Raw genomic sequence first — 121,776 nt, 5'->3', positions numbered from 1 at the left:
TTGAATTTGGGCATTGGGTAGTAGCATTGGGATAACTAAGAAATCATACTCTTAGTGTTAAGATGTGCTGGGGTGCAGTGCAGTTACAAAAAAAAAAAAAATCGTATTCGGTATTAATATTCAATTCAGCAATAAAAACCAAGCAGTGCAGAAGTGGCGTGAGTTTTTAAAGTATCAACGTTACCTCACTAAACTTAACAGATATGCAAAACTGACAGTATTATTGTTTTGTAACTAATTTGTACTGTTTCCCAGCATTTCTGGTAGTACTAAAACAGCAGTGGATGTTTTACTGCCACCTGTATTATTATTTTGTGCATGTTGCTGAAAGATGTTAAGTAATAGTAATATGCAAGTGTATTCTTAAACACTGACATCTTATTAGGCAAAATATGAGGTTTTGGTTTTTTTAAATGATGATAATTGATGAATAATGAATTTTTAAACTTTCAGAATTTTTTTATACTTTGTCACAAGCTTTTAGTCTTTCTGGACTACACTGCTGAAGCACAAAACATAGAGATTGCTGTTTTGTAGAGACAAGTGTTCTCCTACTAGTCAGTTTGTTTCTTGTGTATGTTCCTGGAATAATGGAAAAAATGTCAGAATTACTAACCTGAGTCTATATGCTTTTCTTTCAATATTTGTGTGTAACTTGGAACCTTGTCTTTGAAAGGCTGAGCAGTCTCAGACGGTGATGCCTTGACATCTTATATTAAGATCAGTCATCGCAGGCTGAAGTTAACCTTCTGCCATGCTGTTGTAGGGAGATTTTCCTATATGAGTTGTAGTAACAACGGCTTAGTCAGACCTGAATAAGGAAGCTTGTATTAGAGCAACTTCAGCAATAAATTAAAGCTTATGTCTGAAATAGCTGAAACTCAAGCTTGTCTGCTTTCTCCCTACTCAGTCCTTTTGTTCTAAGACTTAGCTAAGGACCTGTGATGGACGGCAGTGTTCTCAAATGACGCGGTAAGACTTTCATTGGGGTCCACCCTTTGCATTAGTGAAGTTCTCTGGAAGCATTCAAGTGCTGCAATCCTGAAAATATTTTGTTAGGTGCCTAAATAGAAACTGGATTATTGTACAAGTCCAGCCTCTACCCTTTGTGCTGTGCTTATAGATGATACTGCCATGGGCCTTGTGTATCTCCCCTCCTGGGCACTTTTTTGGGATCTCGATGAAGACAGGACAGTGACAAATTGAATGATTTAAGCTCCTAGAACACTTGTATCAGCCAGCAATTGAATGGATGCAGAAGATGACTGCTTGTACACAGACCTCATTGCTCAAAAGTCAATGAATCTCACCTACCTACGACAGGAAGACAACACTGAGACCCAGCAACCTTCTACAAACAGTAAAAGGCTTTCTACTAAATAGACTTCAGAAGGTCTAGAAAGAAGACTTTTCAAATGTATTACGCTTATTTATACAAGATTACCATATCAATTACAGAGAGGCCTTTCCCATCCCTCTTTCTGCAAACTTTTCACCTCCTGTGTTCGCAACAGGATTTTTTTTGGTTCAGGAGTGAAATTTTTCTCTTTTGGTAGAAATTCTTGTATAATTTGACATCAGCTGCAGAGTTTCAGTTTTAAACTTTGTGCTGGTCAGTGTCTTGTGACCTAAATGTTTTTTTTTCATTTATCCCTTAGATTTCTCATGGGTAAAATGATGTGAGGAACGAACTTACTTTCATCAGCTATATCTTATAGCACATGGTTATCTGATATGTTGCAAGGTTCTTTCTATGAAACCACGGTTTACTTCAGCTCAACTAATGGTGGTTGGTATATAGTTTTTACCATTGTACAGCACAATTTGAGTTACTTTCTCTTAACCTCTAACTTACACTGAAACTTTTTAACACTGTAGAGGTGTGTGACAAATTGCTTTGGGTTGTTTTGAAGTTCAGCTGAAATATTGTCTTAAAACTTGCTTATGATGGCATTTGTCTTAAGTGTGGTTTTAGTGACTGTTCTTCTAACATACTGCAAAGTGGTCAAATAGTGTAGAAAACATGCATGACTTCTTGGGTTTTTTTTTTAATCAATTGTATGTTTATGCACAGCATGAAACTTCAATAAAATATCACAGTAGTCTTTTTTTTTTTTTTTTAATGACTTAGGTCTCTTCTGGAATAGAAACCTGGACAGGACAAAAAAAATAACCCCAAGTCAGTCAGTCATTCCTAAAATCAAGACAGGACAAATGGGAACAAACTAAAGCAGATTTTTAAAATATTGTTAAATACCTACCTCATGTATTGTTCTACAAAGAAATCACTGAACATAAAGCCCTTAAACCCACCCTATAGCTAACCATTAATGGGTTATACAAAGACTGAAACAAGTCTCTAAACCCTGAAAATACATTGTTACAGAACAATAAACACCCCTGAACTAGCAGCACTGATGACTGCATCATATCAAGCAGCTTCTACTTTTTTCTTTCAGGAGTACCTTTGCCCTTTCCCCATGTCAGTTACCAAAACGGGGGAACACATTTGAGGTGACAGTTCCCCCTTTCATAAAGGAAAGCAAATTATTATAGTCCTTTAATAACAGCATACACGAATGAAGTAGACCAAACATATCTTACTGCCTTAATGGTTTCATGTGGTTACTGGGGAAGTAGGGTATGTTGTTCAGAAGGCCATCTTTACTGCCTTGAGGAATTAGGCCATTTTAAAATGTCACAGCAACACACTATCTGCATACAAGCCAAAGGGAAAGTCCAAAGCATTTGCTTTTAAATCAGCATAAAACTTCAGAATCAAACCAGCATTGTAAATAACTAGGTGTTTGGCCTGTGTTGCTCTGTGTAAAAGAGAATAGAACTTCTGTGAAACCTCTACTTTGGCGATGAGGATTTAGGCAAGCCTCAAACATGATGCTCAAGTTAAAGCTTATTCTAAATAGCAGAACTTCCCTATTACCCACCTTCCCCTGTTCAGCAACCTCTTTGCCAGCAGTGCTCTAGAGCAGCACTGTTAGGATCTCACATTTCTCTCTGCAATGGAGACAACACACAGTCTTCCAGACTAGCAAACCTCCTTGTTCTTCACACAGGCTACACAGCTTGCTACAGCTGAAAAATGTTTTTAGCTGTAACCGGTATCCACCAGAATTGTGTTGCAGCTGGTTAGGTATGTCTGCATCTATCAGCTCCAGCTTTGAGACTATCTGATTTTAAAGTACCTGACTAGAGTCCAGTATTGAACAGGTAGTCACCTACTGCATTAGCTTGACTGTTAACAACAAGTAGAGGAAAGCTCCTCAGTCACAATTACTTATAAGAAAAATAGCCCCCTTCCAAATTCCAAGCAATTTAAGCTGAATGTTTTGGTAGGTGTATTTTTCAATGTAACATCAAAGTGCTTCTTTTTCAATTCAACTGGTTTTGCAGTTACTACCACTGTACTTCCTGCATTATTCTCAAAGCATGAAGTAATCACAGTTGTAATTCTGCGGTCAGGAAAAGGAAACCTAGATGAAAATTCCAAAAATTAGGTTGGAGAAGAACAAACAAGTGTTTCTGGGAGACAGATGCATCTTAATGTGATTTCAGGAATATGGGTGCAAGTTTTCCAGCAGTACAATGAAAGACAATTCTCTAAGTGTTACTTTTAAGTCAGTTTTACGTACATACCTGTATGTAGTTTGACCAAGATACAGGACTTGTTTCCAGCCCCCCTGGTTCGCTGCAAGTTTCTCATTCAGGCAATCTTTGTTTTTTTATTTCATAAATCATATTTTGCATAGAATGTTTATCAGTGCATTATGAGAGTAAATATAAGATCTTGATCATTTAATACCTCAGGATCTGTCATTTCAATATACACTTGACATTTTTAATAACTAAATGAACAACTGGAGGAAATTTTTTCCAATATGTATGAAACCTCAAGATGTCGAGGACTGTTTTTTTTTTTTTCCCTATAGTAGATCAGTTAACTTTCCTATAAGTTTTCATGCTCATTAAACTTGGCTTTATTTCAAATACTTTTAAAAAGAATCCAGGGAATGCTACCTATATTTAAGCTTTTAGAAGTTAAAGAAGTAACAAATATATGGGTTACTGCAAAGTTATCTTCTTCCTTTAGAAGTCCAGTCTTGCAGCCTCTGCACTGACTACACTCTAGGTAACTGAGGAAATTCCTTTGCAGAAGCATTTAGATAAAAGTGTCTACAGAGCAACTTTGTGGTAAAACATTACTTTTAGCTCATTATAAAGTGTGGCATGCACACAAACTCACTCCCCTTTACTTGAAGAAGCACACAGTTCTCAGAGAATAATCAGTTTTACTATCATTTACAATAAAAACCGTTTACAGCATCTCTGTGAAAAATAATGCCATTTTGAGACTGGCACAGATGTTTTCCATTATCAAAGAGGAAGCTAATGTAAAATCTTTTCTTTTTGCCTTAAAGACTTCATAAAGTAATTTAAACGTTTAAAAAAAAAGTTTCTTTAAAAAGTCTACTTTACACAACACTAACAAATCAGCATGCATGCAAACTTCTTTAAACCGGACCAGCAGTGCTTGAATTAACCTTTAAAAAAATAATAATAATCACAGGAAGAGAGAAGGTGAAGGTAACTTTACCTACACAAAAAGTCCTTTGGATATTACCGTTCAATAAGCCTGAACTCTGCTAGCAATGGCAGGTGGTCAGAAGAGTTATTTTCATTGGGAAGACCATTAACAGTCCAAAGATCTTTCTCTGTTAGAAGTGCCAGCCTGCCAAGAAGTTTCAGACCTCCATGAAAAGAATCCTCCGCTCCTGGTTTAAAAAAAAAAAAAGTGAAAATATTTATTCATGTGGGCTAAAAAAAAAAAAAAAAAAAAATCACACATTCATATATATGCAGAAGGAGGAAAACGGTATGGCAGAAATAATCTGAAGTCATTATTGTTCCATGCAGAATCACCAATAAGGTAGTTCAGAAATTCTTCTTGTTTACTATTACTCTCACAGGAGCACTTATAATCAGTACAGCTCAAAGTACTCAGAAAGACACTACCTCACTATTTTGTGGAGGGATAAATTGAAGGTAGAAAGGGAAAGGAATTTATTTGTTCATTGTAACTTCCCTGAAAAAGCCTCACACAATCCAGTCCTATACTCTAGCACAACTGCATTGCTAAACAGAGCTGACATTTGCAAAATTAAGCATCTTTTGAGAGGTACTGCTTCACGTAACATTTTATTTCTGTATCCTGAAGCACACAGTTCTCCAGCAGGCAAGTCATACAGGAACTCTTGCTCATAAGCATGAAAGCCTTCTGGCATTTCCCTTCCTAACTGTTCATCATAAGAAAGGGGTCTTCCTCCATTATTCCTGCTACCTATTCCTATAATCGCCTCAAAAAAAACCCCCAACCCCAAACAACCCAACCCCAAACAACAACAAACACACACACAAAAAACACACCACCAAAAAATCCCCCAACATACATACAAACACCACATTGCTCATCAAAGAGGGGAAGATGACTCAACAGCCTTGCTATTATTACACGTCATTATTACACTATACTTAAAATATTTGTGTCCTCATTAAAAAAAACCAGAAAACCATCATCAGCGGAGAGTAACAAGTTTCTTCCAACTCAAGTAAAGAAACTCTATTGAGAACAAGATCCTTGCACGATGTGTCAAACTTTTAGACTTCCTGAGCTATCTGCTTGAGTGGGACAAGTATTCAGCAACCCTAGCTATTGCTTTCAGAGCACAGAGATGATTCTGAGCAGGTTGAGCGCTTTCAGGACCAGCACAAACGGCAGCTGTAACTTTGACAAAAATATTTTCTGTATGAAAGGGATCAGCAATTTCAGAACTTCCTGGCTGAACCTGGTACTGGCTTACCAGTAGGCGTATTTTAAAGGATTATCCAGCAACTGTTAAACTCCTCGGATACTTCACTCCTTTGCCATCTGCCAGCTTTCCAGCCCTCTAACAACCCAGCAGCTGTTTACTGCTGCTCTGAAGGAAAGCTTTTTTACTGCAGACATGTCTCGGTAGCTCTAGAGCACACATCTGCGCAGCTCTTGAGCCAAATTTATCATTTGGCACAGCACCTGCATGTCTACAAAGGAGCAGTTTGTTGGTATAGAGAGCTTGGTCTGCATGCAGTGATTAATGTCAGCTCAGAGCACTCTGGGACCAGCAAAATTGAGTCCTGCCGGACTCAGGTAGATTCTCAACCCTGCTTTCACAGCAAATTCTGAATACCACACCAAATACTTGGCTAAGCATGACACAGACTAAAGCATGAAAACTTTCAAAAAACCCCCTTTAAATGGAAAAAAGCAATCAGTTAGCCTAGACCACATTTAATACTCACTTGTTCAGCCTTTGACAATTTTTTTAATACAGAGGCCCAGGTCATCAGAAAACTGAAAATCCAGGCTATTACTTAGTTTCTAAGAACTAATGAATAAAAACTACACGAGTTTAAACTACTTGGAGAATTCAAGTTTGGTCCCATTCTGTACTCTGATGTGGAGTGGAGAATATATTTGAAAAACAAGTGCAGAAAGATAAAAGCGCTATAGGCTTTGCTGGGGCAATGATGGTGCAACAAAATGTATAAGCAGGTGAATTAGGATTAAATTTTGGACAGGGATGCACTCTGAAATCACACAGCACTCCTTTAAATCACACAGCATTCAGAAGTCATTTAGATACTTTTCATATTCTAGTTTTTCAGTCAAAGCTTTTATTTTCTATTGTGAAGCTTTTGTATTTGATATTTTACACTAAGCATTTATGTGCACGTTATGACAAATGAGACTTTTGTGCATTCACTCAATGAATTTTAACAATCTAGTCTCAAGGTGTGAGAGATGAAGGTGGTATTTTCATTTCACATATTGAAAACTATGTTAATTTATAAAAATCAGTTGCAAACTACAGTGGGAGCAGGCGTGGAATGCAGGTTTCTTTGTTCTGAGTTCTGCAGAGCCATTTATCTGCCAGCACTGCACTGTGCAATGACCTTTGACGATGGCATAAAACACAGAACTAATGACGACATGGAAAACGCACTGCTCAGAAGTATCCACGGTAAGAGCACAAATGCAGTAAAGGATAGCCTTGAGTTACTCATCAAGAAATACACCCGCAGAGGTACCATGTCTTTCTTGCACCATCTGGTGAGTTTTAGCTGCCACTGCAATCAAGAGAATGACAACTGGGCATGTGCAAGTGACTGCTCTCAGAGCAAAGGCCACAGAGGTCATTCACTTGACAGATATTACATCAAGACTATCTGGAAAGTAACTTTCTTAGAAACAGTTCATTTATCAGTTTTAATGCACATCACAAATTGCCGTTCACCATTTTGTTGACTAGATGATTGGAAATACTGCTTTGTTATAGGTCCAGCCACTAAGGTCCTAGATGAGTTACTGACAGCAGTATTTCTCAGGTGCAACTTACACTGCTGCTTTTCTGTAGCCTCAGCTCTTGTCTCCATGCTGAGATGGCAACTACGGGAATGTTCAGTTAGGTGAAAAAAAGTTTGCCCTGTGTGGCACTGCAAGTCCAACTGTGGTAAGTCGACAAGGCCAGCCATGTTTCTCAGGTAACAGCTGACATTCAAAGCACCGCCACAAACCTCTGAGGTACTTCATATGGGTTAAATTATCACCATATTTCCCTTAGAACAGCATCGGAATGTTTCCATTTAGCATTTGTGAAAAATAATTAAAAGTTGGTTTCTTTACCTGGCTGGGCAGCAGTATCATCATTTGCTGCAGAATAGAAAATATAATCCACAGTGACAGCACTTCGGGAGTGACAAGTTGTTACTTCTGGTATCCCAGTTTCAGGAAAGTAATGGGAATAGACTGAAGACAATTTAAAATGGTGCCGCAATTTTGAAGACAATCTAAACAGCAAACAAAGAAAATAATTTTATTTTCTTGTCTTTCCTAGAAAGAATAAGCAATGAAGAAATACCAGATAGTTCCTGGTTACAAACAAAATTAATTATCCGGATATGCAAACTAGCATTCCTCTCATGCAATCAATCCCATAGCCTTTTCTGTTAGTAGCCTAAACCTCTGAAGGCAAAATGCAGGCAGCTTTTTCAAGTAAAAGGCAGATACCTAAGAGCTTATCAAAACTGGCTTAACTGACACTTTAAATATACATAGCTTTCACCTCCATCTACACATTGTAAGATTTCACTTGCCCTCATTCAGTAATCTCTCCTTGACACATGGGTAGAAGTTTTCATATAAGCTGCTGTCATGGACACAACAAACTATGAACTCATCTAACCGGGCCCTTCAGCATATAAAGAAATTAAGATTTTTAGCGTTTTTTTCTCCCCGAAACTAAAGCTATCCAGTGTTTTCAAGTTAGGCTACACCTAATCTTCTTTCTTCCACCCAGGCTCCCATTTTATCTCTCCCCATCATCTGCCATTTATTCTTCTTCAGTTCAACCCATCTTGTCTCACCTGTTTTTTCAATCTTGAAAGCAAACTGCAAAACTGCACCTTTCAGCAAAAGAACTACTCTCTCCCTCCCAGTCATTTGCTCCCATCAGGTCTGCAAATCATCCATCCTTCAGCTGTACCTGCCTCACCTTGCACGGCTGCATGTTAAATCTGAGCTGCAATATGTTATGGTTAAAAACCAAGCAACTAAAAAAAAAAAAAAAATCAGCATGTCACCTGCCTGATTTAGAGAAGACAGAGAAACCTGCCAATTGGTACAACACAGAAGGGTAGTAATTTCTGCTCTTGTTACGTGACATGCTTTTTAAGATGAGGCAAAAACCTGCACAAGCAGCGTTCAACATGTGGCATGCTATGGATTTATGCCGTAGAACAGAGTTTCCTGTCTTGTTATTTACTACTTTTCTCAGAAATGCCATTACTTAGCTTTTTGATCACCAAGAATCACCAAGGGTTTTAATATAACTATCTGCAGTGATACCAAGATCTCATTTCTGATAAGAAATGGCTGACTTGGAGCCTGACATTACACATACACAGTTAGGGCAATTTCCTTCTTCTATGCCTTACTTTATATGCCTTTACCAGTTTGGCAAATACAAATACATCCTTCCTTTTGAAAAGCAGTTACATTTTCTTTCTCAGCAGTCTAGTGGTGGCTTCCTCATTCAGTTTAACATGCAAATGTTTTGATCCGAGTAAGAGTTGTACTACCAAATCCGTAATACTCTAAGTTTCTGGAACTCAAAGAACTTTAATTCTCCCACAGAACTCTTGACAAGAAGATTTTATGATCTTTCCAGTTCCTTTCCCTCCTTTATCCCAATTTCACATTATATTATAGGATTTTATTAGCATCCATAAACCAGTATCTCAAAAACAGTAAAAAGAGAGAGACAAGTGTCAACACTTAAGCAGCTGGACAACACTGGGTTTTTTTGATTTTTTTTTTTTCTCTCTTAAAAACATGGTTTCTGCAACTGGCCTGAAGTCCACAGCTTTCCCTACAACATCACTACACAGCAAAATGTCCTGTTTATGTCAAGAAGTGACAAAAAATGTCAAAAGCATTCTTTCAATAAGCAGACAGAAAGTGCCCTCTAAACAGCACTGACACCTCACCTCTGCATTCTTAAATAGTATCTGCAGGTTCCTGCAAGAACACACACTCCTTCATTATTTCCAGTTCTAGCCTTTTGCTGTCTGATCAGCCTTTTCAGGTTTAAATAGAAGATGACTTTTTGCCAGATGGGCAGACTGGGTTGGGCAAGCATCTTATATCTGATTCCAGATGTGGATACAAGTTTGGTCTAAAACCAAAACAAATCCCCAAAACTACGAACCAGTAAAGGGCTTCCATTTCCCCCCCCCCCCCAACACATACTTTTCAGATGCTGCTACAATCTCCTGAGTATTGTCCAGTTTTGCTGCTTCCAATTTTTCTCCTGCAAAATAAAAATACATTCAATTTACATTTAAAAATAGGATGTAGGTGAGACCAATATTGAAGAGCTACAGAAAAGAAAAAAGTATCTTTAAGTACACTTATATTTTGCAGCAGGCAAGATACAATTCACAAAGCTGGATTAAATTCTTCTGTTCATTAGTAAGATCCCCTTCAAAGACTCTTTCAAATTATGCCCTGTTCATTTAAAATTGTTTTTTCTGTCAAAGAAAAAGTGGTGGATGAAAGACGTAAAAACACTCAGCAAGGAATCACTTGCTTTTCCCACTTGTTCCATAAAGTGCTTGCACTATAATACATAAATAGTGAAGCAGAATGTACGTTCATGCTACGTACATGTGCTGCGTTCCTCCATCTCTCTTTCCCCAGTCACAACACAGCACAACTGGCTTTCATGATGCAAACACAGCAGTTTAAACATTACGCACCAGCTCCCGAATGGCAATTTCTGACTATTATCTTCTAAAGATTCAAATTTGCAAATGCTTATGTGAACAAATAACTTTACACTCTAATGAGCCCAACCAGGAAGTTCTGCAAGCTCAAGACTCACTGTTTTTCCCCCACCAGAACAGATCATCTGTTTTTCAGTGCTAGCTGAATGATATTTTCAAAGGGCAACAAAATTCATCAACCTAGAAACTGACCTGCATTTTCTTCTTTTTTTTGATGTTTTATTTCATACACACAGTTTTGTGAAATACCTAATTTTTTTGGCCAAATTGGAATAGATAAGATTCTTTGTCCCCTTGGAAACTGTTCTTGTCCAGAGACCTAAGAAAGACAACGTGAGCTTTTTTCAGACAGAAATCTGATTAAAAAAATAAAATTGAAATGAGCAGATATTTTTTGTAAAGTTTAAAGTTTTAAGCAAAAAAACTCCCCTGCCCCCCAGAATAAATCTTTTATAATGGCTTGTCAAATCTCTGTAAAAATAAGAACACCCCTTATGTACATCCCCTTTGTTTACTCTTATCAAGTTTTTTGCAGCTACCCAATTTTTCAAGACAGTTCTTGTGACACTAAGCTAAGAGACTACCAAGACTACCAAACCACTTTTAGCAACATAACATGACTGAGTATATACAAGCTCCCTAGCAGACACTTCCTTTATCTTCATGATGCTTATCCTTTTGGGAGCAAGTCAAGTCAAAGCATGGCTTGAAACAACTACCCACTAGGAACAAACACCAGTGGGGCTATTTTTTCATGTTTTCTCATTGTATGCACTCCAGTTACTTCCTATTAAATAGCATTTGACACATCCAACAGCTACACACAAGAGCTTACAACAAAAACCATTTAACTTGAAACTGTTTAGGTTCAGCATCTAATTGCATTTTTGCTTTTACAATTATTCTATCCACTGTAATTCAAAGTTCATCTAAAGTAAAAGTCATCTTTCCATAGAGTATGCAGTAGGTATTTGATTAAGCAGTTATTTTATCCTACTTAAAGACTGGGACACTTAAACACAGTGATACAATTATCCTGTGGATAACTACCTTTCAAGAACAATTAATTTGTTTGCAAGTTTTTAATTTCAGAATGCTAGAAGCAGATACAATATTCTGTAAAGCACAGCTAATATACCCAAGCTTATTTTAGTAACTCCACAGTAACTTTCGCTTTGCAGACTGCGTAAAGGGCACTAAGATTGGTACTGCAATGGAAATAATCACAAGCCCAGCTATGGCATGCTAGCACCATTCATTTAAATATTTCTCTTTAATCAGCATTAACCTTTTTTTTTTTTGTGAGAAGTGAAAAGCATAGCCTACCTTCCCTATAGCAAGTCCTTCATAATTTAACTTTCCTTCCTTTATAAATCTGTACAATGGAGAACCAGGAACAGAATTGAAGTCACCACAGATGATAATTGGACAGAAGGTACCATCCTTCTGGGGGGCAACACTAGCAATCTCCGCCAGAAGCATTGCAAGTTGGGTCAGTTTGATGTCCCCTCGCCTTGGGTTATACAGCAGATGCGTATTGGCTATACAGATTGCAGCATTAGTTTTACAGTGAAACCTAGGCTGCAAAAGCAACACCAGTCCAACGTTGTCCCTGTCCAAGAGTGGAATATCATGGCGAAAAAATTCCACGGGGTTTGATGAGATCAGGCTAAATTTGGAAGTTTTGAAGCAAATAGCACAGCCATCAGGTTTTCTCCCTGTCCTCATTTTATACTCACAGTGATACCCTGCAAGAAAAGGCAATTAAAAACATAAAATACCATTCTATAAATAAAAATTAAAAAACTAGAAAAGCCTCACGCTACTTTTCTCACATGACAGTCAACACCCAGTCTGCAGTACCAAAGACCATGTAAAGTTCACATAGAAAAGTAAACACAAGAGACTGTCCTGCCTAGTTTCAGTTCAGATACTACCGGAAACCTGGTCTAGTACCTCTTGTGATGTGTAAGCATCGACATAGTTTAAGATACCAGGCACGTTCTTCTCTCCTCATGTGGAAAAAACCCAAAACAACAAAAAACCCCGTAAGTCACATAAAAGTGGACTTGTGCATTTAAGTTTTTTCCAGATGTTACCACAATGGTTTAGGAATAATACCAGTGAAGCATTCCAATCAAAAGCAATAATCACTGTAAGTCATAAATCACTGTCTAAAATGATTCATAGAACAAGGGTCTCAAACATATTTACACAATTATGTAATTATCCATTAAGCAAGAGGCAAGCTTTCAACAGGGAAATTGAGACACGTATCAGATGACAGTATCAGAGTTCAAACAAGTCCACCTGAAAACAGTAATTTGCCAAGTTCTTCACTTTATGTAGAGGTGAAACGGAGATTTTAATGAGACCTTACCTACGTAAGAAAATACTAATAATCTTGAAACAGTATCTAGGTTTTGCCATTTTAAAATGCTTCTCTGCCCAGCCCATGCCATGTGAGTTCATGAAGTACAGCCCCCTGAAGTAGAGTGAGTTGACCTCCAAGCTCACACCAGTGCTAGACCATGGGATTTCCACTCCTCTCTCCCAGCTCCAGGCCATGTACTCCTGCCACTTGTCGTGGTACTTACTGTTAGCTCAGTAAGCCAACAGAAAACTAATCCAGGAAAATAAAACTAGTCTGGATAGCATTCTGCTGGACTGGTAGATTTCACCACCAGTTGTCCACAGGAGCATGGCCTTACAGTGTTGTTTCACATTTCAAGTGCATTTAAATCAGTACTGCTGTTACTCTACCTTCTTTACAAACACTCAATTCTGGGAGCTAGACTATCACCAACTAACCAAGAAAGAAAAAAAGTATCAGTCCAGTGCAGCTCCTTGAACTGGCTCCTCCTGGCATCAGACAAGTACCAGTGCCAGGAAGAGAGCGGGGCCCTGAAACTAGAAGGAGGTGTAGGGCACAAAAGAATTTAAACCACCGTGGAATCACACCCCTAGCAGCATGTTCTTTACCATAAATTCAAATGTGAGAGGGTAAGACAGTGCTATTTAAGCTGATTGACAGCACTAGTGTAAAAACTAATGAATATAAACTGACCATGGATAAAATTTAGTGCTGGTATTTGGAAGGTTTCAAGCCAGAAGAAACCCATACCCTAGAAAAGCTATCCAACAGGAATACTGGTAGAAAACATTAACGTTGTTTCAAGAGAGCACTTGATGAATTTATAAAAGGAGGTAAACAACATAGTTGCATGTGATGGCAGGAGACTTGATTCTATAATCTAAAGCGTTTTTTTGAGGAAAATAGTACTGGAGTGGGGGAGAAGACAATGTATTGGTCATAAGAGTTTCACCATACCGAGAGATTCCAAACTTGACTTGATCTCTGTTCTATAGTGGTCTTCTTGGACTTCTTGTAAACAGAGTACCTAAGGCAAAAGTTTATAATTAAAAGATATTAGTAAATACATTAAAATATTACTGTATCATATCTCTGTTGGCCAGTCTGTATAGGTATAAAAAAAAAATAATTCAGAGGCTTTTTGCCTCCATAATCCCACGGAAGGATTCACTCTCCTATAGAAAATGCTCCTTAAGACTGTGAAGAGCGCCCCAACTCCTCCCGCCCTTTCTCAGACAGACATACATTTTCAGGTGTGAAATTAAATTGAATCAAAATAGTGACCTGCTAATATATTCTGAGCAGTTTAGGGGAGGGCTAAATGCCAGAGCAGTGGGATGAAGAGGTCAAGGGCACACTTTTCACTAACTACAGTGTGGACAACAAGTTTCTGTATTATGACAACCTGAACCAAAGATCAACCTCACAATACTCCGTTAAGAGAGTTCTGAGCATCTTGCAGCCTTCTCCCTGCACACTGCAGTAACACACAGATTTACAAACACCCTGGGACTCTGACAAAGGACTGAGTTCCTGAAGGGTAATGAGTTAGCACTGCCTGCTGAACTGCGGCAACAGACTTCACTTGCCCAGCTGACACTAGCTCATCTAAGCTCTTGAAGAACCAAACCTCAAGCAATATTCTGAAGTCTCTGCTTCGCTTTAAGGTTACAGTTCAAAACAATGAATCAGCTAAAAGTCTACATCCTTTAGCAAGAAATTCCTCTGCACAAAGGGCACCTGTACCTACTAGGGCCTGCGAGCATGACTCAATGCATGTAATAGAAGGCATCACCTCTTTACTTCAGTGCTGCGTTGTGGGGCTCTGCAGACTTTAGCAAGTACCCTGAACTGAACTGTTCTTTGCTAGAAGGGCTGGCTTTGGCTCCAGCCCTTCCGTGCTCGAGAACTGTCTGTTACCACTGATAGCATCACGCAGATCCTCACCAGAGTCCCTCTGTGCAATGCTCCTCCCAGAAAGCCAACTAGTGTATCTCACTGTAAAGATAAATTTATACCTACTGTATGTATTTACGAGGAAGAAAGGAAGCACTTGAAGGGGACTTTAATCTCCGGCTTCCTGGCTACATACTAACATAACTGCATTTTTCAAATGGTACAAGGCAGTTTTTCTGTGGCTTCCCCAATACAACTACTTTGATTTTTTTCCAGTACTGTTTTCTGACACAAACAGGTTGGATTCTATCACCAAACTTTTATTGGCCTGAACAATGACTGAAGCAAAAGGTTTACTGACTTGATCTGCTGATTGAGATTAACAATAAGTGATAAGTGTCCTCAGAAACAAACAAAAAACCCCACAACCAACCAAGAACACGGTAAGGTATTTTTTCAGACCCCAATATAAACAGAAGCTCAGAGTTATGTCTCAGTGAAGAACAGCAAGCTTGTTCACAAGTCAAATGGTGCAGTGTACCAGATGAAGAGAGAAATGAACACCTGAGAGGAATACTGTTGGATCAGAGTCTCACATGAATGCTACTAACACCTGCATCTTTCTCTCAACCTTGAACACTAATCTCAAGAAAATGGAGATCAACAGAGCAGTCTCATCACTCCAGCCTTCATACAATCAAAAAAGTAAAACATTTGAGTCTGCCTTCCAAATAAAGGATTCAGACATGATTTTAAGTTCTCCATTACTTGGTCTAACAAATGGCTCTGAAGGATTAGCAGCCAGATTTTAGAAAGGGACTTCTGATTCACTGAGTATACAGACACTTGGTGTACTACTACCTAAACTAATATGAAGTCAAAGTCACACACCTGGAAGTTAGAAAATGCCAGTCCTGGAGGTTGCCTTAATTTGACCCTCCTATGGGCATGCATACTATTTTTCCTCCACAAAAGCCTGGCATGTAAGATTAAGCGTTTGCAAGTAACGACCAACTATTCAATCTTGCACGTCCTTTGCACTAAATAACTTATGGCACAATTAAAGAGAGACCTTCCAGCTCCAGAGCTTCCTAAACTGTACAGTCCCAGAATCTGAGACTATCCTGGAGAAAGGTGCCCTGTTCTCCTACTCTAAGCGTCTATCATTAGCTACTGTTACAAACATGACACTAAATTACATGGACCTTTGGCCTATGCAAATATAGCTGTTCTTATGTTCAATACCTTATTTACAGCACTCTACTCAAGTGTGCTCTAGGCACAGACTGAGAAAGTTTTATGTGAAGAAAGGTGGTTTTGGAATTATAAAAAAATTGCAGGGTATCAGCAGAACATCAGTCATGTCAAGGAAGTTATGGACAAAAAAAGGCAACTATGAGTGATATGTACTGTAGAGCTTGCCTTTGCTGTAAGTTCAGATTGCATAGAATACTCTAATTGCATAAGCATAAATCAAAACTACTGTTAAGCATGACATAACTAAAAGCTCAGTTGGATTCACTAGACAGCCCACCTATCAAAATAAAGAACAGTAAGAATTTGCTACTCCAGTTTATCAGTTCTTAATAAATATCCATATGGTCATTTTCTACTCACATCTGCATCCAGCTGTTTGATTTCTTGTAGAATGTTGGGAAATCTGTATGTCCAGATTAACAATCGTTGCCTGCAGTGTTTGTACAGGTGGGAGTTATCGTCTAACAAATTCTGTGAGAGTATATTGTAGGACATGACTGTAAAATCAAATTTTGCCTCACTTTCTGTATTGCTTTGGTCAGTTTCTTTATTTCCAAAGATTTTCATTCTACTGTGCTGACAGAAATATTCCCAGTGTCTTTTGACGGTACCTGTTAAAAGCACATGAAGCAGAAAAAGTTATGTAATACACCATGTAACTTCTTACTGCTCTTAGAAATCATTCTACTGACAACTATTTGTCTTTCAAATTGCTTAAGCAATTCTAAAAGCTTATTTGATTAGCAGTGATTTAGACCCTCTGTTTAAGATGAACTTTATATAAGCATCAGTAAAAAACAAATCAAACAAAAAAAACCCCACCCAACCCCAAAACACAGCACAAAACTATTATATGCCCTGGATTTCAAACTGCTTTGAAATTAGGAAACTGGCAGGTTCTAAGGAGATGGTTGCAGTCAGACTACACCACCCTGCTCACTGTAGAAAGGCTGTCAAACTGGTAAGCCAAATCCAGTCTGTTGACATAGTCTTATGCTGCCTTCTGCCCCTACCTCCTCAGTGGGGTATGTCAGTCTGGGATACACCCTTTAGGGCAGCATATGGGCATCTTGCCGATCTCTCTATCCGTGACTAACAAAGGGTTAGGAATCAAACAAAGCGTTCACCTCTAGCCTGTGTACAGTCTGACAAACTCAGCCATAAGCTGCAACACAGTCCATTACAGGGGTTCCTAAACAGATAATGAACCTGATTTCCCTCAGTGAGGTTAAGAAATTAAAAAATTAATAAGCCTTAGAATTACCAAGAACTTCTGAAAAGGCTTAATTTGCCTTTCTGCCATTCCTAGTTTCACACTTATTATTAGTATCATTATATGAAAGTTTGTAAGAATATATCTGCCCACCATTAAGCATCAAATTGTTTTTCAGATATGTATTTCTTCACTTACAAAACTCATGAACAAAGATGCCTTTCAGCCTTTATGTTCCAACTCATCTGAGAGCATGCTGAGGTCCAGTTATCTGTGCTATGAACCAGTGGCAGAGTGCAGCTATAGCTGTTAGTATCTGCCCTACCTGGGTAGTAAATTTCACTGTGCTTACATTATTCAGGACTTTATCTAGTATTTGCAATGAATACAGCAAGACTTTAAGTAGTGCTTCTATAGTGGGAGAGAGGCCACACTGCTCCTCAGCAGGTATCTTTAATTACTGTCACCTTACAATATGTGAACAAAAGGTAACTAGGAAGGACCACAATGCTAACCGCACTCTCAGATAAAGGTATGTCAAAGGGGGGGTTAAGAGAGGACTCAAGCAATAAAGGCACAAAGCAAACTCCCTTCCTTCATCTCCTGAAGATGGATGTTTCTAAGCCTCATAGATATTTGTGTCTAAAAACCCCTTTGGGATGCTGATGGCATCTGACACACTTTCCAGTCGTAATACAGCTTCCAGTTTATTTTTTTTAAGGAAGTGATTTATGCAAGACAGCCTTAATTTTGACTGCGCCCCTCTATTTGTTTCACAGGAGACAAAACTGTTAATATCCACAATACTCAGTAAAACATTTGGATGCTATGTAGAAGATTATATCTGTAATAAGCTAATGCAGACACTTTGAGTTTCATGGAAGTCTGTTACTGAGTTGAGTAGACACCTTTGCACTTCTTATGGTACTTATCTGGATAAGCGCATTTGCTGTTTGCTCTGCCAGTCATGGTCTGGCACAAAACTTGCTAACATGCCAGTGGCAGAATACAGTTGTAAAAACAAAACCACACAATCGCACTGGAAGCAAACACCATTAAATCTCAGCCCATTAATTCTCAGTTATCTAGGTCACAGATAACTCAACTGGCTTGGAAAGAAGCCAATTCAGGTCCAGCAGAGCTTATGAGCTCAGGGACAGTACAAGGAATGAAGCTGTACAACTGCCAGCCCAGCTCAGCCCTACAGCAAGTCAGCCAAATCGTTTTGCTTTAGAAGACTTCCCAAGTTAGCAGACATGATCTGGTGACAGACACCTGAGAAAGAGTTGTCTGAACTAAGCTCAGGATTCCACAGCTGGGCAATCCCTCACATAATTGATTGTGTTCTACCACCAAGAACAGTGAACCTAGTTCCGGCAGACTGTTTGACAGCACAAAAATAAAAGTTTACAGACTAAACAGCATTACAAAACTGTAAGATTTTTAAGACAGATGTTTTCTTGAGAGAGGTGTGAAGAAAAACAGTAACTCAAAAGGTGCAGGCATTATTGCTTATAACTTGTTAGATGTATTTAGCGTGACAAATAAACAAGGAAAATGAGCAAAGAGCATCTTTTACCTTTCTTGCTGCTATGTTTTTCTTCATTCTGTGCTACAGAAAGATGCAATCCTTCCTTCTGATTAGAGAAGTTTGCTTCTTCTTCAGGAGTTGAAGTATCATGCTGGCCACTGAGTCTTCTCTTCTTTGTCAATGGTTCTTCTCCCTCAGATTTCATACTGGGGTTAGGGAGGTGAAAGCAAGAACTTTGTGTGAAGTTATCAAGCTGCCAATTAGAGTTCTGAAATTGTCTCCAAGGTCCAAAAAATGCAGGGAATCTCCAGTTTGTTGAGAAATCAACTGGAACAGGAAGAGGAAACGAGGCCCAAGGATAGTGTCCAGCCCATCTCATACAGCTGGAAACTGGGCTGTTCAAGGTGAGCACCTGAGAACCATTCCAGTGGGCAATCCAGTCTCTGCCCACCCTCTGCACGTGACGGGGCAGCATGGAGTGTCTACCGAAGAAAGCACAGGTTTCATTACTTACACACAACTACATCTGCCTGTAGAAGACTGTAGATGCAAGTCATCCTGGTCATGACTTACACAAGATACTCTTTCTCTACAAGTTAGCACTTACAAGATATTCAAACCTTCTTAGGTACATACAAGATATTTAAACCTTTATCTAAATGATACGCAAAGTGGGACTTTACAAAGCGCTCTTGTATCTTTTTCCCCGCTTCAGATTTACAAATGTCATTTAATTTCCAGACTCTATCCATCTGAGTAACTATTCACAATTTATTTTCTGCTTTGTTGAATTCAACTATCAGATGTTTCAAGTGCTCAGTGGAATGACCTTTACAAAAGGTCATTTTTGCATGTTGCATTAACTTTACGATAAGGCTGTTTGAAAGGAATCAGAAAACCACTTTCCTTCAAGCAGTCAGAAATTTGTTTAAAAAGCCATTGACTTGGCTCAAACCACAACGCCAACAAGGCAGGGAAACAGAGGTACTAACTCTCACGGCATCTCTGGCACCAGCTTATAGAGTAAATTTGTATTATTATTTGTTTTCCAGGTGGGAAGACAGCAGCTTGGTGATTAAAGCCATGAAAATAAGGTGTTTTTTTTCTTTTTTCCAGAAAAAATAAATAAAATCTGAGTCTCAACAAAAATACAGGAAGGAAGGCTGAGTGACATCAATCTGTCTCAGTTTCCTCATTGTTTAAGTAAGAAGGCGTATTTTGAGCTTGCAAGAAAAAGACATCAATGCTTGGTATGCCCGAAGTTGAACTGGAGCGAGAACCTCCTAGCTGTCATTCAGCCTAGCAAATAAGCCTAAATACAACTTTCAGCAAAACCAGCTTGTCCTGAAACAGCAGTTTCCACCACAACGCACCAGAAGTAGCTCGACAGACACATAGGCAAAACACAGGTCAGGGCACCACCGCGTTACGGTGCCGCAGAGGAAGAGGCACCTCTCCTTGGCAAAGGCCTCCTGAAACACCCCTTTGACGGAAAAGCGCTGAGAAAGGCTCCCTTCCTAAAGGCCCGGCCCCAGGAGAGTACTTCCCCACAACCACCTACACCCGGCAAAGGAAAAGCCCAAGCCACCGGTGTGTTTTGTTTACCACGGCCCTGCTCTGACTAATGGCGGGTATTTAAGAAGAGTGACTGTCAATCGCCCCCCGCCCGGGCTGTGGGATGTGGGGCTGCCCATTAGCGGGCAGTTCCAAGGCCGCCGGGGCCACGCCAGCCGCGGGGAGCCCCCGCACAGGCCGTCTCGGCCTCCGCTGGCGCCGGGCAGCTGCCGGGTCGCGGCGGGGAGGAGGGCCGGCTGCCTCCGCACAGCCCCTCGCGGCGGCTCCGCGCACGACGGCGCCCCGGCGGCTGCCGGGCCCGGCCGAGCCCAGCGCCCCCCCCCCGCGACCCCCGCGCGGCCGTTTACCTCCCGGCGGGCCCGAGGGCGGGCCCGGCCCAGGGGGGGGCCGCTATCGGCTCCGCGCAGCCCCGGCGCCCCCAGAGGGGGTCATCCCAGGGCAGCGCCAGCTCCGCCTGCCGCTGCCGGCCCGCCGCTTACCCCGCACGGGCGGCGGCCGCGCCGCGCCCGCTCGCTGCTGGGACTTGTAGTCCAAGGGCCGGCGCCGGGCCCCGGAGCCATATTTCATCCGGGAGGCCGGCGCCGAAGCCAGGCCGCCATCTTGGGCCAGGGCAGGGTGGCGGCCCGGGAGGCCTCTTGGCTGCGGGCGCGCTGCCAGGGAGCCTCGGACAAGGAGACGGGGCCACTCCGGGGCAGCGCCAGCTCAGCGCCGCAGCAAAAGCAGGTTGTGGGCTGCTTGATTTCAGACTTTCGATTCCTTTAAATGGATGTAACGCTGTGCTAATGTAGTAGCCTCCATACGCAGTCTTCTCCCTGGGATGACCGTGTGTCCCCGTAGGGTCAAAGGGTCTCAAGGAACAGCTGCTGTGTCTTTCGAGGTGCCATTTCAGGGCAGCAGCAACATGTTTACTGTTTGCAGAGAAACAAAACCCACTCGGCTGAGGCAGTGCTTGAATGTTCTCAGGTTAAAATGCCCCTGAAGATGCTCTGCAAAGGGACTTGCCCCTGCGCAGGCTGAGGAGACCTGGCCTAAGGGACGGGTGAGCAGGCCCCGCGGATGGACCCAACGCTACTCACCAGCTGCGTAAGCAGTCCTCTCTCTCTCTGTCGATGTTGCTTGAATAAGCAGTTAAAACGCTTTCCTGAGGTCTTCTGAGGACAGAGTAAATGCTGGCTCTGTTTACTGTAAGGAAACGTAATACAAAGCGTATGAAATACGATAGTGCCGCGTAGTGCAGATGCTGTACAGGAACTGTAATGAAGTGAAATACTGTTTCTCTGCATTCCTTTTACTTGTGTCATAAAAGTGACTTTAAATAACAATAATTTCAAAGGTTTCCCGGGAGTGGTAGGGAAGACTGGAACTGGAATAATGTAGTTATGTTAAGAGTGCGCTAGTTAGGCAACACGTCAAATCTGCTTCAGGTTTTCCACTGCTTGGACACAAGTTACTTCTGAGCAAAAGGTAAAAATACCCATCCATTTTCTGTTAGTTTCTTAACAACAAAAAAACTACTAGCTCCATAATATGTGGGTAGGAAAAGATGTCGCAACTATACTTTCCCGACCTATGTTATTTTGGTAATTTGTTCTTTTCTATATTTTTAAAATATTCTTATGTATTAGATATATTTCTAAGACAGAAGACAGTAAGCCATAGCTATAGCAACAACAACAATTGCTGTTATTTTTAGAAGCAGAGGGAATCTTCCCATGGAATGCAGTTATTTTCTGTATTTTGACCTGCATAAGACACCCAAGTTACTCTGTCACTTCAAAGTTTTTTATGTAATAGTAATCTCAGTAGCGATGCTGGAAAAAGGGAAGGGGTGAAGCTTTGGGTTCTTTTAAGATATGAAAAGGAAGATATGCTAATAAGCATAAAAGTTAACTGTGTAACAGACAAAATAGAAAATGGGAAAAAGATTAACCTATTAATATGATGCAAATTGTTTCTCATCTCAATGTTGCTATTATTTCTTGCCTTGACCTAGGAAAGTATTAATAAGCCAGTAACACTTAATTGCAGATTGTTTACTCTCCTCTAATTATTATTTTGTGTATCTAGGTTGGCTATACCATGTTAAGAGATATTCTTCAAAATGGGTATCTCCAAATTCTGATTTGTAACTAGAAGCCAAATTATTTTATGAGTCATTTGAGCTTTCGAAACTCCCTAGTGAATGGAGGGTACTGGCTCACTGAGGGATGTTTTGATTGATTACACTGCACAGAAGAACAGCCGCGGTGGTTCAGATCAATGGTCCACTGAGCTCAGTTTCCTGCTTTCTAAAAGCGGTTAGCAGCAGATGCCTAGAGATGTGCAGGGGCTGGGCAAGCTTCAAATGAACACTCTCCCTGCCTCTAGCTGTTTTCACTCAGTAGATTTCCTAAGTCTGAGGTGTTTGTTTCTTTAGTTACTCCCAGTGACTCTCTCCCCCAAGTACTTGAATTTGCGATCTTTCTGCATCAACAACATCCTTTGACAAGGGTCCTGCAGGTCTAGCACTCATTATGTGAAGAACTATTTTATTATTATTAATTTTATGAACTCATTCTTACCAGCTTCACTGGCCTCTGGTTCTTATGTTAAGAGAGTCTGAACAGTCCATCCCCATCCATCTTCTCCATGCCACTCATTATTTCGTGGACTGCTATCATGTCCCCTCATGTTATTCATTCTTCCATGCTGAAAAATCTCAGACTACTCCATTGTTCTGCATGAAGAAGCTATTCCATATATCTGATCATTTTTATTGTTCTTCTTCGTTCACCCATGGAGTTATACAGTTGCAACATACACTTCTCTGTCTTGTTCTTTACTCCTACTGCTGCTTCTCCCTTCCTCCTCCCACCAAATTGCTAACTTTTGAGTTAGACAGCATTTCAAGATGGAATTTTTTTCTCGGAAGATGCATCAGTTGGCTATTGAAATTTAAATGAGACCTGTTATATAATTCATCAGGGATTAGTCAATGATGACTTTGGTCCCATTGATTTCTGTTTATACCATTAAAACCTCAAAACTGCCACATCTTATGAGACATTACAAGCAAGTGCTGCTTCATAAGCAAATGTATACCAGAACTGGCTGTCTACTCATGTTATTACACTAGAAGGTTATATAAGATGCATGATATATCAAATACTTAGTATACCATGCTAGAAAATGATCCTTGTTTACTTGAGCAAATCTATTTTTCAACCAGGTGTTTGTTTTTTGGATGTGATGCCACTACATCTGAGTAGCTGCAAGCTTCCTTTACATAGCAATAATTGTTAATGATGTAAAGATTCACGATGCAGTTCAGCCATCCTCAAAGGAGACACTTTCTTTCTATGGACAAGACTTATCTTTTACAAAGAAATGCAATTAAGTATTTTTCTTTATGTCAAAGATGAGATCAGAGATATTAATAACCTGGTAATGAAAACCTGATTTTTTAACATCTGCTATTAAATGAATGAGAACACAGTGATAAAAAAAGAAGATAACAGTTTATATAATCTGAAGTGTGATCTCTATTTGTATAGATCTATGTTGTTATAGATCCCACTACAGCCAAGTAATTGAAGATACCTATAATCTTACGAAAGAAGAATGTCTTGCAGCGCAAAGTTGTGCGCTTCTTTGGCCTGAAGCCATGCCCCTCACACCTTGGAGAGTTTCCTCACACCGAAGTGTTTCGCAGACCTGTGTGCGCAGGAGAGCCCATCTGCAGGGAGAAGTCCAGGTACAGCTTAAAGAATCTGGAGGAGACGTGAAATGTAAAACCTTGTGATTCAGTAACCATCAAACTGGCCTTTCTGTTAACATTCCTCTTTAAAATCCGTGAGTCATTTCTGCGTTTCAGGTCTTTAGATTTGGGGCTGCGTATCGTACAATAGCCCATGGCAGACGCTGGGAGCGAGGTACCAGCTCTGTCGGTGGAAGGTCTTACTACAGATTTGCGGGTGCCAGGGGGCACCTGTGTTTGAAAGGGGCTCGGTGGTCACTGCGAGTGTAAATCCCTCACAGCCCTGCCCTAGCAGAATGCCTTGAACAGGACTGGCCTGCCGCAGGGCTGGATGATTTGACCGTGACACCTTGGCCTCATCCACGCCACGAAGACTTTCAGGCTCCGGCAACGGCGCCCACGCCCAAGCCGCCTGTTAGGAACCGGCGGTACTCCACACCGGCCGCGGGAAGCGGTGTGGGAGGGAGAGGGCCCGGCCAGGCCGGGGGCCGTCCAGCACCGGGGCGGCTGCGGCGCCCGGGCACCGCGGGGAACCGCCGCGGAGCGCGCCTCTGGCTCGGCCCCGGCCCGGCCGCCAACCACCTACAGGAACACGCGGGCAGCCCCCTCACGGCCGCCGGCCTCCCAGGCGGGCGGCGGGGCGGAGCCCGCGGCCGGGCCGCGCTCCCCGCGGCGGGGCGGGCCCGGACAGGCCGCCGGCACCGCCCGGGCGGGGCGGGGCGTTCCTGGGCGCCGCTTCCGCCTCGGTCGGGGCCCGGCGCGGCGGAGGCGGCGTTGCGGCGGGGGGCAGCATGCTGAGCCCGCGGGAGCGCGGCGGGGACCTGGCCCGCTTCTACACGGTGACGGAGCCGCGGCGGCACCCCCGCGGGCACACCGTCTACAAGGTCACGGCGCGGGTGAGTCAGCGCCCGGCCGGGGCTCGGCCCCGGCCTCCTCCGTGGCGGCTGCCCGGGCCGCCGCCCTGCCCCTCGCCTCCTCAGGACCCCACGCCCGGCCTGCCTGTCATTTGGTCTGTAAAGCCGCCGCTGTCTGCGGAGTAGAGCCTGTGGCCGGGCTGCCGGTGGGGATCTTGGCGCGCCCTGCGCGGATCAGGCCGGTCGCGACGTGGAAGCCCCCCTCAGGGACGCGGGTGGGTGGGAGGGAAGGCAGGGACACGGCGGCCTCTCCTGAGCTGAACCTCGGTCCCCTCCTGCAAACCTACAGCTTCGCATAACGTTGCAATTGCCTCAACCGTGCTTTGCAATTAACTGTCAATTTCTTTCCTGTTCCTTGCAGGGAGTATGAGAATAGCTTAAAACCAAACAATTCTGTCGCCTTTTTTTTTTTTCCCCTCCTTCTCCCCAAGACCTCTTTGGATAGGGTACAGTGGAAATGCTCTGTCTTCCTGCCTGCCCCACCGTGCAGTCAGCTCCGGTGGGAAAATGAGGGAGCAGAGTATGTAGGTACAGCACACCTATGCTGGAAGCACAGAGCTGTTTCAGTTGAATATTGAGACAGCCCCTTTCTTAAGCTGTTTGAATTGAATGTTGAGAACAGCCCCTTTCTTAAGGGCGGTGTGTGCCTGTGGTTCAACCCCATTTGGGCAGAAGAGGGTCTGGGTGAATAAAGAGGCCCAGTAGGAGAAGAAGGAAAGCTGAAGCAGACAATTGGGTATTGGGAGAGCTGGCTTGGTGCTAGTTTTGCTGAAAGCTCCTTCTGTTTCCCTAGGGAAATTTCTTGCTTTCTTTGCTCCTCTGCTTTCTTATTTCAGCCAAAAAGGGAGGGGAGTAAGTAAATACGTAGTGATAGGTGCAAGAAGAGTGGGAGTTCAGGTCACAGGTATGGTGGGATACATTGAGAGCATCAGAAAGCATCACAGAGCGACAAGAGTTTATTTACATGACCTGTGATCTTGTAGTTACTGCAGCTGTAAACACTGTGTCTGTGAGGGCAATGTATGTTTATATGTACCCTTCCCTTAATTAAAAGAATACAGCGTTCTGTACGTGTATATACATTGTAGCACTCAGGTTGTTCTACTATGATCACTGTGTGACTTGTTAAATTAGAAATTAGAATTTTTTTTTTTTAAATTCTTTTTTGTCAAATATATGCATACAAGTCCACTGAACACAAATACGGGATGTGTTTAAAACATTCTTTTTAGTCCAATAAAATGTAGTATTTGTTAAGAGGAAAAAAAAAAGAGTTGTTTTTCTCTGTGATGTTTTAATCTAAAAAATGTTTCCTGAGATAGAGGCAAGGAGGAAAACAGTGCAGTGACATCTTTCTGCAGTAGCTCATGACGGGCTGAGTCTGTGTGTGCGTTTTAAAAAGTTGTGTCAGTGCAATAGGAATCAGCCAAGACTGCTTACTTTACTCTGGTGACTTTGTTCTTATTGGCTAAAGCCAGTTAAAATGTTCTGTGATATTTTGTTTTATGCAAAATTGTTCAAAAGCAAGTTGAGGAATGTCACTCTTTCTGCATGTCCCATACGTTGTAGATGCTCTGGTGTTTTTCCAAGAGAGGCAGTGCAGAATCAGGTGGAGTGCTGACTGCGCGTGATTTAGTACAGAGCAAGGAGCTGATCAGTCTGTGAGCTGTCCACATTAAACTGAGCTAACCAGAGATCATTAGTTCTTCAGTGTGTTTTGGTATCTAAAGTCCTCAAAGTGAAAAAATACTTCTCTTTTATGCAGCAAAGGATGCTTTGGATTCACAAATGTAGAAGTATAAATAACTTTTATTTCAGTAGGGCTCTATCTGGTAATCTGCTGCGTAGTACCTGAAGTGAGGATTTGGGGAGTTAGATGCTGAACAAAATGATTTAAAAATTATTCAATGTACATACCTGTTACCCTCCCTTTTTCTCTCCTCCTATTCCTCCCTCCTGTTCCTGCAGTGATCTGGCTCCATGGTTGATATCACAGCACTACAGCTGTATTTGCTGATCTGACGCTCAGCAACTTTTGGGGACTGCCAGGAAAAAAGTGAGATGGATCTTCCCGTTGTGTTGAATACCCTTCTGTTTGAGATCTAGGGTATATGCTAGTGGAGATTTCTGGTTCCTTTCGGTGGTGTATGAGTGAATCCTTTGTGAAATGAGGTATAAAGGGACTTTCTGTTCCAATATAATGATAGATTAATAATCATGGATGAGAAGGCACTTGTTTAATGTGTCCTAAACATCTGACCCAAAGGCACAACTATCCATGCAGTCTCTTCTGAGTGCTAAGGTGGTCTATCCTTATTGCAGCTTTTTCTTAAAGGTTTTGTTTTTATAGCAGAGAATATATATTTTATTTACTTGTAAACTGTGAAATAATTGTAAGTGCAGACAAGATTAAATGAATATTGGCTTTTTTTATATCCATTTCAAAAGGCTGAAGAACAGAAAGAGATACGAGCAAGTTGCGATACTAGGAGTGTTCTTTAATGATATCTGAAAATATAGGCCACTAATAAAAGTTCAGGTAATTTAGAAGATTACAACTATTAATGATAATTAAAATTCTAATGAGTTATGTTGGATATCTGCAGGTCAGACAAGGAACAGGATAATCTGAAATACTTTGTATGATGGTGAGGATCCCTGTAGGATCTCTGTTTTCAGAGCCTAATGCAGTAATTATGCATTGCTTGGCTCATTGCTGGGTATCCTAGTGATATTTTTTTAAAATAGATTAAAGTTGCTTGCATTACAGATTTGCAGAAGGAGCTGACTGCATTGATCCTTGTGGGAGGATTAAAAAAGTGCACTGAAAATTTGGGGGACTGAATCATCTTTGCCAAGTCTCTAGATTGATTATAGGTTGGATTGAAGGGGTAGACCTCTTCTGAGGTTGACCTTCAGAAAAGGGAATGAAGAACAAAGTAGGACAACGCATAAATTATTACATACTGACTTAAAGTTGGCATGGCTGGTAGATATAGAAGGCAATGTAACATTAGAACAAGTGTGAAACAGGGCCTCTGGGTTTTATTCCAGATTCTTACTAACTGGCTGGGTAATTACTCATCTCTCTGGGTTTCCTTCTCCCCATCTGGTAACTTACCTAGCTGCCAAAACTGTTGCAAGGCTTTAACTAAAGGTGAACTGCAAAGCAAAGCAGTTGGTGTGTGCCCTTTGGTGTTCTTCTGTGATGCGTAGCCATGCCTATGATATCATCTTCCCCCAGCTCTACAGGCTCCTTACATCAAGTACGCCAGCTATTAGAAAAGAAGGTTAGAAATATTTCACCAATTGTACATATGAACTGTCTGGTAGTGAATGAAGGAGCAACAGCCGCCAAGGTTAATATTTGGTAAAGTTGCCAAACGTTAGATTACTCAAGAGTGAGGAAAAGTTGAGGAAGGTTTTATCTACTACGCCGGAAGAAGAGGACTTTGATATGCAACGTGAGAGAAAGAACTTAGCCTCGTAAAGGAAAACGTTTTACATCTTTTGGGAGATTGCTAGAGATGGTAACGCCTCTCTTTTCTGTCTTGTCTCCTCCAAAATGTGTGAAAGATTACAGTGGCTGGGCTGTGAAGTAAACTGATGTTACGAAATCTGGGAGGCTTTGGCAAGGATTCTTGAAAAATGAAAGGGAGGAAGAGAGCTAGTTTGTGGGGAGTATGAGGGCTATGTTATTGTCGGTTAGCAAGAGAAAAGTCTAGATTCAGTGACTTCCATCTTACAGCCACAGCCGTGTGGCGCTTGCAGTACAGCGGGATGCTGTTTTAGTCTCTGGGGTGCAAGATGCGTGAACTCCTTGCGCTTGCCTATATGCATCACCTATTCACAGCATTAATTATTCTGGGGCGTGTCAGTGTGTGGATAGTCTCAGTTTGGATTGAGAATGCCCTATTTTGCTTTAGCTAACAATAGGCTAATTATTTTGTTAAACAGCTTTGACTGAGATATAATGAAGGATATACTGACTTGCACAAGGTAATTGCAGTTATGAATTAAAGATGTTTTTATTCGATTTGTTTGTTTGTGTGGATATGCTCTTACTGCTGTTTATAAGCCCAATACAGAACTTGAATTACAAAGGCTTTTGCGATCAATATTTATTTAAAGAAAAAAATTCTGACAAAATACAGGCGTCTTTATGGTGTGTAGCCAAGCCTCATTTTCACTGCAATTTTCCTCTGGACAAAGTAATTTATAATTAATAAGCAAAGAGTGTTTACGGAGAAACAAATACACAAGGGTAGAGTCAGATGTGTGTGCGCGCATTGATGGCTGTAAGTAAATTGGAAATACTGTCTGAGTAAGTGCAAAGCCTCACATTCACAGTGAGGTCGTGTGCAGCTTGTATTAAGCCAAGTAGCCTTAATTAGCTCCGCTTATTGCGAGTAATGTGGCCCTAATATGAATTAATAGGAAGAGACTGGAAAGATGATGGGGGATGTGCGCTACGTAGCTTTGTTTTGTGAGATGCCTTCTGTGCCATTTTGCCTAGAATGTACATCTTTATTTCTAATCACAGCAACTGACTGCTGCTAAAATACCTCACTGTACTGTATTTGGGTATTAGACTTTTCTAGAACTAAAATAAAACATTTCCGAGCACAGAGGAACATGCAACTGTTTGCCTTTTTCCAGATTTTTCTCTTCAGCAACAAGTCATTGTGTGTTATTCTTTTTAACCTCCAAACTGAAAATCCAAGTGCTTATGTGTTTTTTTTGTTTGTTTGTTTTGCTTTTCAGATTGTTTCAAGAAAAAATCCAGAGGATGTCCAGGAGGTAACAGTTTAAACTTGTGCGAATGTCTTTGTGTATCACACTATGTCTTTTGAAGCATCTTTGATGTAATTTAGCAATTTCTGTGTGTTTTGTCATTGTAATTAAGCAAACAGTTTTCTGCACGTTTCCATTTGTCTTTAGCTTTCGTAGTTGAAAACGGTAGCTAGTGTAACATGTTGCAATTCATCCCTCAGTGATGAATCGTGACTTGAAACAGTCTTAGGGAGTAAAGTGTCTTTTGATGACAAAACTGCTTTGATAACTTTGCAAGCTCTTTTCTCAGGACTGGAATTGGCAAATTGATGGTTACTTAACTCCTACTGGTAAAATTAGAGATCAGTCCACAATCCAAGTCTTAGGTCTCAGCTGTAGGTACTCTTTTCCTCTTTAACCAATACTTCACTGAAAAGCCTACATCATTACTGTCTATTAGTGACGAGGGAAAATGGAGGAGCGTAGAAGTAGTTGAGAGAGATTAGACTGCAAGTCATATAGTATGCCTCTCTCTCCGAGGCTCCTTAAGTATTTTCCAGTGGTATACTTCGATAAAACTTTAAAATTGCTTACTCTTTGTCTCTTCCGAAAAGGCTCTGAATAAGGGTCTGCTGTATTCTTGTGCCTCTTTAATACCTCAAAAGACTGTCAGGAACCATTTTATTGAGACAAAAAAAATATATCACACGTGTGTGGGTTGTGGGTTTGGGATTCTTTTTTTTTTGATTAAAAAACTTTTTTTTCCCCTCTTGATTTCTTCTGGACTAATGACTTGACATTGGTGCTATTATACTATGTACATGCAAAATCTTCCTTCAAAAGCACAACCTTATGGCTTTTCGGACATTATGTAACATATGCATATGTTCAATTTCTGGTGCAGTCTCTTACTACAGTTGAGGAGAACCTGGATAGTTGATGAAAGAAGAGCCCATAAATGAATTCATTGCATCTCTGTGTGATCAAACATGAGTTACTGATTAGTGGCTTGGCAGAGGTGAGAATTGGCTAATACACCTAACACCCCTTTGTTGCATCCTTCTTTGAAATCTTGAGAATCGAACAAACATGAGCATTCATGCTTTTTGCATTTTTTTAATCTCTAGAAGATTAAAATAGCCGATCAGAATCAGATGATCATGGATGTAGTTTTAGAACTGCATTACTGTAGTTTGTAGCTTGATGTTCACCTTTTCCAGGGAGACTCCTGAATTGAACCTATCCATGAGCACATTCTGCCATTACCTTAATCTTCATTTGTGGGAAAAACACTTTATAGCAGCTGTTGATGAACCATTCAGCAAAAAAAATATTGTAAGTGTCTTTCAGCTAGAGTATTGCATGAATATATGTTAAGTAGTTTTGAAACAATAGCAAAAGCATATCTTTTAGTCATTGCTTTGGTCGTTGCTTTGATCTGTGGCTGTAGGTTAGCCATGCAGGATTCCACAAACTCTAGTCTGTAAGAAGACTTAAATGTTCTATGAACTTGTTGATGATTGCCCTATTCCACCATTCACTGTATCAAATTAATTATTTTGCATGTGATAGCATGTTAGGTGTGGTGTGATTCTGTTATAAGCAAGCATCTGAAAGTTCCTGGTTATTAAAAGGAATATCCTAGATTGTAGTTGCCATGAGGGTGGGTTGTAGTCAAAAAACCATGTAAGTTGGGAGCTTTTCTGTTATACTGGCTTCCTATGATAGAAAAAGAATTGTGGGCAGCCTTTGAAAGAAAAAGAATATGCTCCTAATCTGTTCCCACTGAAAATAAATTTACCTCAGTTTTCCAAAATGCTCAATTAGAAATTCAATAGACAAAATTTTGTGCACACAACCACCCTGTTGCTTTACGATCTGTCTCATGCAACCCCCTTCCTGTACCCATATAGGACCTCTTAGCTGTGCCTGCCTACTCATTCAGAAGTCTTTTTTAATGTGACTGCTGTGATGTTAATACATACATTGCATATGTACAGCTGTAAATAAGGCTGTGCATTGTGACTTCAACTCTACTTGCCAGTTTTCTGTCACCTCTTTTAACTGCCCTTTAGGATCCAAGCCTTTAATACAGCATCTCTCCCACTGCAGCCAATTACAATTCAAGATATTCTCAATTGTTGTTGCTGGGACAGGATGGAAGATAAGCTTGTAAGGGATTTCTTCTCAAAAGCATTAAAGACGTTAACGTGAAGTTGTGCGTGGAGGAGTTAATAGATACAGAAAGACTAGCGGACTTAACTTTAATTTCCTTGCTTCTGGGGATTGATGGTGGCAACATGGTGTGTGAGGCAATTGTAGCTAGGGTAGTCTTATGGGTTTTTTTTTTTCCTCTTACTCATTCATGGAGGAGAAAGTGTTGTTCGTTGTGGAACAGATGAGTCGCATGAGCTAATAGAGATCTACTGGCTGTAGCCATGACAAGCACCTTATTGCATTACAAGTCTAACATATGTTTTATGATATACTTGCTGTGCTTCGTTGGGCCTCAAAGTACAATGTGTCCTTCCTCCAAATCTGATTTCTAATGCGTATGTTAGAGTGGGAACTTCTCTAACTTTGCTGAGCTGCATGCATGCAAAAGCATGATTTCCATGAGCTTGTGAAAGGTTTTGGGATGACCTTGACTGCTGTTGCTATGCAAGCTACATATGGATATTTATTTTTTTCCTCTTGGCTATTGGGAGATCACTTGCAGCAGTAAAAAATGATACTTTTTAGTGGAATGGAATCTCATGCTCTTATTTGCTGGCAGCTTTTCACATTGTCTCCAAGTACTGACAATACAGTAACTTGATGTTTCAAGACTTTACAGTCTTAAGCAAATTTATGTTCCATATGCACACTGCTCAAGAAGCGCTAATCATCCACTTTCTGGATATTGGATTAGATGGAAGTACAGCATTGGAAAATTATTGTTTCTGATAGCAAAATCACTAGTTGGCCTTCTTGAGAGATTCTGATTTTTCTTCCCCTGTCTGTTGAACTCCACCAAATACTAGTTATAATTGAGTCCTGGAAGTGCATGCGCAATAGGTGGGGCTGAATCAGGACTGCTAAGTTTGTAAGGTGGATAGAGTGTTGCCATATTAAAGCTTTGCATATCCACTGTTAACAGTCCTGTTAGCTCATACCTGCATTGTTCTGTAGGTAGGACTTGCATCTGCTGAAACTTAGAAGGCCTCTGACCTTAGTGTTAAAAAACAAACAAACAAAAAACTGCCAAAACCCCAACAAAACTACACCACCACCAAAACATCCCTCTAAAATTAAACCTTTTACTTAGCTCTAAATCTGGTTTGCGTGAAAAAAGTAGTTTTTTTAGTTATGTTTGCTCATGAGAAGGCAACCTGTTACATCAGACAGAAATACTTGGAATCTTTTAAATTGTATTAAGCTAATTGAGACGTTTGACTGATGGAACACTGGAATCAACTGCTGAATGCATTTCAGTCTCTTTTTTTTTCCCTGTTCTACTTAAATCACTTTACATTAGTGTTGAGGTTTAGTATGTGGCTTAGTGAGTCTGACCAAAAATGAGGCCAAGATATAAAACATCTTTGTTCTTTTTTTTAATCCTGATAGCAAACCTGATAGCAGTCAAGTGTAAATCTTATTGCTCAGTTCTTTCCCTGGCCTGATTTTCCTATTGGGTTCTCCTCCTTTGTTGAATAGAAAGAATACAAAGAATGGGATGGAAGAAGCGATAAGGTAGATACTTGGCTGGGTGGAACCTGGCTGGCAGATGACTACCTTTTTCTGGAAAGGATGGATCAGGAAAAGCTGGTGTAATGAACCAGTGGTCTCTTTGCATTCCTGAAGTTGGAGATTTTGTCTCGAATACAAAAGGAACATATTCAATTTTTGGTCAGGGTTATTAGTAATAAACCATTTAAAATGTGAGCTTGCATTTACACCTGATTAGCATTTTGCATAAATTACAAGCTGGTTTGTAGTCCTTGGTGCTTAATGTGCTGTCCTTAAGAATCCCTTACTTGTATTGATTTCTCTTCCCTCATTTTCTCTTTTGCTGTTGTGTCTCTTCCCCATACCTGCAGCTGCGCCAAGCACAGCACAGTATGCTGCTGAGTGTTGGACAGCGCAACACTACCATTCGGCGTTGTTTCTTCTCTTACTGGTTCCCTGTGTAGTTCTGGATCAGAGTGTGACTGAAACAGTGCTGCCTTTGCCCTCTCTGTTTTCTTCTTTCAGCTTTTACTTAATATATTTTTCTATGCACTGTAGTCTTGATGGTAAAAATGGCAGTTGAGGACAGATAATAATGATTTTTTTAACGGTTGTCACAGTTGGCAGTTCAGATTGTGTATTTTTGTTAAACATATTTACTGAAGGTAGCGGTCTGATTTGCTTAAAATGTATTTGTGCTGTGATGCAATGCGAACAATGAACCTCACTAATACTTCTCTCCCCTTTCTTTGCTTCAGATAGTCGTTTGGAAGAGGTACAGTGACTTTAAGAAACTGCACAAAGATCTCTGGCAAATTCATAAAAACCTGTGCAGACAAACAGAACTCTTTCCACCTTTTGCCAAAGCAATAGTATTTGGTAAGCATAATTTCTTCCTGACTTGCTGAAAATCTTTGATAACTCAGCATCTAGAAATACATCTTGTTTTGTAGCTGCATGGAACTCTTTTTCCGTGTGCTTTTACTACTCAACTTGTTGGTTTGTTGTGTCTTGTAGATGTGCTGGTATCATAGCTTGATACTTGTATTTATTTTCTGACAGGGTAGTTATGTCCTTGCTCTCATGTTAGAGATATTACCACAGATATTTATTGATTTATATGTTCTGTATCTTTACAACGTACATTCCCTGTTTTCAGGAGCATGAAGTCTATATTAGCTTTGTGAACAGCACTTGAACAATGAACGAAGATTTTCATATATGAGCTGTCTGTGATTTTTAGTGATGAGTTATAGTGAAGTATCAAGCGGTTGTTGCAGAAAAGAAATTTTTGTTTTAGGAATTTGATTGTAATTATCAATTTTATCTAGCTAGATAAAATTGATCAGTTTTACATATAGCAGTTAACTATTTCACCAAAACAACCCGTAAGAGGATTATGACTCTACATGAGAAATACATGGCAAAAAGTAATTAGCTCTTGAAAGCCAAAGGTCTTAACTTAATTCTGATGTATATGTCATCATGAATGAGCTATAGGTGGACTTTAAGTGAAGTGGTGTGATTCCATATATAACTCTACCTACCACACTTTTTTAGCAGTGTGTTGTGTTTATTTTAGTGGTGGTTTTTTTTTTTAGCATCTGTTCTTTGAGTTTAGCACAAACTCTTGCTGTTTTTTTGGCATGCATATATCACACAATATCCAGTGGGTTTTTAAGTGTTTTTCAGTATTTTTTAAAGTGTCCAGCATGTTTGGCATCTTTTTTGCATGCGTCTACCATGTGCTTTGCGAATGTTTCTGAGGTGTTCCTAAGGCATCGCTAGCTGTTCGGAATGGCTTTGGTGCTTTTTGGTGTGCACCTACCATGTGTGTTTGAGACTTTTTTCCAAGCATTTTAATGTTTTTTTTTAGGTGTCCAATAAGTCTTTGGCATTTCTTAGCATGCATCTACCATGTGCTCCTGATTTGGTTTGGTTTTGGGTGAGCTTTTTGGTTTCGAAAGTGCTTTTGGGTTACTAAGGCATTTCCATGGAATTTATGAGTTGTTCTAGTGTATTATTTTTTTAAAACATCCAGCCTGTGTTTATGCTTTTTGCTGATACGCACCTGCCGTGGTGTTTGGTGTGTTTTGGCATGCATCTCCCACGTGCGCGCTTTTTTTTTTTTTTTTGGCAAGGTTTCTGATGTGGATTTTGGGCATTTTTTTGTTGTCTTTTTAGGTTCCTAAGGCCTGGCTGCGGTGTTTTTTGTGTCCAGGATTTCTTTTGGTGTTTTTTTGGCGTGCATATACCACACAATTTTCTGCTGTTTTTTAAGTGTCCAGCATGTTTGGCTTTTTTTGGCGTACATCTGCCACTTATTTTTTGAGTGTTTCTAAGGCATTTCTAAGGCATTGCTGACAGTCCAGGATGTGTTTGGTGCTTTTTGCTGTGCATCTACCATGGGCTCTTTTTTGGTGTGGTTTTTGGTGGGCTTTTCAGTTTCTAAGTTTCAAACATTTTTGGGGTTACTAAGGCATTTCCATGGGTTTACAAGTTGTTTTAATGTGTGTGTGTGTGTGTTGTTTTTTTTTTTTTTTTTTTAAGCATCCAGCCTGTGTTTGGTTTGGGTTTTTTTTTTTTTGGCGGTGGAGGGGGGTGCGTTGGATTATTTTTTTGTATGTACCTTGTGTGGTTTTGAGCATCCAGGTGTTTGGCGTTTTTTGGCAAACATCTTCCATGTGCCCTGTCTTGTGGCGAGGTTTCTGGTGTGAATTCTGCACTTTTTTGGTGTGGTTTTTGGTTCCTAAGGCATTGTTGCAGTGTGGTTTTGGTGGGTTTTTTTTTTTTTTTTTTTGTGTCCAGGATTTCTTAGGTATAGCTTTTCTTTGTGTGTATACCACATGATTTTCGGTGGGTTTTTAAGTATTTTCAGCATTTTTTAACGTGTCCAGCATGTCTGGCGTTTTTTTGGCATGCATCTACTGCGTGCTTTGTGAGCGTTTCTGGGGTGTTTCTAAGGTGTTGCTAACTGTGTGAAACAGGTTTGGTGCTGCTTTGTAATGTATTTTTAAGTGTCCAATATGCGTTTGGCATTTCTTTGCATGCATCTACCACATGCTCTTTTTTGATGTCGTTTTTGGCAGGCTTTTTGGTTTCTAAGGTGTTCTTGAGAGGCTTTTCAGTTTGTGAGGGTTTTTTGGGGGTTACTAAGGCATTTCCACAGAGTTTACAAGTTTCTTTTGTGGGTTTTTTGTTTAAGTATCCAGCCTGTGTTTATGGGTTTTTAACCACCATGCAAGGTGCATATAGTGTCCAGCTGTCCAGCATGTTTGGTGTTTTTTGGCATGTGTCTCCCATGCACTCTTTTTTGCTAAGGTTTTTGCACTGTTTTTTGCAATGTTTTTTTTGTTTCTGAGGCGTTGCTGCAGTGTTGTTTTCCATTGCCATAGTGTTTCTAAGATATTTTGATGGGTTTTTAAACATACAGCACGCTTACGGCAAATTTTTTTGGTGTGAATTTTTGACTTGCTTTTAAATGTTTTTAGCATCCAGCATGGGTTTGGCTTTTTTTTTTTTTTGCATCCTGCTACCATGTGCTTTTTTGTGTTTTTTATTTCCATATTTCTTGCTGAACACTAAAAATGGTAAAACATGTTTAGCGCTTTTTGGCATGCATGTAGTGCATGCTTTTGTGTGCATTTGCACGTTTTCCCTGCATTGTGCCTGTTTTCCATGTTTATCATGCATATTTTTGCATGTTTTTTCCATGTGTTGTGCACATTTTAGCATCCAGCCAGGGTTTAGTGTGTTTTGGCATGCATCTAGGGCCTGTTTTTGTAGGTTTTTTTTATGTGTAGCATTTTTAGCAGTTTTAGTGGTGTTGGACATGCATCTAGTACATATTTTTCCACGTTCTTCATGTGTGTTGCACATTAGCATGTTTTAGCATCCAGTGTTTGTTTCGCATTTTTTGGCACACATCTATTGCATACTTTTACATGTTTTTTTTTCCCTGTGTCATGGTTTTAGTGTGTCTTAGCATCCAGTATGCTTTTGGTGTTGTTGGTTCCATGGGTTGACTACATGCCACACATGGAAAAATGTGCAAAACCATTTTTAGCATTTTTGCATGTGTTTAGCATGAGCTTTTTTGTGCTTTTGTGTGCCCTAGCATTTTTTTGTGTGGGTTTTTTTCTGCATTTTTAGGTTTGTTGTATGGTGGGGGTTTTTTGTATTGTGCTTTTTTGGTGTACTATGCTTTTTGGCGTGAGTTTTTTTGGCATTTACTATTACTTTGGGATAGTCAAGCCTGTCAATTTGGAAAGTGCCAAAATTGAGGTTGTTTAGTCAGCCTTTCTTCCACCACTTTATGTGTCAGCACTATAATACTGCCCAGGGTTATGGTACTGTAGCAGTATTTTCTGGCTTCCCTCCTTTGCCTTGAGTGCCGGAGAAACTGTATGAAACTCCCCTGGAGGCAAAACCTCAGCCTGGAAAGCACAGATTTTCCTTTTGTTTCAGGACCAAATACTGCCATAGGCTTGTAATTTTCGCTACTTAGTGCTACTGTGTTTATTCTTGATGACTACTGCATGTAGGCATGGCACTGAGATGCTTTAAATGATATGCTAACATAAACAGCTTTGAACAAGTTACAGTTAGCTTATAAGGAAAGTCCAAACTGACCATACAGCTCTGGGGGAGCCTCTGACTTAACCCCTTGTTGTGTGGACTAGTTAAGTGAGAGGCAAGGAAGCTGAACGCTGATGCAGATTTCATGGTTCCCTGCGCAGAGCTGGGTAAAATTCCTAGTTTAAATAGTCTTTCATATCAGCTAAATTGTATCCAACTTTTATGCCTTTTTATTTTTGCTTATTTATGAAGTTGGAAGTGGGGTAAGTTTCGGTGCTATGTCAGAACTTGTGCACTAACGGTTAAATAGAGAATGTAGTATTAGTTTCATCCACAGATGATTTTATATCTGATTTACAGAGTAGAGTGCTCACTGGACAAGTTATTTAAAAAGCTAGTATTTGCAAAGCATAATTTAATTTCAGGTAGAAGATGTGGTAGTTGTTCATATGGGAGGAAAGAAGAGGGGTAAAACCAAAAGAAAATCAGGGTCAAAAAGAGTATGGGCTTCTAATATCTTAAATAATTTTAAATTGCCAGAAATGCAAATTAGCGGTTTTTACACTAGCTCTGTAAGCAAGGGAAGAATTGGGTGAAATCCCTTCTGAAAGACATCCTTCTATTGTATTTGGTAAGCAAAAGTGACTGCAATGTACATTGTAAGAGAAGGAAATCTACAGAAATATTCAATGTAGTCGTTTACAAAAAGCACTTTGAAATTAAAAATAAACCAAAACATAACTCACTACATTTGAATGAAGCTGAGCCACAGAAAAATACAGGAAAGAGGAGCTAATGTAAAAACAAATTTTAAATGATTCGTACATAGCTGAAAGGAACAGTAATGTCTGACTCTTCTCTTCAGTTTAAGAATTATTTTTCTATTTAAAGCATAACATTTTACTGTGTATCCTTCCATCCCACTTCTACACATAATAGTTGCTATGTGTTTTATTTTAATTTAAAGTATTTATATTCAGATCAGTCCTAGCATTTTTTGTACTGGAGGAAAAAGTTAATTTTAGTAGATTTTGAGTTTTTGACAAATTTGTTTTCAGTCCCGTTCAGTTAATGGTGAGATGCATGGTCCATCTCTATTAAGATCATTTGTTTTCAACCTGCCTTAATGGAGCATTTCTGCAGTGTTTCTTCCCTGTGGTCATGTTTCACTTGTTGCAGCTTTTAAACTAGTTACTAATTAGCATTGCCATTAGTTGCTGGCAACTTGCTGGTGGTTTTTTTTTTTTTTTTTGTATGAATGCTTTAGATAATATATCCATATTGTTTTGCAGAGAGTACGCTTTACAAAATGAGCATTGGTTGTTCTGACAGTTGAACTTACTTGTAGTGGAAGTATTAAAGCTGAGCAGAATCTCAAGTTCAGCATTCAGAGTTTCAGGAGATGGTGTGGAGAACTGAGATGTAGTTAAAAATGAATGGGTCATGCTGTGCTTCCATGTTTCATGCAACCAAAGACTTGCCACATCTGCAGAACTGAACTGCATTTCATGTTTTACACCACAGCTTTTGATAATTATAATGTGCAAGTGCATGTGTTTTTATGCTGTTACAATAGAGTTGCTCACATCAAAGCATGCAACTTGTTATGGGTGGGAAAAAGAAATCATTTCACTTTTTCTGCACTTCACTTGAACCTTTTCCACCCATCTTATGGAGGAAATGTAATGACCTCGAGCATGGGAATCTAATATGTCTTAAGACATCCAGCTGTTAAAGCTTCTCTGAATTGTTATGCAGCAATTATGATACTTATTTCTGGGAAGTGATTACTCTCCTTTCCTAATATACATCAACATAATTTCTTCAGTTTTTTCAAACTACTTTTTTTGTTGGACATTGTATGACATGGACAAGTATTCCCATATATTGGCTGTACACAGCATTTTACCAAAATACTGGTACATCTGTACTCAGCATTTCTTGTATCTAGCAACTGCAGAAATGTACTCTAGTGTAAAAAATACTCTCCCTCCCCACAAAAAGAAGCCAAAAAACCCCAGATATTGATAACTTGCTAGCAGTGAGTTGGAAAGATGATTCACATTATAAAGCTCAGATGAGGATATTTTTTTGATTTGAAAATACAAAATTAAATAGCATATTTAAGAATTAGGTGTCATGTACAGTTGGAAGTCTTGTGAGAAACTAACTGATACATGAACACAAACCTTGCTGGGTGTTTTGTTGTTCAGATCTGCTCCACAAAATGAATTCTGGATTCTCTGTACAGGAATTTACATTTTGTTTCCATGTATGTAAGAAATTTTGAATGGATCATTGCTGGAGGAATAGCAGAACTGTGCTAATGCATTTGTTATATGCTAAGATTGTAGTTGACACCTCCTACAACCCTGGAAAGACATGATCCCTATAATGAAGTTCCCATTTGTCTGAGACATGTAAAGAATAGTGGAAATAACATTGATTTAGATGCAGGAAGACATCCTGATGGAAATATTTGAAGAGTCAGCTGGGTGTCTAAGCACCTTTGAACATCTGATTGAGAAGGGTGATAACGAAAGGGTTGAGCAATACAAGATTGCTTGAAAGTATGAAAAAAGGGAGAGGGGGAAGGAGTTAGGCAGGGTTGGCTGGGAATGAAACTGCCAGCAAGATGCCAGATAGTCTGTGAACAAACCAGTACTGAATTATGTTTTTCCTTCCCCCTAAGTCCTCTAGTTCTAGAAGTGGTTGTCCTGATAGTGTATCATGATGCTGATGAGCTGGAAAATGTGACAGTGACTAATGTTTCAATGGCTCTGTTCAAACATGTATTTTAACTTTTAGCTCAGCTTCCTAAGAGAATAAGGCTTATGTAATTGTGCTGTTAGAAAGTCAAATCTCTTACTCATGTGGCTAATACCAGCTAAATTTGAGAGGGAGGGCAGTTGCAATGTAATTATGTTTCTGCAAAGTATATGAAATGGCAGCTGGGTAAGAAGAGAGCGCGTGCTGTGGTGCTACCAAGGGCCAGGCAGGCTCAGCTCATACCTGTGAGGTTTGCAGCTTCCTGGACAATCGGTGAACACATGCTGGTCAGCCTGGCAGTGCTGGTCCTGACATGTCCTGTCTGGTGCCCAGTGGAAGTACTGAGAAGATGCGGATGAGGAAAATGAGTTTTATTGGATTTGATGATGGAGTAGATTGGGGAGAGAAAGATCCCTGGGAAACCAGGAAAAGTATCTTATAGAATCACTTGCTTGCAAAAGTTGCTTGTTTCTGGCCTTGTTCGGTGTTTACTTCTTTGCTATTGGTTTTCTGTTTCATTATAACAGTGCTCACGTTATTTTGTAGATTCGTTTAACTGGCCCATGCTGCTGCTCTTTACTGAGGGAAGTTGTTTTTTCATGATGTCCTAGTTTGCGTGGAATGAAACAAAAGCCCTAATGCACCCACAGTGTTGCTCTAAAGACATAGCAAGTTTGATTAACAGTTTAATAGAGCCTGATTTCAGTGTTGCCACTCAACGTGGTAGCATTGCCGTTGCCTTCCTTCTGCCTGCTTGTTGCTCACTCTTTTGTATGGCTGCTAGTGTTTGTACAGCTGAAAGGGCAGGGTGAACAAGTCACGGAACCGATCCAGCTGAAAATTAGCCCAACGATGTCTTTCCTTTTCTTTCGTGGAAGAATAACCCCCAAAAGCTTTGTTTGTGATCTTGTGAGTATGTGTGTGTCTTTCTAGTTTTATTTTCTTTTTTCTGGTACCACATGGGCAGGAGCTATTTACTTGAAGGATTTCTGGAAAGAATCCTGCTTTGATACTTTCTTCTGGGATTATGTTTTTGCTTGCTCTGAGTATAAATGAATTTTGCTTTTGTATTCAATGTTTCTTTTGTCCTCTTCAAAGGTTAATGCCACAGAGCTGTCACAGGTGGTTCTTATTTTTCTGGTCATGCTGTTATAGCAATACTGTTTCTTGAACTTGTCTTCCCAGTCCTTTTTTCCCCTCTGTATAGCTGTTCCAATATCTGTTCCGTTCTCCTCCAATTATTACTGTTAACCTCTGCTCTTTTCCTTTTGTAAACTTGTAACTATTTCAACAACAAAGTGATGTTGATATGAAAAGCTAAAAGAAGTTGTGTGCAATTGTGAAGAATGTGAATTTAAGGTAGCAGTCCAAAGGTTCTTTCTCCTGAGAAGCAGATCTCTCAGGTGAACTGTGGGATTGTTTTTTAAATATGTTTTTTCTAATTGGAATGTCTTGGGTGCTGAGTAGGGAAAAAGGAAGGATCATACATTTTGGTAAATGAGCTGCTTCCCAGCTCTGCTTACCTCTTGAATCCAGGAGGAGATGAGACCCTGTCTGAATGGAGCTACTTCAGAGGAAAGCTTCAGTGCCTGGTAGCAGGGCTTCACCATCTCCCCTACACTGTCTCCTCCATAAATGGCACCTTGGAATTGATGATCTGTTTGGGGGCTTTTAGCAATACTTCGTTTACTATCTGCTCATATTGTGCGTTGTTCTTGAGAATATGCGAAGAATGCTCAGCTCCTTACAGGATTTGGGCCGTAATCAAGGCTGACACTGACTGGCATATTGTCAAATTGTGCATGTATCATTTGTTGTTAGATAACACTGGACATCCGTTAGTGTCTCTTGGCTAATCAAGAGTGTTGCCTCACATATTCTTACGATGAGAGGGCGAAGGATTCTTGTCGTAGCTGCCAGCTTTCATCATCTGAGTGGATTGCAGAAGATGGGACTCTAGGGACAATTGAGAATAGGAAGTTTGAAGATTTGCTATGTTCTCCTGAAGCATTGGAATGCCTTTCATAGACTCAGGGCATTGTCTCCAGAAGGTTGCTTTTGTCTTGGTTTTTTTTCGTGGTGGTTATTATTGCAGAATAAATGTGTAGTTATTTCTACAACTGTCAATCTATGTGTCTGTTCCAGGGCGATTTGATGAAACTGTGATTGAAGAAAGAAGGCAATGTGCTGAAGATCTTTTGCAGTTTTCTGCCAATATCCCTGCTCTCTATAACAGCAAACAGCTTGAAGAGTTTTTTAAGGTTTGTTAGTATTTGCAGAAGTATTTGCTTCTTACTGATGTGAATAAAGTATAGTGCTGAATCTGCTTTACTTTATGAACGGTGGAGTGACAGTGAGCTGATCAGAGATGCTTTGTGAAGTGACTGGGAGTTTTCCATTCACTCTAGAAATGTGGCTTTAAAAAAACCCCATGCCACATCTTTACAAGGTGGAAGGAAAATTTTACAGGAACTTCAGGTGAAGGGATTTGGAATTTTTGGTTTTTTAACGATGAGCAAACCCAGTGATGTTAAATCCAGGTGTTCCGTGGGGAAGTAATAAAAATATTGTCACTGTTTCTATGTTTTTATGTAGGTATTTATAGTTTCAAATCAAAGGAGGGAAGACTGTCTAGATTGTTGTCTTATGGCCCATTATGGATTCAGGTCCGTGACAACAAATTTGGCATATAACTAGTCAAACGTGCGCTTGTATGGTGTTGTGAGAACCACCCTCCAAAATACAGTTTAGGACAATATGTTGATCCAGACTTCCTTCTTATTACATCTGAAGCAGTTTGTTTTCAATAGTTCCTTCAAGCTTCTTTATTTTTACTAGCTTAGTCCAACATTCTGCAAACACATAAGCATGAATTTACATGTAAACATGATAGTAACTCCCTGGAGTTAAGGAAATGCTCATCTGGCTGAAATGGGACTTAAGTGTATTGACATGTTAAGTATATTTAAATGTTAGGTATGCAAAAGCAAAATTACAGCAAAGCTTAAAAATCTTCACTTGTTTTCAAGATGCAGTTATTGCAGAGTCCTTTAAAATACTTAAAATTTTCTTTAAGCTTTGGTGGCAACGATGTATGGGAGACGGAGTTAGAATATTTTACTTTTCAGTTTATTTGCATTTGCACTTTTTTAGTTATTTGGAAATACTTCTGTGTTTTTGGGTATTTGTTCAGAGCTCTTTTTTCCCTCCTTTGCTGAACGAAAGTATTAGTTTGAGGCTTCCAATGGACTTTTTATGGCTTTGTAAGGCATGAATAAAACTAGAAAGGCAGTAATTTTTATAGGAGCAAGTATGTCTACAAGGGGAGTTATGCAAGTGTAATAATTTAGGCTCATTTGTTAGCTGATGTTGTGTCATGTTTTCCTGTAAGAAAGCCTTAGATTTTGATCAGTCACCAGCTCAGCCGGTGTCCTTTAGCTCTGCTCACGGGTGGTTTTGTTCCTTTTCAGATTTTTGTGCAAACGGCCATGGAGAGATAGACTTGGACAATGAAGTCTTAGAAACAACTGAGGGGAGTGCTGTGTGTAGCTATGTACTATAGACTCCAGAAAAATGGTCTGGCTAGTGAATATCCTCTGGGCTAGTTCAAGACAGATTAGTCATGCCCATTTGTAACACTGCCTTGGAAGTGGTGCAGTTTCTATTAAAGTTGCATGGAAAGCACGCACCTGAAACACGAAGCAGAAATTTTAAAAAAACATTTAGGTAATTTCTAGTGCAATTAATTGTTCCTGTTGTTACTTCATTTACCTTTGATTCCTTCCAGGCTTGGGAGGGAATAATGTCCTCTTTATATGCTGGGATGGCCTTATCTTTCCTGTTTGTCCAGTCTTGACTGCGACTGAACTCCAGACAGTGGGTCATGGGTGGGACATTAGTTTGATGGACAAACATTCCCGCACGAGGGACCTGCTGAGCTTGGGAACACCACTGAAGGGCACAGACTGTAGTTATCACAAGAAAACATGAGCATCACCGTTCTCTCCCTGTTAAACTCTGGGGTTTGCAAGCAGACCTGCTGCAGCCTGTGTGGTTCAGGACTGATGTTACTCACCACAGAAGCTGCCGTAGGCTCACTGTTTAGATACCTAGACAGTCTGTGGCAACCAAACATGGCCTAACCAAAAGCCCTTGTTTAATATTGGAGGCTTATATAGTTTAATTAAATGCATTTATAAAGTAATGGAGCATTCACTGGTTAGGAAATTTAATTTTGACTATCACTGCTGTATAATGAGACTTTCCATAGAGCACAGCAGCTAACTAAGTCCTTTGCCTCTTTCTTTTCAGGGTGGAGAGGTACATGATGGGTCTGAACTGATTGGTCCTGTTGAGCCTCTGTCCGACTCTCTGACTGACAACCTGTCTGACTGCAGCTCTGAAGGTTTGCTTTCTTTTCTCATGTAACCTTATAGTATGATCTGTTTTAAAGCAGCACAGAAATGACAAGGAGCATTGACATCCAGTTTCTCTTAGCTTGGTGTGACAGAAATGCCAGAATTGGGATTAACAAAAGAGAAGTCGGGCTCAGCAGAGCTCTGTCTGCACTGCTGGAAGTATTATTCTAACAGGAAGTTTTCTGGGAGTTTGTCTAGTCCATTGTAGAAGTCCCAGTGCTCTGTTGCTCAGGAAGAACTGCTTTTGGTGCTAACTGAACTGAACCCTCTGTTTTAAATGTACATAATTCTGCCTGCTTCCAGAAGGGTGGGCAGCGTGGTAGTGTTCACTACTAATCATGACCCAAATCTCAAGCTGTAGAAATTTGCAGAGAACTTTAAAACCGTTTTGAGGTTGATTGATAAATACAAAGATAACGTGTCTGAATTTGCCTAGAGCATGAAAAATAGGTCTAAGATTTTAACTGCCCCGCTCATTTCAGCTGCTCATGCTCCGGGTGTCACCATGCTTGCAGTGCTTAGTAAAATCCAGAAGAGAGTTGGTATCATATTTTAAAAGTTTAAGTATGTCTTCTGGATTGAGCATATGGGAGTGGTGAATGTTAAAGGTTATCTCCCTGAGCTCTGCAGTAGGCAAGTTCAAGTCTCTTAAGAAAAACTGCTGGCAGTTTTTGTTTCCTGAAAAGAGCTCCCTATTCTTGAAAGTCTGAGAGGTTGTGTGTTAGAGCCAGTGTGGGCTATGTTCGGCTGAAAACTGGAAATCCCTTCCTTAACTTGCTAATGTTCTCTGGTTGTGCTATGCCCGTGGAGGGTGTGTCCCTTTTCCTATGATTCTATTTCCTTAGCACAGTGTAAAGATGTGCATGCTGGCTTGGATATCATGTGTAGAGTAATTTTAATGGCACTTCACTTGCACTAAATAATAGTATAGCTGTAAGGTACAGTCAGTCAGCCCAAATAAATACTGTGCTAGGGCTGCTTGCCTGCCTTTGGAGGCTGAGCTAGCTTAAGCATCTCTGCGTATAATGATCTGCCAAGTACCATGCAGTCTTTTAGATATTTATATATTTGAGTTATGCTTGGGTACTTGTGACTTCTAAGACATTCTTTTCCAATCCTTCAAATTTTCCTTTGGAACTGTTTTATACTGATTTATAAATACACATTATTATACAAACACTTACTAAGCTTATTTGGGAGGGTTTTTTTCTTAATTTCCTCTGGTCTTTCTGGCATAGAGCTTGCTTTGGTAAAACTCTGCTTGAATAACAAGAACTGCTTGCATGTTCTAGTAGTGGTTTGTTTGTTTGTTTGTTTTATTTATTTTTTGCTTGAGGTTTTATGACTTGCCACTGGGATCTCTCTATGTCAATAACTGTGCATTCTACATGGGCAGTGAGTTTTGCATTTTATTTTGTATGATGTTATGATGTATGATGTATGATGTTAATGAACTAATGCCCGCACAATACTTCTGATACATACTGATGTATGATGTATGATGTTAATGAACTAATGCCCGCACAATACTTCATGCTGTGAAAGGAAAGGTATAGAACTGTTTATCATAACTACCCTCTGCAATTAAATACTGGTAACTTGTTTTAAAGGGGCACTATTTCTGTGAAATTTAACATTTCAGATTCTGACAATTCACTTACTTTACACTGTATCTTAGAAAAAGTGCTTCTAAAAATGCTTAATGTGAACGTTTCTATTCTTTATTCACAAGGGCCTCAGTTTCTAGAAGGAAAACACTTCCTTTATGTGAGATAAAATATTGAAAAGAAAAAAAATGCTGTAAAGCAGAAAAATTCTTTGATACTCTTCTTCTGAATTGTCTGGAGTGCTTTCAGGGGATACTTGCAACAGCTATGAGCACAGGACTTCCAGATGCTGAATGCGACTTTTGTGGAGTTATCTTTTCTAAAAAATTTTGTGTCTTCCAGTTCATATTTTCTTATGTTTGATACCAAATTTTGGACGGGGAGGAGACTAGGGAGAGAAGGAAACATCTGTCTTTAAGGCCTCTAGATGGCAGTGGCAATACTCGGCTCTGAGTCCTCTCCCTGCCTCTCCTCAGGGCATCCTGCCGGCATGTATTTTTTCCCAGTCTGGTTATCGTAGTTAACTGTGACTAGTTCACTGTCTTAGTTTTTGTGAACATTCAAGGGCCTCCACGTGGGCACTGCTCCTTCAAGCTGTTATACTGAGAAGTATCAACCCCATTCCTTAACAGGTGCTGGTGTTTGCTTATAAGGGTGGGTTGTGTTTCCTCACTTTTATCTGTTCTTTTCAGACAAAGTTCACTCTGCCGAAGGTGTGCACATTAATGGCAGAAGATGCAAATTGATGTAGTAGAAATGTTTTTGTACCAAAATAAACGATAAGTATCTTGTAAAAGCTGTTTGGCAGTTCACACTTGCACAGGAACCTGCTTTTCAAGAGGCTGGGTTACCCAGGCTTTCCACCAATTTTTGGAAACTGTGTTCGCTTCTCATATATCTGGTGAAATTGCACAAGGCAGTGACAAGTACAGGAATTTATGTTCAACTTCAGCATCATCATACTCATCTAATATTCCTGACAAACAGTCACTCTGTCTGCCTCTCTGGGTACATGGGATACTGTTCACATATCCAACTTCCTCTCCAAAAGTCTTTCTATACCAGTTGCCAGATTCTTTAGAGAAATTCACCAGGAAGCTCATCTTTTCTTTTTTTTCTCCCTCCTTCTGTTTTACCATGTTCACATTATCTTCCCAAAAATAAGCATCTGCAGTTCAGACTCTTCCTACCCCTCGGGCTGATTGGAAGCCCTATGACTTTGGCTGTGTGGTGCCAGACCTGGGCTTTAAATGTGCCCTTAAGCAAAGTTTATTAGCTCAGGCTCTGTGCCATGCTAGCTGTGTTCATACAGCTTCTGGTCAAGTTGGCTGCCAGAGAAGAGCAAACGTGGTTTTGTTTGGACTATAGGGAGGGGAACTTGGGTCTGTCTGACATCTGCTGTGTGGATGTGCTCTAATTCATCTAGTGTGGGTGTCTAACCCACCCTTCCCACAACCCCCCAGCTTTTCCATTCATTATCTGCACCCTTTGTCTGTCAATCAGCTCTGCTTCCACCTATGCATTCCCTAGCTAGCAATTTCTCTTCACTGAACAAAATAACTTGGCTCCTCTAAACGTTGTTTCATAAATTCGCAGTCCTCTGCACCCAAATTTGACATTGTTGTCCCTATACTGGGCAGGTGAACGGTCCATTATTAATACACTAATTAATGAATCTTCTGTCTTCCTCCAACTGTTCTGTTGTGAGGTTGCCTTCTTTCTTGCAGGACTTGGGGCTACACAGGCAGTTTTCTTCTCTGCATGGACACTTTGCTTTATGTCCCTCCCCTGAAAAGATCAGGAGCATTGTCTTCTGTGCACCGTCCCCTCCTCTGAAGTAGTCTTGTGTCACTAAGTATCGCTGTCCCTTGCTTTTCAGACAAAGGGAGTGGCTGGTAATCTGTTGTCCTTCCTGTCTTTTTCCTCTAAGTCACATTAAAGGACCTGCCAGCTTTTAGAAAAGCAGTATTTCTACTCCTCTTCCATAAATTGTAAACTTCCTCTAACCCTAGAGTTGCAAAATCAAAAAGAAAGTTAGAGTTAGTTACCTTTGAGTCGGCTCCTTGCTATTGCCACGTACTTTTTGCAGGTAAGTCAGAACACTTTACCTGATAATGTGGATAAACTCTTGACTCTGTTGATAATACAAAAGAAAACAGACATCAGGTTTTAGCTCAGAATTTACTTTCTCTGTGTGTTCAAACAGCTACATGTCTTGACCTTGTTGCCTGTTTTATTGCCTCAGTGGGTACATGTGCCAAGGTGATAAAACAAACTGCTACTTGATATCCAGGTGGCACTGCCAGATTTGTGGCTCGCTCCATATGTCTCATGCAGGGTACTATTCTGGAATGACATTTTTGAGACTGAAAGCTGGCTTTCTTTTTTTTTTTCTTCTTGGTGTGTAGGTCCCAGCTTTGAAGGCTCTCCTGTTTTAAGTCTCCTTAGCTGTAAATCATCAGAGCAGTGAGAGATAGGGTTTAAAGTGCTGCTGCTATTGAAATTAGGTGAGTTGGAGTGCTGAGATTTGAATTAGCCCCCCCCAAAGAAGCACCTGTGTTTTGTTTTTTAACCTCGGAGACAATGGGAAATGGCAAATCTAATGCCACTGTCACAATTTTAATGGTGTATTACCAAATGGATATCTCTGATAGGTGGTCAAAGAGCAGTTTCATATTACGCAGTTTTACTTGTAGTAGGGTCATGCCCTTTCATTTTGATGGCAAGTGAACATCTCACCTGTTGTACAAAAGGATGTCAGAAACATTTTTGTCATTCTTGTCCTTTTCAGTTCGAAAGGATTTAAGTGGGCTTGATGATGTGACACTTACGAGCCAATCGGAATGTGGAGGTGAGATCTAGAAGTTGTTTCCATTACATTTGTGGAATTTAAATTATTAGAAAGTTATAATTATGAGTGAACACTTTTTGTGGATGATAATCCTTACAGAATGAAATGATGTACATCTAAAATATCTTTGTTGCCATTTATTTCCAAATAACCCTGCTAAGTTGCTGTGGTTTAGTTACTGAAGGTCAGGTTGCAGTAAGTATATATGCTTTTAGCTTACAACAAATGTAAAATAAAACGTGTTAGCTCAAATTTCAGTGAAAGAGTTGTAAGCTAATTCATTTTACCATGTGTTAGCAATGAAGGAAGAGTACACATGGTAGATGTGAGTTAGAGTGCTGTGTGATGCATAAGCTAACAGTAACTCTATGTTAATTCAAACTCCTAATTTACTGTTTTTGGGATGCTTCATCTTACTGATTTAAAACAGTGTGTTGGGATTTCTTGCAAATCAGGCTCCTGCTGATTGACTTTTCTAATAGCACTCACACAGAGTAATTTTCCTGGAGCCCAACGGTGTGCAGGCTTTTAAAGTTTAAGTTGGGTGTTAGGTGTTGGTCTTTTTATTCCCAGTATTAAAGTGAAGACCAGTTGCTATGCAGAGTTTGTAGCTAACTTTAAAAAGCGTGTTTCTATAGGTAATAATTTTTAAGACAGCTTTGCATGCAGGGAATTTCTGTGCACAGAGACTCTTGAAGCTGCATAAGTGAGAAGAAAGCTAAAATGTTTGGTATAAAGAATTTTTGAGGTTTCTAAGGTATATGAGAAATCTAGAGTAATGGATGTCTTTCTGACTGTGCTTTCAGGCTTCTCCAGTGACAGTGACCTGATCTCTCTGACAGTCGATGTAGACTCTCTTGCTGACTTAGATGATGGAATGGCATCCAATCAAAGTTCTCCCAGTAGAGCTGTTGGCCTTTGTCTTACTTCTGAACCCCCAGTACAAAGCACACTGGCACCTGAGCAGGAGGGGAGCAAACCCGAAGGAGAGAGGGAAAGCCATAGCCTGTTCACTGGAAGCTTAAAACCCAAGCCTGGCAAACAAGATTACTTGGAGAAAGCAGGCGAGTTGATAAAACTGGCCTTGAAGAAGGAGGAGGAAGAAGATTATGAAACTGCCTTCAGCTTTTATAGAAAGGGGGTTGATCTGCTTCTGGAAGGTGTTCAAGGTATGGATCTTCCTACTGTGTTTGCCTTACCTTTGGTTATGGTATTTGTTTATGGCATTTCCTTAGTTAACATAAGCTTACTGTGTGGCAAAGAGGTGATATGAAATACAGAATGATGTGTGTCTGGCTTTCATGTGCTTAATAGCTGCTGTGTATATAAGACAGAGAGAAATCTTTCTCTCTAAGACTGAATGATAAACTAGGATCTCATCTTCCGAGTGCCAAATATCTCCTCTTTTAAAATTGTGTCTCAACCTCTGACTTGCAGGTAAGTAGCGAAGTGCTCCGCTTTTGCCTCTTTCCTTTTTATTACCTAGGCATTAATTAGTATGTGGCACTTGCAGCACTGTTGAAACATTATTTAATTTACATGGTTAAGTGAGGATTAATTGTCCCCATTTTACGCATGGGGAGAGGCAGACTCAGGTTAACTTCCCAGTCACAACAGGATTAGAACTATTCTTGGCTCACAGCCTCTTGCTTCTTCCACTGAACTGTTCTTTTCTAGCTAAAGGATGCATATAAACATACATGCCTGCACTGCTGGAGGAGAACAGGATTTTTTTTTTTCCAGAAGGCTTAGGTGTGTCAATATATGTCTGCAAAAGCTGTTGTTAACTGACCAGATACAACTATATGCGAATTTCTGGGGAGTCTCCTTGCACCTTGACAGTCAGGGAACAATTTTCCTCTTCCATCTCTAGCTCTTGAGAATCTAGAGTGATAACCTCCTATATTTGCATTTTGTCCAACAACAGCTTAAAACTATAAAGCACGGGAAAAGATTTGTTCTTTCCTGGAGTGAATTCAGAGTCTGTGTATTGTGCTTCTGTCCCACACAGATCAAATGAGTAAGATTAGAATTGTGGCTTTGTTTGACAGTATACAGCACAGATGCATTATGCTACTCCAGAGCTGAAACTAAATGCTAATGTAGCAAAGCACATACAAGAAGCTGCCTTTGCTGCATCTCAGTAGGATGCACAGCAGTGGTCCAGACCCTCTGAACGGTTCTAGGAATGAAAGTTAGCTCCTGAGGTGCTCTAACGGGGCCTGGCAGAAAATAATGGATAGGTTACTGATGAAAAATAGAGGTGTGGGCCGAGATACGTGCATAGCCTTAAAGTGTCCTTTTTACTTTTTGGTAAAAGTAAATCTGCCTCTTTCTTTTCAAGTCCCAGTGATGTCAGTATGGTTACTGCTTTGCTGCTTGTTGTGGCTTTTCAATAGCATCCTATCTTTCCTTGCCCATGTTACCAAAATGCTTTTCATTCTTGATATTGAATGTGCTGGCAATCTTTCTGTTGGAGAGCCCAGCTATTCTTTCTTTACTAATATGCTTCTTCATAGACCTGTGAGCCATTCAGTTATGGTCTTCTGAAGAATATCCTGTTTCATCATAACCACTTCTGTCTTCTTGCCATGATGCAAGGCTGCTATGATGCAGTTTCAAACTGGCAGTTTGAGTTTCAGCTTCAAAAAGCTTTCTTTATTAAACAGTTGCAAACTGTTAGGGCATGAACACAAGTCAGGCTATCGCACATCAGTTGAGCTGTGGTAGCTATGAATGCGTACTTGACTTGTGGCAGTGATTAAACATGTTGGCTTTGAATCCATGGTAATCCTTATGGTAATATGTTTACCTTGAAGTTGTGGAAAGCCATTCTTGCATGTGTTGTAGGTGACTTGCTCAACTGATGCATAATAACTCGTTAAACTAGAGTGGGTTGAGCTTTTTACTTACATTTGCTAACATTTTCTCTAAGGACTTTTGCTTCTTTGCTGTTGACTAGCTACTCATCCAGCTACCTCAGACAACTGCTAATCCTTTTCTCTCGCCCACAGATATCCATGCTTTTCAGGCTAGGAAGAAATTCAAGGGTCTTAGAGAATTGTGATATTCTGCCATGTTTTCCTGATGCATATAGTACAGTGGGGGTTATTAATAAATTTATAGTGGTGGTACCTGTGTGTGTGGGTAGAGGTGTTCGTGATGGATGAAGAGATATGTAGCCAGCACCTGCAACTTTTTCTGTGCAGTCCCTGACATTACATCTGTACAGTACAGGGAACGGAATAACAGAAGTGAGTTGCTTTTTACCTGGCACCTTATCTCTTGGGAACACAAATGTACACAGCTAGTTCTTAGCAGTCAGCTCTTCTTTCTTCTTTCTCTGTGTTACCCTGCATGGCTGTGGAGGTGGAAAGGAAATGCATGTTCATCCTCTGCTGGGCACTTACACTAGATTTGGCTAGATCCAGCTCATCTTGTGTCCTTTCTCTTTGCAGCTTCTGCAAACTGGCAAGGAGTCACTGATGTCCTTCTCTATAATGATAAGCCTGATTCAAATGCCTAAATATATATGCCTTCTCAGGCTCGATGAGGACAGTAAAAAAAAAAAAACCCAAACCCAACAAAAAACCATGGCTAAATATCTATATCATGCCTTTTAATCCAGCTGCTTTGAGGGTGATATGTTTAGTGTTGATATGTGAATAGTCACTGTATGTTGCAATAAAAAACCCCCCAGCATTAACTTAATCACTTCAGCTATTTAAACACCCCTGGTTACGTATTTCACATGGATAATAACATGCTCCTTTCAAAGATAAAGGTGCAATTGTTACAAAATACCTATGATCTTCTGTCATTGATTATTTTTAGACTATTTTGTGTAAGTTAACCTTTGTAATATCTGAAAGTGAAACACAGTGTTCATATATGCTTACACACACATATAAAGTGACATTGCCTTTCAGTGTACAGCCATTGCAGAATGCGTGGCCGCTCTTTAGCATGGACTGGAAGTGGCTTTTGCATGTTAAATGGTAATACATATTTTTGCCACGTGGTGGCACCAAGGAAATAGAAATTGACACATAAGAATTGCAATCAGGAAATGTAACAAGTGTGCCAGGGGAAAAAGAAACATCATCCATCCTCTGTGTTTGAAACTTCTCTCAGGATTACCTCAGAAATGTAGTGCCTCTATAAGTTGGTTAGATGTATCTGAAAGTAAAGAGTGTCTCTGTTGCCAGATGCTCCTTTAGGCTTGGTGCAAGAAGATCTACTTACTACTTAAGGCTGCCTTGTCAAAATCGTGTATGAGTAAGTTTATTACTGCAAGTTTATAGACTTGTTTTGTTTAGTTACAAGTAGCTGGCTTCCGTAAGGGCAGTCGGAGCACACTTGAGTCTGTTACTTTCCTGATGACTTTCCAGCTCTCTGAGCTGATGGCACTAATGTGAGATGAGGCAGGTATTGCGTATGCTTAAACCAAAGAAATGCACATCTTGACTTTCAGCTCTGTGTGTGCATGCTCTCACAAGTATAGTAGTGTTACTTATACTGTGCAAGGTGCATATGTATTTTCCTCTGCTAGGCTCTTGCAGAGTTTTAGTACTAAATCTTTTAATGTCCTATTCACAGTCCTGTCACAAGGCCTGATCTGCATGTCACTTGGGGAATGAAGTGCTCAGAGGGGCTGGTGTATACCTTGGACTCTGGGCATCTGCTCTTTATACCCCTTGGGCGTAGTTCTGCTCTGTACATGCATTTAATATTAAACATGGTTGTCAGCGGGAAGGAAGAGAACGCGTTCTTGGACTGGCAGCAGAGCCCTTGGGCTATCAGTTGGACCTGTACCTCTTGTACCTCCCCGCTTCATTTATACCAGTGCTCCCTTGTGTGCGGTGAGATGGAATGGCTGCCATAATTTCCTTTTTCCTCTGAATATGAATACGTATTGATTCTGCTGCCCCTCTTGCGTTTCCTGGGTGTTGTTGTGTACAGGATTTTGGAGCTTTTGGAAGGCAGGTCTGTAAGGGTTGTATAGGATGGTTAAACAATTCTCCAGAAGCTGAAACCTTCGGGAATTCAAATCTTCTGCCTTTTTAAGCATACTAGAAGATAAGTATATTAATGGATAGAAACTTTGGCTCACAAATACAGTTGTTCCTTTGTTTTGTTAGCATGTCAGGGCACTTTGAGGTCAATGCATTGCTTCAGGCCTAGTGATGGAAAAAATGTACTAATCAATAGCAAGCCACCAACTTCTAGGCTGGAAGTTAACTGTATTTTATGCGAAGTAGTGCTTTCCCTGACTTTGGTGTAGGACATAGTTTATGTTAGGAAAAAAATAGATCAGGAGGCTAAAATTATGGAAAGAATTTTTTTGTAATAAAGGAGGGAGTCCTGTCTGTATAAACTGCTCCTCTTTTTACAACTCCAACTGTTCTCACATTATATCCATTATGGATCTGGGCAGTCTGAGCTGTGTGATAAACACAGAGTTAACACTATTGCTTATTGCTGGGTTTCAATAACTTCAGGCACATGATGAAGCGAGGATGCTTCACAATATGGTCAGTCTAATTTGTGTAGAAAAGTACAGGGTCTGTTCCATGTAGTTTAGAAAGCAAATGTGTTCGTTGCTGGTCTGTTACATACAAGGCTCCATGTTACACGTTAACATATGAAGGGAGATGATCCATTTACTCTGTCAGAGATTTGGGGTGTTTGTTTTCACATGTGTAGCAGCTGTGGCTGGGCACAATGAATATTTTTTTTTTTTTGCTTTAGGTGGCTGGTTCAGCTAGGCATCATGGACCTTGTTGCAGGAAGTATGTGGTGCGTCTTAAGCCAGCTTAGCAGTCACAAGCTGTTTTCTAGGTATCTGTATTTTACTTCTAGATAAGCTACTGGTGTCTTTGAAAGCAGGCTGTGAATGTCAGTTTTGCACTGCTCTGTGCTATTTTAATGTTTATCCAGTAAACAGAGCTGGAACAAAAATTACACAAATTACTGGAACCTTGCTAAAATGACTTTGACTTTTAACCCAGAAATGCATATACAATGAAATGCTGGGAATACTTTGGACAACTAGATGATATTTTTGGATATTCTGAAAACAAACCAACTTGTGCCTAATTACTGGGATTATGATGTGCTATGATTTGAACTTGTGATGGAGCCAGGGATGCAAACAGGAGCATGCTTGACAGAATGCCAAGAAGACAGTGCTTTATGAAAAGGGGAAGAGGAGCCATGGCTGTTCCACGAGTGCCTTTCTGGCTTCCAGAGTGAAAAGCACCTTTGCTTGTTTGTTGAATGGCACTTATGAAGACAACTTCTGTTACAACACAGTAGCTATTTTAAATTCCTTTCACTTGTTAAGTCCTCTGAGTAGTGTTTCTCATTGAGAGTAACAATCTCTTAGGCAGTTTCTGAGCTACCCAGCAGCTGTGCCTGATTGGAGCAATGTCTTTGAGGAAACAACAGACCTGCTTTCTGAGAAGATGCACTGGGGTGTGAGCTGATGTCTGCAGGGAAACCTTAGAGATGTGCTGGGCCCCACAGGGAAAGGTTAATGACAGGGTGACTGTAATTCTCCCCGACCTTATCTCAGACGTCTGTACTCCTATGGTGTATCATCACTCACCTTATTCGCTGTTGTAGCTTTATGTTTCCACTGAGGCTGGAACCAGTCAAGGCAAAACCTTCCTCCCCCGGTTCCTTCCAAAGGAGCTGAAAACTGTCCGTTTCCTGCTATTGGACTGTGAGGATGCTGTAGGACTGTTTGGGTTGGGCTTTCTAAGTAACCATGCAAAGTGCTCCCTCTCTCCTAGTGCTTCATACAACCTTGAAATCACAGCTGCTGTTTCAGAAGGTTAAATGTTTGTGAGAGGACTTGTCTATTGACAAGCAGGTAGATTAAGAGGGGATGTTGGAAATACTGTGGTCTGCTTAAAGTCATCTAATCCCACTGTGCTTCCAGTGATGCCGAAACCCATGCTAATATCGGCTATGCGCTGTTCATAACTGAAATGTGTCGGCTTCCATACAGAGCTTCAGAGCAAATTAGTGCTATAGGATCCATCACTGTGCAGTAGATGCTGGATCAATCACCCTGAGTGATGTCACTCCATATGCAAAAGTACTGGGTTTAGACACTTCATTCTGGTAAAGCAGTAAAATATAGCATCTGCCAGTAGGGTGTGGTAAAGTCGGTTAGTGTATAAATACAGCCAGATTCAGCTATGTAAAGGAATACTCAAGGCAAAATTCCACTTAAACTGCAAGACTTCTTTGCACCAAGAGGCTGAGAAAGGTCTGGGATTTAGCACCTGCTGCACAACTTAGAGTCTTACAATACTTGTAAAAGTGAATTGTAGAAATACCTGTAAGCCAACATGTAGGGCATGATGCAGAGATGACTCTGAATGTGGTTGCTTAGGATGTGGCTGTTAAAGAATGAATAAATATGTGATGAGGTGGGCCTTAAAAAAAATCTGTTCTTTCTTCCTTCTTCTGGGGGTCACAGCTAGCTGCATTGGCTTGGTGTTGATCTGACCTTTCCAATATTTCTGAGTCTGTCCTCATAGCAGCTCCTTGCCATGTTGCTGCTTGAGCCCAGCCTCTTTGACAGACGTGTCTTCCTGCCTGCACAGCCTTTTATCTCAGCTCTTGTTAGCCAGCACTTAGCTGCAGCTAAGTGCATTAATCTTTTTTTGACTGTTGCTATGTGGGGTTTGTACCTCCCATCAGAAGACCTAGTAGGGCTGCCATACTTCTTCCAGCATAAAGTGTAGGCAGAACAGACTGATCTAGGTTACAGTGCCGCTTCTGTCCTTAGGTGAGAAAATGGAAGTCTCTGGTTGCAGAATTAAATGCCTCCGACAATGTAGGTGAATTGAGGCAAATTACTAGCTGGAATAGAAAAATTTTATAGATATGTTTAAGGGCATGATGCTGCATGATAATCAATGCTCTGATTCCTTGCCCCCCACCTCTGCCACAGTTCTTGCATATACAGCTTCTCTCTTTTCACATCCTTCTTTTCTCTTTTCCTGTCCTCTTTCCTCCTTTTCCCTTCCAGTATCTTAAAATAGCCTGTCTAGCTTTAGAGCTGCATAGAGGGACCAGTATAGGTTTTATCGCTACAGGGCCTGCCACTTTCTCTTGCGTTGTAGAGATTTTAGTGATTGCTCATCGAAAGATACCATTTCCTGTAGTACTATATAAAAGTACATATGAGTTACATTTAATACATAGCTGTGAGTCGTATTAGACCATCACAATTGATGAATCTCATAGTTGTTTTTTCATCTGTCATTTTTCTCTTTCTTTCTGTAATACTTCATGCCACAAACTGCAGTAACTTGTTCTTACTTGAAAGGATAGGTGTCTATGTGCCTGGGTTTCCTCTGCTCTGAAACAAGGAGTGTTTGTGGTTGCTAATTCTGATTTGGACTTGTCCTTTTAGTTCAGACGGAAGAATGCAGACAACTTGGAAAATCTTCTATCTTACGTGATGGTGGCCTGTGTAACTTCTTTCCTTGCTCTGACTGTCAGAGTGCTCTCCTCCTGTTCCTGTGGTGCTTGTGCTGCTGTCACTGTTTTGTTTCCTCATCTGTGCTGGGATGCCACTGCTTGTCCTTCTGTCTTGCACCAGTCACAGTTTTTTGGGTTTTGTTTTTTTTTCCTCCTTATTTTTAAGTAGTTTTACAGGAAAGTGTTCAAAGATATTTCTCACAGTGTGAAGACTGTAAGTTTTAGCAGGTAGATGAGAAGTTAAGCTTTTCCTCCCTGAAATGGTGTTTGCTGTGTGACCATTCATTTTAGTTTTTTCCAGATAGTCTCACATGCATGTGAAAAGCTACCATCTTCTTGTGGATTTGACATGAGTTTCTCTACAATCAGATGTTTGTTGTTTGGTGTTTCTGGAAAGTTATGTTTCTTCTTATCTTGAGTGTTATTGACTCTTGCTTTACTGATCACTCAAACACATTTCACCCACACCATTCTTCTACGTAACCTTAACGTATGCCAACATTTCTTTTTTCCAGAGAGGTGTTTACCTAGACGTTTACACCACTGGTGTGTAACCTTATGTTTGCTACAGGATGCAGAATTGGTAACTTCCCAGTAAGAGTAGATCTGTAAGTGTCTTGAGCAACCTGTAATGAAGATGGTGTATAAAATATAGACAAAATAGTTATGAGCATACTGGAAAGTTGGAAGAAGAATTCTTAGGTGTTCATTCACTGTCCCACATTTGTGCTTCAGCATGTGAGGTTTCACTTTTAAGTGGCTTTTCTTCTTGGTTGCTAGAGTACAGTACTGTCCTCAATCTTCAAAAAGCAAGAAAGAATAGTCCTGATAAATGTGATGCATCTTAATAATTTTTGACTCTTTCAAAATGTTTAAAAAGAAAAAAAAAAGGAAAAAAGATCACTTCAAACTGTTTTACCATAATGGGCTCAACCTTGGTCCTACTTTTTAATATTTACAGTCTTTTTTCAGCAGCAGAATTTGGCCACCACCCCAAGTAACTCACCGTTAATATAATATATAGCATACTAGAGACGATGAGCTAGCAGGCTTATTTCTCAATTCCAAACTGCCACCTGCTGCTAAAATCTATAGCATCTTTCCTTGATGCTGAACTGTCCATCTATGCCAGCATCTGCTACATTTCACTTATGTAATTGTTTGAAAATTAAAGGTTACCCACTCTCCTGTGAAAACTGGTGGAGACTCGTTCCAAACTCAGCAACTCTTCCCCTTCCTGAAATAAATTTCGGGGTTATAAAACTGTGTCCACAGTGGTCACAAACCTGTGCTGGATTATGTGTCGCATTGTCACTTACGGTGTGCCCGAGCTTTTGTTTGGCTAATATGGACAAAGGAGTCTGCTTCACATGATGTAAGAAGTGTTTGCCCTAAGAAGAACAGAGGTCCTCTTGAACCAATTAGGCAAAAATAACAGCTGGGCTACCCACTAATAAGGAAGGTGCTGCTAAACCTCTTTTCATTGTGAGAAGAAATAAATCTTTTAAGGCTTACTCCCTTGCATTTTTACAGAGAGCAATTCTTTGAAAAATTCAGCAATCCAGCTGGGTGATACGTGCAGGAAGACTGTGAAGAAGATAAAGAAACTTTTAAAAATAAAAAATGGTATTATAGCTGTTAGATTTGGCAATTATAAATGTTTCATTGAAGATTTCAGTATTTAGAGAAAGTTTTACTGTTTAAATTGTTAAGAACATGGAGTTTGGGGTTAGCACAACAGGCAGTCTCCCACAAGTTCCTTGTAGCCTGTTCTGCAAGAGGACATTCCTTCCTGGAGCAAATCTCTTCTGATATCTTCTTAAATAAAGGCAGCCCATGTATATTTTTAGTAACTCTGAGAGAAGAGCAGGAAGATTTGGAATATGGAGGTTACAGACGATTGGGACAGGTAATGCTAACTTTTTAGCCTTACCTTTTCTGTGGAAATATCCACATCCTAGTCAAGCATCTAGTTAGGTAGGGAGAGCACTGATGTTGTCCTGACAAATTGGCTCTTCCTGAGGAAGATCTGTAATGCCTGGTGGGGGATGATTTGGAGGTGGTCAGACACAAAGGAAGGAAGGAATATCTAGAATTCCTGGGTGGGTGCTATATACTGTGATTTACTGAATGTGGGGTGTTGTATCTGTTAGTGGCAAATGGTGACTAGAGCTATCTTTGTTACTGTCCAGTAAGAGACACATCTTCCATGTGACTTCATCCTAGATGTATGGAGGAGAGTAGTTAAAGACCAGAGCAAGTTTCAGAGCACTTCTATGCACCTGAGACGTGTTCTGTTATTACCCCAGATTATTTCGGGGAAAAGGACAGATATTTTCATGGTCCTTACTGCCCAGATATTTTTTTTTTTTTGTTCGAGCTTATTGGGTATGGCCCCCTTTCAATAGCTTTTTGCTATTAATACCTGAACATAAGTAATTTTCTTATACAGTAGAATTAGAGAAGATTTGCTTCCTGAATAAACAATTAACTGAGCTGAACACCTTAACACTTCAACATTGAGTTAGCTAATTTTTCAAAGGTATGTACTCTTCTGAGGTGCTATGAGGTGTGAGTAGAAGACTCTCTTGAATAGAAGACAAACAAAAATACTGCTATTTTCCCAGATGCTCCTACTATGTACCTATTCTGTGGAAATGCTGCTTCTCTCTATTTTTCAGTCAGATCAGTGGACTATGGGAAAACAAGCAGGCAAGTCACAGATGAACTCAATGGCACAATTATTCTGATATTTGTGGTTTTCCTCTATCAAACCCTCAAGATGATTTGAATGTTGTGAGGAATGTCTGTTTTTGTAAATACATTGTAGCTGAGCTGTCCTGAGAAATAAAAATTAAAGAACAAATTTTAAATCATTGGCTGCTGTCCTAATGTCCTGGCTACTGTTACTTTGGTCAGCGGGTAGCCTGGTCAGCCTTTCCAAAGCCAATTTTTATTTTAAGATATTTTTATTTCTTTGAAATAGGCAAAGCCTTTGGAAAATGGGGGAGCAGCCTGCTTGTGCTTGCGTAGATTAGGGCTTATATGTGCAACAAAGTAGCTGTAGAGTTTTTATATTCTGTTTGCAGTAATAGTAAACAGAGCATCTAAAATAACCACTTGCACATTGCAACAAACACATCATCATTTGCTTAAAAAGAGTTATAATTACAGTTGACGAAGCATGGACACCATAAAAAATGCATTAGTTTGGCTTGACACATTAATTACCTGTTTTTGCAGATGTTTTTATATATTGTTGTGTGAACAGTTTACAAAATAATTACAGGAAAGTCATATGGAAAATAAACTAAGTGGGTGGTTTCTCGCCTTAATATTTTCATTCATGTGAATCTGTGTGAGGCACAGCTGCTCTGTAGCAAATGCAGAGGGAGAGGGGCAGGGAATCTTGAGGGGTTTTTATTCTAAGGCTTCTATGATCAGCCCTGCTACACTTTTATATCTTGCTTTAGCAGTGTAGTTTTTAAACATGTAAAATGACATTGCTGATTTAATCCCAGTGATCAGGAGGGGGGAGAAGCTTTGATCCTGATCAGATGAAACATAAATCTTCTAGTATCTAGGAAAATAAATGAAAAATCAATATTATTTTAAGCAGGATGATCTTTTATGAGCAGTTGTAAAGATTCATCAAAGGCTTTGACACAGTTTAAATATTTCCTCTTTGCTGCCATTTAAAGAAAAATGCCTTTCAAGTTATAAATTGTAATTAAAGAGAGATACCTCTTTAGATTATTGTGGGCTAACCACAGAATGGAAACAGGCGCTCAGTATGTTCACATAGTCTTTAAATCAAAAAGTCTTAACTAGGAATGAATTAGTGGATTCTTTTTAGAGTAGACGTTTTGCATAACTAAAAACACTATCCCATAACAAAATGCAATATTGCCTTAAAAAAACGCAAGCATAAAGTCTGCATCACAGCTTTAACATCTGTCAAATATAAGGATTTGTTCTAGTACTGTGTTTTAGTGATTTATTATGTTTTAAGTGAAGAGTTCTATGACCTGAAATTTGGCATAAATGCTAAAGATTATTTTAGTTTAATGGGGTCTTTATTATTACTCATCATCCTGTGTTTAAGGCTTGTTAAGCAACTTCTTTTTTTTTTTTTTAATTCATATGCTGTGTTTCCTTACAGATTTTTGTGAGATACTGGCTGTTTAAATGGTAATCTGTACTGGAATGCAGCTTTTTACATTTTCTTGGTTAAACTAATATAAAGAATAAAAAGCCAAAATCCTACTTCCATAATCCACCTGTTACAGTATTCAGAGACTGAACTGTTAATGATCTTATTCACAAATAAGACGCAAGAACTTGTTCAGTAAATATTGTTTTGTGAAGCCACACCCTCTTTTACAGCTGAAGATTTTAGTGAGTGAACAGTTTGCAAATATTATTTAACAAATTACTCAAGAAGGAAAGATAGAAGGAAAACTGAAATTAATGCCTTGTGAAAGTAGGGAGAACAAAGACAGCTCTAAGGAGACATCCCAGCTTGTTTGCATTCATTACTGTAAAATTACTGAAGCATTGAAAAAAGGCAATAAAAACCCCAACTAAATACACATAACTAACGATTAAGCAATAATCTTGACTTTTATGATAGCCTTAGACACTAACTTAGCAGTTTTCTGCCAGTCTGCTTGAAGAAAACGCTGGCTGAAGAGTTTATTGTTGCTGTGCAGATGACTTGTTTTCCCTGAGCGATTACCACTTCGTGTGTCTAAGAGAATGTGGGTGATCATCAGTGGATCGGCACAAGAAAGTTTTATGGTGCCATAAGATTAAGTGTAGAGATGAAAGCAAGAGCATTAGTCATGTTTTAAGAAATTGCAACACACATTTATAAAATACTGTGTATCTGTTCTCTTCTGATAAAGCCAAATCCTAGTTCCAACAATTGAGTGTTATTTTTTTTTAATCCTAGGTGAGAATAAGACTGGCAGTCTCATCTAGGGGAGTTTCCCCAGATGAGTTCTGCCAAGTGGAGGATGATACTAGAGGTGCTGGACCTGGTACAAAGTTTCCTCTGTCTTTAGAATGAGAGAAATTACTAAGAAATTGTTACACATCCATAATATTGCATGCTGAAAGTGCACTGAATTTCTGACTGTCCAGCTTCTTCCCAAACCAAGTGTAGTCCAAGGTGTCTGCAGAGCAGGGCTATGTGTCTCTGTCCAAGGAGGTGACAATCACTTTTCCTTCCTGCTGTGAGGTGGGTAATAGGATTTACAATAGATCACTTGTAGCAGAACTTGGAGTAGATCGTAAGACTCTTCTACTTATTCTTGATAGCGTCTGTGTGACGGTTCTGTGTGTTTAGGTAGTTTGTAGTCATGGTATGAAAGGGAGAGGGAGTCTTTATTATAACAGGGTCAAAATGACTAGTAGTAGACCATGGCAACATAAAGCGGAAAAGAGCCCCTGCCTTCCTCACTTTCTGAGTCTAAGGATTGTTAGAAGCAAGAGCAATGATTCATTCCCTCTTGCGTGGGGCAGGGGGAAAACAGCAGCTCTGAGAACCTACAGCAGAGGAACTCTCCACGAACTTTCTGAAGAGACCTTGTACTTAATTTTTCATTATTATCTGACATCTTGAAAGTGTTTTGGGAATACTGAGCAGTCAGACAATCTGCTCCTCCTCCTTTATTAAGGAGTCAGTGTTAAAGCTAGCCAGATCCGGCTGACTGAAGGATCACAGTGATTCCTCCTGCCCTGAGCTGCTGGAGAGACATCACTGCAGCTTACACCTTCTTTGGGTCCTACCGGTAGTGAAGCTGAGTGCATATTTCTGAAAGGGGCTTGTATGTGCATGCACGTACTCTGTAAGGACATGGTTGACCACAAACAGATTGACAAAGGCAGAAGGATATTGCCTTTAGAGATGCCTACATAACCACAGACAGCCTGAACAGACCAACCTCTTTTGAACTATTGCTGGTCAGGGAAAGACCTGCTGTTCAGGTCTCTCTGGTAGCTGTCCCTCAGCTGTATGATCCAGCTCTCAGACATTTTGTCTGCCTTGCCTGCTTATCTGGCTTGAAGTTTGCTGGCGTGTCTTATGCACAGAGAATAATGAGCACACTCATGCAGAAAACAGTGAGGAGTAGAGTTTAATAAGAAGGTAAGACAGACAGTGGTGGTCAGGTACAGGGCTCGGTCAGACAAGCGTATTGAGCAGCAGCCTGCTTTTACACACAATTACCCATGTAATTCCCACCTCTGTTTTCTCATGCTTGTGCCCCCGCCTCCACCTTGACCCCTCCCTTTCCTCACCTTCAGTCCTGCCCCTAAACATCTCACATCTTACACATTGCCACAATCCCCCCTGAAAACCTCCCACAGTAAGTTTTGCATGCAAGCGTTTACAGAGTAAGTTCTCTGTCAGACATCCCATAATAAGTTTTCTCTTTATGAGACTCATTCTTGATAACCCACAATAATCCTCTTTTTTCTTCTTATCAGTTACCAAGTTTCTGGTTGAACTTCTTCAAGGTTACACTCAGAGGTTCCTTTCACGGCCCATTGATCAGTGTCTTACAAGTTCTAGTCTTTGTTATTGGCTCTGTTATCTGCTGTTAGGGTTTGTGTATTTGCGAGTTTAATTTATTACCTCTCCTGTTCCTTGCCTTGTCTTTCATGTGGAGTAGCTGTTAGGCAGATATCCTTGCAGTTCCTTGCCCTGTTTGAGCATCGGTTTGCAAGAGGTGCTGGTTTGCACCTGTTGGTGCAGAAGCCTGTCACAGCCAAGGCTGTGTTTCTGCAAGTCTTGGATGGCCTCATTTATGGCTGGAAGAGGTTGTCAGGGCCATATGAAGTCTCTGCTATTGCTCTGACTTCTTCTGGGACAGTTGTCTAACTATTTTTCAATAGAGCAATCTCAATTCTCTGTTATAACAATTGTGGCTCACAATCTTTTTATCTTTGCTTGGTGGTTGAATGGTTGGGTGTTGTCATCATAAATTGATTCTATTATAACAATATACTGCTCATGATGTGAAGCCTGAACGTAAACCTTAAGTTTTAGAGTGAATCCAGAATTTGCGCGGTATCACAGTATTCTCACCTCTTGCAAGAGTTTGGATAGATTAGATACAACACAAAGGTTGTTCAGCCATCTGTGAAGTGAAGTAGTTGGTGCAAGCGCTTCTTCCATTTCTTCCTGTGTCACCCCAAGCCAATAGGCAAGGAGCAGGTAGCATTGGGAAGCTGTGAGCAAGAGTTCCTGGTGTCTCTCATGTTACCTTCTGGCTGTTGATAGAATTTCTGACTTTCTTTTATCCTTAGGAAAGCCCATATTAGAAACATGGGGAAAAAACCAAGTTTCTTTCTTGTTTTGTTGTAAATGTCTCATTGTATCTTCCCTAATTGAGTTTTTTTTTGGGTACAACGTTTAGATCAGTGGTTTGTTTCAGTTCTTACTTATGTTACCATAGGAACATATACCAGATCACAGAAAAATGAGGTAAGACTTTTTATTTACCTTAGACTATGGCAAGGCTAAAACTGTTATTTTTGTAGAACTCTGAGATCATAGTACTTGCTTTTTATAAGATGCATATCTGTAGGTTTGATTATGAATAACCCAAAGGAAATCAAAAAGGTAGAATCAAAGCAGTCGTGTGCTTTGATTACTTCATACCTCTATATATATATAAAAAATAACTTTCTTTTTCTCCATTGAGGTGAATCAAGTCCAACTCGTCGAGAAGCAGTGAAAAGGAAGACTGCAGAATACCTTATGCGTGCAGAAAAAATTTCCAGTCTCTACCATAAATCCTCTGAAGATGCATCTGTTTCTGTGGTAAGCTTTAATTTCTTTTTTTTCTGAACCAGAATTTGATATAATCGAATTGTCCTGTCTTTTAGCAAAGCATATTTGAGCTTGAGGTTCAAAAACTGTCTAGAACTTCTCTCTTTCAGAAGGCCTGAGCAGTATTTTGATGTTACGTTTCTGTTAAGTTGCTGTTCTTTTTTGATTCTTGTTGGTTGCATTTCATAGCATTACAAGGAGTGCTTGGTTTAATCCAGGCCAGTTCGTTTGCATTCTTTCCTTCTACTCCGCAGTTAATGATGTAAACATTTTTAATCATGCTAAAGAATTTAAAGGTAAAGGGGAAAACCCACTAGAATATAACATTTCTTTTGACTTTCCCATGAGAATATTGCTTGGTCCTGTAGGGAGCAGAAAGGCCAGTGGTTTCTCTAGCCTAGCACATAATGGTGTATCAGAAGCGAATCAAGCACATGGCAGGGAGGATGAGAGATGAATTTCCCATAAAGTAAGTACTTAATTGAGCAAAGGTTCTTCCTGATTCCTTCAGATGGCTTTCTTGGACGTGCTTGAATGATCAGCTGCTTCTTGATTTTTTTTTTTTTTTTTTAAATTTCTGTAGTAATTCCCATCGTCTTAAGCAGAAACACCCTTATCTGTACTTGTACAAAAGACAAACAAAGCTTATTCCAAGGCACCCTCAATAAATTTCTGCTTTGCCATTCCCCAGCCAATTCCTCTGGGACTTATCTGTTCTCACTTTAGACTTTTACTGCAGTCATGCTAAACTGTGTGTGATTGTCGATGACCTCCCTATTGTAGTAAATATAAAAGTTACCAACTTCCTATCTCTCTATAGTTATATCAAGTGAGGACAAAAGGGGCAGAAGATTATTGCTGCTTATTTTACAGAGATCTAAAAATGCTTTAAGGAGACCATTGCTGCAAAAATAGGAAGCCTTATAAAATCCAACTGCCTGATAAGTAAGTTAAAAAAGCAAAAACACTGATTTTGAAGGGTTGCTTTTTTTTATGTTGAGAGCCCACAAGTACAATTTTGAGGATGTTCCAAATGGGCTATATTTTGTGAGATTTGGAGTCTTGCTGCTGCTATGAATTGTACTTTGAACAATTTAGTATTTTGGAGTGATATGAACTCCTACTAGGTAGTCTTTCTTTGGGTCAAACACCCCTGAAAATGGGGAAGAATCTATATTGAATGAAAACCTCCGTGTGTTTGGAAACTGCAGAACAAGAAGAAAACCATTAACAACCTATTTTTGCCTTTTTATAAGTTTAAAAACTGATTGTGGTTGGGAAGGAGGAAGAAATAGGTTGCATTTTTGTATGTGAACTTGAGAGGTAAAGTATTTCCTCTTTTATGCTGTACTGAATAAGGCACATGCCTTCTTTGCAGATCCAAAGAAAAGCAGGATTAATTGGAATAAGACAAGAAAAAAAAAAGTAGGAAGAATAGAATACCATTCTCCTTCTGTGTTGAAACTGGAAATTGACAAGTTAGGGCAAATCTGATTTTGCACAAGCAAAATGTTGCACGTGGTTTAATCTCCTTTTTACAAAAAAAGCCATGTTTCCATGATTTGGCTTTGTTTTACCTAAGTCTGTACATGTGTTTTAATGTCTTTTATTTGGTGTTCTTCATAATGCGTAAACTTGACTTTTATCTTAGAGCTTTGGAATTTGCTGGCATCAAGGGCAGATGGTGCCAATGGGTCATGATGGTTGTGGTGAGGAACAGCTTGTCTCCAAGATGACAGCTGAAAGTTAATTGGGAGAAGGATTTATCTCCCAAAGTTATTGTACGGGTAGTGGTAGGAACCACTAAGAATTGGCATGGTCTGTGCTTTGGCTTAGTGTCTTAAGGAAAGTGAGGAATGTGACTCTTCCTGCATGTTGGTTGCTGGGCAGACCTGAATTCTTGCACCTTAGTTACTGCTTATCCTTTTTACTGCCCAAGGTATTTTATATTGGCGTTTGTGTGAATTATTTCACCCCGTGCAGACAGTGATAAGTGCACTGAAAGGACCTGCATCTATATACAGTGTGATTCTTGGGAGATACTAGTGGAAACATACAGATATTTTGTGTCCTTCTCCTAAAGAAATTAAGTCTATAGTGTACAAGGTTAGTGTGTATGCCTCCTTGCACTGTCACTTCACACAAGCTTGATGTTTCTCTAATTGCTATTTACATGTCTTTCATCATGCTAGGGCAAGGCTAGTCTGTTACCACTAGCACCTCCTACTGCTGTAGGTCATGCTGACTGATACCATCCCTTGTTCAAATGCTGGTGCTTGGAGGGGATATAAATGTGAATGTTTAAATAACACTGTACAATGCTTTCTTTGCTTACATGAATCTGCAAAGAGGTGTCTCATTGCTTCTTTCGTGCTGGAGGGACACAAGTCTTTGAGAAGAATCACTGCGTTAGTACACTTAAGAAGCCTTTCCTAGAAGCATGGCCAAGTGCTGTTACACCTATTAGCCCAGGGCAGTTTGAACCATTTAACTGAAATTGGTTTGCAAGAAAATGATGGACAAATACTGTACTTTAGCAGTACCTGTGCCTATATTAAAATGGGCAGAGTGCAGTTTGGTTATGGGAAGCATGGTTCAGTGTGGGGAACTTCATGGGCAGTGGGGGTGCTGAGACTGTGCACTTTGGAGGAAAAGGTCTGACTAGTAAGCAAGCATTGGCATTTATGGCAAAGTGTTCTTGTTCATCACCTGATGTTACAAGGCAGAACTGCTTTGTCATCCCTGTCTGGTGTAGATAGCTTTGTGTTTCCTGTTGTGCCCTTACAAGGAACAACCACAGTGATCAGCATCCAAACTAGGCTTACTTGGCCTTCTTAGACATGACATTTTACTTCTTTCTCATCCACCAAGCCAGAGAAATGTCCAGCAAGGGAAGAGGTAAGCTCAGAAGTGCAGGTTCAGTTATTGTCCTGCACCTCTCAGCCTCTCATGTCTCCCAAAATCTCAGGCTGCCAGCTGTGTGCTGAAGCATGTGCAGCAGTCTCAAAAGACTATGCCTGCTAAACGCACCCCAAGCCACCCATTTGCCATCTGAACACCACATGATGGTAAAGCATGGCAGCTTTTGTCTGGGGGCCTGGGGCAGAAGGAAGCGAGCTATTCTTCTGCAGCCCAAAATGCCAGGTCCTTGCCTCTTCGAAGAGCAGATTTCCCTAGAGGCGAAGGCCTGGCATTTCAGAGCTGAGAAGCAAAAATTATCTTTGATGCCATGGAAACCAAACAAAGAACAATAGTAGTTTGTTACTTTTCTTGCCTCAACAAAAAGCCAATAGTGTAGCCCTCAAGGATAGCATCCTTAGCAACCACCCTGCTGCTGACAAGTCTGAGTGGTGAAGAGAGGAGCACAAGAGGACGTGTTTAGAGAACACTTGGCGCTGTTAAAATAAAGGTTATGGGTAGAGGGCTTAAGGATGGATAGAAGATTTCTTAAGGCTGAAAAGAAGCACAGGGAACTAACGCAACTGACTGACCATGAACTGGGAACTCCCTTTACAGGGTCTTGTAAACATTGAGGAAAAGCCTTGCTGTGACCCATAGGAGTGGGAGATGTGGACAGCTTCTGGAGGTTGTAAACAGGCGAGCAGACCTTCTGGAAGAACAAGCTGCAGCAAACGCTGTCCTTCTCTTCCTCCTCAGGCGCAGCATGGCAGCCTCAAGGGCCTTCTCAACGACAAATGCTCAAGAATGCTGTGTGACAGTAGCAGCAGGCCGTTTTGCAGATTCTCAAGCTGTATTTTCTCCTTTGCCCCTTTATAAGTCACAGGTCTGGGGAGCCACCTCCAAGCCTGAGTGTGAGCTGCAGCAACAGCCTTTGAATCACGCTGGATTGACCGCCAGAAAGCTGCAGACTTACCTAGCTGTCAGCTGTGAGGCCCAGCACAGATACACGTACGGGCTGTAGATCCGTTTTAACTTTGTTGGTATTTTTATAATGCGTATTTTTTTTCACTCTTTGAAATTATTTCTGGTACTACTTATGCCCAATTTTTTATATTCAGAATTGTCTCTTTTTGCACTGTTGTTTTTTTAAAATGTCAATTATTTTTGATTTTCAAAGCAATTTAGTAGCAAGAGTTACATGCAAGCCTGATGCCCAAACAGAAAAAGCAGTCTTCAGTCTTCGCAGTTTTCACGGGATATCTTACTTTCTAAAATTCTCGTTAAATGTGTATGAAAATTACATGAAGTGTAAAGAAACTACACTGCTGTACTTCCATGAAATGTAAATTTAACATGAAATAAGAAATTCAGTTTAAAGGCTTCCAAGATCACATTCTGCGTTCCTGTCTGCTGCTGGTTCCAGATGTGCATGACCCCAGATGTGTCCCAGCTTCAGGGAAGATGCAGTCCCAAATTGGTGATCCCTGGGGACCTTCTGAAGCACACCATAGCTCTGTCCGCGTTCAGATGTGTGCAGAGATGCAACCTTGCTTTCCTGTGGTGCAGAGTGAGGAAGGGGTCAGGATGTTCTGCCAGGCCAGGAGAGCTGGAAGCTCTTTCATACCGGTGATGTGGAGCCTCGCACCTCAGGCCAGCAGTATCTGCTTCAAAACAAGGCATCTCATTGCTGCAGTCAGGGTCTGGCCATATGCAGGGGGTTGGTTACTGAAGTAATCGAACACAGACCTCTGAATGGCGAGGGGAGATCACATTTTGATGTGCAGCTCTGCACTGGTGTTCGTGGAAATGCTCTTATTTTTAACCCTGAGGTTCTGTGGTGACTGCTGTCAAAGGTGGCAGCATCAGAAGTAGAATCATTTCCCATCAAATGGTGTTTGTGTCACTGGGCTAGGGATAGTGCTCTTGCCTTAAGTGAGGTTAACATGAGAGGTCCTTCCTCTTGCTTGGCTGGTGGTGTACTTCTCTTTCTCCCCCTGCTCTTATAACTGCTGGCAGTCATGCCAAAACTGAGGCAAGAGCTATTGCCATATTTCATTGTGTAGCTTGCAAAACTATAGCCTTCTGAAGACCAGTGGTGGCCACAAGCTGCTGGGTCTTTGCAGAGGCCAGCATCACAGTCAGTGTCATCCTTTTCCACTTGAAATTAGCATATGCTAGCCAAAAGGTGAGGGTGGGAAAGGAACTGGTGACTCCAATCTCAAGTCAGATAATTCCAGCTGTGCAGCTCAGTGTAGTCTGGAAATAGTTTCAAAACATATAGGGCCTAGACACAGGAGAGAAGGTCCTGGGCAGCATGCTGAGCATTTGGACAGGTTGCTGAAGGCCTTCTGCAGGCAGAGGTAGCCTGCCACTTTGTTTAGAATCTAAATGCCTTATTTCTAAAGGCAAATGAAGCCTTTGAGTTTTTGTTACTCTTTCCTGTATTTTTTTTTGTTCCTCTATTTTTGATGAGAGCGCTGTTTTTTAGTTATTTTTCTTATCATTGGCTAGATGCTGAGCTTGGTTTTTTACTCTGTTTAGAGGAGCAGGCGGCTTCATAGAGTGCTTAATTACTGTAGTTCTGGGAATTGGGTATTTAGAGTTTGCTTCTAGCTTGCTTCACAACAGAATGTGATGCCTCCTCATCAATGGGCTCCACTATTAGACTTTGCAACAGTGAAACCAAAGTACTGTAAAGAGCAGAAAATAACCTGAAACTGATAAAAATGGAGAAGCTACTGAGAGGTGTGGAGATGTGGATGTGATTGTTAGTCATTTTAAGGTAAGAAGTGACTGTAGAATGCATATATGGAAAACAATGTGTGTACACAGTATTACTGACTGTGCCACCATTGGCGATATTTTAGAGAAGGACCCAAAAAAATGTACTGGTTTTTTTGGGCTCTTCAGACATGATGGGTGCAGAAATCTTATTCTATAGCATTATTAGACAACTATTAACTTCTGCAGAGATGTATGAACTTAATTCGTGGTTGAAACATTATGCGTAAGAGAATTTTAAAAGCTTGATTATGGAGGAATGATTATAAAGTGTAATAGCATGCAGATAGAAGTGGAAATCTTTTATAGTAGTCTAGAGGATTTGGAAATATTCTATTTCATTAAATGTATTCCTTAGAATGCTTTTGAAATCTTGTCATGAATAAACTCTGTGTTAGCACAACTCTTTGTTTCAAAGTAAATGTTTCATTATTGCAGAAAAATTGCACACTCTTAACATACAACCCAACAAAAGAACTCCCTTGACCTTCCCACAGCTTGCTAGAATGTGGAACCTAAATTAGATTTGGAGAAAAAACTTCATGTAGAGTTTTTTTTTTTCTTCCTCATACTAAAACCTTGAATGTAGTGTTTTCTCTTAACTGTTCTTGGCACTCTTGCTTGGCAGTGTTTACATGACAAAAGAACTATAAGACCCAGATAGATAAATGAAGATAAATAATAAACTCTTTTTAACATAGACCCCAGTAGGTGAACACAAAAGAAAAGCAAACTTTTCTCCATGCTTTTTGAACATGTGTTTTTGTACCTTTCTGTTTAATTTTGCAGGCAATCCTAAAACAAGCGCTGATTTTTGGGAAGGAATTTGGAAGGAGAGAAGGTGGTTGACTGGCAACGTGAAGGGGAACCAGTTTTGGGGAGGGCTTTGGGAAGGTGCTCTGGACTTTGAGGAGAGCACAGTAAAGATGTTGGAGGGGAAACACAAAGGAGGAAGCAAATGGAATTACCTAGTTGAGGATCTTCAGTTTTTCTGGGAGTTTCTGATCATGAGGAAAAATTTCTTGATTCTTCCTGATACTTAAACATTTAATCCACAGCATAATTGCTTACCAGCAGTTTTCCTTTATGACATATTTGTTAAATATTGCCTCAGGATGCCAACAAATTAGATAAACAGCTTTTGCCTTAGAAGCCTAAAAATCAAGGAGTGTCAACTTCTTCCTTTACCTTTATGCAATAGAAGTGTACCTTAAAAAGCGTTTGGCATTCAACAACTCTGCAAATGAAGTTACCTTATTTGTGAGGAAGAGATCCAGGTCTGTGGTTCTACTAGAAGCTGCATGTTGAATTTTTGGAGGAGGATCTAATGAATTCTCTCAGTTGGCAACTAGAAACTTCTGAAAATGTTTGTTAACGTGCCAGAGGTGTATGTGGTGCTTAAGAGGTTGATCTTTGTCCCAGAAGACCTCCAGTTGAAACATTCCCTCCTTTGACACGCAAGTTTTGAGTTTGCCCTGAGAAACTACAAAACATAGGAGGGACAGAAATCTATGTATATTAACTACTTGAATAGTTAGCACCTGCCAGTTCTCTTGCTATGGTGTTAATTTCTAAATTAATGATACATGGCTAGCTACCTTTTTTTAAGGCAGTTTTAGGAATCGTTTCTGTTGTGCACCTTGTTATTAAAAGGATTTAATAAAGCGCACCAGAGAACCTTGTTTATAATTCTGTATTTTGTGTTCTTCAGACTTAAAAAGCCTCTAATTTGCTTTCTCCTCCTCAGTGGTCTCTGAATTATTTTGTGTCCAGAATACCTGTAAGGCTTTGATTATTGTGATGTGGTAAGAATTGAGTAATCGATTGCCAGGTTCCATTAAGCATAGAAAGTATAAAAATTCATTATTTTTTCTTTTTAAAATGTTTATTTTCAATGTGATCTCAATTTTTATTTACTTGCAAGTTGTTTTTTTTTCCACCCCACTAAGGACAAACAGAAAACTTCTCCTTTCATCTTCTGTCTCTCTGATTTATGATAAATTTAGTTTCCTTCGGCCTGGCATTTGCTTCAGCAGGCAGTCTTCCTTCAAGTACCACCCTGATTGATGTATAATCTTTGATATCTTCCATTAGCCTCCAGGATCACTAAGTTCAAGGCCCTCTTGGAACCTAAGGAGCCCTGCCGAGGAACTGAAGGCCTTCAGAGTCCTTGGGGTGATTGACAAGGTAATTCTTCAGTGTCTCTTCAAGAGTTCAGTCATAAATCGACTGCATGCTGACATTTTGTCTTTGAAGCTGTGGATCTTAAGGATATGAAACAAAAGGGGAAAATGACTCAAATGCATCTGCACTTTAAAATAACAAAAATAGAAGAAAAAAGGCTTTTATCTAAGCAATTCATGTAAGGTCATGCAAAATATATTTGAGGTAAAGGATAAGGTACATGTTTGGTGGCATTCAATAGGATGAGGCCTGTTTTTCAAAAATGAAGTCATGGTTACCATTGTGGGGTAAGGACGAGTTGATGTATTTTCAGTTGAATAATCTGGTGAATACTTGAAATATAGAAGGGTAGAAATTCCTACTTTTGAACTGTCACTTGAAGTGGAGGCTGGGGACACACATGACTGTTCTCCTTCCCTGAGAATTTGGAATTGAAATCCCCCACCAAGACAGAGATTCAGCAATGAAGCCAAGCTTATTTTTGACTCATGCAAATAATGTCTTCCAAAATCCCAGGGTAATACCCCTCTGTAAACAGTAAAGGACCATACGGATTTTTTGCAAGCCTAATTAAGAGACCAGAAGAATTGCTGCATTGTTTTGATAATGCTGATTAGTTATCACCTTACCAAATACTTTTAAGATGATGTATTATTCAGCAATGTGGCAGTGGCTAATGCAGGCTGTAAAGGCTCATTTCCTTTTTGCCATGCCAATTCCCTTGTGCCTTTTGATAGTTCCTTATGTAGTCCCTGGTTTGTGCATGATGTATTGATGCATGGTCAATTTATGCAGTTGTAATGTGCATCAGAAAACCTGTAGCTGGTCTCTTAAGGTCTGTATTTCTCAGTTTCTTTTTCTTGTTGGACTGAACCTAGCTACGGGGACTGATTTTTTTTGTTTTTCTTTGCCTGTTTTGTTGTAATTATGTGCATAAGTTGATAACTTCTCCTCAGAGGGCTATATACATTAGGTATTATGGTTGTTTTTATAGCACACAAGGTTTTCTCAGCTCTGACTTCATATTCATTGTATCTTCTTTTATCAGTTGTAAGTACAGAATTTAGCCTGTGTTCCACTCTGTATACATATCAGAGAGACAGGTTGGAAAGAGCACCTATCTGTTGGATTAGTAGGCACTAACTAAATTAGTAGCCACTAAATGGATGCAGCAGGCATGGACTTTGTGAATTAGTCTGACAATGTGAGGCTGCAGAAGTGTTGGAAATGAACGAAGAAAGACCTTTTAAGTATCTTCGTTCTTGTTTGAATATGATGAACAGTGACTGGAGAAGGTGCTTGATCAGAATGAAGCTTGGCGTTATCAGATCTCCTAGATCTCTCTGAGCACAGCTCTAGTAAGTGTCCCAGGAGTGAGCTGAATGTGTCCAGATCATTGAGGCAGAGTTGGGAAGAATCAGGGTTCTGGTGAGGACAAAAATACAAGATCTTAGTGTTGGAGATGTGCGTGAGGAGTAACAGGCCCATGTATACAGCTGATATGCTCATGTGTAAACAATATCATAGGGGTCAGAGTTAATGTTTAATTATTGTATGTAAAAAGGAGTAATATTCTTTCAGGTGTCTGTACTCTGCATACCTGCTTCCAGATTCTCCTTATGATGAACTTAATCTTATTCTGACTACACTGTCTTTTTTTCATATATTTTTAAGTGCTCATGAAGTTGAGGCAAATGAAAAGCTGCTTTAAGCCCAAACGTTCAGAGCATGTTTTATTTGGTTTTATAATGCATACACAAAACGCACGTGAATATGAAGCAAAAATGTGCACATGTATCTGTGTGCTAGAGACGATGCCCCTGCCTTTTGGTTTAAAGCACCATCTCACTTCCTTCCTCACCATCACTGTTCTTTGCCTCTTTCTCTGATTGCATATGCTCTAAAGCTCACATCATGGAGAAATCAAAACAGATGTGTAAATATCCTCTCTGGAGCCACAAAGATGACACAGAGTGTTTGTTCTTGAAAATGGATTCTGATTTTTCAGAGCTAGTGCTGAAGATGCTATGCTTTTGGGCACAAGTCTGTAACTGATTCAGCATCTCGCAGAGTTTTGCCTGAAAATACTCTTCTCCTATTCTAACCCTGAGGTAGCTGCTTCAGTTTCAGCAGAAAATGGGTGTGTGGATAGTAATGAGCCACTGGCATTTTTACTGCTGTCTTGCCTAATCCTGTGCAAGACTGGCTTCAACACACGGACTTAAAAATGGTGGTGGTTGGTTTGCAAACTTGTTCTCCCACTGCTGCTTGAAGCCCAGAGTGATGTCTGCCTGCTGCAGTGCTGCCTCGAGAAAACCAGCTGTTAACCTGGTTAAATGCTGAAAGGTTCAGTGCTTTTCCTTAGAGTAGTGTCAGTCTTTGTTCTTCTTTTGAAGCCTCTTGAAGTGTTTTGAATTGGCTTCATTTTCACAGGCAAAATGCTTGTTGCTACCTGAAACTCCGGGTTTTTAGAACTGTTTTAGGCTAGGCAGAATGATTAGACATTTCATTTTAGCCTAGTTTATTCCCAATGTGCCATCTTTCCCTTTCCGTCTGCCTTTCCACCTTCCTTGTCACCTGAATAATTTTTGCTGTGTTTACCCTTTTCCGCTGAATCTGAGAGAGTTAGAGACCTTAGCATTATTAAACTCCTCACAATATTGTGAAAATTCACAGAATGACCATAGCTGTGCCTCGCCTCCCATCCTTCTGCTTCTCTCTTGCAAAGGCTGTGGTATAAATCTGACTATTAATGGACCCAAGAGGACCTACACTTTGCTTAAGGAAACCAGGTTTCTTGAATTGTGCTGCTGCTGCTGTATTTGCTCACTTCATGGTGTCAAAGGTTAACTAGGTGGTGCTTGCAGGTATTTTATGTGTTTATTATGGGAAGAGTCTACCTGTGAGTAGGTTTCTGAAAACAGAGGTTTAATCTAATTATAAAGGTTGCTTTTGTCCTGCAAATGCTGTGGGCTCTGAGGTGCTGTGGGTTGGACAGCAAAGCTCTTGTTAGTGTTACCAGACGTACTGCATTGAAAACATGCTAATATCTAAATATTTTAGCTACTGTTATCGCCAACCAAGAATGATCAATTGTTTTATCAGTTCATGTACCTTAAAGTAGAAAACTTCTTTTTGGAATAGCAAAGATTTCTGCTTTCAAAATTTGCCTAATTAAAAACCAAGGTTGCAGATTCTGTGCTGAGTTTCTGCCCTAGGCAAATCTTTCTTTTGAAGCTATAACTGGCCCCTAAAGAAACGACTTTGTTATGGTGCTGCTGGATACCTTCACAATGCTGTTTCAAACCTGATTTCTTATTCTTTAGAACCCTCTGTTATTTAGATTCATTCAATTTAAAGCTTCGTCTTGAAAGCAGAGTGCATTAAGTAATAACTATGCTTCTGTAACCATTGACTGTCTTTAATGTCTTTTCTATCCCCTCCCCTGGTCCCCCATCAAGCCACATTGTCTGTATTGGCACTGGTGTGACTGTGATCAGTTCTTCTGCAGATGTCTGTACGTTTGGGCTTGTTGTTCAATACGCTGTTTGTTAAGCTTTATTATACAGTCTGAAATCTTATAAAATACTTTCATCAGGGCCTTGCTAAAAATATTTTGGGAGATTCTGAAGAGGATTCTAGAAGTAGATAACTTTTCTGAAGAACTGGAAGCAATTCTGTTAATTATAGGTTATTTTTTGTGGCTGTTGTGCTATCGTGAGAAGTCATAACTCTGATGGTAGTACATTTTAATGAATTGACCTTAGAAATATGCAGAAGAACCAAATCAGTATTATTAATTATTTAGAAAGTGTGATTACTACTTGTCTACTTGATGAGTGAAAGTGCCAAAAAGCAGAAGTATATAGAATATATGTAGAGTTCGCATGCATAATTTGCAGACCCATAGTTGAATTCAAACAGGTTATGGTTAGTGTTAATGGATTTTAATCAGAGGATAGGAGAAATGGGCTCTTTTTATGGCAGTGTGTGTGCTGTGTGTGCATGAATAACAGGACATAGGTAACTATGTGTTTGTTAGAACATAGTGTTTGTTAGAAACTTAAATAGTCGGCATTTTATTTTGAGGTGAGGTTAAAGACTGTTGCAGTTGTGAAATTGAGTGGACTGTAGCAGATGTTTTCTCTCATCTGGCTTTCAGGTGCACACTGCCAAGTGTCTTTAGATCGTCTTATGGATTTGAATGAGTGGCTGTGTGTACGTAAGAGGTGTGGGGAAAAGGGAGCCGTAATAAACAGCACAATCGAGTACAGACATTCATTCTTGTTTCATTACGAAGGTTAGAAAGAGAAACTGGCTGCAAACATGTTATAATGAATTCAACAGACTTGCAAGTTTTCCTCATCCAAACATGGCATAATGGAAAATAGCAGTGGCAAAAATGGTTAATAAACTGAAACTGAGTAATAACAGTAACTATTAATACTGATAAAGAAACTTTTAAGAGCTTGTTTTACGTTTTGATAACCCTTTAGTTTAAGTGACTTGCCAAGTCCTACAAAATCAAATCAACTACAGAGTTGTTGTCAAAACTGATTTCTTGGCTCACTACCTTCCTTCCCCTACTGCTGCGGGATTATTCCTAAGCTACAGTCAGGTTTCAAGCCCCAAGTAACAAAGCTTGCTCAACTTTAAAATGTGATCTCTCTCCCAGCTAGAAAGAGTGCTGTGCCGCCTTCCCTGCCCTTAAACACCTCCCACTTGTTTTCCTGAAGTGTTTCCATTTATACCAGTCTGAACTTTTCTGATTGTTTTGTTGTTATAACCCTTAGTCTCTCTCTAGCTTCTTTCTTGTTTGTCTCGCTAAAATTTCTTTTGACTTTAGTGAATGTTTTGTTTCATCTGACATAGAATGGTCCTAAGATTGGGTAAAGTAACGCAGATTTTGCCCTTCCCTTTATAAAATAGAAATTAAATTATTGAATATTCCAGTGCAGGCTGAACTATATGCATGTTCTGGCCTCCAGAAAGAAATAATTTATAGAGATATTATCTTTTAAACCAAAATTATTTAAGTTTGTCTTCCTAACTATTACTAAGTTGCTTAGTATGTAATTGATGCTAGGCAATTACTCTGTGATGCTGAGTGGCATTTCATATTGTAAACTGTATTGTCTCATAAAACCTGCTGGATATATTTTCAAGGTTAGTATTTCACCATTTGTCATTTATTGGCCAGTTTTTAGTTTGCTCTAAGAACGTGGACTTTCCTCTATGTTACCAACCAACTAAAAGTATTTAAAAATTCAGATTTGAATATATGCTGCTTTCTTAGCATTTGCATTATTTAAAGCTGCACTGTTTGTCTTTTAAGTACACTATTATTGCAAGTCATAGAATATATGAGCTGTAAGTTCCTTAGAATAATGGTTTGAAAGGAGGAATAATTGCAAACTGAAGATAATTCATATTGCACAGGTACAAGGATAAGCAATAATCGCATTTTTCATACATATTAGCCAAATGTAATCTCTTTTTATAACGACAGAGGGAGACGAGCGAGAGTCCGGGTGGCGTAATCTGAAAAGTGACGAGAATAAATCTGTGTTAAATAGATCTTTTAATCCCGGTAGCCTTGACAGCCAGCACAGCTGTGCCCTGAGTGCGGCACCCAGCTGTGTGCCAGCCCTTGCTAAGGTTTTCTTGCAGTCCCAAATACTCATGCTAGGCTCAGGTGACCAACTCGACTCATTCCTGGTTGTCTGTCACGACCTGTAACGGGATTTTCCAACTGGTGAGGTAAATGCAAGGAGAAGAATCCTAGGTGATCATCTGATACATCTGTGAGTTTATAGAACTTTTGCTAGAGAATCTATCCTATGATAAGAGTGTGTTTGTTTAGGAGATAAGGACCAGAATTAATAAATGGCCCACTGGTGACATTATTACATGATGTCTTTTCAGTGTAGAACAGCAATTTAATAACAAAATGGAGATGGTTTTAAAGTAATCCCTTCGCTCTGGTGTGTCTTCAAAACCTTTCTGGTATCTGGTATGGCACAAAGACATCCTATTCCATTTTCTTTGATCAGGCACGAGCTGTTTTTCAACCCGTGTTAGTGAACTTAAAGCCACATTTTTGTAAGCAAATGTGTTTCAAGGTGTTTATTTTGATCAGTGTTAAAACCTGTTCAAGTAAATAAAAAGCACAGGCCTGTGCCATGTCCTGAAAGTGTGGAGACTGGAAAAAAATCGGTATTAGATGCTGGGTGGGGAGGAAGGGAGGGGAAAAAGCCCAGAAAAGAAAGGAGGACTGGGGAAGCAAAGGTCTGCAGTGTGATGGAGGACAGCATTTATGTTAAAGCCACCTGCAGGAGAGCAGTGCGTTTAGAGCAGTCCTTAGATCTTCTGGTGTTGTCCCCAGCGACCTTGGTTGGGTGATCGGTAGGGTGACTAATGGTTCACCACGTTCTTTTTTCCTGGTGACTTGCCTCTTGCCTGCCTCTGGGTTTGTGATTCCCCTTATGCTGACTTCTGCAGTATTCCTTCACTCTCTTATCTCAGGGCTTTGATGCATATGTTCTGAAGGTGGCCACCGTGACTTTGGGTGGCAGCAGATGGTAAACCTTCAGGCTGCCACCGGCTATACTGGTGTTAAGTTGGAAACTTAACGTTTGATGAAGAATCAGTAGTGCATATGAAAGAGCTTTTACTGCAGAAATATCTTTTAATTAAAAAAAATTAGCATACTGAAACATTTGCTAATTTCTGTGCATTTAAAGGATCCTAAAATTAACTGTTTTCTTAAAGCTAGGCTATGGTTATTTACCAGGCAGGTTTTATTTTATTTTTCTCCAATTAATTGTACCTACTATATTGAATTGAATTTAATTTATTTTCCACTAAGCTGCTGGATACACTGTAAATCAAATCTAAGAAGCTAATTTTTTTAAGTAGCTGCTGTCAGCATCAGAATTAACCCTTGACTTAGGAAAAAAAATAAAAGTCACACGTAGAAAATCCTGTTTGGCATCAAGGAGGGGTATTGCTATCTGCCACTTTATTGAGATGCTGCCATGCAGTGCTGCTGCGTTCACTTGTTTTTTGGGATGTGCCTGAGAACTCAAGTGCTTGTACAAAATAGGGATGTCTGTGCTGCTGAAGACACTTACATTATATATTTATTTGTGTCAATTGCTATTTGCCTGTCAGTGTTTTTGGCCACGTCGAGGTTGTCATCAATGCAGAAATATAGGGAAAGAATGAGCAAGCAACAGTGCTGTAAAAGCCAGCATGATATGTAGACCTTGACTCTGTTCGTACATTAGTATTACAAATAGGATTTTGCCTTGTCTCCTTTTGTGTCACAGTCTAGTTGCTCAGTGCCCAGGAATGCCCTGCTGTGCATTCTTCTCCCTCCCCTCTGAGACAGGATGCTGAATATTACAGCCAACAGCTCATTGTTAGGAGATACTAAATATTACAGGTTACATAGTAGTCATCATCAGTGAAACAGGTTCATTCAGCTTATGTGAACTAGGAGCAGCCTAGTCTAATGCGAGCATCTCTGTGGTTTGCTCTGGAGAAGAGAATTATGCCGTAGGGAATGCTATGTGGAATCCTGTTTTGTCCCATCATGCCATTAGGGTGGAGACTTGTCACTTTGCATTTTAAAAAGAAATCTTAGAAAAAGAATTACTGAAGCACTCCCTTTTGCAATGGGAGAGAAGTGTGAAGGAATGCAAACAGGGAAGACTTGTTGGGGTAGCACTACTATCTAGAAATGATCTGTAAAGCATAAGGTGAGGAGAATAAGTTGGCATTTGGGTCTGTCCTGGTTTTGGCTGGCATGGAGTTAATTTGTCTTACTTGTCTTGTAATACTTGTCTTCACAAGTAGCCATTAGACGTGATGGAACCCTGCTTTCCTGGAGATGGCTGAACGATGGGAAGTAGTGAATGAATTCCTTGTTTTGCTTTGCTTGCACATGCAGCTTTTGCTTTTACCTATTAAGCTGTCTTTATCTCAACCCACGAATTTTCTCACTTTTACTCTTCCGATTCTCTCCCCCATCCCACCGGGGGGGAGTGAGTGAGTGGCTGTGTGGTGCTTAGTTGCCGGCTGGGGTTACATCATGACATTTCCAGCTTAAACCATGACAGGGTCAATGGCAGACTTACTGTTATGCACTTCTGCAGCAGCCTGGTAACGCATCCAAGAGCTGCTCACCTTTTCTCTGCTCTGGATGTGTGATAAAAAGTCAAGCAAATATACTTGTGACCTTCTCTTTCCTGGTCTTATCCCTTCCTGAAATGTCAGTTTTCTGGTAGTGATTTATTCATTCGTGTAGTCCTTTAATCATTTGGGTGAATCTGGTTAAACGACCTTTTTTGTAATATGCATGCAGGCTGCCTCCCCTTGAAGCAGGTTTTTGGTTTGGTGCGCCCATGTAAAGTCTGCAGTCTGCCAGGGCCAAATGGAGCATCACGAGGTGAATTTCTAAAGCTACTTTTATGGCTCTTCCTGGGCTTCTTGGAGTCCCTTTTGAGGTAAACAGTCTTGCAGAAAGGTCGGTATTGAATCAGCAAATAAATAATTTTCCGTGAAATGAAGTGGAGCTGTAGATGGTCATTACTGGGGGAAGGTATGATGCTTGATGGGAAGGAAAAAGAAGCTGGTTAGTAAGACTGGTTAGTCTATCTAGGTAGTTAACCTCAAAGGCACACATATATTATTTGTTGTTATTACAATTATAAAACTGTAGCTGCTACTTTTATTTTGGTGTTGTAATGTAACAACAGATGAAGTTAGCCCTAAAGGGATGCGTTATCTACTTTATTTGTGTTAGTGGTAGTCATTCTATATGTCGTCTTATAGGGCGAGGGCTCAGTAATCCGTTCTGTTACACCATATGCTAATACAGTGCTGATAAGCAAGTGTGAAAAATGAAAGGGAGGAATACATTAATTGTATTTGTGCAATAAGGTATGCTATCAAAGGTAATTATTTCATGACACTTTTAGTTATAGCAGTTGTTTTATCATGGAATAAAAGATAGCTTTAGGAGCCTTTTATTGGAAAGACAATTGTATCAAATTAGTACCAAATTAGATTTTTGTCTTTATAAAGGTGAGCAAACCCATGAGCAGTTTTTAAATTGGTGTCTTCTACTCTACAAATGAACAAATCCTGTTTGAGGGTTAAAGAAGCTATTATTCTGTCCTTTATGCTGACAGCTTCATTACTGATTGGCCTACTGTTGGTATTAAAAAAATGTTTGGCTCCTTATGATCTTTGTGCATGCAACTATAATATTAATACAGACCGTGGAACTGTTCATTAAGAAATGACTTTAAATGAGGTTGATGCTTGTAAATCTGGAGAGATACAGATGTTAAATGCTGCCATTCCTTTTCATATACAGCCGTATGGCTAATAATTTCCAAGTGGCTAAAGCTCTTGTTAGCAAGAGTGCTGGTGTGTTAAGAATGGCCCTATAAATAACTTTAAGAACTGAAGTTGAAGGTGCTTCTTTTAAAGACTATTGTTAACTAAACATTATTGCCAAACAGATGGAAAGCATTCACCAGCCTGATGTTTTTAGGTCTAATTATATTATCGCCAGTCCTGTACGGCTCAGTTGAAGAGGTGTATCCAGAGGCCAATTTATAATCATTTAGCCAACACCTGTTTGGGAGATATTGACAGTCAAAGGGCACATTTAAAAAAAAAAATCACATATGTTCTCGTATTTATTACCTCAATGTGAACAGCGTCTAGTTACAAACAAACTTGGGAGAGGAAGAAGGAAAGAGACTGTAAACACATAGTTGTTTCTGAACCATTTTTATCTTCTTTTGGCACCTCTTGTACAGTCGCTTTTATTTTTCTCTTGTTCTTTTGGTTTTCTTTATTGTTTGTCTGGTTTTTTTTTTAATTTTAATTTTATACCTTTTGGTTAAGCAAGGGTAACAAAATCAGTTTTACAGTTGTTGTTTATTCAGCTGGTTTCCACTGTTTCTGGAAGCCCCAGGAAAGAGTCCTGAAAAGTTGTTCGGCAAACTCAGTGGCCTGGGAACATTTGCATTTCCTTACGATGCCCTTGACATGGAAACAGTGTGTCATTCCTTTGCCAAAAAATCTCAGTAACACCAACTTCTATTGATCCCGCCCCGAAGATATAGAACAGCTTTTAAAATTGGGTGCAACCCTAGTAAAAGAGGAGGTCTTTGAGATGGAGAGGTGTCTGTCACTTTATTTCTTTTGGTGAAATTTGATGAGAGAGAAATGATTAGAAAAAACTCTTATTCTCCTCTTCTTGCTTGAGACACTCAGTGGTGCGATGGGGAAAGATGGAGGGCAGTGTTTTGAATGCGGCCATCCCAAAGAACAAAGATTGCTTTACTGCAGCCACTGCTTGGGGGAAGCCAGCACAACCCTGCCCTGAGACCTCCCCAGCTGGCCCAGCTGCCTGGGCCTTTTGCACATCTCCACCTCACCTCGCTGCGGGCACTGCACGGGACGGCTGTTTCTGCAGTTCCCTTAGCGTGAGGAAAGTCAGCATGTCAACCTGGTAGACTTCACCCTTTCAGAGATATCAGGGCACGACTGCATCACTGCCCCACATAGCAGGGAGATAAGGGAGACAGTGTGCTGTGTTGTCCTTCTCCTGTCACCTGATGAATCCAACACCATGTTACTCCTGACACGTCATTCCTCTGCAAGAAGTCTTGTTTGATGCAAGCTGACTTGGTCTTCACTGCATCTTGTCTATTGACTTGGAGTTGCTGCATCTTGTCTGTTGAACTCAAAGTTTGGTAACCCCAGTGCTGGCATTTGTGGTCCTTGAGCTGTTTGATTTTTTGCAGCCTAAATATTTTGGTATAACTGTATGTGAATATTTATACTGGAAGTTTACAATGTCTATTATAAATAGTGAGTGCACACTCGTGTTCTTGTTCCTAGAGGAGGTTGGGCTTGTGCTTGTGCTGCTCCTGTGGCTGTCTTGCAGCTGGTGCTTTTCAAGTACGTCTGTGTTCTTAGTTTGAAAACAATTAATTCCTGAGCAGGGTGATTTGAAGACAGAGATGCGGAGGGTTCCAGCTCCCTAAAGATGCAGTTTCCCAAATATATATATACACAAATATATATTTTTGTTTGTTTTGCTTTCAACACATAAATAAATGGAGCTTGCTAAGAGAGTAGTTGTTATTTAGTACTTCTCTCATTGCTGTGCTGTGTTTAAAGTGCTTTCAGTAGAGGTGATGCACTCCTAACAGAGATGCTCTCTGCACCTGTGGGTGTTCTCTCTGCAGTGAACCTACTCACTCTTTTCTCCCTAAATAAATCCTCTTTTTTTTATTGTTACCTTAATACTAGTTTACAGAAGCACAAAGGAACTTCCTTGCAACCATTTCTGTTGTGGCTTATGAGTGCTGCAAAACAAAAATGGCAGCGGAGGAATGAGTCAGCAGTGACTATACAGTTGATAAAACATTTTTTTTGGCCTGGACGTGCGTGTGGCCAGCTTTTAATTTAGCTTCCTGGAAGGCAGGTATGTAGCCATCCCGCAAAAAAAAAAAAAAAAACCAAAAAAAAACCCAACACAAAAACCCCCTCTGGTAACCCACTGGTAGGCAACACATTTGATGTGTAGGAAGGGTGGTGGCGAAGGAAGGTAGGTACGGTGAGGATTCAAGTGAAGTGACATAGGAAGGTAATGCTATGTCAAGGTCAATTTTTGTGCTTCTTTGTGTTGCTACCATTGCTTTTCTATAAATTGGGTTCTGCTAGATTATAGCTGTAATTATAAAGTACTGGTTATTTCTGTTACCAAGTTAGGATTCATTCTTTAAGGTAGCTGATTGGGAATCAGGTGACATTCTGGTAGTTGTCTAGAGATATATATCCTCAGTCATATTTGTTTCCTAAAAAAAGACTGGTTATCAAATGTATACTGCAGGGATTTAATTTTTTTTAATCATTACTTATATCACTTCCTTTGTAAGAGTATTCAACAGTAGATTTAAGAACTGTGTTTTGTTAACTTGCTCAGTGAATCTTAAATATTTCTCTGAATACTTTTTGCTTAGGTTTTGCTTGTAATGGACACTAGAACACAGCAGACTTTTATTCTGAAGGTGAGTAAAGTCTGTTATTACTCCTCTAAACAGCTTGGCCTCCTAAATTATACCACCACACAAAGATAAATTTGCATCTAATGTATAGAGTTATCTCTGCGATACAGCGTTATGTTAATACATATATCCCTATGAAGTGCACTGGAATTCTTTTTGTTGATATTCAGTTGCTTTCCCGTCCTTTCTCTTAACATCTCTAGTGCTCAGATGTGTTGGTTTACTCACTTGAGTTGCCACTGGTTATTGAGGCCAACAACTTAGCAGGCTTTGGTAAAGAATCACAGTTTCAGTGTCTGCTTAAAACATCTGTAAAGCCCTGGTGGCTCAGGACATGTGCAGGCTGCTGGTGAAGGTGAAAATTCTCCTTAGCCCAAGTACATTCACAACAATTTGTGTTTGGTTTTCCTTTAGCTGAAGAATCTGATATTGGCCAAAGTGGATTCTGGATGAAATGGACGACTGGTCTTATTCAAAATTGCTTTCCTGTGTTTTACATCAATCGGCTGTGAAATCTGAGTTTAATATTACTAACCGATTGAATTAACGAAGAGTTAATTGGTCAGAATAAAATTTTTCACATTAATCTTCTGTGTTTCAGAAAGTGCTCAGATCAAGATCCCAATATGCTCGGAACATCTGTGATGCTAGTTTAGTATGAGTATTGTTATTGTGGCCATTATTTCAGGTTCCCTTTGACATCAGTTCCACTGCTGATGGGAGGAAGGGCTGAAAAACCGTGTCCCAAACATGGAGCTCTAATTAGTTGTCAACATTTTGTAACTTCGCTTCAGGTCTGGCTTACAACCCTGCCTTAACTTTGTATTTCTGGCCTTTGAAGTTGTTTGTCTTTAGTATGTGCAGGGTACAGAAAACCTGTTTGTTGCTCAGAAAGGGTTATTTGTGAATATTGTATATTAGAACCTTACTTTATCTACTGGTAGATAGGGTAACATTGAACTTCCCATTTAACTACTTATGTTTATCAATATTGTAATAGGTCACACTATTGACATAATTTTTTTTCTCTTTCTCTCTTCTCTCCCTTTCTCCCTCCCACATCAATTTTTTAACTTCTGGCAACTTCATCTCTGTGCTACCTCCCAAAAATCATTACCTCTCAAGGAGACTAATCCTTTCCTTTCCTTTTTGTTGTGGTGGTTGTTGTCTTTAGTAAAGTACAATGGAAATGTGAGGATTACCTGTAAGGCTAAGGCATTCTTTTGTCTTTAGAACTTGAATTGAATTTTTTTAATAGTGTCTTTTGGTCACACACAAAAATGAAATTTTAAAAAAAGGTCACAGGGAAATAACTGAGTGTCATCCTGATGACTTAGTTTGAGAGAGATTCTAATAAAAACATTGACCCATGTAATTGATTTTAATGGCAGCTTTGTGCCATCTTCTGTTCTCTGGAAATGCGCCAGATGCCATCAGCACAGCCTCGGGGGACCGAGGGGCATAGAGCAGCAGATGAGTGGTTTCTCTGAAGCCCAGAGTAACTCGGATAGATTAGTTTGGTTGATAAACACAGAGCACAGCAGGCTCCAAAGGCAACTGAGGGTACAACTGACCTTTTTGTTCTCTGTCAGGGTCTAAGGAAAAGTAGTGAGTACAGCAGGAGCAGAACGACCATCATCCCCCGCTGTGTGCCCAACATGGTGTGTCTGCACAAGTACATCATCTCCGAGGAGTCTGTCTTTCTCGTGTTACAGCATGCAGAAGGTTTGTCTCTTGTTTAAGTATATTGTTGAAAAGAGTCAAAGGTTTAAGTTTTAATCAATGGAACATTTCATTGTCAAATTAATCTCTTATACATCTAATTAAAATATTTTAGTGTGCCTAAGAGATGTCATGTAAGACACCCCACGCCCATCCTCTGTCCCTCCCCCTTTTTCCCCCTCATTCTGTGGTGGATCTGATCCCTGTTTCAAATGGCCTCAAATCCTGATGGGTTACTTGAATTGTAGCAATATTGAAAGCTTCCAACTGTTTATTTTCTACAGGAGAGTGAATGCTTTGACTGCAACAACTATCTGCAGTATTTACAGTCATCTCTCAGAGATAAAGTCTTTGGCTACTTTTGTAAACTTTGGCTAGTATATCTTTTTAGCATCTTATAGTTAAAATGACAAGTATTTACACAAGAATTCAATAATTCTCTGCTAAAAAACATGAACATTTGCCTATTGGTTAATATCGCATAGTTATTCTGATCTGGATTTTTAAGAAAATAGCTAGTGGCATCACACAGGAGTTCAAAGCAGAACCACAGAGTTGTGCCTTCAAACTATTTATAAAATTCCTGTTAAATGTACAGGGAACAGGTGGCACAAAATAATTACATTTTGATTTTTTTCATCTAACACCTGGATTTAAATATTCCCTAAATGTAATTACCCATATTTGTTTAGAATGAGTGCAGAATACAAATTTTGGGATTGCTAATCGTTCTCTTTTTAGGAAATGTTAACAATTCAGTCAGAATGGGTGATGTGAAGGAACTAAGCTAACTGATAGAGAAGATAATTTTATTACATTGAATATTATCTCTTTTTTACCTAATAACTTAGATTTTGGCTTTTTCATGAACAATTTGTCACGTGAAGCCAGTTAACTTTAACTTTACAACATTGAATGACTGTTTCTGCTGTGTGTGACTTAATTTTGCCATGAACAGTGATGCATGAAGAAAAGCCTCACATTACAGAACTGTCTGATGGTGATCTTGAGGCTTTACAGTGCTGCTTTGTACAATGCTACTTTTCTTGAGGTGTGTGTAATTCAGCAGAATAACTTGGAGACTCTCACCCTGAACTGTAATCTCCACATAAGCTGGTACATTTTGTTTGGAGAAATAATATTTAAAAAAAAACCCCAAACAAACCCCAAAACAAATAAAAAAACTCTTGTCAGATATCAACTGCCCTTAAGGCTAGCATAATCAAAAGGATTAGAGACAGGATAAAATAATAATTTAAAAAAACCCCTGTTCCTAATATTTCTGCAGTTTCTGAAGACCTACACTTTTGCTTTTCTCTTCAGGAAGAACGTTCCTTCTCAAGACAGATGGAAAACTGGGTGAAGAAGTAGTGGAATTTGGGGGGAGTAGTGGTAGATGGAGAGAAAAAAAAAAAATTAAGGAAAGATTAATGTGACCAGTTGACAAAGATGATCTCCTGGAAGCGATAATTTTATTGTGACAACAGTGAAGAAGTCAAGACATTGCATGATCAGAGCTGTTTCATTTAAGAACAGAAACCTCAGCTTAAAGTTCGGGATGAATGGAGTGTTGTCCTTGACCAGGAGAGAGTCATTCCTTTTTATCTTTGACATGATCACAAGTCCAGTGAAATGTGCTTGGCCTGAATGTCTTGCTCTTACCAACATCATCTGTGACATGTTTTGAGTTCTATGGGGGAAGGATTCTTAATTTACTAAGTCCCTTCTAAATCAGGTTTGTGCAACACACAGCCTTGTGCAGCACCCCATGCCATTTGTTTGATCTGCCAACAGTGAAGGTGGTGTCTGTCAAGCATCTTCATTTTGGCTGGCCAGGCAGCAAACACATACTTGGGGGCAGCCACAGCTCATGTTGCCTTTCTCCCAGCTGTGGGTCAAATCCATGCAAGTAGGAAACATGGGAGGGAGATGGGTTATTTTGAGGTAGAGCTGGGAGAGGAGGTGCTGACGAGATATGAGTGCTTTCTACAGGGAGAGCTCTGAAGGGGAACAGGGGGTAGGGAGCATAGGAAGAACTGGGGAGCATTGCAGAGAGAGGATGGAGGACTGGCAGGCTGTGCTGGGGAGGAAGGGGAGAGCTGCGGGGACCAGAAGGAATTTCAGTGTGGGTGAGGGCTGTTGTTGGTAATGCATAATACATGGGATCGCTTGACTTGGATGCTTGTGGGTATAAGTTACAAACTGCATAGGGTTTTCCCTCATTTTCTGATAAAGCAGCAAGTAGTTTGGGAATGGATTCATCTCTATCCTTGTTCGCAAACCATTCAAAAATTATGGAGTGGTATAAGGACTTTTCCCTGATTTCCAGGGAATTAACAAGATCAATTTCTTTAAGGGTAGTCACCTGCCTTCATGAACTCACTGACTGGGCTCAGAACAGGCAAAGTGATAAGAAAAGGAGTGATATATTCTGTTCTAAAGAGGGATAGCTGAAGTACAAAGTCATGAGTAAATTGCCTGAGAATGCATTAACCCCCCCCCCTCCCTATATTGCAGGTGTAGGGCCTAATCCCAATTACCTAACTGGGGCAATAATTTTTTGTTGCCTTTGCATGGCCTCTGCATGTCACCCTGTTCCAGGAGACTGATGCTGGAAAGTGATTCAGGAGAAAGACTTCACTTTCAAGCTTTGGAATCCCTATAGATAAAGCTGTCTTAAAATTTCATCCATCTCAGACCAAATAAAAATAAAGGTACTCATAGTTTATTTTGGGAAAGGATAGAAATTTCTAGGACAATGCTTTTTAAGTGATAGTCTCTGAAATTTTATTCTGCAACTTCGTGAGTGGTCTTAGCATTCATACTGCAAGTAGTTCTGTTCCAATAGGAAAGAAGATACTGCCAGTCAAATTTATAACTATATTACTTTGTGGTGATGTATTATGTTAGGTATGTTACCTGCACCATTGGAAAGTTCAAGAGTAAACTATTTAAGTGGGCAATGGCTTGAGTTATAGCAAATTCAGAGGAGGTTTTAATGTTATGTACAGATATTATGTATTTGCTAAGCAGCTTGCAATTTCCTGTTCATAGTAAATTTTAGGTGTATTAAGTGCAGCACTATTGGGTTTTGTTTGGAATTCTGAAAGCTTGACCCCAGGCTCTTGCTCAAGATTAAGACTTTTTATGTTTTGGAAATCACGATGCCATTGCATGCTCAGAATTGATGAGTGAAGTCTTGGGTTCTCTTACAGGCTTTTCTCATGGTCACAGTTGGAGGCTTCAAGGGTGTCTCAGAAGCATGAAAGTCCATAAAGTTATCTTGTAGCTTTGTTGGAAAGCACTTGGCAAATTCTAGTGTGGTAGAGAGCCAATCTGATGTTAATAAGGCCTCGCTTCTTCTTGGCAATACTAACTCCAGAAATTTTAGAAACAGATGCTTCAAAAATAGGCTGGGGGGCTTCCATGGGACATCAAAGTTTAAGTGGCTGTTAGAAGCTGTCAAATCTCTTTAAGCGTAAACAAGCTGGAGTTCCTATCAATCTGGAGAGCACTCAAGAAACTTCATGCTGAAGAGGCTTGCTGCACGCAGGAATTGATAGACAACAAGGTGGTAGCATTTTGGCTTGCAAAGCTGAGGATTTGTCGTTAGGAAAGGAGATAGTACTAGCTGTAAAGATTGAACTGTGATCAGAAAATGTAGGAGAGGTGATATGGTCCTTGGCAAGTGACTTTTTCAGGAGACTGCTTTGAAATAATAGCTTTTGCTCAAAGTGCACCGGGAAGTGGGAGCTTTGCCTAAACTAGCAAACTTTGTAGCAGAGATTCACCAGCAGCAGTGGGAGCAGCCATGTATATAACACTCTGGTGTTTGTAACTACTGTCATGTTGGAGATTAGCTTCCAATTCATGTGTACGCTGCAACCCTACTGTGGCTGCCATTGGGATGCTGTGAAACATTATTGTTGTATCACGGTGGTGCCTACATGTCTGGTTCCCTTTTGGCGTAGAAACTGTACAAGCATAATTTTATGTAGTCGTTGTATATTAACATGATGAAATTTACCAGTAGACGTGTATTTATTGAAAGGAGGACAGTGATTCTAAGAAAACCATAAGGTTGTTCTTGTTCCAGCAAGGAAGAGTATTAATTTGCCTGAGGTGCATGAGTTATGCAGTAATGTAGAGAGTTGGGCTCGCTTTTGGAGAATAATTCAAGCAGATGTCTCAGTACTCTGTTTTTCTTCCCTATCTGATCACAATTATTTGGAAGCCTGGATTGTTCACTTAGACTTTGTTTGGGATTTCCTAAATACAGTGATTACTGCATTCTTAGCTGCATTCCAGTTCTGCAGGAATTGGAGTATATCATCCTTCAGAGTAAACTCATGGGCCAAGCTAGCAAAAGCCATTGATTTATTTTGGAATATGTCTCCTTAGTCAGCCAGTCTTTCAGGACGTGAAGCTGAAATGGTAAGTGTCTGAGCACTGGCTGAGGAAGAATCCAACAGGTCATGAATTTTTCTTGTCAGCTAGAACAAACACATGTTTAGGAGACTAAATTTGCTGATCTGTTAGGTTTCGTTTTATCTATAGTGTCTGTATCTTCTTCTCTTTCATGTTCCTGCGTCAAGCGCTATTAATAACAAAAAACTGCAGAAACGTTTGAAAGAATATAAAAATATTGTGGAACTAAGATTCCTAGCCAGCTTCATCACTTGGTCACTTTATGCTGAAATTTCCTGTTGATTATTTTGGACACTAACTTTTTAGATTCTTCCTCTCAAAGCAGAGGTATAACCTCCAGAGTGCTGGAAATGTGGTTAAGTAAGGCAATTCTAATAAGTAATTTTATATTGAATAACTGCAGAAGAATGTAGAGCTTGGTGATTTTCATGTGCTAATAAAACCAGAAAGAGTGAGCTGAGCTGGACTGTTTGTAGAGTCAGTGCATGGTAGCAGAAAATAATCTTAATAATTAGTTATGTTAATACTGTACTTCTGAAATTGTATTAAACACTAATAAACTTTAGCTTAAAATGGTAGCTTTTATAGTTATTTAGTATGTTAGACTATTTGACAATGACTGAAGCTTACTTGTTTGGATTGATTTCTGTAATTTTAGTTTTTATAGATTCCTGATACTATATTAGCATGGCTTGCTAATGGGTTTTCTTGATCTTACACAACACATGGGGAGAGGGGGAAAGATTATTAGTATGTCATTCATAAAGGCATAATTATATACCCAGATACAAATATCACTCTTGTTTGACCCTGGATTGGACACTTTCAGAAAGGAATAAAATTGTTGTTTTTCACTATAGAACACAATTATTGAATAGCATTTATTTACGTATTTCCACTTGACCAGGAGGCCAGTATTGAAATATTTGTATGTAAACATACTTGGACATAATAATTTTTTTGTATTTACTTGCATTTAACTCTAAATTGGAGTTGCAGTAAGTAGTAATTTCCACTGTGATTTCTAAGTCCGAATGATTATTAATGAGCAACTTCTTTTTTAAAAAGGTAAGATAATACATTTACAAAGAGAAAATGAGTCATTGTTGCCCTTCTGTCTGTTTTCACAGGTGGACAGTGGTGAATTCCTGAATACTGTAAGGATAAAGAAATTTTTTTTGTCTTTTGCAAATTTTAGGTTTGCTGAAAGCATTTGAAATAGAACATTTTTAAAAACATAGCCTGAACCTCTTGAGTTTTCCAGTGATTTTTTTCTGTGGGGTTTTGGAGGATTGATCTCAACACATTTGTTTTACTTCCTTAATCCCTCTTGGGTCTCCTTATTTCTTAAGTTACACTAAGACTTTGAGTAGAGGCCAAAATCTAGTGGAGGCTGCATGAAATCTTGCATGAAGTGAGGTGGAGGTAGCAGAAGACAGGAGTTGTCCTGAGAGCAGCTTGACCTGTCTATAGGTGAAAAGCTAAGTTGTGCCAGGATAATTCTTGCACTTTTCATACTGCTGGGCAGCCCAGCCCCTTCCTACCTTAATATAGGGGTACAAAACATCTAGGTCAGTGAGGGCCGTTCAGGTGTCACATGGAAAAGCACACCTGGTGTCCAGTAATGACACAGGAAAAAACCGTGACAATAGATCACAGAAATAAGGTTTTGAGCTTTCTGCATCCCTGGGTCAAAGCTCAACCCAGGCCTCCATTAGAAAGACCTTTTCTTACTACTTCCACCCGAGGAAGGATGGTGCTAATCCTTGCATTAAAGCCATGCCTGGAGGCTGAGGTGCTGTTGTGCCACGCACTGTCCAAAGCTGCAAAAATGTAATGTGGGTCTTCGTGGGTCATGTTCTGTGAACACCCTTTGAAACCTGAGATTTGTGTTTTCATAAGAAATTTGTGAAGCACAGATAATAAACACTAGTAATATGAAGATGGAAATATTTAGCATTTCTTGCACTAATTAATATGATGCAGGTGGGGTGGGGAGATTTTGTGTTTTATTAAATGCAGCAGGGGCGTGGTTGTCAAATGAGATTTTATTGTTTGGTATGAAACAACCCAGAATATTTTCATGCCTAGTTAATAAACTGGGCAAGGTTATTTTGCAAGCACTGTTTACTTAAAGTAATTTAATTGAAATTTTTAAGAAAATTAATTGTTATAAAAATATTGTTCCATCAGAATCTTGGGGTAAAGTTAAACTTTTGTGTTGCTTCTTTTGTCATGGATGAAAGTGTGGAAAAGAGGAGAAAGTCTTTCACACACGTAGAAAAATATGTATGTTCTCATTCTTTTTCTCCTCTTTTCTGTTGTTTTCTCTCCCTGCCATTCCATAGCAAAAGCATGAATAAATGTAAAAATGTAATATTAGAAAAAGAATTAGTGGTGATTATGGCATGAACAACTTTTATTTTTACCAAGTCAGTTTAAACCCAGTAATTCTGAAGTCCTATGCAAGCTGCGGGGCTCAGAAGGCACGGCAGTGCTCTGGCTCTGCCTTTGCCCTGCTGAACAGCTATGTAACGCATCATATTTAAGGCAAGCGGTTTCATCTTAAGAGTCTGCATGGACTGACTGCTTCTCACGCATGCAAGGTCCTGCTCGTCAGGCACTTCTGGCAGGACCAGGGCCTTTGGTCTCATCGATGCAGGGCGGCAGGTCGCTTGTGTCCAGGCAAGCTCAGAGTCAGTCACTGCCCAGGGGGACAGCCTGCTTCAGTGGGCTGAGGGCTGCTGCTCTGCTGGCAGTGACTGATGAGCCATGTCTTGCTACTGTGGCATGGCACGCTTGTCTGTATTTTGAATGCATCTTTGGGTAAGTGTTTAAAGTGCTTATGCAATATAGTGGTCACTATAGCAGTTCTTGTTCCCTTCTCTATGAGCATTGCTTCCATTTGCTCCTGTTCGTTTACCTGGGATCCTTTTTCATCGTCTTCTAGAAGGTGGCAAGGGTCATTCTGACCTACGAAGTCCGCTTGTGGCTTATGGCAGAAACCATGTGGATTAAGAGATCTAAATTGTCATTTTTACCATTGGACTCAAGCTGTTTGAATTCCCTCTTAGTATTTTTAATATGCTTAGTTTCACCACAACCAGTGAGATTTTTTTTTTTCCCCTTCAAAACCAAGTCTTGTCTTAGCCAGGGGGATGGAGGGCAAGAAAACTCCACATTATATTATTCAAATTAATTTTTAAAGTATCAAGGTTTTTCTGCCTTTGATAAGTTATTTTTGATATACCTGGGAATATAGAAAACCTGTTCCTAGGCAATGAAAAATACTTTCTTCTTTTATTGTACTTTTTAAAGGAATTTTGCCTGATATGGAGAGTGTTTAAAAATAGCTATTAAAGACTGTATTTTGGAAAAATACAAAACTTATCCAAATAAGTAAAAAAAAAAGAGAGAAAACAAAACAAAATCAGTCAAAACTTTGCAGATGCCCAGTGGGCTGGATACTTATTTTTTTCTTCTACAAAGATTTTGTTAGAACTCATACATTTTCCAGAATTTCTGTACAATCTTTTAAGTTGAAATGTCTCGACTTTGCATTTTTCCATAAGTTATCAAAGGTGGCTTTCTAGAGTTAAGCCAAATTCTGTGGCATGTGCAAGAGATGCAGTAACTTCTTGATTTGTTTTGTGCAAATTATGTTTTGTAATCTGTAAGCTTTTTTATACGTACAATATTTGGAAACATGAGTCCTATTTTGTATTTTTTAACTGAAACTGTTATTTTTGGAGCTGTAACTTTCTTAGTCTTTGATGTGAAGGAACTGGTGTGCCAATGTAATGTAGAGTATTGATAAATCCTTATGTAATGCAGCAAGGCATAAAAAACTCTCTTGAGTTCTGAAGTTAAAGGGACAAATACATCCATATTTAACTAACAAAACCCACTTCTTCAAAGAGAGAAACAGATCCTTAAAATATCCTGCTAATATGAGGTAATTTCCTTCCCCTTACTGAACTTGCTAATTAGTTTTTAGTCCATCTCCCCTAATGTTGCTCATGAGCTTGGAGCTGTGATACAGAAGTATTCAGTACAGGCAGAACTGGTGATGGGCACTAAACCATTTGATCTTCCCTAGTTTTTGCTTGTTTTTCAGACAGCAGATGGAGAGTAGTCACCACCATGCAACTTGAGACAGACTCTGAAATGAGACTTTACTGAAGTTTAAAAAAAAAGAAAAAAAGAAGCTTAATCTCAGATGTGGCTCTTTAAATATTTAATGTATTAATACAAATCTGCTTGAAAAGCAAGTTGTGGTCCCTGTAATTATTTCCTCCTGAGGTAGCAGATCCAACTTGCTCTGTGGGCATAAGTATGTAGTGTATTGTGACAATGAGGGCAATTTCCTGTTTCATAATGAAACCGATTCTGTTTTGAGTGAAATTAAGACATTTCCCCGCCCCCCTTTTCTTGCAGGAGGAAAACTGTGGTCTTACATCAGTAAGTTCTTAAACAGAAGTCCTGAAGAGAGCTTTGAAATTCCTGAACCCAGAACAGCCAGTTCAACTAAAATTTACCTGGAGCAGCCGACACCTAGTCCTAAAGAAATTGGTAGCAGCACTGATTCCAGAGACAGCTACGGGGAGAGCATGCTGAAGGTGGCCCCACTGAAGACCAGCCTAACGCTGAGCTCTCAGGATGACAGCAGCAACCAGGAAGATGGCCAAGAGAGTTCGAAGTGGATGGACTCGGGATCCAGCTCAGAAGAAGAGTGCACTACTAGTTATTTAACATTATGCAATGAATACGGGCAAGAAAAAATGGATTCTGGCTCTCTAAATGAGGAACCGGTTGTTAAACTGGAGAGTGAAGGTCTAAATACCGAAAAGAGAAGTTGCTTACAGAAATGCAGTGTTGTTGGCAGTGATAGCTTCACCACTCAGATTGCATCTCAGGAACGGAAGCTTTTCATTGATGATACTGAGTCGGAAATAGCTAGCCCTACTAGGATATTGGACTCATTAACTAAATCAAAGAGCAGCCCCATGGAACTCTTCAGGATAGACAGCAAAGACAGCACTAGTGAGATCCTGGGCCTTGATTTTGGAGAAAAATTATATAACCTGAAATCAGAGCCTTTGAAGCTGTTGTTTTCTGTCCCAGATCATGACAGAAGCTTCGATGCCCTAGAGAGCAAAATGGGTATGATAGCTCATGACACCATAAGCAGGGGTTCAAATGACTCTGTGCCAGTTATCTCCTTTAAGGATGCTGCTTTTGATGATGTAAACAGCGTTGATGAAGGAAGGCCTGATCTCCTAATAAACTTACCGGGTATGTCTGATGAAACAGAAGAGGCAGCAGTGTCAAGGCCAACGAAGTTTACAAAAACTGATAGGGACATGTTGGAAGTAAAGTTATTGGAAACACCTGATGTCTTACAATTAAATAATTCTGCAGAGCCATGCAAAGCATTTGATCAAGAGCCAAATCATGTGGCGCTGGAAGTGGGTGATCCTTCCCGCAAGGAAGCAAATGGACAAAGTGGTGTCACTCAGGGAGCTCTTGGGTTGCTCTTTACATCTGACCGAGAGGTAGGTAGTTCAGAAGATGGGGCTCTGTTTCAAGGGCTTGGAGCCTGCTCCTTAAACATGACAAGCAAAGAAGAAAGTTTATTTGTTTCCAACTCGCTCTCAGGTGCTCAAGATGTTAGCTTGGAAGGAGACATGTTAAGAAATGAAGCAGTGTTGCTGTTTTCCGATCAAACTGAAGATGTTGGGAAAGAAGAAACAGACTCGGCTTTGTTACCAGCAGCTGAAAGTAAAAAGACAGTACCAAAGAGGGAAGACAAAATAGTCGTAGCAGGGGAGAAGGAAATACATCAAATTTTTCAGGACCTCGACGAAAGATTAGCGATAACCTCCAGGTTTTCTATCCCAGAGGATTGCATTCAAAGATGGGCAGCTGAAATGGTTGTAGCCCTTGATGCTTTACATAGAGAAGGAATTGTGTGCCGCGATTTGAACCCAAACAACATCTTATTGAATGATAGAGGTCAGGAACTTTTGCAAATGCATTTCTTTTTATTCGCTGTTGCTTCCAATTAACTGAGTAGGCGTTTTATCTTGTAATTAGTATCTTCATTTCCTGTCTAGAGCTTCATTATCAGTGCAGCAAATTCACCCCCAGTAATAGCTTCTAGTACTTAATGATGCCATTATTCTTAATGATACTGTTTTTAGCTACAAAAGGAGTAATTACAGTTCACTTCTGCAGAAAATGGAAGGGAAAAATGTTTTGATTTCTCCTGTCGTTTTGTTTTTAGGACACATTCAGCTAACGTATTTTAGCAGGTGGAGGGAGGTTGAAGATTCCTGTGACAACGATGCCATAGAGAGAATGTACTGTGCCCCAGGTTAGAGCAATCACCTACAATGTTTCACTTGGAAAGTAGATTAGCAGCTTTCATTTTCTCACGGAGCCTCTGTAGCATAGAGCTTGACATAATGCAATATTTGAATTTTCTTTGCTTTTTCCTGAATGTCTTAAAAAGCTCAAGGGCTCATAACTGCTTTATTGTTGAACTGTGGTGGTATTTGTTAGATAATTTCCATAAAGTGTAATTGTATTGAATGTCTTGTTTAAACAAATTTAAGGAATGTTTTGTTTTCTTGCAGATATTTGCTATGTGTGAGTACATCTTGATAACTGAAAAGAGCAAATAAGGAAAAAGGCAGACTGAAAAGATGACACTAAGTCTTAAATACAAAAATTTATACATGCAAAGAACATGGGGGAAAAAAACCCATAGCAGTTTAAAAAATACAACCCTGATAGGCTCAGAGATGCCTCTGACATTTTTGATGAGCTACAGTGGGCTTTGAAATAGTTTAGAGAACTCTTTTCTTAGAACTGCTTTCATCAATCATGAGGGTGATAAAATCAGTATCTCTTGGGTTTTTAAAGCAAGGATGGCACTTGAAGCTGAGCCTTCCCTCTTTTCCTTTTTCCAATTTATTTTCTGCTAATATAGTGGTCAAATGGTAGTGACAGTGAAAAATCAGGTGTTTTACTTAAAACTTCATATTTTAAAAATTTCATAGCTAGCTTAACTACTTTTAGAGTTGAAATGACTACTGGGAGACTATTCAGATTTTCAGTTTCTCTTTTTTTGTTCTGAATCTGAAATGCCAACATGCTCTTTCTGCTGAGTGCGTGGTCTGGCTAGGCATTGCGGCTTGGCATGCAGGTAGTCCTCAAGCTCAGAGTCTGCAAATGTGCTCAGAAAAATTTAGAATAAGAGTTAGCAGCAATGGAAGTTCTGAACTTAGTTTGGCATCAGGTGTTTATTCTGTGACTTAGTCCCACAACTGAAATACAGTAAGGAACTGCTCTCTGTGAATAAAAAAGGTGGTAGGATCTCAAAAAAAATTTGAATGCCAGCCTCTTGAGATAAATAAAATCTTTTCTATTCAGGTGCAAGTCAAAAGGGCAGGTATTACAGAAAAGAGTTCTTTTTACTTATCAAAGCAAACCCAACACCTGTGTTCTACCCTTACCCCACTTTAACTCAAGAACAAGAAAACTGGGGAATCCCAGGAATTCTTGTGGTTGTTAAATAGAAACGTGTCCTGGTTGCCAACGTGCATGGCGTCCTGTTAGAAAGGCGTTTTCCTGCCTCCCTAACCCAGCCTCGTACAAAGTGCTCCCTAGTTGAGTAGTAGCAAAGATGGAAGTGCAGCCTTTTCCCACCCTGTCATCATTAATGAGCTGTGAAAGTCAAAGCTTAATTTTTCTGTATTTTAATGAGGATCCAAAGAGAGGCTTTTTTTTGCCCCCTAAGCCCCAACCAGCCAACTCCTGTAGTAATTAAGTGTTTAGGGAGCAGTTGAAATAATATTTAGAAGTCCCCAAATGCAAGAATAAAGTTTTCAGCACCATCATTATTTCCACCTCACAGCACAGGTGTGGTATCCATCCAGGCTTTTCTTGGTTAAGTTGCCCTCTCCTCTCCACCCCCTCTGCCCTAGCCCAAGCTGCAGTTTGCTTTGTGTGTCTGTAACTGGCGAGCTACAAGATGAAGACTTGCCAATGCAAATATTAGATATGTGCAAGATGGTTCAATTGATACTGCTCTGTGATTCTTACCTTTCATATTTCTTGATCTTAATGTTATCTCTGCAAAGTGTACTCTTATTTTAATGTAGCTATTTCATGCTAATTTTTGCATAGGAGAGTAATATTTGGCATAACTTAGCAGTACAAAATATATTTTGGAGCCAAGTGTCATTCTATTCTGAGCAATGATTTAATACCTGTACCTTCAGTAATGGGATATAGCTGAGTCCAAAGCAGCTTGCTTAGGGCTACTGCAGCTGGTAAATCTTGCTGTAGAACTTTTGAGCACTATTAAAAAAATAATCATGTTAGTGGGATTTCTTTAGGCTCCGATGTTGCAGGACCCCCCCCTTATTTGGATGATAATTTTCATTTCAAGGCGTGTACCTTGTCCTTGGAACCTATGTCTCCCCTTTATCATGATAGTATTGCTCCTCAAGCTGCTTCTTGGAATAGGGATTTTGAAATTATATTTGTGCTTCAGTTCAGTACACTAAGAGAAATTGGCAAATTAATTCTTTCATTAAGTTGCTTTTTAAAACTGATCATAAATGTTGCTCACAGCTTGCTTTTTTTCCTGCTGAAGGAAGGGCTGCTGTTTTGTAGAGGTGAACAAGTGATCTTCACAAAATTTCGTCAGGTCTTATGATTTCTTATCATAATATGATAAGTGACTAAATAATGTGACTCAAAGTGAGTCTTTATCTTGCTTTGAATTTTCCTGGCATTTCCAGTATTGTGTGCTGTGTTGCCCTACCTCTGGGTATTCAGCCTTCCCTCTCCTTTTCTCTCCTAACTGAAGGATGCAGTGAAACTTGGCTTGTAAAATTATGTCTCCATGTGTTTAGCTTGGTGTGTGTTTTCATCAGAGTTTGGGATAGAATAGGATTTGTATATGATAACTTGTATGTTACGTGATTCCAACATTTTGTTATTTAAATGCACTCGTTAAAAGTATGCAAGAAAGGGAAGATGTCTTCATCAAAACACTGTCTTTTAGGGTCTGGTGTTGGAGGCTGAGAACAGATGATAAGTCTTGGGATGCAGTTCTTTTTCTACACTGATTTTTGAGGAGCAAGTTTTGGAGGCAGAAAAAGGAGAGGATGAATGTGAAATTTAAACAGATTGCAGGATATCTTCAATTTAAAATTGACAGGAAATTGTATTGCAGAGTTATGTGAAATATGTAAAACTGTATTTGGGACAATTTTATCTTTTTAATTGGTAGGGTTTCAGGTGTTACACTTTTACAGCACGAGTTATAAAGTGCTTAGCAGTAAAGTGCCTGAGGACATATTTAAATTTTAAGTTGCTTTATTGGTTGAAGGAAAACATGAAGTCTAAATTCTACAATTTATACATCAGAATATAATTCCTGGAGGGGCTAGGGATAATAATGTATTAATGTTGAAGCTTTTCAGACCCAGGGGAGAATAGAGGTCCAACTACGTGGAACTTGCTTGCAGGTTCTATTATTTTGTGTTTGAGGCTTTCAGTACCCCAGGTTGTAACCTTGTATTAAAGCAAAGCAAGGTAACATTGGTACAGAAACAGTGATCAGATCCTTGCCATGGTGAATATCAAGGACTTGCTCAGCTCTTCTTACTCTACAAAAAGCGGAGCAGCAGTGTGACTGCGTATGTAGAAAAGAGATTATGCAGTGTATATATAAAATGATAGAACAAATGTAAATATTATAAATGGAGAAGTGTCAAAAAGATGAGGGAAGAGATGGTTTAAAAAGCTGCATTCCATTCCCTGCTAGCAATATAATTAGTTTTGTATGAAATAGCAATTGTCATTTTATATCGTGCATAAATTAAAAGCAGGGCTAAATTTGTTGCAAGAAGTGGCACTTCTCCACTATTGGCGGCAGGTGGCATTGTACCATTAATGGATTTTGCTGTTGCACTTGCTGGCTCTAATTTGCCTAACTTCGCAGAAGAACTGGAGCTGGAAGATGCAGTTTATTTGTAATGATTTGCGTATCAAGAATTGTACTCGCAAGCTCAGAGTCGTGGTGTGTTATAGTGCCGTTGAATCTGTTGGTAAAGCTGGATAACTCTCTTTACTCCTGCACAGTTTTACTCAATTAAAAAAAAGTTCATGCTGAACCAACTACTGCAACAACAAAGCTATCTGCAGATGCTTAAAAGTAACGCCTGTGCTATACTTTGATTAATGGCCAAACTAAATCTTTGCTGTTCACCTATGATAAGTCAAATGTTGTTTCTCTAACCCACAAGGGAAACGATGGATTATAAATCATCCCCTATAAACTCAACACCACTTTAAGTAAAACTGTGGGGGTTTTGGCCAAGAATAACGTATTTGCTTTTAAAGAAGAAATTAAGCACTTGTAACTGAGACTTTCTGCTGCATTAATATGATTAAGGTGACTAATGTGAGGTTTATGTGTTTTTTTTTCTTTAACTTTCCTCTTCTCTATAGTAATTCTTGTTTTCTGAATGTTTTAAAGTGTGCTAAGCAGCTGATGTCTGAATACAAATTTATTAGCGGATCAGATGAGAATGATTCACTTCTGTTTAAACAGCCCTTTGCTCTCCATGCCCCCTGAGAACTCTTATCACATATTTGTCCAAAAAACCCCACAAAAACTAACAAAAAATCCCTCGCATTATCCACCTGCCTGGTGGCTGATAGTATCAGCAATGTATCTCTTTATCTCTTGGTTAATGTGCCTTGGTATTCTGAAGGGGGGAAAATTCCAGTAACAGATCCAATTTACATGGACAGAAACTTGAGCAAATGCCAGCCTAGCAGGGGGGCCATTATTCTGCTCTATAAATAAGTTTAAAAAAGAAACAAACACACGTACAAACCTGTGAATCAACATGTTTTGGTCTAATTGAGGGAAAAGCAAGATAGATGAATTTTGAAATGCAAATGATCACCTTCTGTTACTTAAGTGTCGGTTTTGCCAACTTTGTGATCTTAAATATAAAGACTTATTACCGTTTAAATGGAGTAATAATTCTATTCTTGATAGTCATGATTTTTAAAAATCAAATAGGTAGCTTTTTTAAAAAAGCCCCTTCATGGCATGCTTAATACCCGTGAGAAAGATGAAATTGTCTACAGCCACAGCCTAGTCAAGACTGTCTTCAACTACAACAGATTAAGTTGAGGATTTACTCATAAATAGAAATCTTTTAGGTACTTTTTCAGTCTAACCTGTGAAGTTTTATGTTGTAGAAGCGGCTTGCCGGTCAAACATCTTGTGTAAATATGATGTGTGAATGAGATGTTTTATTTCCACTCTCCGAGTTCTTGTTCCAGCAGCGGGGATGTGTTCTGTCGCATCCTTGTAGTATTTTCGGAGGACGAGATTTCAGAACTGGGCTGCTTCTGTAGTCTTTTTTCTTTCTTGTCCAAACAATGAGTTTTCACCGGACTGTATTTATTAAAAACTGGAGACTTGCTTGTTGAGATCATAAAGCCAAAGGAACTTAGCTTCATAGAAAATGTAAGTAGGAAACTGGCCATCAGTAATGCATCATATTATTCTGATGCTTTCATAAGCTGTATGCTATAACCAAGCCTTATTTACACAAACTAGCCTTCACAGAAGCCCGCACATAAATATATGGTATATTTGGTTTTATCTAACGTGTTACTAATTGTACGCAATGCAAAACCTAAGCAAAAAGAAGGCTTTATGGGTAAAGGATTTTGTTCCAAAAAAGACTAAAATGTTTCAATGTGCAACCTGATTTTTGTACTCTCAAATGAAGATGTCACTTCTGCTCTTAGACAATTGAAAATACAGATGCAAAGTGCTGCTGATAAGCTAAAACATATGGCATGAAAATAAAAATTGCTAGGTTGCTATTATTAGCCTGTATGCTATAATTTTTATTTACTGAATAAGGAAAAAATTGTTTGCCTGTGTTTACCAAATAGATATTTGATGCTGGAAAACCTGCATATTATTTGTGTATGTGTTTTTCAGTAGGAGTTTGCAGGCACTCATTAAATGTGCTATTCTGTATTATAGTAATTTAATTTGAGTAGATTGTTTAAGAAGCAAAATAACTGTGGTAGATTAAAGTGCCATTGACCTTGAGAGGTGTCGAGGGGTGGGCTGGTCTCGTGGTTACAGTGTAAGACTGGACTTCCTAGATTTTATCTCTGAGACTGTCCTAGCTTTTTGTGTAACATTAATGTCTCAGGGTAATTCTAAAAAGGAAAGGAAAAAACAGGGCAGGTGAATGAGCTTTGAGCAGCAGAGACAGAAGGATAGGCTAGCTTGATTTGAAAAGCCCTTGCATTAGGAAACAGGACTAAACATTACATGAAAATATATGGCTGGCATGAATAATGAGGAGGGGTCTGGAGCTGCAGAAAAAGTACTGATTATCGTGAAGCTGGGAGTAACAACTTTACAACAACCATTTGGAGTGGTACAGCTCTCCAAAGACACCTGAGTGTCCCACAGAAAGCAATGACTACTGATTGCTCCCAGAATAGCAAGATGTCATGAACCTGGAGTAGGTGATTGAAAGCATAGGTTTGGGGAGAGAAATCAGGTATTTTCTGGAAATAATCTGATGTGGTTTGGTACTCAGGCTTGTTGTAAGTACACTACATGTTTCAGGTGAAGTACATGTTCTTGTGGTTTTTCACAGACTGTAGCTAGAATAAGCAGTAAGATGTATTGAAGCTGTTGATTTGTGAAAATCTGGTATTTTAGTCTGGCTGACATAAAAGCCAGTTAATAATTCTGGAAGAAACTGTAGTTTACCTGTGTGGTGTGGTTGTTTTTATATTTATTTTCTTTTTTTATTTTGTAATAATTATTATTATTACAGATGGGGCTAAAACTTGAAGATAGTGTAGAAGATGCCTTTTCAAAATAAATGGAGCTAGCTGAAAGGTTAATTAGTGTTTGCTTTGTTTTGATAACAGCAGTAAAAAGCTTCCTTGTCTCTTTTGTCACCTGATTATTTTAGAGGAAGTTTTAATTCCATCTTGGGCTGGTAAAAAGAAGAAAGAACACAGTTCCCTCTATTTTTTTTTTCTTTTAGCGACATGAGGAAATTTCTTCCAAAGAGGAACGTAGATGCTGATATGTTTTTGAATACCTCTAAGATGAAACTTCCTATTTTCATACTCCATTTGATCTTAGCAGATGTTCATTGGACTTGCCTCACTACTTTATTGTTTAAAGACCATGATAAACTTTTTATACTTAACTATAGATGGTTCAATACTGTGTTTTATAAATTGCTAAAGCATTTTAGGCAAAGCATTATGGCCAGATTGCTTGTGTGATGTGTTATTTAGAGACTGTATCTTATGATATCTTGGCTGACTGAGTCTGCCTAGAGTAAATTAGCTTGGACTAATTTTACTTGGTTCTCTGCAAATGCTTCTTTACATATAAAGATATTAAAATATGATAAAATAGTAAGCTTTTAAAATTAAATGAGTGTAAGGTAAATAGAATTTCTGAAGCGACTCTAATGGTTTTTCTTGCAGTACTGTTTTTGTCTTAATGGCCACAGAAAGGGAAAACATTGTGTCTGATGTTTTCAGGATGTTTGACAAGTCCATTTCCTCCTGAACGGTTTCAGACACCTGATGGTAGTTCAGATGGGTCTCCTTGTTTTCTTATCGGTGCAGAAACGATACTTGAAGGTATGCTGTTTCTGCTTGAAACACGGGGTAAGGGAAAGGGCCTCCTCAGGTTTTGAAATTCTTACCAATCCACCAAGAATCAAATGGGTCCCTTCTTAATTCCAGGAAAACCACCTCAATGCAAAGCCCTTCCTGACTCTTAAGTGTTCGGAGAAGCAGTACTTCCACCTAGAGCCTATTGTGTGCTGACTTCAGATGCATTTTTTTGGATGTTACAGTTTATCCTACAAAGTTTTTGATTTGAGGTTTTTGTTCTTGGTGATTTGCATGCCTCCTGGCCTGAGTTGCACAGTGAAAATCTAAGTCCACCTTTAAGCCTGGCTAGTGTTTGTGTGTGCTGGTCGGGAGACGTTATTGTCAGCCCTGGAGGAAACTATTTGGGAGACAAAGCTTGAGGTGTGGTAGTAAAACCTTTGAAATCTTTCAGCCCGAAGGGTATATTTCAGGTTAAGGTGCTGTAGGAAGAACGAGAAAATCAGCCTTGGTGTTACGGTTAATAACTTTATTGAGGATGTGTGTTCAAGAGAGGTGAAGTTCTGCTTTTTTACTTTAGAACTGGCACTTCTGTTTAAAAATACAGAGCATTGTCAGCTACATATCCCTTATGAGGAAGTAAGGTATTATTGTGTATAATGCAAATATTGAGATAAGTATGGAAACCATAAAGAAATGGCCTTTCAGTTGAGACCAGCTGCTCTGGAAGGAGGACAGTGCTGGGTAGTGAAGGTGTTTACCTGTACCATCTGTCTCTATCTGCACCTGATAGTGTTTTACAAATCTCCTTCTTTTCAGTTACCCCAATGGTTGCTGTTGAAATTGCTTCTGTGCAGGAATTTAGCATTGCTCTTGACATGCGCTACTTGCTGCTAGATGTCGTATGGGCATGCATCGGGAAGGGAGAAAGAAAAAAGCTCTCTCTTTTAATGAAGTTGCAGTAAAATTGGAAGAGCTACTGATTTCTTTTTTCCACCTTACTTTTTTATTCTCCAGTATAAAACGATTTTGTATTGAGAATGATACGATTATTTTTTTTCTGCAAATTTTGTACTGCTAGTTCTAGAAACACCAACACTGTGCACATGTGCGCGCATTTATGTTTGTACAAATGTGGATAAGGTCCTTGATTTCAAGGTTCATGAAGTAAAGAATTGGCACAAATATCCCTATGTTATTCGCTTAAGCTTATGGGTCACTACCATTTATTGTCTAAATTACTTTGCTGATGGATTGAGATGAAAATGTTTTCTTAGTGAAGGCAGATATTGTAGTTCAGCTTTACTGCAATATTAAAGCTTAAAAAAAGCATATGCCCTGTGTGGTATATTACATTAGCTAGCTACTCTGTATCACTTGAAAGCACTTCATAATCTATAGTTTCTAAATTTTCCCATGATGTGTAGTCGAGATAAAATGCAGTAATATTGATGTGATATCCTGAACTTATTATGATCAGCGTATTGCATCAGAAGTAATGTGACCTGTTTGAAATAAGGGAATGTAAACAACACATGTTTATTTGTAGTATTCACAATGATTTTTTTTTTTGTTTTGTTTTTTAAGGAAAACATTTATTTTAATCTGAAGTAAGGAAACTTTGGGACCTAGGGAAAGCAGCAGGAAAGCAGACATTGGCTGATAGGAGAAAAGTTGAGCTAAAATTTAGATTTTGTAAAAAAGGATACTCAGGTGTTCCCCTCAGCTGAGTTTTTCCATTTTCTGTTCTGTGTTGATTCAGATGACTTGTCGTGCAGTTTCTGCTGTGTGCATCAAAAGCCAGGCAGAGCCCTGTAGCCCAGGGAGAAATCTGTGTTACTTGACTGTTCTCAGTTTATCCTACTTGTGTCATTTTGGTCCTGGTCAAAAGTGGATGGAAGAGTTCAGTGCTGCTCTTTTAAGAGATCTGCAGTGACATTTATTTTGACTTGGCATATGTTGAAAGTGTTCTTACAGTTGAAAATATGAGCTTGGATTTTAGAGAAGTGGACTCTAGTTTATTTTTTGACTCTTACTCTGTGTCCATTTTCTTCATCAGTTAAGTAAGTGAAAGAAGGCAGCGTAACTTTGATGCTTCAAAGAACTGGATCAGCATCTGTGATTGCCAACATAAAAGAAAACAATACCAAAACTCAGAAATGAATTTTTTATAATATTTCTTTTCCCTGTGCTCAGAATGATGGTTTTTTCACCTTTAGATTTTTTTTTTTATATTGGGCTGTAACTTAAGAGGCCCATCCCAACTGAATGTCTTTGGGGAAGAATGGATTATCTCCTTTTGTGGCAGCATTCTAAAATTTAAGAGGTGTCAATATGGGGAAGTTAATGGTAGTATAGGAACTGAGAATGTAGCAGTCAATCTTAATGAACTCTTGGCTTTACTGTCCTTATTCTGGAATAAGTGTGGAATTTAATTTAAAAATAAAAATCTTCACTTGTTTGGAAGAAAGCTCTCTTAGTCTAGAATATCCACAGGATTAAAGCCACATGGGAAAGAAAACTCTGCTCTAAAGAAGCCTAAAGTATTTGGGTTTCGATTTTACTTTCTGTTAATATTATTTTCTTTTTGAATGTACATTATTGGAACATACAGCACTAGGAAATCACAATCAGACTGGAAAGGCATTTCCATTCAGTAGGTTTCACTGAGAGATGCTATGAAAACCTTTCGCCAGCTGGTCCATGTGGCCTGAGTTTGGGTTTTTTTGTTTTCTTTTTTAAAGGATAGTTACCTAGGTGGTCTGCCTTTCTGAAGGGATGTAAAATTAAATTGCAAGAACAGATTTTAATTTTTAAACAAATTCTCTCAATTTACCATAATTTCAACTTCATCTGGATGCTTGCCTGGGATCTTAAAACATTTTAAAAATGCATGTAATTATGCTGATACCGTCTCTCATGTGGCTGCCTTTATATCTTTGTAAAAGTTTCTCGATGCTGATAGAAGTATTAATCTGTAAGGAATGGAATAAATTCTGATATGCGGCACACTTATAGTGATGTATTGGGCATTCATGCCATTAACTATAAAAAACTTTACAATGTGAGGGACGTCCTACCTGAAGAATCAATGTCTGAGCCATCTTCCTTGTTGCTCCTGCAACAGCAACCTCAGCCTAGTCCTATAAGGTGCTGGGCGTCTTCCAGCTTGTGTGGCAGCTGCCCGAGGGGGCAGCCCTCTGCACATCGCCCTGCTCAGCGTGTGTGTGCACCTCTGCATCTGGGGAGGTCTGGGGCTACCGCCTTCCTTTCACTGCCCCAGAGTGTGACTCATCTGTAGTTCTCCTTGGCCATGCCCATGCTAAGCTCTATAAAATGATGAGCAAGATTTTTCGAACATGCCACAATGCTTTTCACAGCAACGACTATGTGACTTATATGCTAATTGTTGTCCTCTGCTGGGAAGCTGGTGTGGCTTTTGCTACCAGAGCTATTTTAGTGCAGCTTCTGCATTTTTTTGACAGTCAAAATGAAGATTTCATCTTCATTGCAATCTGTTTTTCTGCCTGTTTTAGAGCAGACAGTGTGGTGTGTTTGTGTTTAATAATTTTTGTAGTTTAAAGCCTGAGTCAGTGAAGGCCAAGTTTTCTGCATGCATCATGCTATTGAATACGTGAATTTGTATGGCAAGGGACTCTATAACTCCCATCTCACCTCTTCACTGTCTCTTGTGCATAGACAGCAATAAGAGAGTGTTGGGTGCTGGCTGGATGCTAGGGAAAACAACTTTTTTTACCGAGGTACAATTTGGGTTGAGCTGTAGCAATACACAGTTGCTGTCTCTGATTATGCTACATGAAGTAGATTCAGCATCTCTGTCTGGTTCCCAACAGACAAGAGAGGCTATTGTGAAAACCCTCCCATGATGATCCCAGCAAAGGGTGTCGGTTAGCCATGAGACAAATCCTGCCCTCTAAGACAAAATTAACGCATGCAGTAGACTATTATAACCTCCCTTGTGCTGCTTTTATGGATGCTTCAGGCCACTCTGGTCAGTCCAGCTCTTCTGACCAGGGTAAATTCTCTAAATATGTTTTCCTTTACTGTCTGTTACTGTCCAGTTTTAGTCCAGTATAGAAGAATCCTAACTGTAATGCCTACAAGTCTTGAAAATGCCTATGTATGCACAGAAAAGGCAAATTATGCGTGAAATGTATAGTGTTGCTGTGTTTGAACAATTCAATCTGTAGGTGGCTAAAGGGCTAACTAAATTGCAGGCGTAATGAAAGCTCTGTGGTATTTAGTATATGTTCTGTCAGCATTAAACAGTCACCTTGTAAATATATGTTAATTTTGAAGGTGTAACTGACCTTTTAAATATTAATTGAAATGTCTTGTGTTTAGAGGTTGGTGCTATCCTGGAAGAGACAGAAGCCTGTGACTGGTGGAGCCTGGGTGCCATTCTTTTTGAACTCCTCACCGGGAAGGTAGGGCTGGGGGCAAGTTACTCAATAAAACTGACCTCTTGGCCAGTAGCTTCTCACAAGTGCTGTGCCCAGTTTTGATTTCCTTGCTTGTCTTTCTCAGATGTGCTTTGCCAACCTGAGTACCCTCAATTTGCTTGGTCTGCATGGGACCAGAGAAATGAAACATACTCAAACTTCAGCAGAACAACTTGATAAAGCCGTATCAAACTCAGAAGTGAAAAAAATAACCAAAAACCATGCTGCTCTCTTAACCACAGTGAAATCAAAGTTCTTTAACATTCCTTCTGTACATTTCCAAAATTTTTGCCCCAATAGGTTCAGTATTATTTCCTGGGACAGTGTAGAAGCTGTATGTTGCTGTTACACATTAATTCGAAATTTTGAGACAAAGAGTGCTCAGCCAAATCAAACTGGTGATTAGTTGACAGCTCTGCATGAAGAAAGCAAAGTCCACCAAATTCCCAGACTCTTCAAGTTTGAGCGATAGCTCACAAGCACTAAGACATAAATGGTCTAACACCGTATCTCCATGGGGACAGTGCCTGTAGACATTCCTCCCAGAATCAGTATTTCATACTAGGAAGCACTGAAATTTTAGCTGTGTGTGTTAATTTGCATGTATACTAGGAGATAATCCAACACTACAATTTTTTAATTAAGAAATATATCTGCCTGCTTTGATTTTTTTTTTGTCTTTTTCTTCTCCAGACTCTGGTTGAGTGCCATCCATCAGGAATAAACACTCACACTTCTTTGAGTATACCAGACCATGTATCAAAGGAGGCCAGATCACTGATTCAGCAGGTAATTGAGGGGAAAACTTGTTTTCTATAGGTACACGTGACAAATACTTATCTACCTAAGTTGTTCTAGTGAAGTAGATGTAAAAACAGAAAAACAGAAAGCTGCTGATAAGAATGTGCATGGGTCTTTTGTCAGGACTGATGAATTTTGCCCAGCTGTCTTGTTGCATCTGGAAACTTGGACTTCTGCTGCCAGGTGTCTCTCTAGAAAACCAGAGTGCTTTGCTGTTTCTTCAAAGAACAAGTTTGGTCAATGCTGAGTGCTTTGGAAACACCTGCTGGTGATGCATGAACATTTTAGGAATTCTGTGCTAAATGTTCATGGAAACATTTGTAATGAATTGAATTAAACCAAAAAACGTTGATGCCAATTCAGCAAGATGGCTCTAAGTACTATGAAACCTGTAACACACTGATTAGAAGTTATGACCTTGCTGTGGTTGAAAATCTGTAGCTGTCCTCCAGGAAACCTTCTGGATGCTATTTATTAAGAAAAGTACTTTAAATTGTGAATACAATGACTTCTGTAATAAGAAGATAACTGGTAGGTTGGACAAAAGGCAGAGTAGGAAATCTGAAAATACCGTTCAGACTGATAGACCATTTTCAAACTAATGGGAGTAGTATTGACTGCCGGTTTTAGTTTATTCTTAGCTTCATTCTCTCCGTCATGACTACCTAAACTTGTAGTACAGGATCTTGAATTTCAGGTAATGCTATCTTCCTTCTAGTTAATTTTGACCTAACTGAGGAAGTGGAGCCTGGATCTGACCTATTCCACTTGAGCAGAATAAGTGATATATATGAACTGTATTGTTGGGCTTTGAAGAGCATCTTGCTAGTGGATGCATAAATAATGGTATCACTTAGATGTAGATTCAAACAGAGCACAGTGGAAAAAGTAGTTTTTGAAGAAAATGAAGGAAAGAGATTTTGAAAAAGACCCAGTGACAGATTGATTTCTGTGCCATTACTGTGAAACGATTAATGGATATGGAACTAGATGTTTGGACCTCCTATTTTGACTAAGTGACATGAAGTCACTGGAGGTGAAAGCATGTGTCTGTGTGTTTCTGGCAACGGTTGAAAGGAAAGTGACTAAAGAAAAGTCCCATTGTTGTATAATCTGCATTTATATTGTTAGATGGTAGCAAATTGTTACCCTCACCCACAGGTGCTACAGGATTCAAGTGGCTAAGGGAAAGCAAAACCACACTTGATGAAGGGAATTCCTCCCATTAAGACTGGAAGTGAAGACAAATGAAGTCGTCCAGTCCACTTCTCCCTGCCAATGTATTACCTATTTTCAAATATAGCAAAGAGTGGCTCTTTTGCCACTTGCAGTTTAAGTGGCAAATATATCTCTGCCACTCGCAGATATATTACAAGGCCACATCGATTCAGAGAACAGTCACCCCAGTGCATGTTAAGTTAAGCCTTCCAGTGTAGGGTTGTGACTCATCTGGTGGAGGTTTGGCTATATGAGCTAGTAAATCACATTTTTGTTGTGTGACTATCCAAGGAAGCTGCCATTCATTGTTGAGGAAGCCTTGTCAGGAAAAGGAAGAAAGCTCTCTTGGCATGGATAGCAATTTGTCATTGCGACTTTCCTTCCCCCCACTGCCAAGGATAAACAGGTCAAAGCATCACAGAATAACTCTCTGGGATCAATGTTCAACTATATAGAAAACTGTGTCAGATGTTGTCTCCTGCTGTGGCTTCCAGTGCAGGTGACTTCATTGTAAACACCTCCTTCATTTAGCCGGCTTCTAAGAAAACAGAGATCTGTTTATTTCTGGTGAAAGATTAAGTTCTTATTTTTATGTTGGTTTGGTATTTTGCACCCAGCATTTTTTTCAGGCACCTCCAGGCTTTACTACCAACAAAATACGCAACATGACTTTTCAATAGGTATCTATTGCAGTTTGTATTGCATCTGCTTTCTAAAATTAAAGTTCTTCTGGAAGGACAAACTCCAGAAAATAAGTGTACGTGCTTACTTTCCCCCTGCTGGTGCTGGTTGTATTTCAGCAGAAGGTGGAGAGACCCTGGCTGCATCTGTTTCTGCTGGCTTGTGGAAGATAGCAGAGCAACACTATTCACTGTCACTGAGCTACCTTTACCATGTGACATTATGACTGCAAATAGCAGAGCCATCTTAAAATGTGTAAATTCCTATGTTTATGGATGTAGACTCACTTCAGTGTTGAGTGCATTAAGATATGAATACACATTGTTCCAAGTGACAACTGGGAGAAGTTATCCTATTAGCTGTTGCAGAAAAAGCAAGAAAGAAACCATGCCTTTGTACTGGCTGTAATTGAATAAACAGTTCTCTAAAACGGCAAAATATTTTTGTGTGTCTTTATTAGTCTCTTTGGAGTATTACCTTTGCATTCCCTTTTATATGGATTGGTATCTTTAAACAGATGTAAATATTGTGATTTCCTTTTCACATGAATTCAGCATGTGACGTACAACTATAAAGCAAGCGAGGTGCTGAATTTTAGGAAATTTCCATGAAGCCATTACACTGTTTTGTTTCTTTCACTGGGGTTTAGATTTTTCAGTTTTAGTCCATTTGTAGGAATCTTTAAAACTTTTTTTTTTTTTTAGGAAATAGAGAACTGGCTGTAATATCCTGGTATTTTAGGACCAACTCACAATTTATGAAATGGAAAGTTACAGACCACTGTCCCCGATGTAGCTGTAATGCAGTGGTGTGAGGAAAGGTTAACGTGAAGCAAACGCAGTGTCCAGAGTTCTACCAATGCAGGCTCTGACTGCTGCTCTCTCTCTTTTTTTTTTTTTTTTTAAATGAGGTTGCACTTAAAATGAAGTCCCAATGTGCAGTGCCTCAGGGAATTGCATGCTGTGATCAGTAGTCTCAGAAGACTGTAACACTGAGACTCAAGGAAAGGAAAGTCGTCTTCCATTTACTGGATTTTAGGAATTTCAAGTATGCTTTTGCACTCTTGAAAGTAATTCATAGAGCAGGAAAACAGTAGGATGTCCCTTACCTTAGACCTTTCTGGAACTTTTAAGCAGTTGTTTTTGTTCTTACTCACTGAATCATATATATATTTTTCTTTTTATATCAAGCTTTTGCAGTTTAATCCTGCGGAGCGTCTTGGTGCTGGCGTTGCTGGTGTTGAAGACATCAAATCTCATCCATTTTTTGCCCTTATAGAATGGGCAGATCTGCTGAGATGAGAGATGCGTGCCCTCTGAACAAACTCAGGTCAAGTGGACAAGATTCTCTGGCACAGAAGCACCCCAACTTGCTTCCTTTGGATGTCCCAAACCATTTGGATGTGATGACTAAAGGACGCTGGAGCAATCAGGTCAAAAGTGAACACTTCTAACAGGAATCACTGGTTGTACAGGGTGCTAGCTTGTTTTATGGCAACTGGTTGCTACGTGTGTGTAAGTCTTTTCACCAAAGGGTGGTTTGTGATGAAACTCCGGGGCAGCATGTTTAGCACTGCCGGCTTGTTGACTAAGTAGAAACAGGCATGTGCTCCTAGTGCTTTGTCTGATGATGGAAGTGTCTATAGACTGTGCCAGTTGAAAATATCTTTTGTAGTGTCAATAGACCATTTCCCTATGCTAAGTGCAGCTCTGGGAGGCGGGAGGAGGAGGGAGCAAGTAATTTATTAATGGTATATGCTGAATAAAATACTAAAATGCTTTATGCAAAAGTTGACATGTTAAAAATAATATATCCATTAAAAATTAAGAAAGCTGTTGCATAATACTGTGGAATGTGTCTTGAAAATGGCATATCGTTTTCCACTGTGGAAAGAGCATATAAAAGGCAAATAATGCTGTCAAATGTACTTTGTTGGCTGGCAATGTCTGTTTAAAACTCTTGACTCCGTTGTATTTGATGAGCTACATGTTAAAGTCACTACAGAAAGGGAAATCTTTTCCTCAGCCGGATAAACACTGCTTTAGCACTCTAACAAGGAGCAAGAAAACATGATGCTAAATAAATGTATAAATTAGAAAAGGAAAAACTCTTCTCTCATCACTGCAGCCACCACTTTATCACTTAATGAACCTTACTTCCTCTAAGTGTCCTATTTTTAGCTGCTATTTCAGGAAAAAACCTTTCTGCTCGTGCTCTTCTGCTTGAGGAAGCTTCTGAAGTCTCCTGTTTGTTTGTTAATAGTCTTAATAAATCAAAGAAAGCCTTCACCCACTCCGCTGCTTGAACAGGAAGAAGCCTGGGATTTGCTCATGCCAAATGACTAAGTGACATCTCTGAGCAAACCCTAGTGGGTAAGACTTGGGCGTGAGCCAATTAGCTGACCTGTTTGTTTGTTAAAAGGTCTGGAGAATGGGAGAAGAGTGTAAGACATGCAGAATATTTTGCTGTGCGCTGCTGTTGCTGCTAAGCAGCCATGCTTGTATGGGTTCCTGACGTACAAATGCTGTACACTGCGATGCTTGTACAGATCATGGATCTGTGGGTTTTTTCCTAAATGTTCCCTTTTCTCTCTTTTTTTTTTTTTCCTTTTTCTTCTTCTCCCCAGCTTTATCCGGAGAACAAAGGGCAAATTCCTTTGGGAAAGTGAGGTGACAGCAATGATTATTGAATTTACAACTCAAAAAAAAAAAAAAAAAAAAAAAAGTATCCCTCCATTGGTATTTTAGCAGTGTATTTTATGGGCACTCCCAAAAGTGCATCTGCACAGTCTCCATCTGTTAGACACCAGGTCGGTGTATTCAAATAAAGTGGAAAAGGAAAATGCTTCACTTAAACAAAGGAAATCTGGAAACTTTTTTTTCCTTTTTAAATTATTCCACTCCCCTCTTTTTTTCTTTCTTCCCTTTCTTGTGATCACCAGGCCAGCATAGGGGCTGTAACAACACCGCAGGTTGTAACCAGGTCACTAGTATCACTGCCTACGGAGTGCTGTCCAAGATTACATCACTCTCAGAAACTGTGTTTCAACCTACCACCCTCTGGCTTCATAACAGGAACTCCCTCAGGTGAGCCACAGGAACAACTTCCTGCGCCGAGCGGGTCGGAAATCTCTAATGCGGAGACCAAGCTGATCCAGAGCTTCCTTCCAGCACTGCCCTGGCTGTGACTTTGGAGAGGGCTCGTTGCTCAAGGGACGCCTCCCTTCCCTTGGCCACCCGACTCCATCCCTGGGGCTCTCTAGCCTGGCCACCAGATAATGTCATTGCCCGTGTTGATCCGTCCCATTGCATTTGCCCGGCGATAACTGTAAAAAAAAAAAATATTTTCCATGTTACTTTAAAATGCTGCCTTGTTCAGGTTGTGCCCATGTGCTGGTTGCAAGTAAAGGCAGGATAAGATAGCACAGGAGCACAAGCTGGTTTCTGTGAGCAGCAAAAGGAAAACGCTGTTCTAGCAGAAGCCAGGTGACCAGTCACTCTCGCTGCAAAGCATTTGGTTCAGTTAATGACACAGAAATATTTCTTTTTCAAGTATGTTATTAGTGAGGAAATCTAGATCACGGGGACTAGAAGGAATGGGGACTTGGCTAGATGGCTTGCGAGAAATGAGCCTTTGAGATGCTACAAGTTTTCGTAACCTTACCACTGACTCAGATACTGGTTTTGCTAAAGGAAGGACAGTCTGGAGTTAACTGCACAAAAAAATCCTGCTTCTGTCTTTTTTTTTTTTTTGCCTTTAACATGTATTATGTTGTATTGGTGTTTACATGTATTCCTTTAATAAACAAAACCTTTCAAGCCTAATTCAGACCTTGGGTTTCTGAACTTTAGTTCTTGAAGACAATCCTTCCTACCTAATCAATGCTTTTTGTCCTTGGCTTCTATGACTTGAAACATTCTAGGTATCTTCTTTTTGGTGCCTCTTATGAAGCCCTGTGGTGCACATCTCTATTTTGCTGACTGTGAAGTAGTGCAAAGTCTATTCCGCCTTCCTTCTGTTACACCTAATGGCTGATAGCAAAACAAATCAGTGCCATTTTGTTCACAGGAATTAGTGAGAGTCTATGTAAAACATGTAAAAATAAACCTATGGATTTGCCTGTTCTCCTGTGGGTGTTCAGGTAAGGCAGATAACACATTTAAGACATCTCAAAGTGGTAATTCATTGCACCCTGTTGAACTACTCTGTAATGTTTTTTGTGTCCTACTAAGAAAAACGGGGAGACAAAATGTTGGAAGGCTTGCACTGGGTAGAATTGCTGTGAGGTGAGCCAGGGCCCCTGCCCAGAACTATAGAAGAAATTGCATCTCATGAAAAACAAGGGGCATAACTTTGTTCGCTTTTAATGGCTGTATTCACAGCTTCTGTGCTTGTAGCACAGCTCCTCTGTCTCCCCTGAAAATCACCTCTCAGACAGCAGTCGCTGTCACGCTGACTCTCCGCACACCTTTGGGATGCTGAGTCGGCAGGGTTACCTGCGCCGGAACATCCACCCGACTCCTCTCTCCGGTGCTAAACCTGTTCCTTGGTGTGTCCCCGCAGCGAAGGGCACTGGGATGAAGAAGGCTGGGGAGGTCAGCCTTCTCTAAATGAAGCACTCAGCATAACAGGGTACAGGGAAGTGCGAAGTAAACCGCTACGGGATTTTTTTTTTTTTTTGAGTGTGGTGTCATTTGTTTTCTCAAGGACACTGAGTAGGAAGCTGGAGAAACAGAAACTTCCTCTCTGGTGAGATTTATGGTAGGGATTTTAGCAATAAAATGAAAAAGTACATTTGTTGATTTCTTCAGGTTTGTGCTTTGTGTGTGGGCTTTGCTGTGAGCCGAACTCTGTGGTTCCTCGCTGCTGCCTGGCCCCGTGCTCTGCATGAGGGGGCCTTTACCTGTGCCCCAGCGCGTGCCGGCGAGCCAGCCTGCGGCCCGGTCTGTCCGTGGCCAAGTACCCTGAAGTCCTCTTCCAGTCAGCAGCCTCTGCAGCTGAAGGGCACCTCTCACAGCTGGCCCTCAGCTCTGTGTGTCTTCTGAGCCCCATGTAGCTTTCACATCAGAGCCCCGCAGCTTTTTGCAGGGTCTAAGAAGTTGTGTGGACAGGACTTCTTTGTCTCTCTGCAGCAGCAGCCTGTTAAATGCTGCCCCTTCCCTTGCCTCAGCGGCTCATTACCTCAGAACTGCCTGTCCTTGCTGCACGGTGTCCTCGGGGTACAGTCGGAGATGCCACCGGAGAGGACCTTTGCATGACCAGTGCCTCTTGTTTCCTTCCGCCATGCTTCTGCCTAGCAACCTCCCGCGTGGCGTGGTGGGCCGGACCTCCCGCGGGCTCTCGCTCTGCAGCGGTACATGGCACCACGTATGTTAACGGTTGTTGTTTAGCATGTATCCACCAACACGGGTGGGGTGTTGGGGTGGGTGGGGTGTAGAGAGGACCATACCAGGCCTTGGGATTTGGCCACCCTGAGTGCCTAAGGACTTTCTGTATGGTCTCGCCTGCAGGGATGGACCCTGTGAGGGTGTCGCGGCACGGCGCCGCAGGAGAACAAGCACCACGGCAAGGGTACGAGGCTGGGGTGCAGCTCCTGCTTTGTGTGAACACATGTGGGGGTGAGAGAGGGGAGCGAGGGACTTGGCTGAACAGCAGCAGGGATGCTGGCAGCCACGGTGGGGGTATGCGTGAGGGGCTCAGGCAGCCCCCAGGACAGGCTGCCTTGTGTGGCTCCAGTTGCAGTTTGGGAAGGGGTGGCTGAGCCAACTCCCGGAGGGGGAATGGGACTCGCTTAAAAGGTGCTGAGCAGCTGCTGCTGGCAGCAGTGGTTTAGACTGGCAGCGCACAGCCATCTCCTGTGCCGTGGGGCGGGTGGAGGGCTGGTTGTTGCCTGAGCCATCTGCAGGAGCAGAGCTGGGGAGCCCTGGCCCAAAGGTGAGGTGTCCTCAAGAAAATCCCAACTTCTGGGTGTCAAAGCGGTGGAACTGGTCCCACCTCCTGCTAGTACCATGTGGTGAAATCTCCTGTACCTCTGCTGCTGGGCAGAGGAGGCTAATCAGGGTGCAGCAGAGAGGATGCTCTGGACTCCCGGCAGTGGGTGATGGCTTAATGTGCTGCCCCAACAGGACCTCACCGCCTTTTGGCAGACCAGAGTCTCTCCTTCTCCAAAGGCAGCTCTGTCTCCATCTTCTTGGCCCAGAGGCCCCTCAGGAGGGATTAGAGCTGCTGCCGGAGGGCTGCAGTGGCACCGTGATGGGCAGGAGGGCTGGGGAAGCGTGCAATGCCGGGCAGTGGGGAATTAGCGTCCTCTTGGGAGGGCTGCAGGCGGTTGCCTTGATGCTTCACTGCTGAGTTCCTCAGGTTGGCGAGTTTGGGGAAAAGTCCTTCTGGGGGCAATAAGCTAGACAAGCCAATTGGCAAGTGGTGGAGCTGAATAAAGATGGGCCAGCCAGGGAAAGAGCAGATGTTGTGAGGGTCAGCGGTCCTCCTCAGCAAAGCCTTGCTAACCTCGTTTTGCTTTGCCTTGGAGACAGAGCCATTTTGCCTCGGTACAGCCTCACCTCTACAAGTTCATCCTATCCCCTTTCGTGAGCTGAGCCGTTTACCCCCAGGGTATTTTCTAGGTTTGCCCAGCTGTCTCCATCCATGTTCTACGTTACACCCTTCTGCTCCAGTCACAGATTTTCTTGCCCTTTCTGCGCCTTTGGTTTTCAAATGTTGCCCCAAAATGCTGGGACCCAGCTGTTACCAGATGCAGCTGTTATCACTGTGTACCGATGAAAACAAAGAAGGAGGATTACTCCCACAAAATGAAAGCGTGGGTGTTGTAAAAGCATTAGGAAATTGCTTACCCCAGCAGCGTGCGAGTAACAAGAGTTTTATGGTACCTCGCACAGTGGTGGGATAACGAGGAAGGAGCCTCCACGAGAGGGGCCGATGCTGTGCCATGATTTTGAGCATGGCGCTGGCTATCTCCGCTCTGCTTGCAGTCTTGCTTGTGCACTGTGGTCTGACATTTGCCAGCTCATAATCTTCCTTTACGAACCAGGCGTGGAGAAGAGCTACTGCAACAGGGTGGACCATGAGCCAAGTGGCATATATCTTTTCTTCAGATTTTTTTTTTTTTTTTTTTTTACATCCTTCCCCATTACTCTGCCTCCTTGGGCTCCTTCCTTTCCAGCCTCACTCCTGCTTTGACCTCAGGAAGTCCCCTGTGACCAGCCCTTGGTCTCTCATGGTGTCCTGCCGGGCCCAGCAGAGCTGAGACCCAGTAAGGTGAAGCAAGAGGTGAGTTCCTGTGAGAAGGACCTGGGCTGCTCTGGCGCCTTGCAGGCACCTCGGCAGGTGCTCTGTGACACTGCAGAGAGTCCTGAGCTAATCGGCTTTCTAGGGTAAAGTAAGCGCACAGTGTGAAGTCCCAGCCCCATTAACATCACTGGGAGTTTTCCCATTGACTTTGCTGGGGTCAGGAGCTTACCCTTCAAGTACAGAGAGAAGCCAATTTCATGAAAATAGGTATAGAGAGCTCATTCGCTTTCCTACTTTAAGCATTCCCATATATTTTCAGCCTCAGTGTTAGAGAAATAAGCTTTTTTTTTTTTTTTTAAATTTATTTGCTGTTCTGGTGGGTGCAGTTAACATGGCTATCCAGTTACTGTCCCTGGCTGGGGTGAGGTCTGTAACTTTTCTCCCTCAGCCTTTGCTGTGCTGCTGATTGACTGCGTGAACTTCCCTGTAAAACAGGGAGGGCATTTTGCTAAGTGGCAGAGATGGGAAGAGTGAGTTAGAGCCTGCCCTGCGTTTTAAGGCTGAGAAGTCTTTGGTGAGCAGTGCTGCACATGCCCCATTAGGGTGACTGGAGCGCAGAGGGCAGAGAAAGGCAGGCATCTGGTTTCCTCGTTATTTCTTTTCATAAATAATCCCTTGTCCTTGCACCCTGGACTCTAACAGCATTTAGAACATGCCGGGTGTGTCTCCCCCCCCCGCCCCAAAAATTATTCATTTGGAGAGCAGTTAAACAATAGGTTTTTGTCTAAACCTTTACCAGTGAAATTGTCAGGAGAGGTTTCCACCCCCCTCTCCCGCCTATCCTCCTTTTGTCTCCTTCAGTCGTTGGGGTCAGGATCCGCCGCCAAACGGAGACCGCGGTTGCTTTTCCAGGCCCCAGATGCCAATATGTGGCAGCATCTGGCTGGTTGGCAGGCGCCGGGGCAGTGGTTCTGGCTGCGCCGCAGCCTGTCATGCGGCGGCAGCTTTTCATGGGCGCCCTGCTTCTTTGAGAATATGGTCCCAACCAAGGAAACGGATAATAATTAAATCCACTAAAGGAGGTGAATTATCGGGTAGGGCGGCTGCCATCAGAAGCTGCACTGACTTCCAGCCCTGGTTTTTTTTGTCCTCTTCGGTAGCATCTCGTGTAACCTTACCTTCTTGTGCTGTGAGCGTTTCGGGTGCCTTAAGGCATGGAGCTCCTTGAAAGAGAAACACAAATCACTAAAAATGTAGAGATAAAACCCTCTCCTTAGAGGCCATGTGTTTGGCATGGGAAACACATGATAACAGCTTGCTTTAGAAAGGTGACATTTCCACTGAAGGCTGAATAATAAAAAATGCATTCTAAAAGCCGAGCTTTTCTCTCTCTTCTATTAGACTTTTGTAATGAAGACAGCTTTTGGGACCAGGGAATCTACTGCTTCCTTGAAATATATGCGTGGGAGCTCTCCCTGGCCCTAATGGGTGTCGCATGTGGCTCTGGCTCCATTAATGTTGCAAGCTCTATTAAAAGGGATTGTCGGTAGTCCTTCACGTGCTGTGAATCAAAGCTGTCTTTCCCTAACTTTGCTTTA

General features: G+C 40.2%; 2 protein-coding genes across 6 annotated transcripts; one reads left to right on the top strand and one right to left on the bottom strand.

Annotated features, from left to right (window-relative positions):
• Positions 1 to 3,965: 3,965 nt before the first annotated feature.
• ANGEL2 (angel homolog 2) lies at positions 3,966 to 16,537 on the bottom strand. The gene is made up of 7 exons (XM_009818828.2): positions 16,286 to 16,537; positions 13,730 to 13,799; positions 11,725 to 12,146; positions 10,591 to 10,717; positions 9,863 to 9,923; positions 7,739 to 7,902; positions 3,966 to 4,790 (listed from the first exon to the last, which is right to left on the bottom strand). The coding sequence occupies exons 1-7, from the start codon at positions 16,490 to 16,492 to the stop codon at positions 4,636 to 4,638; spliced, it is 1,206 nt and encodes a 401-aa protein (XP_009817130.2). The 5' UTR covers positions 16,493 to 16,537; the 3' UTR covers positions 3,966 to 4,635.
• Positions 16,538 to 24,771: 8,234 nt separating this feature from the next.
• On the top strand, positions 24,772 to 115,537 carry RPS6KC1 (ribosomal protein S6 kinase C1). Of its 5 annotated transcripts, XM_059828212.1 has the most exons (16): positions 24,772 to 24,876; positions 29,659 to 29,694; positions 34,134 to 34,254; positions 42,868 to 42,983; positions 45,034 to 45,127; positions 49,539 to 49,598; positions 50,405 to 50,767; positions 65,813 to 65,931; positions 73,717 to 73,809; positions 85,860 to 85,907; positions 87,497 to 87,629; positions 96,492 to 98,069; positions 98,341 to 98,430; positions 110,133 to 110,215; positions 110,924 to 111,019; positions 114,121 to 115,537. In XM_059828212.1, exons 1-16 carry the CDS (start codon positions 24,772 to 24,774, stop codon positions 114,229 to 114,231), a joined length of 3,246 nt encoding a protein of 1,081 aa, XP_059684195.1. In that variant the 3' UTR covers positions 114,232 to 115,537. The 5 variants fall into 5 exon arrangements, with proteins under 5 accessions (XP_059684195.1, XP_059684201.1, XP_059684209.1 ...); XM_059828218.1 differs by lacking the exon at positions 49,539 to 49,598; XM_059828226.1 differs by lacking the exons at positions 29,659 to 29,694; positions 49,539 to 49,598.
• The last annotated feature ends 6,239 nt before the right edge of the window (positions 115,538 to 121,776 follow it).

This window comes from Gavia stellata, chromosome 2 (assembly GCF_030936135.1).
Source record: "Gavia stellata isolate bGavSte3 chromosome 2, bGavSte3.hap2, whole genome shotgun sequence".
Taxonomy (NCBI): Eukaryota; Metazoa; Chordata; class Aves; order Gaviiformes; family Gaviidae; genus Gavia; species Gavia stellata.
Note: the sequence above shows the minus strand (reverse complement) of the source record. Positions and strands in the feature narration are given on the sequence as shown.

Bases quoted from the DNA above. Each gene is read 5' to 3' on its own strand.
- ANGEL2 (XM_009818828.2), bottom strand. From the start codon at position 16,492: ATGAAAATCTTTGGAAATAAAGAAACTGACCAAAGCAATACAGAAAGT. The intron at 13,800-16,285 runs GTGAGTAGAAAA...CTTTTGCCTTAG, and splicing joins TCAAACAGCTGGATGCAGAT to GTACTCTGTTTACAAGAAGT. The intron at 7,903-9,862 runs GTATGTGTTGGG...TTTGCTGTTTAG, and splicing joins ATTGTAGCAGCATCTGAAAA to ATTGTCTTCAAAATTGCGGC.
- RPS6KC1 (XM_059828212.1), top strand. From the start codon at position 24,772: ATGCTGAGCCCGCGGGAGCGCGGCGGGGACCTGGCCCGCTTCTACACG. The intron at 50,768-65,812 runs GTATGGATCTTC...TTCTCCATTGAG, and splicing joins GCTTCTGGAAGGTGTTCAAG to GTGAATCAAGTCCAACTCGT. The intron at 111,020-114,120 runs GTAATTGAGGGG...TTTTATATCAAG, and splicing joins CCAGATCACTGATTCAGCAG to CTTTTGCAGTTTAATCCTGC.